The 130,813-nt window shown below is 39.9% G+C and overlaps 1 protein-coding gene across 1 annotated transcript; it reads right to left on the reverse strand.

The window, feature by feature from the left end:
- Positions 1 to 34,868: 34,868 nt before the first annotated feature.
- On the reverse strand, positions 34,869 to 121,560 carry kctd16b (potassium channel tetramerization domain containing 16b). The gene is made up of 2 exons (XM_072375515.1): positions 119,815 to 121,560; positions 34,869 to 38,108 (listed from the first exon to the last, which is right to left on the reverse strand). The coding sequence occupies exons 1-2, from the start codon at positions 120,653 to 120,655 to the stop codon at positions 37,645 to 37,647; spliced, it is 1,305 nt and encodes a 434-aa protein (XP_072231616.1). The 5' UTR covers positions 120,656 to 121,560; the 3' UTR covers positions 34,869 to 37,644.
- Between the last annotated feature and the right edge of the window lie 9,253 nt (positions 121,561 to 130,813).

Below are 130,813 nucleotides of genomic sequence, written 5' to 3' on the forward strand. Positions count from 1 at the left end.
GAAAGGTGGTGCACATGTAAACGACTGCAGAAGATTGTTCCATAGCTTTGGAGCGACGACCTGAGACAAATCTCCCTTATTGACTAACCTCAATCGAGGAAAAGTTAAAAACAGTTGTTTGGAGGATTGTTTTCAAAGCTGCTAAGCTTTTCAAATAAATAGATCAATAAATGGAACTATTTTTTGAATGAATTCTGTACTTTATGAGAATCCAGTGGAGGGATGCTAGAAATAGTGCCGTTTAGGTCGTGCTGCAGCTTCCTGCACCTGCTGCAGATATGACAAGCTGGACTGACTAAAACCCAAATACATAATTCTGTTGGATGCTGGGGTGTAGCTCTTTGTATGTGTGTGTGTGTGTGCTAATTGTAAAGATTACTGTTCCACCATTAGCCACTTCAGTGTCCTTGGACAAGATACTTATCCTAAAGCATTTTGAAATGTCTTGATAATCATAAAATGTCTGTTATACATGCGGAATGTTTAGCTTTCAATCACTTAATCGGTAGAAAGTTGGTTTGAAAAACAAATTGTTTAATGTTGAGAAGAGTTTTGCAGACATATCCAGTGTCTGTGATCTTGACTGACTTTGTGACATTTAATCAAATACAATCAAACAAACAATGTATGCAGGACTGTCCTGGGGTAGGTCCATGTTTTCCTTAACTCGCACAAACAAGGTTTTAGTATCTTAGGAACTACTTAGCAATTACTTAGGAAGTGTTATGAATGCCAATATCAATCATTATCATTTAGTTTTGTAAATATATAACACAAATGTAAAACCTATGAGAACCTATGGTGTGTGAGGGTGTATGTATTCACAGAGATGGCCCAGCAAGCTCCTTTAAACCAGTTAGAGCTAAAACGAATGCCTACTGGGGCATTAACTAAGGTTAGAGCCCATCTGGTCCTGATACCGGCCCTAATAACAATAATGCCAAATTACCAGCTATGACCTATGAATTTTCATGTCTAATGTCTCTAAGATCTAGTTTTTAATTCCATTATCCACAACAATACTGCTTTATTTTGTGGTGGGGGCACATTGTTTACATACACAGATACGATCCAGTGGTCTTTGTTCCAGTCACTGAAAGTGAGTTAGGCACCTGTGTACGACTCGCTCCTCGGCCTATGCCAACAGAGCTACTCTAACAAAAGGCTTTGTAATAAACGTCAGTTTCAAGAATGGGTTGCAATGGAAACCTTAAATGTGCATATTCCTAATATAAAGTGCATAGTAGAAACATATATCAAATCAAAAAGTCTTTGTAGACAGATGACAGGCTCACCGTGTTTTACAGAGCCTCCACTGTGAGCAGTGCAAAGATTTTACAAGGACAATGTATGTATGACAATGGTATTCTGTAAATGCTTGTCAGGCCGGTAGAGGTAGAACAAGCAATTTGATTGGCAGCTGGAATAAATGAGCACACAAAATCACTGACACAGTGTCCAAGTGACCGTGACAAACACACAATCTGTAAAACAAGAGGAGTGAGGGCTTTTATATTGTAGTTGTTTGAACAGGGAGTATGAAAACTCATTTGCGATTCTGCCAGCAGAGACTTGAGTTCTAAAATGGCCAGATGGCTGACGCTGGTGCTGTCTTGATTCACCTATCCGGAGCAGGTAGGATAGATAATTACACACCTAAGCACCAGAGACCAGCAGCTACATATTAGCTAACTTGGCTGAGTGTGACTGCTACACATTACTAAACAAGATATGTGGCTGAATGTGGATAGCAACACAATGAAAAGTGTCTATTTCCTGTTCTTAACCCCTCAAATCTGTTTTTACCAAAGAGTCCTTTGGGAAATCCAGTTGATCATAAAGTGGAGAATTGCTAATTAGAGCAGGTATCATCTCTGGGAAGTCAGGTTACCAAAGAAGTATATCCTATTCAAAAATTAAATTGAGAAGAATGCCAAAAATCACGAATGAGGATTTACATGTTTAGTGTCCGTCAGCTGTGTCCTAGAGTTGTGTGTGAGGGTGCCGCAGCAGATGCTCTGCACAGCCTCTATAAACCTGCATACAGCAGTTATTTGTAAGAACTATAAAAGATAGTATAACCTGCAACAGACTCTGGAGCAGGTTTTTGAAAGTGTCAGATATGCATACTCTCTGGTCATCACGAGAGCCAATGACAAAGTTTACTGACATTTATAAAAAAAAGGTTAATGCGTACAGTTAATGTGTGTATCCATATCAACGATAACTGTCCTCACAAATTATTTGAAAGCTGGCTTCGTAAGTTATTGTGTATCAGACCAAACTGTTGACTTGTAGTGCATAATTGCATCTTTATATGGTGTTACTTTCAAGCATTTTTTAAATTATTATTCTTACAGCTTTCTAAGGTAACAAATACTTTTAGCCTAACTGTCATGGAGCATGTAGAAGACTGAACTCTTATTATGCTCTAGAAATATCATTACAGTATGTCATTCATTCAGCTAATCATATCAAAATTAAATTCCACACTTAAATTACTATAACCTATGATCATATTGACGGTAGCTCTAATTTAGCAATACCTGTCCAAATCCTCACAGAAATAAAGCAGCAACGCCACAAAAACAATACCTTAGGTTCTTCCACCCCATCCACCATAGTGATGGTTTTTAACATCTGTGATAGTGCAAATGCAATGTCAGAGTTGGTAAGAGAATATTTACACCTGGAGATGGAAAGAAAGAAAAAGAAAAGCTCCATGGACATGAATGGATGACAGGAGAAGGTAAAAGTCTTACATGTAGATTCAAGATTCCAAGAAATGAGATGTGACAATAACAGTCAGGCTCTCCACTCTCTCGTTTTTCATTTTTAGAAGCCTTGGATGTAAATAATCTGTAGGACACCAGATTCTTTTTGCCAAAAGATTCTGGTGCCTCTCCCAAATCGAGTGATGCTCTGAGAGGATTGAACAGGTTTTTAAAAAGCCAAGTATATCTCTCATCAAACCATGGTTTCATCCCCATATCTTCTTGCCTAAATCTAAATAGTTTAGTTACCTAAATCTACCCAAACAGCAAATGAGGACAAGTTCATCATCATCTTTTAATTAATTTCATCTTTACTGTGTTATTGTTTCTAACTAATTCTCAATTAAGAAATGCACCCCTTAAAAACATCACAAGTTTAAGTGCATGTTGTTTTCTATTCTATTTAGGTGACTCAAACTGTGGCTAGGTGCATGGTTGTTTGTCTCGTTGGTCTCGGTTTGGGCCTGTGATGGACTGGCGTCCGATCCAGGGTGTGCATCTCCTGCTGACCCGTAGCAGCTGGGATAGGCTCCAGCCTGAATTGGATTAAGCGGGTATAGAAAATGGATGGATGGACATTTTTTGTGTAATTTCTTTGTGTGCACGTGGCCTTTTTGCCAAACCCCGTCTCACAACAAAACGTGAAGAAGTTATGTAACAAAAATCTTTTAATCCGTGCTGATGGATGCAACTTCTATGTGTATATATATATATATTTATTTTTTGCTATACAGCACCAAGAAAAGACACCTGATAAACCAGGAATAGAAGAGCTTTATGCATGAAACAATGTTTTACACTATTGGAGGATCAGTTTTAAAGCAAACTGTGGTTTCTAATTTCTAACCCTAACCAAGTTGTTTGAAATGCCCAACCACATAGTTTTTGATGGATGAACTGAAGCAATTGTGACTGAAAGATTAAAGTAAACAGCAAGTGAAAACAAAAATGAAGTTTCAATACATAAGCACTGGGTAGGGATTGGAACTGAAGTCAGATCTTAAGCTTGACAGTGCATTAAAAAATGAAAATTAGTCTCTGGAAACATTAAGTTTACTACTGTGTTATTTGAGCCCTCATATCAGGGCCTTCCTGCTGGGCTGCTGACGTCCCCAGCACTGGTTCGAGTTGAGAGACATACCTGTGTACATATCTGTTGTCAATGTGGGCACGTCTGATGTGTTGCTTTACCCCCGTATGGAGGTTGGCTCTCTGTGTGAGGTTTGTGTGGTGAGCTTACCTTCTGGGGTTAAGGAGTTTCCATCCTATCTGGCCACCGTTGCATCTCAGGCCGCAATGCCAACACTACAAGATCAAATAGATGCTTCTGTATTTTCCTCTCACCATGGCGACCTGGGTTGCACCAACCCGATAACGCATGAAATCCCGCTTCTTGACGGCACTCCCATCCGTTTGCGCTATCGCCGTATTCTGTCCTTGGAATATGTAATGGTTAAAGAATATATTAACCAGCTGCTTGGCACGTAGGTCATCCACGAAGTCCGTAGTCCGTTTGTTTCACCGATCGTGCTGGTAAAAAAGACGGATGGGAGTCTGCGTCTGTGTGTAGAGTATCGGCAGCTTAACAGCAACACCAGAAAAGATGCATTCCCTCTCCCTCGGATTGAGGAGTCGCTGGATGCACTCACTGGAGCCCGCTGCTTTTCCACTATGGATTTAGCCAGTGGGTACAATTCTGTCCCGGTGGCAGAGGCCGACTGACCTAAGACCGCATTTTGTACTCCTTTCGGACTTTTTGAATGGGGTCGTTGCTCTTGTGGTCTTCTCCTCCACCTTTCAGCAGCATCTGGAAAGATTGGAAGTGGTGCTACAGTGGTTACAACACAAAGGTCTGAAGATGAAATTGTCAAAGTGCTCGTTCTTCCAACTAGAGGTTTGTTATTTGGGCCACATCATTACAGCCGAAGGTGTTTCAGCCAACCCAAGCCATGTCGAAGTGGTAGCCAACTGGCAGCCTCCCACCACCATCTTGGAGCTGTGGTCCTTTCTTGGGTTTGCCAGTTAATATCAGTGCTTTGTAGAGGGCTTTGCCAAGGTGGCTGCCCCCTTACATCGCCTTGTTGCTCAACTTGTAGCATCCAAGTCTAGAAGGTCTGAGCAGCAGGTCTTGGAAAAATGGTCAGGAGAACATCAGTGTAGCTTGTAAGCTTTAAAATCTAAGCTTACCACTGCACCTGTAAATGCATATGCTGACTTTTCCCTTCCATTCCTTTTGGAAGTCGGCGCAAGTCATGGAGGCCTGGGTGCTGTGTTCTTGTCAAAACGGAGCCAAAATTCAATATTTTGTAACTGAACACCAGGATAAAATAGCTCTACTGTTGAGGAACGGGCGAACACAAGACTTGGGATCCAAAGTGGTATTTATTTTTCGACCACTAAAGTAAAAGACAATAGTAGGCTAAAACCAATAAAAAGCAACAATTAAAAAATGGTAAAAGGCAATAGGCTAAACTAATAAAATATAATAACTAAAAATAGAAAAAAAAACAATAGGCTGATCTAATAAGGTGCGCCAATCAAAACCAGCAGGAGTCCTTTAAAGAATTACAAAGTCCAGTCTGCAGTCATGCGGCGAGCGACCGGGTCCGTGGAACTCCTTTGTTAGTGATGTCCACTCAGGTGACATCGGGTTCCTGTATATCCACGACCTGCCCCTGCACCTTGAATGACAGAAAGGAATTCTCAGTAAACTTCGGGCAATGGACTGAGATCCGTTACTGCTCTGACAAGAGTAATACAAATGCGGATGCTCTGTCTCGCTTGCATCCACCCAGAACTGTCGATCTGAAAATGATCATCCCTGGTGTCCACAGCTCCCACAGCCCTTGAAACAAGCTCTCCACATCTGAGGGCCTGCAGCCTGTCAGCGTCTACCTGTAGGCGTCAGAGAGCTTCAGCGAGCTGACCCCTGTGATCCAGAAAGTCCTTGCATTTCGGCTTCACAAACGACACCTGAGCCATGAGGAACGCAAGCAGTTATCCCCACCAGCTTTGGTGCTTGGTGTCCTTGGTGGGCCGATTGATTGAGTGGTGTACCGACAAGTCTCTCGCTCCGATGGGGGAGAAGTGGTTCTCCAGGTGCTTTTGCCAGCTGTTCTAAAGGAGGTCCATCAAAATCACGGCCACCAGGGGGTGAGCAGGACTTGAGAACTGTTTAGGCAGCGGTGCTATTGACCAGGGATGACGTCAGATGTGAGGCGCTGGTGTCAAGCTTGTATGCGGTGCCAAGTGGCTAAGGACTCTGGGCCACCTGTTCGCTTTATGGGACATCTGCTTGCTTCAGAGCCTAATGAATTTCACCCTGCTCGAACCAACCCATAATGGGTTGGAGAACATCCTTGTGTTGACTGATGTTTTCAGCAAATACACTCTTGCCATTCCCACTCGTAACCAGCATGCTTCTACAGTGGTTTTTGAAGTTTGGTGTTGCAGCACGCTTACCTTCTGATCAAGGTCCTGTTGATGGGACAGTAAATGACTGTGTCTGGGAGCATCAGATCAGAGTGACAGCCCAAAGTCAGAAGAAAAATCACGATCAGTCTGTCTGGTCAGAGCTGCTTGCGGTGGGCCAATTAGTTTATTTGAAAGAGTTTGGTTGGAAGGGGCATCATAAAATCCAGGACAGGTGGAATCCCATGGTGCATCGGGTGATTAAAACTCCTCACGGCAATGGTGCGATGTATACATGGTTGCACCAGACAAGGTCAAACGGGTACATCAAACGCTGCTTAAAGCTATAGTCGGGATGGCTGCTTCAGATGACAACCCTGCACCTTTGCCCACCTCCCTTGACCGGCCTGCAGTGTCTGGGAGCTCATCTGATGATGAGGATTTAATGACTGTGGTAAGGGACACCACTCCCCTGCCATATGGTCATTCTGCTGGAGGAGTTCAACCAGCCCGGCCTCTGTGACATTTGTAGTCTTGACTGCTCCGTTGCGCTCTGCTCTTTCAGCCCCTTTGGCCATCCCCTCTTTTGGGAGACTACATACGGCACCACTCCCCTCTGCACCACCTGCTCACTTGACGATGCGGCCACCCTCGGTCAGTACTATGCCCTTAACAGTCCCTCCTTCAGGGAGTGATGAAGCCGTCAGGCGACGGACGGCCCTATCTATGGCTGGCCAACACTCAAACCTCCATCATTTATCCAGGCCTGCCAATAAGGTGGTTCAGTGTATTTCTTTAGACTATTTTCTTAGAGTCGAGCACCTTCAAGAGCATCGTCGGGTCGACGTTGAAAATGGGGGGGATGGATTTTAGTCACATAAGGCACCACTGCCACATTGAACACCAGCTTCTGTTTTACCACACTTTCTCTCTGGCTTATTAATCAATCATTGTTCATGCCGAGGGGATAAAAGCAGGCTGTGTCCCTCCTCCTGACCTCTCACTTCGTGTCTCTTCGGCCCTTCCGCTTCCGGGTCGTTGTGTCCGCCGATCACCTCGGAGCACCGGTAGGCACACCTTAGCATGCTGTTTGTGCACATTATCTGGACTGGGAACCGGAGTTTATGGACGCTAAAGCTACCGTAAGTAAGGAAAGCCCAGAGCTACTTTGTGACCGCCGCTTCGCTGCAGGCCTGCTACTGCTACTTCGCTGCTTCTGCTGCTTTGCGGACTTGGTTCGGGGTCCTGTCGGCTGTCTCTGGTCGACTCGTTTTCTGCCGCTGACCCTGTTTCCCATTGCTGCTGCATGTAGTGCTGTGTGTGCGTTATAAGGTAATATGCTAAGGTAGGGTGTAGTTTTGTTTATTTCTTTTTCTGCTTTGTGGTAGAATCTATTTTGGGTAATTTCTTAGGAGTTTATTTGCTTATTGTTTTGGGAACTTCTCAATTTGAGCCGTCCTTTATTTTTAACTAATTAATTATGGTTAACTGTTGAGTTAATATCCCTAGCCAGAGACTTGTTAATTTTCTTTTTCTTTTGTTTGGTTGTTTCCTGAGTAATTAAAATCAATACTCTTTCATTGATCATTAATTGATCATTCACCAGTTTGGTGATGTTATGGGATATTGTTTGTTTTTCTTTAATTGTGAGCCCTATTAACTGTGCCTCTTATCTCCCCCTTGAACTGAAGGCTGACGGTGGTGGTTCCCCTGGATGGTGGTGATCCCCGTTCAAGATTTTCTGTGCACATCACGTTTTTGCTGTGTGAGTGGGGTGCTAGAAAAGAAAAAGAAAAAGAAAAAGATCCTCTGATACATAACCTAGTAATAGCCCTCATGTTGCCACAATATTAAGAAATGTAAAATGGCAATGTATTATTGTTACAGCTGGGCTCACAGGCACAGAGGTTTTTAAAGGCCATTACCAGACTCAACAAGCCTCCACTTGTGAAACAATTATGAATACAGCCGTTGAGAAGGGCAATACTTATGTTATCATCTTGAGGATGTACTATATAAATACCTTCAAAGTTTAATGTACATGTATTCAGAGTTCTGTAGAGCACTGTATTGTCTTATTTGGCATCAGTGGTTCAATTGTATTTCTAGATTTTGTAGATGGTAAAAATAAGATTTTTTTTCCTTTGATTTCTCAAATAATAATAAATAATAATAATCTCTCAAATAAGGCCAAAAACAAATGTAGAGTTCTCAAATACACAACATTTCAGGTAAGTGATATCTTAAAGTCCTCAAAGTCTGAACAACAAAACAATAAACTCTAATGTATGTGTTAGAATTATAGAGAAAACCAAATGCGTTGCTTTTGTTCATAGAGAGAAGTGAGCAATCAGACAGCACCGCAGGTACACCCTTTAAATGAAAAACACGTCTATTAGAGCAGAATATATACACACAAATGCACCACAAAGAAATTGGGCTATTTTCCAAAATAGGCATGTTTCCTTCAGCCTCATATTTCTTCAGCAGCGCATTTGATGGACCAAATGTATACAGTAGGATCTGCAATGCTAAATCAGTTTGCAGGTCATAAAAGTGTTTCCACAGGGCTCTCTATGTCCTCCAAGAGAGACAGTAGTGCCTGATAAATGGCCTCTGAGCTATGTGCACCATCTCTGTTATAGCGCTTTGCTTTGAGGAGGCTCCTTTTTGGAGCAAAGCCAATCAAGCCAAAATGAGTTTCAGGTCAGGAGGTGTTTGCTGTATTTTCCCAGCGGAAGACACCATGTAATGTAATAAATGGCTTGTTAACCGGAGGAGGATTCAAATGAAAAATAACAGAGGGCAGATAAAAAAAGCCCAAAAGTTCACCACAGAGATCAGGATTCCTGCTGCTTGTATTTTTTTACTGAGGGTAGCTAATAAATGAGCAGCTAAGGAGAAATAGTCCACAGAACCAAATGTTATCCAGTCCTGCCATGTTACGATAATTTTATTTCAAAAGAACACAAACTTCTATGTATGCTTGATGTTGAATACCAAAGATGATCTTTTCAACAAAGCCACTGTATGCAAACGCAATGAAATTATCATCAGCTTGCTGAAAATGAATTTAATCCTGTCAATATGAACTAAAACACTGAAAGCACTACAGTAAGCCTTGAAGATTACACAGCAGTCTTCCCCCCAACTGCACATCAGGTTAAGGTTTAGTTTATTTCCCACTGATGTAGCGTTTGACAAATCACCAGTCAACCTGCCGTTCAGTCTCAGTTATGAACCTGTGACAGAGGTGAAGTCACCAGAAGGGGACCAAAGGCTGCCAGAAAGCCCTCATCCTGACATATGTCTTACCAGGTGTGACTTCTAATGCTTTTTTAATTATGAGCCTCAGAGGAAATACCACAGTTGATTGATAAGTCCTTTGAGTTCTAGCACTTCTCTTATGTCAATGGGGCTTTTGTGTGGATATAAGGGTATTTTAGCCATTAGAAAAATGTGGAAGAACCAGGCTGATACAATTAATTACAGCCTCAGATGGCTAATGTAAGGAAGATATATTGCTATGTATTTCTGGCCAAAGGCAGTAGTTATATTCTGATTAAGAGGCACAAATTGATAATTATAGCCTCGTACATAATCTAAGTTCTGCGTGAACATTCAGCTGGAAGCACAGCTGTTAGTTACAGTAATTATAGATAATAAGTATATGATAATAAAAATTCATTTCACTGTAATTTTATGCCTTAAATCGAGCCTGATCGTCCTCTCTCTCATGTTTTAGATGACTGTACACTAATGACTGAAAAAAGAAGTTAATTCCAAATCACCTTATCTATTAGCTTTCATACTAACTTTCAGAAATGCCTGTAGACAGTGGTGACAAAATATTTAGTAATAATTTTGTGTATGAACAAAACATGTTAAAAAAGAAAGTGGCTCTTGGTGTTTTCTTTGTTCGTCTTTTTAGGTGAATTCAACTTACATTTATATTTCTTGGATGATGTAAATAAAGCAAGTGTAGATCATAATTAGCAAACATTTTAAGGAATATAATGCACCTATGTTTCTGTTGTGTTGACAGTATAAGTAGGCCTTGACCCTCTTTATTAATTCTCTTTATTTTTTATGACTCGTCTTGATATATGGTTATCCAGTTGTTCCATTACAGCTGACAGGCATCCACAGTCAATGATGTTACCTCCTCCAGGGCAAACTTTATTTTAAGCAGGAATGAAGTGAGAAGAGTGGTGCAGAGCTGCCTCCTTATTCCAAACCTTATCGTTGACATTTCTAATTCATGTACCTTGTTGCAGCTTCCCTGAGGACATCTCTCTTTCTCTCTTTTATTGATATTTATTGTATGAAGCTGTCTGGCTGTGACAGCTCACTCTCTAAAGCAGCACTTGGATTGTTTGCTGCTGTGCACAAGGCAATAATGTATTTGTCACCCACTGCCAAATGCCATACACTCCGTCGTTCATCTTTTTGTGTTCCCTTTTCTGTACAACAAAGCAAAAATATGTGCTACTTTTCAGCAGCAGGTAAGAGAAACATAGGGATGTTAAATCTGAAGTGTTTGGTGCAAGTTTAAAACTAAGCATTTTTTACTAATCGATTTGCAAGATATTAAACTTTTAATATTACATGAGATGCAGTAAAAAGTGGATCAGCTTGCCTATGCAATAAAGTATAATTCAGTTTTTTTGTTAACGTTTTTTCATTTTTTGTGGTTGTTATTGCATGTTATTGGCCAAATAAAAACCCATATCCAACCTTCGTTTCATCTCTAAAATTCTTGGAAAAGTTGCCGTAAAACAGTAAACTACCTACTTGGAGGACATTAGTTTCAGTCTAGATGCTAATGCACTTTTAGTTACAAATGACCTTTTCATTGTCTCTGTACTGGTCCTGTTAAGTAATTTATTTAATACTATTTACCATACATTTTGTTACAAAGACCAGAACAGATCATTGGGATAAAAGAATTGTGATTATGAATCATGATATTGTATGTCCTGTTAAACTTGCCATCACCTTAGCATCATGGATGAAACCACTGGAAGACAACATTTATGGGTGCAAGGCAATACAAACCATCTACGTTTTTTTAACCTAGGGTCCACACCTGGGGTGCTAGGGTCTGTGCATGTGTGTGTTCAACAGGTGCCAACCTGGAGGGGTTAACTTCAGAGGAGTAATTTTGTGTATCTACATGACAATAAAGTCTTATTCTTAATCTGTTGCCTCCCTTCCCCTTTGTGTCTTTTCCCCGTTTTCCTGTTTGCTCACGGTTGTTTTCCCTCGTCGGTTTCTGCTTTTCATGGTCGGCCCATGAACAGTGACTGCTCACTCAGTGCATCTGTGGTTTATTGCTTCCCAGCTGCTGATCAGCTCTGGTCTACTTCTCAAACTCTGTTTGTTGTTCATTTTGCTTTCACACTACTCAGCAAGGTTTGTTTTGTCTTATGCACAGAGAAGCGTTTTTGTAGAAACTTTTTCCTCTGCTCATCCAATATCATTCTTACCTTGAAGTATATGCCACAGCATGTTAATTGCTTCAGTCGCCATGCCATTAAAGAGACGACAAGCCTGTGAACTCTTTAGTTTTGGGCAGTTACGTTCTCCTTTCCCTCCTCAAACATCGAGATTAATTCTGGAGACTTTGGAAAATACTAAACAGATGTCTTTTCACAGATACTGTCGCCACAGGGGACCCTCATCCCAAACTCGTAAATAGTCCACAGGTTTCTAACCTATGTTTGATTGCAAATAAATCATTTAAACTCACACCCACCCCCAGTGCCTGTCTCTGCGTAAGGTCCTCCTCCTGCAACCAAATGTAACACACAGAATGTGTAAAATTAGATTTGCATGGTACAAAATGTACACATTCACTGGATTGTCAAGTCTGTGTAAGGATGTGGTGCATCAAATACTGCTGCTACCTGCAGAGGTACTTTTTACAAGCAAAAGGCCTTGTGTGTCTTATGAAATTGCAAGGGGGAAATGATTAATTCTGTCAAGAGTATAATCCACAACTGTGGAGGAGCTGATGTGTTTTCAATTCCAATGTTATACTGAGAAGACCAGTAAAGAAATATAACAAGCCCCGGCTTGAAGTATGCAAGCTCATTGCAGCCTTACAGGGAAAAAAGGCACTACTCTTTTGGTTAGGAACCAAAAACACAAGAAAAACATATCTAAATCATTAATTTAGCTATCTGGCATAATTTAATTTTACAGCAATAAATGCAGCTAAAAGCGACCAGTAACTGCTGATGAGTCCTGGACATCACATTTGATTAATTGAAGCCCATTGTTCTGTACAAAAGCTGGTTCAAGTCTGGGTTTTCTCACATGAACTGCTCATTTCAGGTCAAGAATGAAATGTTTTGGCTTCTCCAAAACTTTTTCTTATCTTTAACTACTCTAGCTGTAGAACAACTTGTGTGTTTATTGCTCCTATCGTGCTTCATAATGCTTCAGATCCGGTTCACAGACACATTGTGATATTTCCGTTCTGCAAACTGCAGATTGGCAGCACCGTTCTTCCTGGACAGCGGTATTCTCCTTTCAGGCCTGTCATGTACCAGTTGCTGTTCTCGTGGTGACAGACTCATGAAAACATTTAGTTGTTTTTGTTGTTTAGTTGCTTGGAGGTTACCTCGGTTTCCTTTGTGACCCCACAGGCAATGACATGCTTTTCTCTTTGTCATCTTTGTTGGTTTATCACTATTGGAGCGGGTAATGATGATTGTAAATTTCCACCAGTTGTCCAATCTTTTTTAACTTGGATTGGTAGAGTCTAAGCTCTTCAGACATGTTTTCAGCTAACTTTGACAATACTTGCTCCAGATTGTCGTCACACTATTTTACCTTATTCGTTAGCAAAGGCAGGGCTAAATGTGAAACTCTCAGATTCATTCACTTTGAGTGGATGTGAGCTCCATTCACAGCCTTTTTCTGTACTTAATGAGGCTAAAAACAGATTTCTTTTAACTAAACCTATGGAATCTTGGATAGATTGAGCAGAGGTCTATTTATAGTGCTGTATTAGATCAGTTGAAAGGAGATGATGATTTGCTGGAGCAGAAAGATTGGGACTTCCTTTCTGAAGCTGTAATAATTATGTCATCGCAGTGGGGACCCAGGCATTCGGACGGAGAGCATGGGGTTGAGCCTCATTAGAATGTTTCTCTTGTGCAAAATGTGGCCAACAAAATGTCTGTCCCATTTGTTCCTGTGTCTTCAGGGTATGGACCTAATCACTGAATACATTAAATGCGATTGGCTGAATTTTGTGTGGACGTATCTAACCCCTCATTCCTGACTGAGCCAATTTAATTGGATTGATGAAAGTGAATGCTGTGTCACAGTGTCCTAATAGTTAACTGTATTATGTCCGATTTTTCACCCATCGGCAGCAAGAAAGCATCACATGATGGACGTGCCTGGAGTTGTTTTGCAGTAAAAAGCTTCTTCTTTTTCTCCCGGCATTACACTGAGGGCAGTGTAATCACTGAGTGGAATAAGCTTAATTGGAGAGTCTGAGGGTTTACTTATGGGGCTCTGTGGCAGACCATTCTTATCCACTTTCACATAAATCGAAGCTCAAAGAAGACCAGCAGCAGTTACTCAATTTTATTTAATTTCATTAAACATTTCAAACAACAACTCTCAAGGCTCTTTTTTTTCTCTCTCTCTACCAAACTTTTTTCATTTCTCTTTTCCTAGTTTCCCCCACCCTGGGTGGCTCTGACATCTTATGGGGCAGTCAGAATATTGTGTGGAAATTACCTCTTTGCTGTTCTGCTATTTTTGTGTTGCCTGGTAATACTTCCTTGGTGCTGAGAGGTTTTGAGTGCCATTTTCAATTAACACAATGTCCTTGATCTTGTGTACAGGTCTGAACACACAATAGAGCATTTGCAAATATTTAATAGTGTTTGTTTTCAAAGACCAACACAAATGAATAATGCAAAGGTGAGTTTTTTATTTCTTTTTATTTTCATTTTGTTATTTGTCTTCTAGGTAATTTATTCTGTCATAAGCCCGTTGAGCTTGCTTCCTACCTAAACAAAAATCTGTGGCATTGTGCAACTTGTAAATACAACCAGAAACTGGTGACTTGCAAATCATTTAACCCCTAAATTAAGTTAGCATAAGTTTAAGTTAAGCATACCAATTAAATCAAGTTAGCAATTAAGAATTGAACCATAAGCTAACAATAAAGTTAGCATTTGTATAAGCTGAAAAATTATCAAAGAAATGGAATATGAAAGAAATGGTTGAATATCTCTCAAGTGGGAGGTTAATTGTTAAGTTCAAATAATCTTTTAAGCCCAATTTCCAGGTCATCAGTATTCTCACACCATCGCAGGCAAATTTTGGATGTCGCAGAGAAATGGCACAGATCTGAGGCAAGTCGGCAATTGATCAGGGGTCAACATTTGCTATGTGCAAATGCTTCAAAAACTTGATTTGTGAAACTTGTAAAGAGTTCCAAAACTCCAACAAAATATTTGACTTGACAGATTGGAGCAGTTGGCGGGAAAAGAAGCTGCTGGTAAGACTGATCTTCTGTATTGTTCTGGGTTCCAGCACAGCTGAATAAACCTCTTACTGATCACATTCAGTTGTTTCAACACGATGTTATGTAGTTGTTCTTTATACTATCAGATCCAGAGCAGTCCCCAGCCCAGAGCCGGGCGTCTTCATCAGTTTGTTAGGTTTCTTTAAGTCGCTGGTTCTAATGCTGCTGCCCCAACAGATGACTGCAAAGCAGACTGATAGGAGGTGTGCAACATTTTGGAACAGACAGCCAGGTGAGGCCAAACAAAATAATCATGAGGAACTACATAGTTTAGCATTAATGATGAAAAAGGACTGGAAGAAAATCAGTCCGACAAATCAGGGGTTAAAACTGGCAAAAATAAACTGGCAAATAAATCTTTCAGCAGAAGTTCTATGTTCTGTGAACCCCCTGAAGGACTTGACTTAGCGGCCTGTATACTTTCCAGGAGCAGTCTTCTAAATGCAGTCTGAGCTGTGGGCTGCTCTTAGTTGGGTTAGTGATGAGTGAAACTAGAATGTTACGACTATCCAGTTTGTTTTTCACCTATGTTTCTTTGTCTTTCGGCACTTAATCCTTTCTGTTGTGAAATTGGTTGTTCTTCATGCCCTCTGGGTCTAGACTGCTTCAACTAACCTTGAAACGATCGGCATTTGATCATCTCTAGAGCCGGTGTATTGTTAGCTTTTTGGAAAACTGCGTATCTGCGTTGAAAAAATGTCTGCTGGAGAGTTGCTGAGTGCACTGGAGAGAGATATTTCTGTGAGGTTATAAAACAACTTTAAGAACTCCTGATGACAAAAAAACCATGTTATGTAGTACGTACAATACAATGACCCAACGAGAGCCTGAGTCTCTCAGTGGTAAAGCTAAAGAAGAGATCATCCACAGTTCATATCAGAAAGTTTTGTGTTCTGTTTTGTGAGTTCTTTCTACTGTTTTCATGGTTTAATCGTTTGTTCTTTCAGTTCTATGTTCACAGTTTGCTTTTGTTCGTGCGTTTTAATTCTGCTCATTATCTCCTAGTTTCCTCCATTCCCTCCTGTTTTGGTCTTTAGCTCAACTGCCACACCTGTCACCTGGTCTATTACTCACAGCTGCAGTCACTTCCTCATTAGTCCCTCAGTAGGTATTCCCCATGGTTTATCTCAGTCCTTGCCAGATCCTTACTTTTACGTCACAGTTGGAATCTAGTTCTTCCCCGCTCTGGTTTTTTGCTCCCTGTCAGGTTGTTCTGTTATTTTGTCTTTGATGTTCTTGTGAAGTTTTTGGTTTTCTGGGTCAGCTCTGGTTTTTGTTATTGTTCAATAAAATGCTTAGTTATTCATCTGGTGCCTCTGGATTGCTGCTTCCACATTTGGGTCCTCTATACCATTCAGCTTGTGACTGAACAAGGCTGGGAATTGATCCTGAACAGCCATAATCCTCAGGCTGTACTGAGGATTTTGTGCAGGGAATCACTGCATCACCTTCTGAAGAACACCTGTCATTGGATAACTCAAATTTGCCAGTGAAACTCAGCACTGTAGAGGGAAAAAAGTCCCTATATATATAAATAAGTTCACAAAATTTGAGAAAATGATCAGATTATTTTAAAATAATTTCTCTACTGATTTTGTGTACGTAAAAAATCAATAAAATGTCAGTTAAAATGACTGATTGACCGTAGGCATTTTTAGAGTTAGTGCTCTGGTTGTGAAGTTCTGTGTTTATACCCACATTAAAGACAACAATTTGGCCAACAGTCAACACAATTATTTTTGTTAATTATCTTTCCTTTCAGGGCCAGGGGGAAAAAAAGCATTATCAAAATGATTTGAACAGTCCGCTGCAAAGTCAATGCAACACAGCCAGGACAAACCAGATGAAGGCTGGCCACTGCCATCAGTTGATCCCATCAGCCGATTACAGGCAACGAGCTGAATCTCGGCCGATATAGATGTAAGGTCAATTCATCTGTGCATCCACTTTAGGGTGTAAAGAACATTTACTTGTGGCTCCTGCTTTAGATGTGCTGAATAGGGCGGGATTGGAAAGTGGAGAAATGCACTGTAGCTCTTGAATGCTTAAGTATGTGCTCATACTGTGAATATAATTTGTAAGGATTCGAGCTGACATTAATTTTAGATTTCATATCACTATATTACAGGTTAGGGGACTAACTTGACTAATGAGCTCTATGCTTGAAAAGTATTTCATTTATCTGCTTGCACCTGTCTGCCCTGAGCTGCTGACCCCCGTTTGATGCTTGGGGAGTCGAGTGTCTCTTAATCTCAACAGCATTCACCTTGCCAACCCAACACATACCCCCCACGTTCTCCACAGAGCCGCACTCAGCCTTCGGGTTTCACACACCATAATATCTGAGCTGCCATATTGGCAGGCACCATTGTTCCCCACCATTAAAATCACTGCTGGCCTCTTTGGCAGCAGTTATCAGGCATGCACATAAAGAACAGGCTGTGTCCAGTTCATTCCAATCAGACTCTCTCCACTGTTTTTTTACTAAACGCTGGATTTCAGGCGTCACACTTTGTAATCATTGCCTAGACCTAAATTTAATGTTGCTGCCAGAAAGGAGAAAATGGGCCGTTTCAGAGTTTTTGGCCTCAATTTGGATCCAAAATTGGGAGCTGTCCAATGTGATTGCAGGCTCAGAAATAATTAATAATAATAGTAATTTATAACAAAATAAAAGTCATGATTGGTCGTCGTCATTGTCAAAAAAATCAATACTCAGATGCTAATTGATACTAAAGAGTTTGTTTGTAAGTAGATACTTATTTGCAGCAGCAATATCAGTGCTAACGGTGCCATCTTCATCTCATCCAGCTGACGGCTTCTCAGCTACGCTGCTCACAGACAGCAACACAGGCCCTTCCCCCTGCAGAACGCTGTACAGCCTACAGCTCGGAGCTGGCTTCTGTTGCCGGCTTAAAGCCAACATTGTTTTTATTGTTCTAAGAGCTTCAGATTGCAACCACTTAGTTGCATCCTGCGGCTATTTACTAAAGGTGCACCACTGACACTTGGAAATATGCACCAAGTGTCCTTTTTGTGTGTCACATATCTTATAAAACACCAAAGAAAATAAGAATCTGTGTGTGTGATTGCATGAAAAGCTTATGAGAGCCTTTCTGACGTTCATCGGAACAGCACAGTGAGGACAATTTAAAAACTGAGGGTCATCCAGCCTGCATACCTGCTCAGAAAGCTGCTTTCTGTGAACTAAACTGTATTTCTGCTAAGTTAATGTTGAGGAATCAATCGGTTGAGATATTTTCCTTCTGACATGAAACGGTCTTGCAGTTTATGAGGTAAAGGTATTACCAAGAAAGGAATACTGCGTTTGTGATGTACCGCTACCACTGCGGTCCAACATTTATCGATTACTACCACAAATATCATTTGGAGACACGACCACAAACTTACATAAACTGCAGGAAGAGACACTCTGAACAGCAGCAGGAATCAAGTAGTCAGTGTTCAGAGAAGACTGAAGTAACTGTAGAATTGAATTCATCCAACCATATTGTAAGAGAAGACCTGCCATCCATTAGAAATTAGTTCAGTTTAAGTCTTAGAAAAGCTTAAATGAATATCAGACCCTCAGAAAAACCACAATAACTGTGCATCAATATCCAAAAAAAAAGAAATGTAACGATAATTAAGTCATTGTAAGTGACGCTCCTTTTTTTGCTGGTGCTTCTATTCTTAAATAAAGCTTACAAGTTAGTCTTTATTAAACATTTCATGCCTTTTAAATTTGTTATTTTATTTCTATATTCCTCTGTATCGGTCTCAAGTTTGAAGTATTGTGTGTGAGGTATTGCACCAAACTTTATGAACATTAGCATTTATAAACTGCAGATACTTACTTACCTGTCCTGCTGGGACCACAGCGTACCTACAGCATAATAACCATTGCAGTGTTGATTAATCATCTTGCTTTCAGTGGCAGCCTTTAGTATCTGGGGGCTCGTCGCAAGAGCTAATGTCGGGGCCAACTCCCTATAACTATTCACAGTTATAGCCGTGCAGCCTGGCAATAATGAAGTGCAACAATAAAAAGCAGGATCAGAACCGGCATAAAAGAAATAGAAATGCATTGTAGTGACTCTCTTCTGCATGTGATTATTATTTCAAGCTTTTGAATTACATTCATTTTAAGATTCTTTTTCAGACTTGTCTCATAATGCAAAAGAGTTTATTTTACCATTCATTAATCTACACGTCAAACTGCACAATGACAAAGTCAGAACAGGTATATTTTGGAGTGTTTTCTTATTTCAATTACTAAAATATTGCATTTGCATAAGCATTCAGACCTTTTTGTTCTGACACTTGGATGTGTCCTGCTTTTATGAGCGATACTTCAACAACTTGAGTGGAGTCCAGCTGTGCCTCGCTGAATTCGCTATGCCTAATTAATGAGGTACACATCTATACATATATATAATGTCCCACAAGTTGTCCCACAAGTGATGATTGGGAGTCGATTGTGCTATTTTTTAAAAATGTTTGCAGGTTAATTTTAACACAAAACGAGTCTCTGGATAGCATGACTGAGTAGATTATAGTAATAATAGTATTACATCAAAGGCATCATAAAAACAGAACACTGAAGGTAAAAACGTCTAAATCTTTAAAAGAATAGATCTAACATGATTTATTCAGCACGACAACAGTGTATTAAAAAGTGTGATGGTGTATTTATTTTCCAGCTATGCCATGCATAGCACAATTAATTACATTCCTTGTATTAATCAGCAGTCTCTATTAAATCAGGGGATTATTGCAGAAATAGTCACAGCCTTGTAGCATAGCTACCAGGGTGAGATCTTGATGTGCAAATTCCTACTCTAACGCTAAATTTGTCATTCAATAATGCACATACGCTCTTGTTACACGTGCTCCTAAAAGTAAGTGTGCGCAGAGATGGTGATTCTGCAGGAATTTGATGAAGCGTGTTCAGATTCTTTTCCCACAGGGCATTTTAATTAACACATTAAGTATTACAACATGGTGCAATAATAATGTCTCACACATAGCCCTGCCCCCTCTCCCTTCCCAGTGTAAGCAGAAAGAACTGTAACTTTGTGTGTATTTGTTTTTGCATGCACAGAATATGGATCTGGGTGTGTGTTTACGTGCTTTTCCTTTTATAGATGGAACTAATAAAATCTTGGATTTACTTTTACAGCCAACTGCCAAAAGTGCTGCAGAGATGGTGGCAGATTTTTTTTGTGTCTTAAATCTATTTTGGCACTTGCGAAATTTGGCATTCTGTCTTGGGACTGAATAAGAGGCGCTTCTGGAACACATTCTGTGGAATAACAATTCGGTCCAGCATCCAAGACCTTCAAACAGCTCTGATGACACGTTTTCCTGATTGAGCTGCCATGAGCTGATTGGCTCCACTGCTCTGGTATCAGCTGCAACGCTACACAAGCTGTCGACAGCACAGGCAGCCACACACTGTGAGTCAACAGATCTAAAAATATTTCCAGGTCAACATTGGGATAACTCCGGTAGTTTGAAATATCAAAATGACAATGTGCTCTCAAAGCAGCAATTTTTTTCCACCCTTTTCTCCGAGTTGAGTTATGCTTTTTTTTTTGGGTTATATTTGTTTTTTAAATCTTAACAATTTAACTCGTACATACAAACCTGAACTCCATAAATACTGAGTTGACAAGTATTTATTAACAGCTTTAATCATTGCAAGGAACCGAAGTTCAGCTCTTGTCATGCCATGTTTTCAGTTTTGTTTTTGTCATGTTTTCTTTTCAGGTTTTAGGTTTATTTCTTGTCATGTTTGTCACATTAGGTTCACTCAAGTCACCTGTCTTTGCTTCACAGCTGCACCCCATCACCAATCACCTCCCCACAGTATTTAGTTTCCAGGTTTCCTTCAGTTTATGGCAAAAATCCTCACCTCACTTCATGCATCATGTTCAGGTTTTTTCAGGTTTGGTCGGGTCAGGTTTTTGCCTTTATTTCCACAGTCGTAGTCTAGTCTTGTTTTGTTGCTTTGCTCCACATTATAAGTTGTTTTGTTAAATAAATTAGTTTTCCTTTTTTTTTATATTCTGCATCTGGGTCCTCCATCCACACCATCTCCTGACAGCTATCGACCAACTTTCAATATATATCTGTGATGATAGCTGTTGTCTGTTGAATGGTATTCACTAAATTTACAACAGTGGGACTGTTATAATAACTGTGTGTGCTTTACTTTAAAGGTACATGCAATCACTTTATATTTGTGCAGTAGAATTGATCAGAAAGAAATTTTACATACTCAATAATAGAAGAAATAAGTATCTCTGGTGTAGATTAGGATTTAACATGCATTCTTTGGATATACTGTGATATATTTTCCAGTACTTACAGTTTTTACTGTTTATTTATGCGCACACACGTCATCATCAATCATGAAATTAAATCAAATTAAATCCAGTAAGTTTGCGGTAGACATTTTCACGTCATGCTGCCCCAGATTTATCACACATATATTTAATAGAATTGCACTGATTAGGTGGGAAGTACATTCTTTATTGTGTGTTTTATTTTTTTTATATCAAATCCTTAACCTTGCAAAAAATTTCAATAAAAAACATAATGTGATCATTTAATAATCACTTCAAATCACTGTAAAATCTGGTCGTGCTACTTCGTTCAGGTTACTTCCACAAAGGGTTCTGCATCACTGGATTTTACCACACTTGACAGCTTGTGCTGATATGCTGTGTTTGATGTTCCCCTTTGATTTGCATCTGGCACTGTGCATTATGGGCAAACATCTACGTTGCGGTCTTGTCTGTCCAACATTTTTCCTGAGGTCTTGTGATTTGTTCACATACAGCTTTGGAAAATTAAGCCATGCTACAATGTTCTTTTTTAGTAAGAAGAGGCTTTCTCCCAGCAACTCAATACAAGTCATACTTGTTCAGTCTTTCTGAATATTTTTCACTCCTGAATAATCTTTCCCACTGGAGAATGGCTGAAATGACTTTGTTTTCCTTACATCACTGCTGATGCCTTTTCTCCTTGACATTGTGTTAATGCACACCTGAATTCTGCAGACCAGCAAACTGCAGAACATTTTTGTTTACAGTAGAACTTACACTTGCTAACGATTATCGAAACAATTGCATTTGATTAACATCTCCTGACTTCCACTGACCCTCTTACACAGAAGCAGCAAGATGGCAACGGTTCTGCATTTTTGGCTTTTTGTAACATAAATAATGACATAATGTCACATCTGATTGATGTAAAGCCTCAACATTTAAAAAGTAGTATTCTTTTTCTTTTTAACATGATTTTATATATATATATAAAACAATAAGTTAATATATAGATACTATCTTCATATATTAATCTATATATGCTTGAGCTTTTTCTTTTCTTTTTCTAACAACTCCAGCACTACAGATTCTGGATATTGCCACTTAAGCCCGTCATCATATGACCTGACGTCAGTCTGAGTAACAGCAGGCTAATGGACTGAGGTTGTGGCTCCTCTAATGGGAATTGCATTCCCTTCACTTCAGACAACATGCAAACACTTGTGACAAACACTGAGACTCAGTTTTGCTGTGATCTATATTTAGATTATCTTTCAGTCGAGGGCTAGGCTTGAACTACATGGTGTATCCATGTAACAGTACTGACATTGCACAGGTGAATACTTTATATTAATGCAAAATGATCAGCACGATCAGAAAGTGCAACTTAAGCATCGATCTTATCACTGCATTCTTCCTTTTAAATGTGCACTTCCACCTTTATCTTCTGGCTGATAGTCTGAAATATTCCACTGGATGTATTTACAGTATTTTGATTATTTTAAGATTATTGAATAAATAGATAGAATCTGCTATTATTGTTACTTTTTCATATCTATTTGTTAAATTGGAAATAATTAACAGAAGAAAAGTGTGATGGCTAAACCGTTAACTTTTTTTAATTTATTGTATAACATATTCTTTCCGGCAATCCATTTGCCCTTTTCTGTAATGACAGTAGAAACCTTTTTTTTAATAGACAACTGAATAGTGTTACAGCTAAAGATCTCACCCCCAACCAAAGAACAGCAATGATCTACATTTAGAAAACTGTCACATGTTGCTTTTATCTGCTCATTTAATTCCTTTCAGTGTCCTGTTCCATATGTTCCTCTGAGATAAATTGTAATAGAACGATAGAGGTAGTCAGGGAGTGGAGGAAACCAGCAGATAAAACGACAAAATTACCCCGTTATTAAAGGTTAAACAAAGGAGAAACTCAGGACAAAATATCACTCAGGAAATGTTCACAAAGTAAATGTTTTCTGTCTTTGTGCCTTTTTATTATGTGGTAACGGTGTTTCCGATGTTTGGCCGGTGTGTAGCACCAGAGGTACAAAATGTACATAATTAACCTAAATCACAGAGTAAAAAGACATAATAATGGTTCCTGTTGAGTTATCTTTTAAACAAACTCTGTTTTTCACGTTAAAATTATGAAAACCCTGCAAAACAGTGCCGGGGAGAACTTTTTTAGATTAAGAAATGCAGGCACATGCAAGAGCATCCCTGTTAGGCCTCTGGCATACTTACATTTAATTGTGTGTTTGCATACAGATGATATGGTTTGATGGGTACCTCCCTGTTTGGAGCGTGGTTGTTGGCTGTGGACAGCTTAAGAAAGTACAGCTAAACAGTAGCAGCAGTATAGAGCTAATTTGACATGTTTTCCTCAATTGAGGGTCCTTACATACCATTTATGAGAACACCATGGTCATCATGAGGGAAACAAATATCGAACTATGAACTAAAAGAATCACCTGATAATTTGTTGCACCTCATATTAAAGATCTTATTGTTACATGTTTTCCCCACAAAGCACTTTGCTCTCAGACTGCAGGTTTCCTTGTGGTTCCCAGAGTTTCTAAAAGCAGAATGGGAGGCAGAGCCTTCAGTTATCAGGCCCCTCTCTGTGGGACCAGCTGCCAGTTTGGCTTCAGGAAGCAGACACCCTCTCTACCTTTAAGATCAGGCTTAAACTTTCCTTTCTGATAAAGCTTATAGTAAGGGGTGGCTCAGGTGAGCCTGAAACATCCCATAGTTCTGCTGCTGTAGGCCCAGACTGCTGGGGGAGCTCCCATGATGCACCTTCTCTCACTCTTTTTTGCCCTCATATGACAGTATGTACATTTGGCATTATTGTTGTCATTAACTTGTTGTAAACGTGTTTCTCTGTGTCAGCAGCTTCCTTAGCTAGGAAATTGTTTTGTATTGGCTTTGTATGAATGAGTTGGACTATTTTTTAGTTAAATTAATTGGATTATGATTGGCTAATTGGCTTGAATTGTACTGTATCATTGAAGTGCCTTGAGATGACATTTGTTGTGATCTGGCGCTATATAAATAAACTGAATAAGAAATTAGAATCTGGCTTTTATAGGACAGCTTGAATTCTTTCAGGCATGGATTTTGCTAATAAAAAACAATATTATTAATCAATGATGTTCGGATTTTTTGTATAGCATTTGAAAGGTCAGTTTTACATGATGAAACTTTTTAATAATTCAATGATAAAAGTGTCCATAATTTCCATGTCTACGAATGATTGCCCCCGGTCCTTTACTTGAGTTTTTTTTTCTTTTCTTCAGTCATCTTTATATGTTTCATTCGACCTGCGCCAAAGTTCCAGCACCACCTAATTGCCTAATGCCAACTGGTACATATCAGCGAACATCACTGTCATCCAACCCTCAATGACCGCTTCTCTTTAGATCACTGTTTCGTTGTTTTCTTCAGTTTAGGTGTTAAAGATGGTTGATGTTTGTCTTCCCGTTTCCTTCAGCCAGTTTCTTACAGCTAAGCCACACACTGTGACTCCTGTTTCTACCCATTTGTTTTTTAGTTATTTTGGTGTGCTTTTCGTATATCTTCAGGTACATTACTCTCAGTTTTCTTTTTTGATGCTTTGACATCTTCCTTGGTCAGCCCAAGTTTCCCTTTTGCAATCTTCCCTTTTTGTTTGTAACCAACACCTTTTCTCCTGTCGTTATGGTCATATTTCCCACCAACTAGCCTGATGCAACAGCTCATTCAGGTGTGAAAGCACTCACCAGTACCTCATTTGCATAATGCTATGTTGTACGTATTACAAGGTGATTCCACATTTTTTCCTTGTTTCCTAGAAAAAGTAGAGAAAATAATTTTGATTTGAAAGAAAGCCAAACATTTCAGCAATATTCTTTTTTTCTTCCTTCTTTTTTTAGTTGAGGTATATTTGAAATATATATTGAAATATAATTGTATCTCTAGTGCCCCCCCTCCCAGGTGGTATCCCTAGGTTACAGATTTAGCACACAGGGAGTAGGTGAACAAAATATATGTTATAGCATGTATTCTTGTAAGATTTATTTCTCCTTTATATTTTGAAAGAACTGCACAGGATTTGTGGTTTTCAGAGCAGAAGAATAATTTCACATTGAGTGGCAGCTAACAGATGGATAAAGGACTCAAATAGCTCTTATGTGGTGATACCTGCAGATTCCTGGTTCCACTGTTGTTGTTTTCTCTGTGGTGAAATGCAAGAAACTTGTTTGCTTGTGCAACTTTCATTGCATTGCAAGACCTCAAGTAATCTTTGGCTTGGTTCAGTTAGCAGAGAAAAAGTGATAAGGGATTAATGTGCTTTTACTAATCTTGTCAGTGTTATTGTGGCTCCAGGATACAGATGAAGCTGGATCAGCCATTTGTGCACAAAGGCTTGTACCATTGTTTGCTCCACAATGCCTGGCAGTGTGTGCATCGTTCAGCAGTGTTCCTGAGAAAATCAGCCTGACGAGTGGCAACAATGCCAATAAACACAGCTGATCTGATTGCAGCGCGAGAGCACACGCTTTCATCTCTAATGCAGGAAAACAGATCATGTAGCTGGAGCTCTTATCTTGGAGATAGATGCTGACAGATGCACAGGCTTGGTGTGCTACCTTCTGTTTTTTTTCTCCTACCTCATAATCCCTCGTTTCCTCACTCATCTGTCTCTCTCTGTTGCCGCTCTTTTGCTCTCCACTTTTCTCCCTTTTCCCTCCACCTATCTTGACACTCATTTCCTCTTAACTTCAGTCTTTTTTAATCTATTAGTTTTCTCTTTTTCCTATGTCCCTCCCATACTTGTAATACCCTCCATTTACCTATTCTTTTGCTCATCTTATCCAACCTCCCCCTCCTTCCATCTTTTGTCTCAGCCCCATTTCCACCCTTTCTCACCTTTCATCCTAATTCAATACTTTTTCAACACCCTTTATCACCTCTCCCTTACACCTTATCCCCTCATTCAGCTTTTTCTTACTTTATCAGTCTCCTCATCGCAGGTTCCAGCCAGCTCTAAGAGCCGCATGCAGCCCCCTCATTCCCTGATCTTGAGAAGATAGCTGATCCCACTGATGCTATTTTAAGCTTGTCGTGCAAACTCTCACCGCTCTTCTCCTCCATGGAGAGCTGGCAGCCACAAAAACATGAAACATGAAACATGCATTCTTCCCTCACAACCAGACTTTCTCCTCCTGATTGTGACTTTGAAATCTGTATAATTAACAGTATTGTCAGAGGATGAGAGTGTCTGGCTGCAGATTTCTCTCCATATGCCAATGCTGAATAGATGATTTAATGGCCTTGAAGTTTTTATTTCTGACTAACAGGAAGTAGAACACAAGTTTTTTTTATCATGTCTGTATTTTTTTCAAAACGTATCTGCGTCATCCACCTCATAGTAAAGGTCATCCTGATCTGCTTCCTGCTCATTTTCTTTAACTGATTAGTTTCTGGTGACTTTAATGGGCATCATCTGCATGAATACTGAACTTATTCAGAGTGGATTTATGTCCCATTATGAAGACTGCACATTGTGACATTTCCATATAATTGAAGACGGAGGTCTCTTTCCGGCCATTGTTGCACACCTGAGACATTATTTTAATTATTAAACATTTTTTTCAATAAGTTCTACAACAAGTTCTATTTCATAAAATGCAGAGGCTTATAGTTTAGCCTATAGGCTGCTAGTTTGTACCTTTACAGTCATTTCAGTCATCAAAATAGTTTTGTCTGTTTCTGCAAATCTGGAACAGGCGTGGCACCATAAAGCAAGCAGTCAACCCAGCGACTGACGTTGATATCCAACATATTTTACACACTTGTGCAAAATAATAAAAGATCAACAATAGTTTGATGGCTATAAACTATGAACTAAACTGTACACGGTCAACACAAACTATCAAGGCAAATGATGATCAACTGTAAGACAAACAATAGACACTGACAACAAGCATGTGGCACCAATAAATTAATCGGTATGTGTAAGGATGAGGGAGAAAATGGCAGATTCGGTGGTTTGTGTACCAAGGAAAAGAACAGTGACACAGAGCCAAGTAATGTGGCTGCACCTCCTGTTCATTATTAATAATGAAAAAAAGACATTTCTGTGCTTTAGAATTCATATTTTGGTGTCTGAAGACTTAATCCCAGCTATTTTTTGGGGTTTGATGAATATGAAAATATCTAATTCATTAAGCTATTCAGATGTGCAGTGGATTCCTACCTCACAGTTTAAATCATGCTGCATTTACTGTACTTCAGAAGTGGGAAATTAAAACACTTGCACTTAGAGGCCTGCGCCCTTTCTGACCATTACTGGATGTTCCAGCCCCGCCCACAACCGCAGACCCATTAATTGATATACTATATAATTACAGAAGTTTCTATACACTGAATGTTTTATTTCAGTAGAACAAGAGTAGTAGTAGCAACCATTTTAAAGCTGCTCCATATAGTCCTTCGTTTCATACTCTCCGGCCTTTATTATCAACCTCAGTTGCACTCTCCATCCCACCAACAATCTTGGTGTTTATTTTTAACCTCCCACTCCCGCCCATTGCAATCTTAAAACCACCTGCTCCCAATGGAGGGCTGCTAAGTTTTTACCAGCAGTTACATTGTTGACTTGAGAAAGAATTTAGATAATAATGGTCCACGAGGTCTTTGTCTAAGTTTTCTAATTCCGACTAAGAAATCTTCGGATGTTGGAAATTTTTATAAATTTAGCCTAAAAGAGAGATAACTGAACTCCAGACAAGGGGAATGTAAAGATTTGAGAAAAAAATGGTCTGTGTAGTACTTCTCTCTCAGTCTAGTCTAGTGATATTTCGTGCTGAGTTTGCTTAGTGTGCTTTCTCAGACTATCTACTCCATGCTCTGTCTAGTAATGTGCTTCAAGGGTTATTAAACACTACTGATCACAAAAGCGGCAGACCCTGTGGAAGAGAGGGGTGGAGTGGTGTGAAAGGGTCAGTCTGTGCCCTAAATCAGTATGAAAAACAGTAGAAATACCTGATGAGAATAAAGGAGCTGTTATACCTTCTTCCTGTAGTATTTTGAGCACAGAAAGACAGTGACCTCGGGAAATTGAACACAAGTATTGTATGTGTCAGAAATGTTTGCCAGTGACAACTCTGGGGCTTGAGCAATTGAGCCTGTAATGAATGTGGCACCCCGAGCTGAACTGCGTACTCTCGCCATCGGATTAACAGCAAGCCGGCTGTGGCTCAAACAGATTCCCAAATGAACATTTACATTTTATGATGTGTTACTGCCACCTGGGGCTGTCTCATTTATTTTTGGAATAACCTAAGGCAGGTACTGCTCTTGTTGGTGTTGATGCTGTTTTGGGTCCTTTAACTTGATTCTGCCAAAGGTTATAGACGTCATAGTGGGCAAAGATCTGCTTTGTGGTGGAGAGAAACTTCACACAGGCTTCACATAGAAAGCAGGACTTGTGTATGGCGTGTGTGTTTTCAGCTTCCATGATAACGCAGATCTCTTTTTCAAGAGAAAGGGAGTCCTGGCCAAGAGAACAGCAGCAATAGAACCCACAAACAAGAGACACCCACAGTTAAAAACACAGTTACAATGAAAAACAGATAACATAAAACAAAAAAAAGTGACATTTGTTATCCCTTCCTATGGCTCAAACCAACTTAAGACCATTAAACATACAATCTTCATGTAGTTTTCTCTCGGACGGCTACACACTCACAACTTTGTGAAGAACAGCATGAAAGTGTATATGCAACCATAAATGTCACATTGGGCAGTGAGGCACAGCTGTGAGTGTGAACACTGAATAGTTTCTTTCACTATTCAATCATTCTGACGAATGTGCAGTTTGTGACACAACCAGAGGTCAGGTTAAGTTGCGTTTGAGCAAGAGAGACAGAATTTACCTCCTAAGCTGCAAAAGGTTTGTGGAACTTTGAAGATGGAGATGGGTGGAGGATTGGCCACCAATGAAGAACCAATGGTTTTTTTTTTGTTTTGTTTTTTGCAATGACTTCTGGGTATTAATTTCTTGGTTAAATGGCATGTACTGAGGCTTCAGGAATTCCATGCAGGACCCTTACTGTTGTCTTAACCGTAGAGTTCCCAACAACAGAAAATTCCACGACTGAACTGGACTCCTTACTCAACATGTGTAAAAAGAAGACCAGAATAATCCTGAGTCTAAATTATCTGAACACAGTTCCTGTGCCTCCGTGTCTGTATCCTGTTACTCATTTTAATAATTTAAGCTTGATTATGGGTGTGTGCCGTGGAAAATGTATTACTTACAGACAACATTTGTTTGATGTTTGGGTTTGACTTTGGTGGGCATTACCACAAAAACCGAGCCCTTGCAGCTGAAAAAAAGTCCAATTTACTGTGATATTTGCACTCATACCGTGTGATGGACTGGCAATCCTACCAGGACGTGCCCTGCCTCTTGCACAATGGCAGCTTTGATAGGCTTCAGCCCCCCCATAACCCTGAATTAGATTAAGCAGGTATAGAAAATGGATGGATGGGCGTTAAGGAAAGAGGGCGCAAACTCAGGACACACAGGAAAACAGGCAAATAGAATGATCCAAAGTAAACTTTAACAGAAGTTACTGAGGTGTAAGAAAGGCTGCCACAGAAGAAAATTAAGAAAAAGGAGAGCTGGAAGTTCAAGCAACCAAATCCATCACAAATAAAACCCTAAGTGAAGACAGTGGAAAATCCACAGGGTAAACAAACACTGAGAAAGCAATGGAGGAGAAGCAGAGGTTTTGGAACAATGCAAGCTATTTGAGATCATCATTTTTTTACAACCATTTTGTAAAATACAGATTTCAAAAGAACAAAATGACTAAAAAAAAAAAGCTTTATTAGTATCTATAAGGTAACTAGTGTGTCCTACATGGACAAAGCGCTCCCAATGACAAGTGACACCCTTTTATCAGTGGTGCACATTGTGTGAAAGATGGATATAAGTGTGACTAACTGTGACTTGCTGCAGCTTCACAGATATTCACCTTTATTGTATTATTACTAAAAACAGAGGTTATATTTTTCCTAATCCTGTGACCTTCTGCACTAACATAGATCCACATGGTCTATTGCTAGCATATGATCCCACATGGAGAGAAAATGGTCGATATTCTTCCACGGTTCATGATCCAGTTGAGCACAGAGAGCTGACCTTTAGTGGCATGAAGTGTTTGCCCTCACACATGTGCGACTCACTTCATGCGCTGACTCACATCGAGTAGTGACAGCAGCCACAGGGCTTCAGATGCAAAACCGACAACAAACTGTTTTAAAGCAGAATACCTTCTGACAGTCACAAGGCGCTGTCCTCAAAATAGACAAATTCTTCTTTGAAATGCTAAGTTAAAACATTTTCCCAGCAAGTTATGATTTCATCTTTAACTAGATGCATTTCCTCTGATCAGTTTGCTGGTGGTCACCTTGGAAACGTAACATTTATACAGATATTTGATCTCACAGAAAAGTAGTTTTTGTCCAGTCAGGATCCAAGCATCACTCTCCACGTTCACCTGCTTTTCCAGATATGGTCATATCTGGCTGCAGAAGAGCAAGCGCCAAACTTGAGGGTTCAAACCAGCGGGTTTTTTTTAGAATATATGGTCAGCTGTAATTTGTAATAAAATGAGGGCTCACCAACACAGCCAGTGCATCAGTGCATCAGTGATGCTTCAGTGGTTCCTCATCACTCACACTATAGGTGTCTGTACATTTCTACTGTTTGTCAAACTTGGCTTCGTGTTTTTATCTTTTTAGCCTTTAAGTTTAAGGTTAAACCTGTCAGCCTTTTGTTTGTTTGCTTTTTAAAAAAAAAGAATCTTTTTTTTTAAACCACCAGCCCGTTTCTACCTAAACTTCCAGCTATTTACTCCACATGTAGACAGTTTGCCTGCAGCTTTGCCTACACTGGAGCTCCACTGTTGGTGTGCAAAACATCAACATTAGAGTCAACATGTCGGACAACCGCCTTTATTGGTTTATATTGGTTTGTCATGGATAAAGCTCTTCAAACTGTAGAATCTGTTGGCGAGGCACAGACTCTACTTTCTACTTTGATTTCTGGCTGACTATATTGGAAGTCCACTGGAAGCCCCACAGGTGGAGTGTATAGTGGATTCATAAGTCAGTTCCCCTACTGATCATAGATCTATTTATATCAGCATATATATTATCTGGTGTGTACAGATATGAAAACATCTCTCAGTTGTCTTTTATTGCATTGAGACAAAAATTGCTTCTTTACGGAGGGACAAAATCAGATCACGAAAAAGTTGGATAGGCGGTAGAATAAGCTCCTTTCGTCTTGGAAACCCAGGTTAACTTCCTGTCTGATCTTTCGTTATTCACCTTAGGGCTCTAAAACACCAAACTGATTCAAAGAACTGACAAGAGGCCCCTTGCTGTATCTCCTCGCCTTGCTATCCTCCGGGCAAAACACCACTAAACACACCTTAAAGACGATTTCCAACTGCCAGTCAATATCCCTGCTCAAGAAGACAGAGTTTGCTAGTGTAAAACAGGGTGGTGCTGCATGTGTTGTACAATAAGAGAAGTTAAGACTGCCGAGCAGAGCTGGTCTCTCTTGAGTCACGATGATCAGTTGTTCTTCAGTTTCTGCACTCTGCATGACCATGTTGTTATGGAAGTGTTGCTTTTTATGGAGAAGTGAAGATGGAAAATGAGAGAAGTCCGTGTGTGACAAGCTAAATCAGCCGATTTCTTTCTGTAATCACAGATTATGTTATTTCATTTTGACTGAGCTCTCTCACCAATAGGTACATTCCTGACCAATATCTGAGACATGCTTGGTGTAAGATGCCCCTTAGAAACTTTAACTCACCACCCTGGTAGACTATTCTATTTTCTGTTTTACTGACGTCACTGATTAGCTATCATCGGACTCCAAAACTGGTTTTGTTTGTGAAATAAAACATGGTGTTTTGTTCTAAAACTGCTTGGTTAGGTTGAGGAAAAGAACATGGTTTAGCTTTAAATGAGCTTTTTCACACACACACGCAGTTACGATCACCACATATTGAGCATTGATGCAACTCATGGGTCGCTGTACAGAATGTCTTGTTTATTGGTTGTATTCATACATTTTCAAAATGATTATATGCTTCGTATCTAAAGACAGTCGGGTGAATTGTACCGTCTCTAAAGGCAGACATGGAAACAGGACGTCACACCTAGATTACAGAGCAACTCTCACCACTGATGTCAGGCTTTCCACAATTCACATACAATTCAGTCATCTTTCAATGTATGATTTCAAGATCAGAAAAAAAGAAAAGACTTCTAAAGCTCTACAGTTCCCAAAAAGCATTTCATATTTCCATGATGGTTTGCAGAAGTATTCCATTAGCTGTGAGCTCCCGATGAGAGTTGCTTTGTTTTGCAGGAACTTGGTCACACTGTAGAGTTGACTTTTTAATTGATAATGATATACACCTGTGGAGGAACAGCAACTATCATATCATCACATATTTGTGCTTATCTTTTTTTCTCAAGTTTTCTTTTTTACTGTCAAATATTCAGTTCAGAACATAATCTTTTTCACGACAACAGACTAAGTTAAATCTGTTATAAGTTTTGTATACCAACATGCTCACATTGTTTTTTTGTAGTTTTTTTTCTTTCCTTTGTGTGTGTGTGTGCGTGTGTCACATCAACATACACCAAACAGACACCCTTTGTTTCAAACAGTATGTTCCAGGTCAGCCATGGTTCTATCAGTGGTATACTTTTCTTTGTTGTTTGCAGGCTCTTCAGTGGCAGGAAGAAACAAACAAAGGGCCTCAGTCATGTACACTGGTTTCATTTGCAAGCCATGACGACAACTTCAGGTGAGAAAATCAGTCACACTGTAAAGGGTGCCACTACGAAAGAACACAAAACTGACAACTTAAACATTGAGTTCAGTCTCTCTTCCTTTTGATACATCACATTTGATTTCAAACAAACTTTTGATGTCACATTTGTGACTCATTTAGAAGATTTACATCATCTTTTGTTAATTTCAAGCATAAACAGCTGAAAATCCTCTCATGTGCTCTGAGGGCAAAATCCAGTCAGCTCATTCTACAATACAACATCTGTTTTGTTAAGGACAGACACATTATTTCCGGCTGTGTTGTGCATGTGAAGTGGCTGATATATTTCTCTTTTTTCAAATACTTTCTAGTTTGTATTTCTGTGTTAACTTTATACATTGTGCAAAAACAGCTGTAGTCTGCTCTTGAAGGCCACCAAGTGTCTTGGTTTTTATCTTCCCTTTCCTGTTCTACAGCGTGCTTGTGCTCTTAGACAGATGCTCTCAGACAGACTGGAGCGACCAGCATCGTTGTTGAATCCTTGCAAAGTAAAAAAAACTCAATGCATTTTTAAAAATGACAAGCGGAGCCAAACCAACGCCATCCCTAGTATTGGTGTATGTCTCGGCTTAAACTACACTGGGAAAAAAAGCAGCATGTGCCTGTCAAAAATAACCTTGCAGAAAATATGCTGAAACATATGTTAAAACATATGTGATGGTGCTCCATCTGAGAGCCTCAGCGTCTGATGTGAACCATATTTGGACCTGTGTTTTAATCAGATATGAAGTGTAGCAGCAACTAAAAACACAGTCTCTGAGTTTATGGACAGAAATCTAGGCTCCAGTAAAGAAAAAATCAACTGAATATTTTCTACTTTATATGTGCTGTCTTTTACCTTTGGTGTAGAGCAAGCTAGCAACTAGCTGGACGATAATCCCCACCTGTACAAAGATTTTTACATGGGGCAGCTACTTCTGTTGTGAGCTGGCTTTACACTCAACCAGACGAGTGATGTCAAATTAGATGACAAAAGCTGTGATGTTAATGTTTAGTTCACTGTCAGAGATGTCTTTGCCTGGCCTTTACGACAGTATTCCTCTCATCATCATAGTCCTCAGTCTCATCTTAAGGAGTAAAAAAATATCATTTGGACTTAGCACAAATGACCAAGTTGACTGATCAAGAATATTAATAATTATCTCCTAACCGTGGACAGAAAAGTACACTTTCCAACTGAATAGAATGTAGTTAAAAGCCAAAAGTTTACAAGTTTGCATTGTTCTGGAGCACAGAGCCAAAAACAAACCGTGTCCCTTTCCAAGCTGTGGTAGGACTGGACACAAAAGCTCCACAATTACAGTTACATTTGATTCTTTCTGATGCGTTTTGTTGTTGTTTTTAACCTCTACGCCCACTGAGTTCTCTGCCCTGGTCATTCCGAATTCTTCACTGAAGAGGCTGTTCAGTGTAGTACTATTATGAGAGTAAAATGGATGCAACATCGGTTGTGTTTGCTTTGCTTTGCAACAAATTAGTTCGACACGAAGTTGAGAATTTATAGAACAGCATCAGTATCACTTCATCATTGTTATGGGACAGCATTTAATCTCTTTTGAGAGTGCAAATCTCAGGATTCAGAATTCTAGCAAGTGTATCTCACGTAGAGGCCAAAGTTGCACAGTTGTAGGGCATTTTCTGAGTCAACATTTTTCAGGGGGAGTTTATGAAAATAACAGCTTAGGGCGTATGGGGTTAAAGTCTGATTGGTTGCAAATCAAGCTTGCTGAGACGTCTTCATCACACATGACTGCGTCTGCAGCACAGTGAAAAAATTGTGCTGGCTGTCCATTTATGACACTGTTGTCTCACAAAACACCCAGCGTGTGATTTATTATAGCTGTAAATATGTAATATATTACAGATATGTAATATATTACAGATATGTAATATATTTCCTTCATCTCTGATGGCCCAACACCAAATGACAAACTAAGACTGGCTGTTTGACGTTAGCATTGGACTCCTGCGTCACTAAGAACAGAGTAGCAGCAGTGCCTTGTGAATTAATATGTTATATACACGGAGTATAATACATTTTTCTTTTACGGTATGCTCTATGGCATTTATTTACACATGATATATAGTCTGGATTAACATTTTTCAGCATCAACTGATATGATAAATGACTAAAGTGAAAATGTAATATTCAAACAATGTAGAAAAATAAGTCATATTCATTGTATTGACATGAGAAGAATGGTTGATTTGTATCTTGTACCTACTACAACTATTTACTCTGTACTATAATGTATCATAGCAGACAGCTGGGTGCCTGTGAATATAATCGTCTGTGAACTTCTTTCACAGGAAATACATTTTATGGGCAACATAGGGGCTTTTGATAATATATTAAATTAAAGGCCTTTAGATACAAAAATAACTATAATAAAACATATTCATTGTTCTTTTTATCAATATTTGTTAAATAATGTATACACTATGCATATGTTTATCCTATTTTTGTGCTTCTAATTTTCCTTGGCAACAAGCTGTGATTGTTTAAAAATTGCACTTCTCTGATTTTTCATTAAAATCTTTAAATTCCCAAAGAAAATTATGTAATTTATCACAAGTTTCAATCAAATTATCGAAATATTGTATAATGGGATTTCAACCTGCAGTTGGGATCAAAATTAAATATCTGCAAATGGAAAGCATTACCAACTACGCACTTCTTTCAACAGAGACCGAATCTTTTACCACATCCCTGGTTTGGAAAGTATTTGGTTCTATTTATGTTTTAATGCTTTTCCAACATGTTTTGGATTTTTTTCCCCATAAATTTCTACTGCATGTTCTATTTTAAACATTTTTTGTTGTGTTCTTTGTTTTGATTGAGTTAATGTTCTCACTTTGTTAAACTATATGAATACACCGCATTGTCATTTCTTTTAAACGTGTTTCTCCTAAAGGCTCAGAGTGTAGGATTTAGTGACATCTAGTGGCAAAGATATATAATGCATCTAATTAAATACAGCTGCCTTCCTCTCATTGCAAGTGTGAAGATATAAATGACTTGTTCTAAGTCAATGAAAATACAATTTTTATTTGAATTAATTTCTGCATGAATGAAAGTTACAAATGTTTAGGGTTTTTTTTGCCAGTGCATTGCTCTTGATGTTAAGCAACTTTTGAATTGCACATTTCACATAGCAGGTCCCCATCTTAAAAAGGATTGTATCAGTGAATGTTTTGTGTGCTTTCTACATTATAACCATTTATTTTTCACCCTGAAATAATTTGCTAAGCATTCTACCAGTAACATATTTTCGGTAAAATAAAAAAACAGTCAAACTATTGAGGAAATTAAATTGTATTCTTCAGTTGTGCTCTTTTAGAATAGCAGTCTGCCATCTTTGTTTCTGCAGCCACATTGCAGTGCATCGCTTTAACTCTGACGGAGCCTAGACTATATAAATGAATATATGGGTGATGCCTAACTTACTGAATACTTGAGCAGCTTGTTTTTATGGGCTTCATTCATAACTGTAAATAAGACCTACATCTATCATCTCTATCACCAGAACCATCTTCAATAGCTATTAATTAGTTTGTCAACAGTTGGTATAGAAAGCATCAGTCTGTGTTGACACAGTCAGTAAATGCAGCAATCCCACCTCATTCTATCTTTATCGTAGGTGTCGCACTGAGTATGGCTTAAACAACCCCCTGATTGATCACTCTGTGTGCTTGTATGTGTGAATGACTGTCGGCGAGTGTTCGGCAATATGAACGGGGCTAAAAGCCAATGATTTTCAGTAGATGAAAAGGTGTGTGTATCTGTGTGCTTAATCTTTATTGAAGTTTATTGAACCTCTGCATTCCCCCTTGGCTTGACCATCTTTTTCATTTAGCCCTCACACCCGGATATTGCTTAACATCTCGTCAACATAGTGAAAATCAACACATCAACCGGGAGCACATTCGCAACATAATTGATACCCTAAAGAAGCTAATTAAGATGCCAAGGAAAATCTTACACTCTCCTGCGTCAGAGGTCCCCAAATATTCCCTAAAAGTAATCAACCCGGCTGCTTCTGCCACCACGGCAGCAGAGATCTCTGGGTGTATTTATGGTGAGAGCACTGTTAGAACTGCATGAATAATTAATGGGTCCCAATGCAGATTCATCTGTGACCTCCAAGCCACCTGGGTGCAAACACACACACATAAACACACATTCACAGACATTTCAGCTTTTGTCTTTTTGGACTAGAAATGTGGCTTCTGTGTTATTTTTCCCATTGAAATGATGGCAAATTACAGTGTGTGCAGTCCATTAGCCATCAGTAACAGCAGGTGAAGCCATCGACAGGCTTTCAGTTGGTTGTTAAGTTAGCCCACTTGCACTGGTCCTATGGGATGAATTAGTCAAAGCTCTGATGCATTCAGCAAGTTACAGCACATACCTACAGACTGCAGCAGGCCTAAACTACACACACACGCATACATACTACATATGTCTAGGAGAACAATCGTTTTTTTTTTTTTTTTTGTTAATGATAATTTCTTGCTTCAGTGAAGACTTTCACCCTTCTGGCACAAATGTACTTCCAGAAACTTGATTTTGCTGCAAAAGTCATGATCAAAAAGACACGTAAACTGATCCTTGGCCTTTTGTGTGTTCCCTCCTTTTTCCATGCTCAGAGGCGATACTTCCTCAGCAGGTCAGCCTGCCACATGTACTTCCTCTCTGGAAATCTCTCTGGGATCTTGATCTTGCGGAAATCTTGAATGCACTTTTCCAGCTCCTCCTCGACGGTTAGCTTCTCTTTCGCAGGCCTTTTCTTGCACATGCTGGTGTCGCGGGAGCTGGCTGTGAGAGTGCGCAGTAAGTCACTCTTCCGCCGCTGTTCAGACTGTTGGAGCATAGTGACGGGCCCCTTTTTCAGTGGCCTGTCCAGGGTTTGGACCTTGGCATGGGGGTGTGACTGACGACTGACAGGACCACAAATGACTGTTCCCTGGGGGGAGCTGGCCTCTGAGTGGCTCTCCGAGCTGGAGGTGGAGAGGTCGTTGAAGGAGGTGCCGCTCTCCCCTTCGCCGTCACCCTTGTGGTTCTTGCAGCAGCAGTCACATGGAGGGGAGGACCAACGTGATGGACCACCTGGGAAAAGAGACAAGCAGAGCGGTGCTAATGTTAAATTCTATGCAGAGCTTCTTTTTCCAGACCAATCACTGTGAAAAGAGAAACTTCAGGGTGGCACAAAGAGAGACACAAATTAGGCAGACAGGAGAAGAAAGGCAAAGTAAGAAGCACTGAAGAAAGACAAAGGAAAAAAGTTATCCAATGCCAAACGGCTATCATTTAGAACAAAGTGACATGACATCAGGAACAACTGACTTTTCTGCAGCCTAATCATAGAAGTGAGCTGGGTGACAAGCCTGCATTGTTCAGGGAGCTACCCTCATACATTCATGCTGTCACATGGGACAAGTGGAAGAGCTGAAACCTTTTGAAAGAGGACAGTGAAAGCACAGTGACACCCCACACATGTATGTACAGTAAAAGACTGATGGCACTGAAATGCAGTGCAGATTTTCTTCAGGATTTGAAAGAATTTTTAGCATCATTTTCCATGAAGGTCATATCTATAACACATTCAAAAGGCCTTTTAAGGCTTTATAAGTCCAACACAACATAACTACAGAGTTTTATGTCTGTTTGCTTTGCTCTGAGATCTCAAGCATGATTATAAACTTTTTATAAGGATTTCACTCTTATGAATATATTATGACTGTGTCCATAAAGCATTATAAACATGATGTTTAAAGTTGTACAAATGCTCAACTCATACACTATGTTTACTGCTTGGAATACTCTTTAAACCTTAATCATGTTAAGTTGGACAAATATTTTCAGTTTGATTTCTCTGCTGTTGTTTTCTCCAACCAACATGTTGTCCCACAGTCACATACAAATTCACAGTCAAGGTTGGATCAAACAATGACAATCGCTATCATATCCTAATTAATCAATCTATTGATCAGCTTGGATTTGGAGTTCAACAAAAGTCTGGAGTGAGTCAAGTTTGATCGTTTGCTTATTGCAATTTGTTTGCCACTATTCTAATTTTTGTTAGTTTCCCCCCACATTTGTACCTTCACTTTTTAACCCTTTATTAACCACCTTTTAAAATAGTCTTTGTTACGTAACGAGCAACAGACTATCTTGTGCTCCCTGCTCTGTTGCTGGTAGGTTTTGGGAAATTGTGCCAAATAATTCCTCTGCACATAATATTCTCCGTCTCTAACGCTATCCCCAGGTTATTCGAGATAAGCAGTATCAGGGATGTTCCGGTCATCAGTTGTTTCCTCTATCAGCTGCATGTGGTTTATGGTGAGAACAGGGCTTTGCATGTGACTGGAGCTGAGCACGAGCATTCACTGTAAGGAGGGGTGAATTCATCCCAGCTTAGTCTTCACAAGAATCTTTGATTTGCTGTATTCATTCTTTCTTTGCTGTGTTTTTATATAGAATTATTGCTCATGAGTAGTGGTAGGATTTTAAATATCATTCTCAGTTCAGTTTGACTTCTATTATTTGCAATTTTAAAAATATGACTTTGAAAAGTAATATCTAGTTTTAATCTTTAAGCTTTTCTGTACCACTTCCATATTTTCTGAAATTATTTCAGATTTCATCTTGAAATCAAGTTTATGCCCTCTCTTGTTTGAAATTAAACAGTGAATTTGACAGGTCCATATTGTTCTAATTGACTCAAGAACACGAGTTAAAGTGATGTTCTTCACCAGCCCAAGCATCTGACACACTTTCTTAAGTCACATTTACTCGGAAAACAAGCTGATGTAATATGTGTGCAATATTTAAAAACTTTTATTACTTTTTTTTAACATATTGAAGTGCTCCATAATCCTTTAAAATATATTTATATATATTTTTTGCAACACTTTGATCTTAGCTGGTACAGCTCGATCTATAGGGGTGGTTTCTACATGCACCACATTACTATCTGTAAACTCGAGGAACACTAACTGCTTCACCAGCCCTGGAGCTCACACTAATCAGCAATATGTGTCAAGAAAGTAGTGGACTGTTTCAGCATTGATGAGACTGAGACAGCTGTCCAGCAGTTAAGGTCCAAGCCAATAACTGGGTAAAAGCAGTGATCTGCAATTACTGCTGGGAGGAAGCAACTGCCCAGCCTGATCTCTCCGTGAGCGCACAATAGCCTGAAAGACTCAGGAACCGGAGCAGCACCACACCTCTCACTGCAGGAAGCAGCTATTTATTTTTCATGCTAACCTCCTGAATAATTGAGGGGGTATCTGTTGCTGATGGACTCTTCTCTGTTTAGTGAGGAGAGAGATCAAAACCCTTGAGGCACACTCATGCTCCACCCTACCTTCTGATTTTGAGACCCGCCTCTCTCCATCTACAATTCCCCACGTTCAGGCACTGACAGACTTACTTCAACACGCTACTTCTATTCATCAAGTTCAAAAGTACCGCACAATTGTTCTTTTCATGTGCTGCTGAGCATTTCACTTCAAACAAAACTATAAATAACGCTGCTTAAAATAAAAGCCTGTCTGCTTTTAATTCCCTTTATCATCAGCAGCATATTTGGCTTGTTTGTAGAAATATCAATGTTTACTCCCCACAGTATCCTTCATAAACCGCCACCACCCATCATAACTACATTTACAAATATAAATAGAGGATATATTTCACGAACAGCTTGACACCAACTCCATATGACATGTGCATGCTCAGACATACACACTGCTGCCTTCTGTATATGAAGTAAACCTCAGCCATCAAAGATGAGGACAGAAATGGAACGCAACCCCCTTTTTCACCCATACCGGCTCTGGATCTTTTTAATTACCATTGGCATTTACACTCTTCAGCTTTTGCGTGCACAAACACTCTATAGTGCTCACATACTCTAACAGATGGAGCAGTGGCTCCCAGCCTCACTGCTCCCTAAGAGGGACACCAAAGATCACGGGGGTGGGGGGGCTTTGACAGCACCGAGGTTGTTAGGTTATCGAAATTAGAATCACACATGTTGGGGAAAAAAACCCGATAACAACTCTTTGTTACACAAAGAAGATACAAGACAAAATGTTCGTGTTTTAATGCGATTGCAGAAACAAAAAGGAAATAATTCTATCAAAGAGCAGACTGTAAAAGTGAGAAAAACTTCAAGTTATCAGCTGACTGGTGCGTTTAAAACGGCCCAACAAGCCGACACTTCACTGTCTAAAAGCACACAGGTGGCAACAGGGTCTGCGTGATCGAGGGAAAAGACACTCAGCATTTCATCGGAGGCCTTCAAGGGAAAAACAGCCGAGAACCTCTCAGAAAGAAAAGGAAATATCCTATCACAAAAATGTCATTTGCGGCACATTCATTTGAAAATCTATGAGCTACTGTATGTATAAAAAGGTGTAATCACACAGTTCTGATGGTGTCTCCTTTCTTTGGGGACACAAGTTAATTTATTTGTTTCTGAAAGAATAGTAGGTCCTCTGATTAATGAGACGCAAACTCGTGACTGGTGGTTTGAAAAATGGCTTAAAGACAATCTGCTTGTCCAGGGTTCTTCAACCCTGGGGCTCGGACCCACCGCCCTGCATGTATTCGATGTTTCACCACACCTGATTGAAATGATCATCAAGCTCTGCAGTGGCCTGATAAGGAGCCATTCATTTGAATCAGGTGTATTGGAGGAGGGAAACATCGAAAACACGCAGGACAGTAGGTCCTGAGGACCAGGGTTGAAGAACCCTGTGCTTGTCTACACAAAATTAACCCGGTAAGTAGAAAGGTTGAAACAAACGTCTCAAAGGCCTCCTCATAAGTGCATAGGTGTCCAGGGCCCAGCATCTATACATGTGATCTATGATTTTTCTGATGAAACGCCCCCTACCAGCTGCTTTAATTAACAGGTACTGTGAGAGGCTATTAGCCTCGTTCATTATGCTGACCGGTTCTTTTTTTTTTCTGTCATAACTTAAGCTTCATGAGAATTTGGCCAAAAAGAAAAGGAGAGAAGAGAACATCTCTTACAGGAACGGTGAAATCTAAGCATTCATAACCGAGATCTGTGAAATTAGTAAATGGTGTCTCCTTAATATCCACAGTGATATTGTAATGATGCTCCCAGAGGGACATTTTAATATGCAGTGTTGAAAAGTCGAAACACATCAAGTCATGGCTGTTGCAAAACCAGTTCTTCCTCTTAATTGAAGCAATAAATAAGGGTAAATGTGTAGGCTAGCATTTACTCATTAGTTTTTACACCGCAGAGTTCTAATGTCATGCTAATTGAGGCCAGAATTAAACAGATTTTTTATTTCTTTCTGGGTGCATCGACTCATTTGTCTTTACTTCTGCTTTTTCAATCACTCTTATTGCTTACGCTTATTTTTCTTCAAAATAAACTGATTCAGGTCCAAACGTGTGGACTGAGTTCATATGTAATGCTGGAAATGCAGCATAGATGGCGTTTATGGGTCAACACACATTTGTTTTAGATTGAATAACTCAGACACCCTTCGACTAATTTTCCTTAGCAGAGATGAATGATGCATGTTGGTAATGTGCTCTGGAGCTTCAAATTTTACACTGATGGAGGTGCCGTCAGTAAAGGTCAAGGATTCAGAGTTTGGAAGGCTACAGGAACTGTCAGATTGTAATCATGCATGGGGGGGGGTGACTCATGTTTGGACTGATCACCTGGGGGACATCTGTAAACACAAGAGTTACTGAGGCGATGACCGCGTGAGGAAGTTCAGTGATTTGACATGAGGTGATGATGGCTCTGCTGCATATCCGCTGGCATAGTTATAGGTTAAATAACTTTTTTTTACTTGTAATTAGTCATTTACTGATTGTTGGCATATCAGGTATTTTAGCAATAGTTTCACCATGTTTATTTTATGATTGAAAGCATCATTTTTAAATGATTCGTGCTCCTGAGATTCATGATTCCAGTCAGAAGATGTCTGAGGGAGAATGAGTCGGACACCCCCATATTAATGCAGTCTCACACCTGAGGGTGCGATGGCCACGTTGGTGCACACATTTTTACAATAAAGGATTAGAAACAGTAAAAAATTTAACATATGGTACAACGTCTACCTTGTCTTTGTTTTTTTTAAGGTCCCAATAATGTTACATGCTCCTCCTTTGCAGACTGTAACATGGTCATGTGTTGCGTTAAACTCAGATATGACACTGCTGAATTATTACACGTTACACAAGAGGTAGAAGTGTCACCATCATGCACGGCTGTGCTGTGTTTTGGGGCCGAGTCTCAGGTTGGTTGAGCAGGTGTTCCTGAGAGCCTTGGGCGGAGCCTGGCTTGCTCCTGGACCACACCTGCTCCTCATTCTTCCTCATTAAGACAGCCTTATAGGAGCTGCAGGAGCAACCAGTCTTCGCCAGATCGTCTCACTAACTTAGTGGTAAATCGGATCACTCTATGGTCTCTCTTAGTGTCCTACTGGTGGTTTTGACTAACTCTTGTCCTCTCAGCTTCTGCCTGCTTCGACCAATTGCTCCTAGGCCTTGGTTCCCTGGTTCCAATCGGTACCTGACTCCCCGTTGTCTGCATCTACACCTGCCTGCATGCCTAGCCTCAGCTCGGACTCCTACCGACACAGCCAGCACCCTGTCCTCCACCACGGACTCCTACTCTCACAAAGTATGGACTATTTACTCCTCTCTCAGATAATTCATTCTCACTTCACAGAGGACCGTTCTAACCATCTCCTCTCTTCTGCAGAATCCTCCCGTGCCTGGAAATCTCCACCACTAAGCATTACTCTGTTTAATAAACCTTTGCCTTTTATTCCTTGTGGTCTGCATTGGAGTTTATGTCCTGAAGGCTTGGGCTCACAAGAGAACCAAGTTTGAATCCCGTCTGATTCGATATTGTCCAACGACTTTTCACTTTTCTACTTGTCAGTCACAGTTGGTTGGAGTCAGGCAAAATAAAAATATGGTTTAGATGTTGATTAGAAACAAGGGAATTAAGAGAGACGTGGTTAAGCTTGAATACTGATGCATACATTTTTACAGGTTTGCAACACGTCACCTTAACACTTCTCTATACAAATCAACAGGGAATGAGAATCATTCACCTCTCAAAATGTCTGCGCCTTCATTGTGACTCTATGTTTTATACCAGTGGACAAACATACGTGTTGCATGTTCTCTTGTGAGACCGGGCTGCCCACATACATGCACAGGAGGCGAGAAAGTGGTGCATTACTGTTTTTACATGATAGCACATTTGATGTTTAAATCATTTCTTTTTCAATCAGCATGAGATTAAAACAAGAGCAAAATTAAAGATGTGTGTTTTTATCTATATTTGTTACAAGTTGCAGTTTAGAGTTAATTCCTCATTAAAGTTTCTGTTTTTAAAAGTCTTCTGGAATTTTAAAAAAAAAGGTAAAAATCTAATCATGTATATGATGGGAATGTGATGAGTCACAGCACGGAGAAAATGGGGGTAAATCAAGACCAAATGCACTTCTTAAAGAAGAGTTTTGTCTGTTTATAGTAACTTTTTAGCTACTGAACTGCACAGTTGCCTCTTACTATTATAACCGCTATATATAATATAATACAGTCAATCAAATAGTGGTTAATTTGTTAAATAAAAATAAAATACCAAGAACACAGAAGTGCGATAGTTAGGCTACAGTAACATCTATTCTACTAGAAAGAGATCATAAAATCTCAAAAATCCTCATCAAAACTATACTAAAAATAGATGTGTGGAGCTGTCTCTAATAGATCTTTTATTTTCTCCATCGTTAAGACAAAGAAAATAAGGCCATTTGACTGGAAGTCACACGATTTAAAGTAGAACCTTCAGGATGAAACTGAATGTGATTTAAGGGGGATTTGATGAGCCTCAGGGGAAGCACATATTCAAGGGACTGAGAGAAGGAAAACATTTTAGAAAGCTCGTACAAGCAGCGCCTGACTTTGTATAAATTGTATAAATTTGATGCAGGGGATAAGCCTTTTTCTCCTTAAACTGATGATAGTTTGGGTAAAAAAACAAACAGAACATAATTAATTTAGTCTCATATATAATAGAATATAATATTTGCTTTGTTCTATCACATTTCATTCATAGTGTTTCTGTTAATAGATCACCCACACGTTGAAGTCTTGTGTGTGTGCTGCATGTTCTGCTCCAGTGTGAGTGTAGGTCACACTTTGCTCCAGGGCTGAGAACATGTTTGTGCGAGTGTGAGTATCAACACACACGTGTGCACATAAGAGTCTAATATGGGTCATTTTGTGTGCTTCACTGAAGGCCCCTTTCTTCCGTACACCATACATATTGTGTGTGTGTGTTGGTCCCTTTGGAAGAAAGATATACGCACTTCTGGTCACCCATCGGGTGACACTGGCATTGGAACTATGGACTGTATGGTTCTGCTGCCAGATGAGGTGCCCATTCATATCATAAGAGGCGTCACACTGCTGCCATGCCTCTGCTCAGCATCATCCAACACACACACCTTCCCTTTGTGTATGCCTGTGACAGATGTATTGTATGTGCAGCAGTTGATTCGTATGATCTCATATTGTGTCTTTTTCAGGCAGGTGGGCAGGCGGTCTGACTGAAGGCCACTGACTGTCACATGCTATTACACACACACGCAAACACATGGTGCCTCCTGACAGGTCCTCCAGGCACTGATATATTGATTCCAGCAGGGACCATCTCAACTTGTGTCAACTCTGGCCAATGAAACTGAATTATGCCACGCTTACGAATAATAGAAAAGATACATTCAGACATACACGCAGCTAATTTTCTACCTATTTCCCTAATTAATCTATTATCTTTCACATCCTCTACTTTAGCAGTCATTCAAAGATCTGCTTATTTTCCTGAAGTAGCAGCTGTGTAATATATCATAAAAGCTGATTAGAAGATATTTCAAATTAGATGTCAAAATTAATGATAGCGATGCAACTATATCACAGACCTTTGCATTTCAAACCCAAATATGTGTTGTATTTAGTGGATCTGTTCTTTTCATTTAGTATTTTGTGCAACAGAATTATTATGCAGCTACGTAAAAGCCTCTTTCTGTGTTGTTGTAACCCGAGGTGGATTCTTCTTTCACCCTTATGTAACAAAACAACATCTCTCTCCCAAAGGTCCAGCAAAAGGCCCCTAAGCTCCCAGATGTTTACAGACTCTTGTTAAATGAAGAAGGGATGCTACACAACTGTAAGCATGGTCATGCCCCCTTTTTTAGATGTATTATTATTATCAAATTCAACATGACCCCATTCCATTTCATTAAATAGTAATGTGTCTTGCATATGAAATGTATTACATTTCATGTTTTTTATGTTCTATTGCGGATGACATATTGATTAATAAACATATACAGGAACCATGTTTAAGAGAGAAGTTTGAATTCTGTATATGCTGCAGTTCTCATAAAACCTACGCAGTGCAGCCAGTGAATGCAACAAATTAAGATTTGTGTTGCAGAGTTTCAGAATTGTTGAGATATGTCATCCCAAATGTTTCATATTCTTTTATCTGTTGTCTCCATGGCTTCAGATTTGTTGTAAATGTTCTGGCATTTGTTTATAGTGCCACACAATTATGAATATTCAGCACATCTTTGTGTAGCACAGTCACATTAGTCTCAGACGGCTGTCTCCTCTTCTCGCCCACTGAGTCGTCTATGTGCCAAAAATTATATGGTGGGTGACTGAGTGGACAAGTGGTCAATAAGAATGCAGCTTCATATACAAGTGGTGGTTAATCATCCTGAATTTGGGCTCTCAGTCAGAACTTTGTGTTAAGCTGAGGAAATCTTCTGCTGACTTTGTGAGAATCGACAGGTCGTCACTCTCTCCACAACTTCTTCTTTGTCACTTATATTGCAGTTCACAGCTTTGACTAATCTCTTTTATTATCTAGTTGAAACCTCAAGTTTGTAAAATCAAAGGAAATAACACTTCAAAAGGACAATTAATTACTTTCAAATGTAATTAAACATCTCATGAAGCATGATTCAACTCTGCTTTTCCAAAAATATTAAATATTCCAAACTCACTCATCAACCACATTATGTTATTTTGTTCTGGGTAAAAGAAAAATCCTGTTTCCTTCTTAAATAGAGCCTCAAGCCAAATAAGGCCGAGACAGCCGCTTGAGGGTTTTGTGGTCATAGAAACATGAAAAGGCTTTCTAATGATGCATGAATGAGTTGATAACAACACATAGAAGAGTCTTCTTTTAACTTCTAATTTATTTACTTGTGCAATGCCCATGTTTTTGGCTGTATTTCAGAAGAAAACACTGTTTCTTTACTCCAATATTTACTGTGCAGTTAATCAAACCACCTGTCAGCATGTGAGCAGAGCAAAATGAGCTCTTTTTGAGTCAGCTACCATTAAATGCAGCTTTTATGTTCAAGCTCTTGTGTGTGGATGCTGTAGCATCTTGTGGCAAAGTGGCAGAGTGTAACCAACACTCTTCCTCTTCATCCAACCTTTTCAAGCATAGAAGAAAATCTTGAGCAGCAACAAAAACAAGGAAGGCTTTTTTCTGAGCCATTGCTTCATTTGTCTGTTGTCGGCTATTATAGAAACATGGCATTACAGTATATTTGCTCCATCTTGTTTTCATGCAATTCTACACAATGATGTTATAAATATTTAAATGTCCTTTTCAGCGTCTCTTTCCCCCACTTCTCCGACTGTGCTAATTCTTTAACATACCAGGGAAGAAGAAAAACAAAACACTGGGATACAGATCTCAGCTTGAAGAAAAATTAACACTTTTGTTTTTATACTGGAAGATAATTCAGCTCCTAATATATACATGCTTTTTTTATTAGCTAAGATTTGAATTTCTATTTGTAATTGAGTATCTGAAACTTCTCTTATACGGTAGTTTTCTTTACTAAAGTAAAAGATCGGGGCACTGCTGTTCACCGGTTTCTTTTTTTTCTTCCTATGCCTATCTTCTCTGCTCTGCCTGTATCGATGGGCTGGCACATTAGCGGCCGTGTATGGACGATTGCCCTCTGATTGATTTCTGTCATGCAGCCTCTCTGCACTTGGAGGCTGTTCAGCAGAGATAAATGACGGTGCTACAACAAAATCTCCACTCTGCCGTCTGCATCTGTCTGCTTCTGTGTCTTGTCTCTACAACTGCTCCTTCTGCCTCATTCTCACTTCCCCAAGTCTTCCTCTAAATCTTTCTGTCAGAAGTTACCTGCTTTCCATGAGTTGTTTCCCCTCTTTTTTTCTAAATCTCGTATCTTATCTGCTGCTCTCTCACTCCTCCCTGTTTTCTTTGTTTTATGTCAGGTATCTAAACTACTCCATAAACTTTGTAATGTAGCACTTCCCTGACATGTTACAGCCATGAAATGACTGAGCAGAAGACAGATCAGCTCACAACAGCCCACGAGCAGCTATAAATGAAACATAAAGATGAGCTCGCCGAGTCCTTTGTGCATTCCAGACACTTTTTTTTATGAATGAAAATGGCAGTTCATGTTTTTTCTGCTAACCTTCACTCAGTCTGACTCATCTCTAAATCTGGTGTGTTACATGTAACGTAAGCCAGAGATCAAGACATTATGAATGCATATTTTCCTCCTCAATTTGGACGACTGTTTTCCTCTGTGTGAGATGGACACTGATACAAAATGGAAGCAGCATCAAAGATTTACAGGAAAGATTAGTTTTTTTTTATATAATGGGGCAACAGGAGTACCTAAATGTGCTGTTATCTACGGATATATCAGTGTTGCAAACTGTTGTTTAGGCAAAGAAAGATTCTGTAAAGCTGCTGTATCATCTTAGGACTTCAAAGCAATCTCCCAGGAAAACTGGCACAAAAACTCACTAAACTGATTCAAGTCAAGAAACACATTTCTCTGTTTTTTCAAGCAGGCAGACAGAAATAAGTGCATGGAGAAGTACAGTTTGCAGGTAGGTCTGTATTTGGAGCTTATAAGGTTTTGGTGGTGGAGCTTTACATGTGAGTGTCAACCAGAAGAACTTCAGTTACTGTCCAAACCAGAAAATGCTCAAACGACTTTGCTTTGAAAGGGTTTTTCCTTTTCTTTTCTTTTTTTTTTTTGCATGCAGTTACGCCCTAAAACCTACATGGTTAAGGTTAGGAAAACATAATGGCATGTGTTAAACCAGACAACTTAATAACGTACTGGAGACTCCCACAAACTCGGCTAAACACACAAAACATGTTGGGGACACAAAAAAGACATCCCAGTGACTGTAGGTTTGGGATTCTGCAGATCAGTCACACTGTTAGACCTTTCTCTTTTAGCACCAGTGTCTTATTGGTACGAATTACTTTTGTCAAGACATGCCACAACAAAGTAATTTCATAAGGATGAAGTATCAACCACTAGCCTTTCTGTATTAGGCCTCAGGGTCTAAAGTGCATAAGCCTCATGATCGTAGTTTCAACTGTATTTTATATTCAGAGGACAAGGGGCTTAAACTAATGTTAATTTACAAGACTCGACAATTTAATACTGTGGATTACAGCATAGTAAGTTGAGACAGGCAATTAATTCAGAGTGTTGTTATCGTACTTTATGACTGAATGTTCTGACTGACAAAGCAAAAACAAAAGGAGAGGAAGTTGTTTTTTTTATCCTCCTTTGAGCATTCAACCGATCTGTAGCGCAGTGAAAAAAATCAATCAGAAACAGGGAGACTGACATTCTTCCTCTATTTGTGTGATTTTCTTGGACTATGAGTCTATTTTGTGAAATTAGGGTATCGGTGTTATAAAATGGATTTAATTTTAGATCAAAAAGCTCACACTGACACCTTTTGGCGGCACTAAGTCAGACCTCTTTTCATTTTTTTTCTAGAGAAGCTCCAAACCCAGTGACACAAAGCAATGTCTTTAAAATCAGCCTTTGTATCTAGAAATTAAGGGAGTACAAAATATGTATCAACCGGCAGTCCTCTCTGTCTGAGACAAAATCTCGGTCTTATGTCACAAGGCTTCTGAATTTTATATTGTATGTAGTATATTGGAAAAGGTGACAGTCCCTTTCCTGTCTTCTGTTTGAACAAATAGAAACTTCTGCAACAAGCTATAAGTATACAGTTATGAGACACAGAATTATGACCAGTCGCCTAATATTGAGTAGGGCCAGCTTTTGCCACCTAAACTAACTATTTAAGAAATGGAATCCACAAGACCTCTGAAGCTATGTTTGGGTATCTAGCACCAAGCCATCAGTAGTAGATCTCTCAAGTCCTGTGAGGCCTCTATGGATGGACATGTTTTGCCAGGACACCCCATAGATGGTTGATTGGATGAAGTTCTGGAGAGTCAACACATCGAAGTCCTTTCCTGAAACCGTTCCTGGACCATTTTTTGCAGTGAAAGGGCACATTATCCTGCTGAGATCACAGCCATCAGGGAATACAGCTTCTGTTAAATGGTGTACTTCGACAGCAACAATGTTTTGGTAGGTGGGACCTATTAAATTAACCAAACAAATTCCATGACCCAAGGTTTACCAGCAGGACATGGCCCTAAGTATTGCCATAACTCTGGAAACTTGCCTTTTTCTCATAGTGCATGCTTGTGCTATGTCTGTCCAAGGTAAGCGACACACATGGACCCAGACATACGCATTATGTACAAGAAAACATGATTTATCCGACCACGCCAACTTCTAGCATTATTCCATAATCAACTTTTGGTGCCATGTGTAGTCGTTTTCGGCAGTGGGCAAGAGTGAGACTGACACCTTTCTGTCATAACAAGCATTAGCCTTTTGAGAATTAGCAGCTCTTCTGTTGGATTGGACAATAAGGGCCAGTTGACACAGCCCCTGTATGCGTCAGTTCGCCTTGGCTATGCATGACCCTATTTTCATCATTTTCACTGATGCACTTTCAGTGGATCCTGACCACTGCAGAGCAGAAGAATCCCACAAGAACTACAGCTGTGGAGTTGCTGCAACCACCCAGAAGTCTGCACTTGAGGCGAGTGAGAGGTGCCTGCGACTGCAGCCGCACAGATGCAGCCATTTCTGATTAATGGGAAAGCGTCCCTCAGACAGGCATAGCATCCTTGTCACAGTTTGGTCCTTGTCAGAGGTGCTCATATCTTTACGCTTGCTAATTGTTTTTCTGCCTACAAGATATCAACTGTAAATACAAAAGGTTCACTTGCTGCTAAACATATCATATCTGCTGCTAGGTGGCGCTGTAACAGGATAATCAATGTTTTCCCACTTCATTTGTCATTGGTCATGTAATGGCTGATTGGTTTATGATGAACAGATTCAGGGAGTTTCAGTGGCTGCTAGATTGTCTTCTTCTCATGACTTACTTCAGTTAGAGGTCAAAAAGAACAGTTCTTGTTGGCAGTGATTCAGCATTTTACCCTACAGAGTGACAGATGCTTTTCAGGTCAGGAGTGTAAACGGGAATACGGGAGCCTTCTTTACATCTCGTATATCTGGAATTTAGCTGTGGGAAAAGGAGCTTGGTTGGTCAGATATTGATTAAACTGTCCCTGGCCTTGTAATGGAGTTCTGGGCAAAGATGTCAGCTGTCAAATGGAAATGTGGCTTATTGAGAATGCAGGAAGTGTTCCTTCCAACGCAGATTCTTCGTTTGAACCGTATTTGCAGAGTTAGGATAATAGATGACAAAAAAGAAGCCCCCTTCCCTCTCTCTTCCTCAGAACCACGGTTCTTCCTTACAATGCAGTGTGAATGATACATTTGACTGTTTAGCTTCATAAAACATTTCTTTTATACCAGCATTTTCTCACCTCTGCATTCACACACTGTTTGTCTTTTTATGTTTCTACACTTTTTGCTTTGAAAATCCCTGTCTTCCCTGCACGCAGGTGTTACATTTTGCTTCAAAGTGACACTACATGGTGACAACAGTTTCCAAATCTAGCCCAGCATTTTTTTTCACCCTCTTGTTCTTTTTTTTCTGCTTCTCGTTTTTTTTTAGTTGGCTTTGTCCTTTCTTCTTGTGTCTGTAAACTCCCACAGTCATTTAAACATTGTTTTAGTATGTATGCAACACATGCCAGTGGATGCATCGTATAATTCACCCATATGTCACCAGAACGCACCCGCAGGCTTTTTCTTTAAAGAAACAAGAGGTGTTCTTGCAACTTTTCTATGCTACTGACGTTTGCTTTCATTATTCTTTCTAGCTGAATTTGTAATGAAAATAGTGGAAGGGTAGGAAATGTATCATTATAGACCAGCAGTGCCTAATCCTCGCATTTACCAAAACTAATTGTCACAATGGGCTGGTTGAAAACACTCCAGAGTAGCAGAGCTTTTCCCTTTTATAGTTATTTTTGACAGAAACCAGCATCTGGAAGCATTCGTTGATAATCCTGGTTTAAATTATCACTTTTATACCGTCATATCCAGACCGCTTGCCTGAATATTCATCATAATGCAAATGAAAAGTGATTCTCTGAAAGCACCAAATTGAAATGTCTCTCTTAGCTCACACTGACCATCAGCCAGTCAGAGAGGAAATATTCAAAGGACAGACTGCAGCTGTCTTTTTCTCAGATGTAAAGATAAATTGGTTGCTTCATGCATTCTCACTTCCAACAGAAAGGTCACACACTCAAAGAAAGTGATTGAGTGACACGCAGGATGGCTGACATTCATCTTATCATTCTAAAAGTGTACTGTGTTACAGAACTGCACATATGAAACAGCCCCACACACCTAGTTTATTGGCTATCTCAGTCGGTTATTTCATTTCCAAATCATTTCCGAATCAGTTATTCCTTCCTCTTGTATGTATTATCATTTCTTTATTACTTTCCCCCGAGCCCTAAATGTGTCATCAATCTATCCCTCAATCTAATCGAATTTACTTACAGGACATTTCTATACTGTGTTTTGGGTAATGTTACTTAAAATTGACAAAGACAAATTTCCAGATCGAACAGAAAATGAAATAGTAATGACTTCTTTAATAATGCTCTGACATTGTGGCGCAACAGAAAGTCTTGAAATTTCTTGCTGGCATCACATGAAAAATGCCAATAGACTTTGCATCCTCTCATCTCCAGCTTTGCTCTTTAACAGACACCAGTGACGTGATAAGTGTATCCAACAGCATCCGTTTAATCATCTTAGACAGAAATGCACCTCTACAGTAAAGTAAGTATAAAGTCCTGCTCTTCCCTGAATTAATGAGGGCATTCATTCCTTGAAAAGCATCTTTTGTACAGCAAAACACAAATGGAAGACCACACATCATCGATGCTTAATAATAAGTAAATGAGCTGTGCTGCAGCAGTGGGCGTCGATGACATCATCCCAGTAGACGACTGTGTAGAAAGCCCTCTATAAGCCCCCCGATAGCCGCCAATAACAACAACACAGCAGCTATGAGCTAACAGAGCTATAGCACAAGTTCATTCATTCATTCTTCTTAAAGTATTGGTGAAATAAAGACAGATGATGCCTTATTTAGAGGCTGCATCGTCTAAGCCCCGTTCTCTCCGTTATATGGATCTCCAGTTATCTAAATATCTTCTGAAGGACGCCGACTTTCACCAAACTGTTCTCGGTGAGTAGATGAACGTATTTAATGCCAGAAATAAGGTCTAGGTTTAAAAATACCAGAGTTCCCCTTTAAGAATGTTAGAAAAAGAATTTAACTCAGCAGTTGGAAAAGCTCTGGTAAACTACTGCGCCAACAGTATTGAGAGAAACCTGATGAATAAGAGGCTGCTCTTTGACATCATTAGTCAGACTAAAGTTTTCCCCTTCGGTGTGATTGAGCATCCCATAGTAGTTTTAAAGGAATTCTTATCTTTTTCACACTCTTAAGGAATCGAATTATCTCTACATCTCTTAAAAACTTTACTATTTACTTCTTTGTCTCGCTCTGTAGAAACATTTCAGCCCATCTCAACTGATCATTTGGTCATTACAAACACAAAGCATGCATTTTGTTCTCTTGATTTATTTACTGTTTCCTTTAAAGAAGTCTTGCTACTACCTTGTCCCTTTATTTCTATCTTTATTTAGTTCCTCGGACCTGTCCAGGCTGGATTCTACCTCTTGCCTGTTGGCAAATAGAATAATTCAGCTTTAAAGTAAATCCTGTTTCCAGATTCACATTTTTGTCTTAAATCCTTGAAAAATTATTGCAGAACAGTTAAATTAACTTACAACAATGATTTTTAGAGCGGGCCATAGTTCAGACACTTTTCTTCTCAAAGTGCTCGATGATTTTCTGTCAGCAGCTGACTGCAGTAACTGTTAATCTTCCAAGATCTTTGACACCAAAGATCCTTCAAATCCCACTGATTGAATTATAAAATGAGTTGTCATTTCTGCTTCTGTGTCTAATCACGTCTCCATAAAACCGGACCTTTATAACTGGAATGAATGACTACTAATCTTCCACAGAATATTTACTTCAGGGAGCATGTCGGGGGTTAGTCCTTTTGTCCGTACACATACAAGGGAATATAATTTGTAGAAATTCCAAAGTCCATTTTTATGCAAAATGATTTTTCTTTTCACTCTTCCATCGATGATCAACTAATAACTCTTAGCTTAAATAAGTGTTGTGATCTGGCTATCAAACAAATTACTTCAGCTTAATACAGTTGAATATGAAGTCATAATTATAGGCCCAGACATCATCATGCATCACAGCTTGGTTCACTTTTAACCAACACCACCTCCAGCTGAGATCTTGGTGTTACTTTGGATAATAACCTCAGCCGTAATCAGCACGTTAAACTCCTTGTCCAGTCGTGCTTTTTCCAGTTACAAACAATCTCTAAGATTCAGTCTTCCCTGTCTCCCAAAAACCAAAGAGATTGATATTCATGCTTTTACTCCATCAAAGCCTGAATACTGCAATCCGCTATAAATGTTTAAGCAAATATAACCTTTTCAGACTGCAGTTAATTCAGAATATAGCTGGCAGACTCCTCACCAGTTGCCACAGAAGAGAACACATAAACCCCAATTTTAGCTCTATCTACCTCTTTTGGAATGATTTCATGATCATACTCATTATTTTTAGGCTACGTCTGGGGCTGGCCTTTGAATATATCAGTGAGTTTCTTACACTATATGAGCCTGGCTGCGGTCTGAGATCCCCCACTGTGTCCCTATTTGAGATTCCGAACGCTAGATCAAAAACTTGGGATGATTGAGTTTTTTAGGTTAGGACTCTGTCACTACAACACAGCGCTAGAGGAGATTTTTATGCTATTGTTTCTTATATTTTCATTTCACACTCTGTGTTTGCTTAATTTTTCCATCTTTAGGAGCCCGATGTTACCTGAAAGGAGGCTATAATTAATTTTCTGTTCTAAAAATGAATTAATCTCCAACCTTTTCATTGAAGTTGTGGTCTGGGGTCACACCATCTGGGGTAGGACCAATCATGTTCCTCTTACCAATGGTAAAAGTGTCCCAGAGAATTAGGATAAGGCTACGGCCAGCTTCCTCCTCAACAAATATTGACGTGTGAATGTGACGATAGGGGCCCTGATGTTTATTTCAACCGTTTCAATTTGAGGAATAGTTGGGAAGTTATTTGAGTTTGACCGCAGAAATGATCAGAATGATGCTCAGATCGGGCTTATGGTAAAAAACAAAACACCATGTATACATATACATACACACAACACCTGTACTGTACTGTTAGGTTTGAGAACATAAAATGTCCAGTGATAAATGATCTGCAGCTGACCTCAGGACAAACAAACTGGTTGCAATCTGCAAGCGGCTGCCAAGCATTGTCACAGCTCAGCAGAGGGCTCAGCAGCCCACTTTTTGCTCTGTCACACGCCTGCTCTCTTTATACATGCGTTAAACTCTCACTCTCAAACACATAGGTTGGAAGTGTTACTTTCAAAATGTATCCGTGTTTAGATTCGTGTTTCCTCACGTCAGTAGTAATCCTCACAGTGAGGATTTCAGTTCCAACCGGATGACTCTGCTGGCAAACTTAAAGCTAAAACCGGGCCTCATTTCGTTTTAATTCCAATAGTATTACCATTTTCAGGAATGGTTTCTCATTTTTCATTGCAGTAAAGATTACTATTAATTTTCATCATCATTAGCAACACTGTGCCTTATTGCCTTTCATTCTGTCTTTGTTTTCATCCTCTCTACCTCGGTTTTTGGTCACTTGTTTCATCATCTGCTCTCAATTAATCTCAGATCCTCAAACAGTTGACCCCACTTTTGCCTTTGCTTCAACATAATGGAGTGCCATCAAATATTTTATGCCCTGTTTCTCATTTTTCAGTAAAGTAGCTTTTTCTGTTATCCTCAACATTGTTTCTTTCTCTTTCTTTCTTTTGGTCTGCACACGTTATGTAACATATAAGCTACAAACTAACCCACCTCAGTTTATAAAACATTCATCCCCTCTCCTATTTATGCCAGTGACGCCCACATAGTTGACCCTCTTTTTGCCTGCAGATTTTTGTTTGTTTGTTTCTTGAAGCTTTGGTTCATCAGTGTGCAGAAAATGTTCAAGAATTACGATTTCTGAATCTGAAATCTTTCATTCTTTCTACATTTTCATCTACAAGCCTGCTCCTGTCTGTTTATTGTCATTCAAAGGATGTTGGTCACACTGTGGTGCAGGGGCATCTCAGGGTGCTGGCAGCAATGATAATATTATTTTGGATGAATTAAGTCTCACAAACGCTGTCGGCTGAAATACAACATAGAATCTTGACACTGTAGGATGTGTCAGGATGGTTTGATGAAGCTTACTTTCAACCATGCGGTTTTGCTGTTAAAGTATTAAGAATGAAGCCAAGCATTAAACATGAAAACATTTCTCTGGGCTGCCTGTGGCAGGTAAAAACATATCCTGCTGTAAAATAATTTCCATTTCCATACTATTCTTTTTTATACCCAACCTCAGTCCCACTCGACTATCTGAATTTAACAATTCATAGTGCTGGCACTGATTTCCCCCGAGGACAGTGCAGGCAGACATTTGAAGTGTTTGGGCTGTGTTGCCCATTTGTGTGTGTGCGTGTGGATGAGTGAGGCGACTGTGTGGTGTGGTGAACTGTCAGGGACAATCACTTCTGACATGATAGTAGATACAAATATAGTCTGTTTAGCAAACAGATTACAAAGACGCAGTACTACACCTCTGAATTATAAATGATTCCAAGATCACACAAGAGTTTAAAACAAATATGAGCAGTTCTGGATTCAGACAGAATCATTACAGGCGTATAGGATGGATAGTTAGTGATGACATGGATCACTGATCAAAATGTAAAGAAATCAAAAGATGTAGAGAGCTTGTTGTTGACTCTGAAAAGTATTAAGACTGATCACATGGTGTTAAACGATCTCACGTATTTACAGGTTCTTTATCTTTCATTCCATCATGTTCCCTTCTTTACTCAAATCTGTTTCTTTAGAGAGATGAAGAGCCAAGAGAGGAAGCAGATGCAATGAGCTTGGGTGGAAGATTTGGTCAGAGGCCAGCGAGGATCATTTTCAATTTGGGCATGTAGGGAGGGCTTTACTACAACACCATCTTTAAGTGTTGTGAATATCCCTCTTTTGTGCTGTATATCCCTGCAGGCGGTACAAAGAGTGCACACTTGAACATCATATGCCTATGAACTCTCTGAAAAACAAAACACTGCATGAATCCATGAAACGCTTTTCCCTCTTTATAACCCACTCCAAGCATCTATTCTGTGTTACGAGCCTCAGTCTGGAGCATTTCACCTGGAGTATTCTCAGCAGGGTGGGTTTCAGGGAAACAGCACAAGGCAGGACGTGCAAGAAAAAGCCTGGTTGGTGAACCAGAGGGAATCAGATTTTCCCTAAGGGGACGTGACATTCTTTAACATAACCTATTGTAAATCTCTACATTAGAGATTGTGCCGTGTTCTATTTTTCATTTTTCTTTCAGCCTCTCTATCAAGTTATTCATCATGATGCTAATTTGCAAGCTTTTGCAATTAATGGACATTAATTTCCAAATTTGTTTTAAGAAACCTTTGATTCTCATTTAGCGGCAGTCATGATGACACAGGCAAACTAAAGACAAGAAGCGAGAGGGAAACAGCCCACATCATGCAAGGTTCTTGTAACCAGATGGTGTGTGAGTGTTGGCTAGCCTCTCAGGGCTGTTTGTCAGTTTGTGCAAATGTGTGTGAACAAATGGATGTACAACATTGTTTCAAATATCATCTGGATGTACAAGTTAAATCTGCTGGTGTTAATGTTCAAAAGAGTGGTGGCAAAACTGGACAGTACCAAACATGGCAGTTCAAAGGCTGCGCTGCCTTTAAGGCAACAGCTTTGAATTAGATCTGGAACTGACGCTGTTTTGGAGAAGTACGAGCTCCGGGCAGCTTCCCAGGGGCCTCATTAGGGACTATGTATGACGGGGAGGTGGAGGAAGTAGGACACAGCAACCAAACACACAGAGACAGCACAAAATCACACGTCTCTCGCTCTCTCTCTCTCTCTCTCACACACACACACACACATTCATATATGCAGGCTGAGATGGCCCGAGAGGGTCTGACAGAGAGCAAAAGTAAGTGGCAGTTGAGTGATGTGTCAGGACTACTGTGTCCACCAAAAGCACATACAAGTTCAGGCAGAAGAAAAGAAAAAACAAACAATGTCACTTGAAAATGTTGTTCTGCAGAAGCCAAAAGAAGCCAACTGAAATCAGTGTTTTCAGTGTTCTGTTGCTATTTTGTCAGTTTAGTGAATTGATTTCCTGCTTTTTTATGTGTTCATAGTCTTGCATCATACGTATGAATTTACAAGCGCATTGGGTCATTAGCTATAAGAGCTTTGTGACTTTCAGAGTGTCTCCAGTGACAATCTCAAGCTAAGTGTCAGTAATGCACTCGTCTTTTCACAAAGCTGCAGAGTGTGTGCAATGCTCAGTGTGTGTGTGTGTGCATATATTTTTGAGTTGTGTCTGTGTGTGTAAATTTGTTTATGTGTCTGAATATACTGGAGGCAAGCTGTGATGCGACACCCTACATTTAACTCTTCCACAGCTCACTGACAGAGCTCCATATGGTGTTGCTGAGTTTCTACCTCATCCACCCTTCACATTGTGAGATTTATGCTCTTTTAATAGGCAGACCCACTTACATACACACAGACAGGAAGGAGGCACAACTTAAAGCAATGCAGTGAAAAAAGTGACATTTTTCAGGGTTTAGATGTCTCTTGGTGTTGGTATTTCAAAGAAGTGAATACTGAAATGTGCTGGCACAACTGCTGATAAGGGAAGTTAATGAAACAAGTATATTAATGACTTTGTTTTCTATGAACAAAATTACATTTTTCAAAAATAAAACAAGCAAGCGATGTAATAAAGGTACAGTTCCATTTGCTCTCTGTGACCCGACCCACACAATCACCTGCTCTGCCTTGAATACATTATAAAACCAGTCACCATAAACTTGTGCTTGCAAAAGAAACAAATAGGAAGGATTAGTATGATTTCATTTGACATGTACGTGACGGAACATTATGCCTGTCCTGCCCATTTTTTATCACTTGGTACCAAAAAAGATAGTTGGCCGTGGACTGTTTGACTGACTGCAAAACACAGAAAACATATACTGCACAGAGTGGTGAAGAGCTGTTGTGCAATCGAGTGTATCAACAAATTCAGAGAGAGTTTGGGGATTTCTTGCGTCTGTATTTATTTATTTTGCCATTTCGTTCTAAATGTTATTCATTTATTCAATATTTTACTCTTTTATTGATTTGTATATTTATTTTTTTTATTTAATCATATTTATTTCTGTTATTTATTCTTTTTTCACTTTCTACCCCAGTTCATTTCCATTCTTACCGCATTGCATTTTCACATTTTTCGCTCTGTTTCCACATTTCTTTATATATTTCTGCTTCATTTTACAAATTAACAGGGCAGTGAGTAACTTCTACTTATCTTTTCTTTTCCATCACTGGGGGAAGCATTTAAAGTATGCCATTCTCACCAGATATGTTGGTAGTGGCTGCATACTCTTTGGGGGTGTAGATGAGCATAACAGATTTTCTGCGCTTTCATAAAATGGAAGTTAATGACACATGACAGGAGCTGACATTTCTGACTAGTCCTCGGTTAAATATGTGACTTTGTTGTGCCATGTTCTTCTGCAATGATCTAATGACACCAGACAGAAGAATTACTGCCGCAGACTGTTTGTCTTCATTTACCCTGTGCCTTATATTTGCATAACAGTAGAAGTTGCAAATGTCTAATAATAACCATTTTCCTGTTGCCTGTTTCATGGAAATTCACGTCATATTTGTTGTTCAGGCTCCCTGCAGTGTCATGCTCTCCTGTGGTTAAATCCAGTTTTCCAGTCTCTCACAAGCATCTTATTACTCACTTATTACTGCAAACCAATCCTTGTGCTCCAACCTGAGCAAGTTCTGTGTTCTTCAGTCTATCTACTCCTCATCTGATTTATCTTCTTTCACTGTCTGACATAAAAGTTGCATAATTGCTTCTAAATTGATCAACAAGAGCTAGTTCCGGATCATTTGAGATGATCAGTGTGTGAACTACACCTCTGTATGAGAATACAATCTTTTTCCATAATTGGAAGCCACATTTAAGAGGTGGCAGCTCTTCTACGGTTCGTGTTATTTTACATTTAGTTCACAACCAATAACAGTGAATCCATTTTTTATCAAACAATGTTATAATGTTACTTGGAGAGAAATAAGGTTGTGTGCAAATGAGGACAGTAATTAGTCAGAGTGGAAAATTGAAATGTAACATAAGCACATGTGAGCAGGTGGTCGAGGTAAAAAACAAAGCCAGGTGTGAGCAATAAAACGGATAGATGATTTTATTAATCCTTCTTCTGATTTAACCCTTTTGGTGGTCGAGATGGAACCAAATCTTCTCTGATTTCAAGCAAATTAACATTTCCGAACCACTCATCCAGAATATTCTCACTGACCATGTCTTCCCAGTAAGCCTGCAAACATAATTAAACAGTAGAAAACACCCACTTGATTGTGTCTGCACCACTAGTTTTAACGGAGAGGGCCAGGATTTGTAACCATTTGAAATACAGCAAGATTTTTAATAAGCTTCAAACACTGTGAGAGGCCAGTCATCTTTTCCTAAAGCAAGCCGTGTAGTTTAATGGCCGAACCTGACCAAACAGAGACTGAAGGTGAAAGTCAACATTCAGCTAAAACTAAAGTTAATTTCATAACAAGAGAGGAGGTCAACTTTCACCTATAAGTCTTTTTGTTAATATGTAATGAGTTAGCTGTTCACACAAAGCCATTCAACAACTCACTGATGGGTTTGGTTTGTGTAAAATTAATTTAAAGTTTACCTAAAAGACATGAATAATGTTAATGTTCTGAGCACATTTGCAGAGTTTAAAGTTGCATACTTGCTATTTCTTGTGATTGAGATCAATTTGACGATCAGGCTTCCCGATGCATGCGATGTACTATGAGCTCTAAACTGCTCTTTTTTTAAAATCAGGCTTAGTTGTCACAAGAGTTGTGGCATTGCTTAGTGATTGTTTGTGGTAAACTGTGGTAAACTCACAGCCTGCATCCCAACTCCCAACCCTGTATGGAAACTGTTCAGCAGTAGACAGCAAACCACAGAGTTAACTTTGAAAGAACAATTGACCTCCAGTGACCTTGAGAACAACCACATGTGAAGAGTAAGATTAGAGCCCATAACAGAATGTTTGTGTTGTTGGTTCTAACCATGATTATTTTCTAACCCAAGCCAAGTTGTTTAGATTTCTAACCCTGACAAATCCATGCTATTTTCTACTAGAATTTTTCATTGTAAGGCAAACAGAAAAATGGCTTCTGTGTGGGTCACAGTCACATTGTCAAAAGAGCATGTTTTAGACTTAACTTCGATCCTTTCTAACCCAACCAAGTAATGATCTTACCTAAATCCAACAACTGATACCGGTATCGGTACCGATACTCAGTATTCATTCAAATGCTCTGATACTACAGAACCGATACCAGTGTGACAGGAGCTTAATTTTCCTGCAATGCGTTTGTGAAAGTTAAAATGTTAAAACAATATGTTGCACTAAGAGTAGTTGTATATTACTAATAGGGGCGTGGCACGAGATCTCGTCACACCCCTAATTACTAAAATGCACAAAGTGCAGCTGTATTTGGGTTGAATATGTCTAAAGAAAATAAAGTGTGTTTAATTGTAAGAACTATAATCGGTACTCATTATCGGCAAGTACTTTTACTTGGTCATCCCTACTGAACTTATCCAGACAATAAGACACTCCACCTCCTTATTAGGTCTTTGTGTCTTCCCTCAACGGATAACTTGAGAATGACGTCTGCTTTGATGTGGAAACACACATAGGAGTTGTATTTCCTTTCTGACTCTAATTGGGGTGGTGCTTATAAAAGGATGCTGTAATGAGACTATTTGAAGGGTGGGACCAACTGGTTGCAAAGAGTGAGTAGAGAGAACCATGACAGGTTTTTTTCCTGTGCTATGACATAACAAAAGTAAAAAATACTGTCATTCCCATATGATTTCACATTTAATTTCCATCAGGAAAAGAAACGTTAATGTAAAAGAAACATTAAGAACTGTTTCAAATTAAATTTAACCAAAAAGTTTGTTTCAAAAATGCATTTTCTCTGAATTGTATCTCACGCCATTTAAGTATTTGTGTATCAGATTGTCTATTGAGGGAGAGAAACACACTTATCTGAAGGAAAATCCTCCCTTTCATCACCTGATTTCACTTGAAATACCAAACTGCACCCTGAAGTGCCGAACTTCCAGGCTCAGAAATCATTTTCACCCATCTGCCACCAGTGAACTTCAAGTTTTAAACTCAAATTTAATAATGGTGCACAATTTTTTACCTTTTAAGAAAGATGTTGATTTTTGTTGAGACCAAACAGATGTTCTGATTAGGAGGAGTTAGCTCCAAGTGTCACAACCATTGTGATTAAATGTTGCAATTGCAATGTCAGTATGTGCACAACTTTGTACTCAAGCATTCAATTTAAGATAGCGTCACACATTGACTGAAACGTCTGAAACCGTGACCACAGTAAGGTGTTAAATGTCATGTAACCTCACTCGCCCAAGCATTATTCTAAAGGAAATCTCCTCCTGTTGCAATTTCTCTGTGCAGCCACAAAGCTTGTAAGAAAAACAAAGTGCAATGCTCATCAAAGACATTCAGCATGGATGTTGATTTTAGGAGGCAGTTGTCGGTGGATTTATTTGCATGGGTGCTTGACGGATTTCTTGTGCAAGACAGAGCTCCCTGTAGCAATACTCAGCAAGACAGCATGGAGGACGAATAGCTCCCTGAATCGCTCCTCTTTTACTGTTACATTCTGTTAACCATATGTTGCTTTTCGTGTAATTTTGGATTTTAAGACTCTCTCACAGCTCCCCCTGTGTCCCAGTCCATCAACCCAGCTGCCCTTGTGAGATAATAGCAGAACCCTAATCTTCTAATTGGTAAGTAGTCTTCTCCGCAATGAGTGTGTGGAATCGATAAGAGGCACAATGCTAAACGATGTGTCCTGTGGTTTCTCTCTATTTCTTCCTGACTGCTTCTCAGTCTTGGCCCATTTTTTGCTTATGCTGTCAACATCTCTGTTTAAGTTCACTGTATCCAAGGCAACAGCTATTCAGTCTCAACACAGCAGTTAATATGAACACTGCTTTAATTTGTCTCTTTTACCACCCCCTTTTTTCCATATTTCCCACATGCTCAATACAGAATAGTAGATGAGGTTTGCAAAATGCCTCTCCTCACTCCATCAGTGTGGAGGTAATCAATGAAGACCTGGTTCTCAATCAGTGCCATTAATTTAGCCAATGTGAAACAATGCATTATTCACCAAATCACAAAGCATGGCTTCTTTGATGGATGCTTCTTTAATGGACTTCGATGTAAATGTGGGGAACATCATGCTTGAAAAAGGGGGAGAAAAGGAGACGAATGCGAGGGGTGAGTCAAATACATCTTGTCTATTTGGCAAAATGAGGATAGGTAGATTTATTGTTCTTCCGCCAGAAATGGCGATGGCACACAAACTGAGATGCCTTGCTCCCTCTACTTCCTTCCCCTCCTCTATTTTTACTGTAGAGTAAACACATTAGTATCATCATCAACATCACTGTCTTCATGTTTATGTGTTTATGTTTATGTATTTAGCAGACGCTTTTATCCAAAGCGACTTACAAATGAAGAAATGAAGCTAGCAATAAACTACATAGAAGGAACCCACTAGTCTGACTATGTCAGAGGTGACAGAGTAGAGATAGGGTGTAGGCATAGAAAGAAGTGCAGAAAGACTCAGATTAGTGGCATTCATTTAGAGGCAAATGAAAACGCACTTATGGCAACGCCTCACTGTTGGCAAACGCTTAACTGACTTCCCGCACGCCATTTTAAAAAATGCACCTTCATTTTAAATGTGCGAAATGAATGCACCTTTTGGACCATTGTCATGACTGAGCCTCTGGAATCTGTGCATGCATATCGAACAGAGAATGAATATATCCAGAGGGAGAATTATGTAGGGTTGAAAATCTTATTTGAAGCCTCCAGTGAGCGGTCCCACCAGATTACTCTCCTAAGCGGAGCCAGAAAATGGTAACAATCAGTGATTTCTAGGGCAGCTCAGAACTTCATAAAGCTCTGTCACGGTCGGCCAAATACACAGTAAACAACAAAAAAAAAAGAGTGGGGTGCTGATGATGGATGTTCTCTTTCATGGCAGAAAATGAAAAACTCACAAAGAGAAAAAGCAGATGATGGTTAAAGTGAATTTCGGTTAATGAAATGCTTTTATCTTCTGATCAAAATCAGTCCAGGCCATCTGTCTGTGACAGAGCAGCTTGTGGTCTGCAGTCACTGATGTCTTTCACCTGAAAATATATCCTCTGTCAACAGTCTGTCTTGCACTTCTTTAAATGTAATCTGACAAATTGTAATTTAAATGCCAGGAGTAAAATGTAAATAAAGGTGCAAGTCCAAACCTCTAAGTGTCGAGAGGAATCAATAAAATGCTCCCAGCTTACTAAACATGAGAGTTAGTCAATCTGTCTCCAGCACCAAACAGCGCCAATTCCTAGGATATAGATTGTACTCTCTCTGCTGAGAAGGAAAACAGGCAAAGGTCAAAAACAGTAAATGGTTCCTTGCCTAAAAAAACAGAAAAAGAGAGATAACTGATATAAATAAGAGAAAAAATGGGCAGATTTCTCCCTCATTTAAACCACACGTAGTATTTCTGAAGCTAAGAATAGCTCCTCATTTGAAGCAGGCTGCTGAAAATTAGGACATTGTCTCAGATTTGGTTTGGTAAGCAGAGAATATTCCTGAAAAGCTCTTACTGTTCTCTAGACCAATTAAAATACAACGTATGAAACAGGCTCAAAGGGCTATTTAAATGGTCTCGCCTTGTGCTCGACAGGACTCTCTGTCAAAACCTGCCTGACAAATGATATTTTCATACTGAGCCGTACAGAGGTGTCGGGGGGGGGGGATAGATTACTCACCAAAGCTTGATCAGCCCTGAGTCACTCAGGCACACTTCTAAATTTCAAAGCAATTTCAATTTTCACATGTGGTACGCAGGGAATTCTTCAGGCCAGGTTTTGCACTGGCTTTGGTGCAAATAGGATGTGCTTTTCAGTCGAGAAGACTTGCATTAATTGAACTCCAATCATCTTGATGTTGAGCTGGGACGTGAACTGGCACGCACGTTGTACTGCAGTCTGGTTTTGTACATTATGAACACAAGCTTTTCTATTATACTTTCTTTAAAGTCTTTGAAAATAAGAAATATTCCATATTTTACTTTAAAGAACCAGATTTGTCAAATATCCATAATTTCTTTTGTAAGTACAGAGCACAGGTCAGGGAATGTTAAGACTCGAAATGTCCCTTCTCGTATCTTTGAAACTCAGTGAATATATTCCTTGGTGAACAAGAGCCTGTAACAACAACTGTAAATATCTTTTAATTAGCATTTTAATTTTGGATTTCCATCACAGATAGCATCTGTCATCGCTGTATTAAGTGTATGTGTTCAATTAACCGATTGCAGCAGATTTTCTTACAGATTCTCTGTGACACCATGAGTGCAATGGGTTACTGGATTGATGACGATCCCCGTTTCAACACAGATGGATGTACATTAAGTGGTGCTTTGCTCCTGAGGGAACAATGTGTTGTGAAGCTGAACAGAACCTGCTGTGCAGACTTGATTCAGGGGGAGAGTTTCCTTCCTCAACACTGGCTTCAAGCAATGAAAGGAAGACGTTAACGTGTATTGCAGTGTAAATGGCCAGATTACTCATCACCACACAAAGCAGCAGTGTTACTATGATGCTAAATCTCCCAAAAACTAGTCTTCATACTACATTTTGTTATTTTGGGCAGGTTTAATAGATTAAATCCAGTGGTCACTGAATGTAAATAAGTGGTAAAATTACATGAAATTTACAGCATCTTACAATCACATTATGTATCAACACACAGAAACATCCTGTTGAAGTAAATTGCAGGAGAGGAACTGTAAAATGCTGGCATCTCTGCCAGTCTACAGTGCATTTCTTAACAGTGATGATTCCAGGGAGGTCTAATCGAGACCTGGTATTACAGATGAGGGGGTTAAGTGCCGTGATGTGGAATAAGTAAACAGGCCATCTACACGCACAATCAGGCTTTCCAGACTGATGGACGAAATGACTTACAGAGGACACAGGCTCTGTGACACTGATGGACAGCCTGATATCACCTCCCTAATCTTGCCTCCACTCAGTCACACACCCACACACACAGTTCTCTGTGTCGCTCTCATTCCTCCATCTCACTCTTTCTGACTCCCACTTTTTTGTCTCTGCTTTCCCTCATTTCTGTCTTCTTTCTCTATTATTTCTCACTTGCTCATCTCTTGTCCTGATGGGCTTTAATGTTGGCTCGCTTCTTTGTTTTCTGTCCATGCTGCACCTCCATCACTCACTCTTGCCCTGCCTGTCCCTGTCACTCTGTTGATGCTCTCTTTGTCCTTGTTTGTGCAAAGTAACTCCTGTTATCATTTGACACAGTCAAACAGCCTCTACTTTGTGTGAAGGACACAGTGGGAATACAATAACTAAAACTCCAATATCTAAAGCAACAATATTCACCCAAACATACACATGCAGCTGTAAAAGCAGCTGACTCTCCTTCAGTTTATTTGACAAGGTAATACCAGATGGCTTGAGAAGCCGCAGTCTTCCACCACCACTGTCTGTTTGTGTTGCTTGTTTATCATCTTTTCATGAATAGGTGCTCAAATGTATTAAGTTTAAGTGATTATTTTTGCATTCTGGAATGAAAAGTGTGCCGCAGTACAGTATTTCCTCAAAGTGCATTCTGCAAGTATGATTTTGCAGTGCAAATTGTTCAAATAAATACGGCGATTATGAGGAAATGCTATCTCTGCAGTTGCTCAGAGTAAAATCACAGAGACAGAAGTGCAACTTTTCATCAGAGACAAGACAACAGAATCGAGTCATTTCCTATATCTATGACATGGGAGGTTTTTTCTGGGTATTGTTTTGTCACTCGCCCTTCTCTTTAAGAGACCAACAGCAGGTCCAGACTCTATTCATTCCAATGGGGAAAGTAAACAAACCCCTTATTTTACAACACTATACCTCTTCAAAATACACCCTTAATACCTCAGTATATATCACACACATTATACCATGTAAGTGTTCTAGCAAAGCTATCTGCAGCTATGGTTTAATTTGTAGTATGTTACATTACATACTTACGTTGTTTCGCTTTTTTGTACAAAAAATAAGCCAACGGAAAAAACTGTGTTCATGAGCGTATGCTCTAGCCAACACATTTTTGGGTCAGCATTCAATGTAATCACGGGAGACCAGTGTTTTTTCCTTTTAAAGACAGCGGGGAGGCTCTTCTTTCTAACCTAACCAAGTTAATTTGTGTTTAAATCACTAAAAAAGAGGACAACAATCTTTGCTGCTTGTTCCTGTTGTGCTATCAGAGGTTAGGGACAAATGGAAAATACAGTTGGGTATTCACTGGGTGCCCCAAACGTGATTAAAAAATTGGTCTCCTGGAGGCACACCAGCTTGTGAGCATGTCATATGATCTTAATATTTGTTTGCAAATGTATCTTGTTCCCATTATATAATATCCTGTAAATGATTGTGCCTCAACTCCTTTTATGTAAGCATTTAGAAGTAGGTGCCATGAGATTACAAAATATATATACAGATGTAGTCCTTGTAGGTCTGTCTGCAGTAGATCCTGTCATCGGTGCTCCAATACTACTATTTCAGGTGTGCTTTCTGTGATAATTTTTAAGGAAAAAATGTTCATCTTTCTAACCCTAAGTGTAGAAACCTTTTGTTTCTAAATAAATGTGTCTTCTTGTGGGTCATATAGCTTTTTGTTTTTGAATTTATAAGGTGGGATACTTACTAACGGCAGATGCTAGAAGAGCACATTAACAGATGTATGAATTTTTTTACTCATATCTTCTTTTTTATGTTCCAGCAACATTGGTGAGGAGCTTGAGTTTGAACTGAGCCTGAATGTCTGCATTCTGCATGATGCACTTGTCAGTTTCTGCTGTGAAGCACCTTGTCAGCGACGGTTTCCTAACTGTTGGCCTGTCTGCCAGCACGTCTCTCTACCAACCGATTAACCTGTTTGCACTGTCACTTGTCTCTCCTCTTGCAAAAAAGTAACATTTTCTCTCTGCAATGCTGCATTATGTGGTGGGATGAAATCAATTCTTCTGTCACCTTTTCTGCCCCCTACATAAACTCATAGACACATCTTTCCTGGCGTTTTTCCTGAAGAAAATGGTGTTCCATTTCGGAGGTGATGCTGTTGTGCTTGCCTTTGTTTTTCCTATTACGTGTGACCTCTTTTTCTGTTTGATCCGATAGTGTGGAAACTGGGAGTATTCCTATCCTTCATGGGTTAGGGAAGTGGAAAATAGTGTGGCACACTCATACGACCTGAATGCCGCCCACAGTTTGATTACAGCAATCAATCGAGGGGTAAAGAGAGAAAGAGCGGAAGGGAGTGTGTGTGTGTGTGTGTTCAGGTGTGGACAGCAGCCTATTGTGGGTCTGATAAAGCAGAACAGACAATCACTGTGGACTCAAGGATACTTTACGTGCACTCATCTGAAGAATGTGTGGGACTAATATGAAAAAGAACTTCTTCTGAAGGGAAGATGAAAGAACAACAAGAACACATCACATCCCTCCTGGACTACAGCTTGTGTTCCCAACTTTCTTTTAGTATGCATCAGTACTTTTTTTTAACATATGAGTGGTTTCAGTGATTCAGTCCTGTCTCACCACAATGACACCTCAAACGTGGAGCCCAGGTCAGGTAAACCATTTGTAAATTGGAATCATAAATAGTATTGGGGGCTACACGGTCACAGCAAGAGGGTTCCTGGTTCGAATCCCATCTGGGGCCTTTCTCTGTGGAGTTTGCATGTTCTGCCTGCGTATGTGTGTGTTCTCTTCAGGTACTCCGGCTTCCTCCCGCCGCCCAAAAACATGCATGTCGTGTTAATTGGTGACTCTAAATTGTCCCATAGAGTGATTGTGAGGGTGGATGGTTGTTTGTCTCTGTGTGGCCCTGTGATGGACCCTGTCCAGGGTGTAATGACAGCTGGGATAGGTTCCAGCCCCGCACAACCTTGAGTTGGATTAAGCCGGTACAGAAAATGGATGGATGTAGTGTTGGCAGGTTGAAGTTGTAACACTGTGTGCACACTATTTTTCCAAATGGCAAAGAGCCTGAATAAATGAGTGGTCACTGACTATATATTTCAGAGGTAATACCCACTCTTAATCTCTCAGCAGCAATCTGTTTCCAAAGTCCAGTTAACAGGGCAGGGCACTACACAAAGTTTCTGAAAAGGCTGTGCTTTAATATCTGCACAGCCAGAAAAAAATTAATCGAGTGACTCATTTAAAGGCGCTGAATCAACTAAATGACTTTGTGAAGCGTAATCATGCAGCCCAAGTTATAGAGGTGAGATACGCTACACATGTCTGTCATAAATAGTCTTTCTGCAATCAGTTCCAGAATCCCAATGACTATCTAATGATCTCAGAGACAGCAAGATTGATCCAGTCCTCTATCAGTGTAATGGGAGATTGTAAGACTTCGAAACTCTCTGATTGGTCTCCCAGAAGAACTGACAGCAAACACTTGACGATTCTCCCTGATGCCTGTAATGGAGATTTTTAAGACCACCCGCAGATGATTAAAAAAGAAGGGCCCATCACAGTAAACAACAAACTTTGGTATAATCTCTGCATCATCTGAGAAAGATGCACAAAGTTCAACTCACTAACCTTTAAACTGGAGTGACCTTGAACAAACGGGCAAGTGTGCATGACTGCTCAGAATGAGACAAAACTGGCAATAATGCAAGAACTTAAAACATGACAAGCTGCAGATGATGCAAACAAGTGACCTTTTCATGATTGTTTAATTAATCACACAAATGTACTTGATTTACGGTAAAGCTTAATTCAACAGTTACAGTACTTGCTTTGTGAAGATACGATCGTTTAAGAGTGTTCTTACGAGAGCGTGCAGCCACTCTACCTCTGGACATCTCGTAATCTGTGTTCACGTGTGTTGTGGCCACTGATCCAGCCATGCATGCATGTTACTGCATGTGGCAATTAAGCAGGAGTTGCTCCGTGTGCAACTTGAAGAGCTCAAAGTCAGGCTCTGCTTCTGGTATTGGCTCTATTTGCTTTGGACTGAGAGTCAGTTGCTTTACATCTATTGTTTTTCTAAGGTTGTTCATTGGACTTTTTAACACAATCAATTCTTATGATATTCTCCATTAGCCTCATCACACATGCAAATGGTTCATAGAAGACTTTATGTTTGTGATGAGCAGGTAAAATTAGAACAACGATTGACAAAAGGTCAATTCACATTTTTCTGGAGAAAGACAATTATAAATGGTATTCTGTGTTTGCTTGAAACCCCCATCAGCAAACAGCATGAATAGAAGTGTGTTGAAGCCTTTATCTACATGACCTTTTCAGTACAAAAACAAAACAAAACACTGTTTTCTTTCCTTGTGCAATTATGAACCTTTCTACTTGCATTAAATAGATTTTTCTAACTCTACAAGCAGCATCAGGATTGAAAATAAAATATTGTAAGGCACAGTGAGATAAGGATTATATTTTACGTTTAAACTCAACAATGATAACAACTATGATAAGAAAATAAGAGTTAAAGTACTTCTAAAGCTTGTCAGGGGGGACACATACACGTTTTAAACCAGTTTACCATTAAAGCCTGGATGATTGTACAGCATGCCCTCAATAAATCACTCATGTCTTCAGTTTATTATACTCTATTCTTGAAACTGTGGTCACTGAAGACCAGATAGAAACTACTCACTGGGGCAGCAAGGCAGTAGAGCAATAGAAGGCAGAGTGTGCCTGACAGCCAGCTGTTCTGTGTTTGGTCTTGAATCATGACAACCCAACATGCCTCCTATTTTCCATTACGTGTTTATCTGCAATGCAAATGGATGTCGAGTTCAAGGACTCAATCAGACATCAAAGACATGTCCAAAGTGTTCACTTCAGAGACGGTTGAAGGTGCATTTGGCAGCTCTCCACTTTCTCTTGTAATCAATACCTTTCATTAGATACTTAGCATCAACAAAGGTAATTGGCCTCTGTATCCATCTGCATCTCGTCCCATATTCACTGCTTTAACATCTGCAAACGTCACCTTATCCTTTGAACTACGCTAATGCTTTGCATGAGTCAGGCTACAGGAAGTAGTCACAACAGAGCATCCTTGAATGATGATCCTTTTGCAGTATTCAACCAACTGATTACCACATGTGTACAAAACTTGTTATTTTTCTCACATTACGGGGTTTTCTTTCATTTTCTTGGTTTGGAGTTTATCATGCCTTTTAACTGTCTCAACACCTCCCCTGCCTTTTCCGGGAGGCATCCTCCGGAGTCTGCCCATAGACATAGCTTCTCTAGTTTATCCAGGCTCTGCCCTGCACCAAAGAGCTTCACTGGGAGGTGTCCTGGGGCCGTCATAGACAGCTACCTGATAGCCCCAAAAATGGCTTTGCTTGAGTCTAAGAAATAACAGCTCTACCAACAGTGGTTGATTTAAGCCTATATATAGCTTTTGAATGAAAACCAAAGCTGAAAGCATTCCAATTGCACCACAGTTTGATGCACTAACTAATGCATAACGAAAGATAAACTGCAACTGAAAAGTGAGCAAACCCCCTCATTAAGCATCTATCTTCTTTCATTATTCTATCCTTCATCCTTCCCTCTACTTTATCTCCACCTACAATCTTCTATACTGTCCCATTTCCACTCCTCTCCATCACTTTAAAGAGCCTATACATCCTGATTTCCCCAGTTCTGCAAAGGATTATTTATTCAGAGGGAACTCTATAAATCATTTCCATCTGACCAGGATCTGATTCCTGCAGACGGAAGGAGAAAAAAAATAAGCATGGATGTGGGAAGATTTGCTCCCTCTAGAACGCTGCCACCTGGGCTGTTAGTGTCATGTCGCATTAATGAATGCTGAAAAGCACGAGAAGGCCAACATGAAAGTTCTAAGATCTGTAGAGTGCATACTGATGAAACTAGGCTGGTATGTAGAGCACGTAGAGTCTTGTGAACACTAATGAGCGCAGAGGTGTGTTAGCATGCATGTAACAATTTAATATATTATATTTCCCATAAGAAGTTGGACAAAGGAAAAGGTAAAAAGAAGACGAAAAAAGAAACAGGGAGAGATGGAGCCAAGATAAATAAAGACTTTGATTGATCAAAGATACGAGCATCTTATAAAACTCCACTTTCAAAAAGATTGGGCTGTGATTTAAAATGCAGATTAAAAATAGAATGCAATAACAAATCTCATAAACCAATAATGCTTTCCGTAGCAGAGGAAGAGTGCAGGTGCTGGACTGGTCTGCCTACATTCCAGATCTTGCACCAATTAAAACACAAAATTCGACAACAAAGTCTCAGGACTGTTGAGCAGCCAGAACCAAGATCAGACAAAAATCATCTCCCAAAGGTGCAGCAACTGATCTTCTTAGTTTCAAAACTCTTTTTGGACTTATTAAAAGAAGAGGGGATGCTACACAGTGGCAAACATGGCCCTGTAGGAAGCCTTCTGAGACATGTTCCTGCCATCAAATACAAGATAAGCTCACAATTTCATGAAATGGTCAAACGTTTCATGTTTTCTGTGTTCCACTGTGCATGAAATGTTGGTTTATTACATCATCAAATCATTGTATTCTGTGAAGAAATCAAAACTACTTGGTTTGACTTAGGAAACAATTATTGTTTAGACGAAAACGTGTTTCTTTCCAATGTCAGCATCACAGAAGTCATTTCTACACTTCATGTGTAATTGCTCACAAGATGCTGCATATTCATTGACTGTAATTATCATATCTGCCTGCGTGACCCACGGGCCTCTTTTCTGGAGAGGAGCAGTCTCAACACAGGAATTCTTAGTATTCCTGCCGCTCTTCTACTGCTAGCGTGAAGGCTTCAGTGACCATGAGCAAACAAAATGTGAACATAATTGAACATCATACAGCAGCTCAGCAAAACAGATAATCCACTATTTCTTTGCTAATAGAAATAAACTTTACACCAATAAATACAGCGGTATGCTGCAGTGTAACCACTGCTGTCTGTCATTATCATTAAAAATAATTAAATATTTCTTTCTGGAAGTTTAATTCTTCTTGATTTTTTTTTATTCATCATTGATAGATGATAATGAATAAAATAGATGAGTGTTTAAAGGGGAACTCCGGTATTTTTAAACCTAGACCTTATTTCTGGCATGAAATACGTTCATCTGCTCACCGAGAACAGTTTGGTGAAAGTCGGCGTCCTTCGGAAGATATTTAGATAACTGGAGATCCATATAACGGAGTGAACGGGGCTTAGACGATGCAGCCTCTAAATAAGGCATTATCTGTCTTTATTTCACCAATACTTTAAGAAGAATGAATGAATGAACATGTACTATAGCTCTGTTAGCTCATAGCTGCTGTGTTGTTGTTATTAGCGGCTATCGGGGGGCTTATAGAGGGCTTTCTACACACTTGTGCGCGTTCATTCATTCATTCTTCTTAAAGTATTGTCTTCCGAAGGACACCAACTTTCACCAAACTGTTCTCTATAAGTTGATAAACATATTTCATGTCAGAAATAAGGTCTAGGTTTAAAAATACCAGAGTTCCCCTTTAACTCTTGTGATGCATTATATTTCATGTTTTAAAGGTGACGACTTTGAGTACCCTGATCTGTTTCTGGCTTTTGGTGCCCAGGTTTGTTTGTCTTGTGTTTACACTTGAGCCCACGCATGAACCCATGTGAAACCATAGTCAGTCCTTGTAATGATAGCAGCATGCTTCCCTGCTCCACAGATGGAGGTAAAAGTTACAACAATGACAACAGAAAAGATGATAAAAGATTAACATGGATACAAACAATGGAGAAATGCAATGATAATAAAACCTCTGGTCTACAAGAGAACTAACAAGGGTGCATTTTGCCCCACAGATTTAGCCAAATGTAGCTTTTAAACTTTTCTAGAACTAGCTGTGTCGACCTAAAATTGTTACTGTCTCTTGCAGAGTGCATTTTTAATGTTTGGAACAAGCACAGTAAAGATGTCAAACAGCCGCTGAGGAGACGATTCACGTCTGTGCAGCTCCATCTGATTAGTGTCATGCATTTTGGGATATTTGTTATTACGATGGAAATGTCAGTGTGTCTATAGATAGGTTAGCAGAAGTGCGATAAGACTGAGCCCTCGCTCCTCACCTGTCTGCACAGACAGAGATGGTAAAACAGACAAAGAAAGATGAGCAATGCAAAAAGCAGGTAGAAGTGGAGATAGGCTGTCTTTCGAAGTTAGTTGTTGATAAAATCACACGAGCAGGGATGGAAAGAGATGGAAAAGGGAGTCACTTTGTGTGCCAAATGAGAATCTTGCCGTATATATATGTGTGTGTGTATGTGTATAATAGCAGTCATTATCATCATTAGTCTTCAGCTCAGATTCACTTGGCTCACTCTCTCCCTGCACTCTTGCCATCCTTCACAATGCCCCTAAAATAGCCCCCTGTTTTAAATTATGCATGCTGAAAGAAATAAAGAGACTGCAGCAGAGCTGTTCTCTTCCCTTTCACCGGAAGATTTCTGCCCAAAAATGTTTTTTATTGTGCTTTTTTAAAGGAGAAGTCTAAAACTAAACTATTTAGCCAAACAAAAACGCAATGTGAAAAATCTTTGATTTTCAAGGACCATTATAAGACTATCAGGAGAGAGCATACAATGTTTGAATGTGCACGTTTGATGAAACAAACATTTGATTTATAGCAGGTAAAGGTGTTTTTCTTGGTTGGATGGGGTCAATTAAATAAGAAAGTGAGTGAAAATGAATTTGTGAAAGTGAGGGAGGTTTGATATGTTTGAGGGTTGTGTTTTAACACCATGAGAAATTTTGTTATTGGTCGCTATCATTTTACAGCTGATAAACACACTTTGTCATTTAATGCTTCTACCCTTCTCCTTCACATCTGTGTGCTTTACAAAGCAGCAAACAAGCACGTTTGTGCTTGTGCACACTGGTGGGTTGGTGGCGGGTTGGGCTTTTGAACAGATTATTCTTTACACCACTTTGGACTGGATGGTCTTCAGTCTTTCTCAGCCCATTTATGCTCATTAATGCTGTGGCATTTCCCTCAGAGACACGACAGAGTCGGACCTGCTGGCAACCATCCCTGAACCTGAATGCTTCAGACAATTTAGACGAACTGGATGATGAAGGCACATATGTTAGAGCTACTACTACTAGGTATTCACATCACATTGGAGTGATTTAAATGTTGAAAAAAAGAAAGGGTGTTTAAGAAAATAGATGAATGGATGGATAAAATCATCTGAGAAGGAGGTTTGACAACATCACAGTAAGACCTATTTGGATAATGATGGGTTCTATAAACACAGGCAAAGAGAAAAGTCTTGTCTTTTATTTACTATGTATTTTACCTACTCTTACCTACACTTTGGACCACTGTCGTTATTTCAAAGTGGTTTATAGCTTCTTATAAAGCTGGATTGGATTGGATTGGAAGGGGAGTTTCGCTATAGGAATACCACTCTTTCTCTTTCCCTGTCACCCAATCGAGTAACGAATCAACCAATCGTGTATGTTACACTAAAGACTGTCTTCTGCATCAATAAGAGATGCCGGAGGAAATGAGTGAGTCTTTTGCTTTGATTGCAGAGGGGCTTCACCTTACAATCATCTCCTATAGCTCTCAACATTTTTTTGTTCTTTTTTTATTCAGGCCGACGCAGGACATTTGTTAAAGAGTTATTTCCAAGATATTTGCAGAAATGTGATGAAGGACGCTGAGGCAAATTGAAACTGATCCTTTAAAATAAGCTTCATAGGAGCCAAGCTGAAACCTTTGAATGCTGTTTACCAGTCACTGAAGTGGATATAGTCTGCCATTGCATATGAGTCTGTTTTCTTAGCTCGGAAAATTTCCCCTAGGACAATATAACATTTTTCAAAATTGCATCTTGTGAGCACATCATATCATTCTTCATACCTCCGCAACTCTGTTTGCAAAGAATATTTCACTGTAAATGAAGGGTTTGGTGGCTGTAATTTTGGCAGAAAAATTAACTAGGTTTATACTAAATGCACTTTTTCAATAAAGGATTCACATTATTAATTGAAAATAAGCTTCTCGGAGCCGCCCCTCCCTCCTGTGACTACCTAACTCATTTTAGATGACTTCTCTGCTAAGAGCAGAATGTTTTTGTTTATATTCTATTTTATATTGCCTCAGCCTGCACAAATTACAGCAGAGTGCCTTTCAAAGAGCACTTATTAAGAATGCAAATGACGTTGGGTTCAGTTTAGCAGCTACACAGAGGCCCGAGAACAGGAGGGGGGGGTTGTGTTCTCTCGGAACAGACTGTGTGCTGAGAGAGAAGGAAAGAGGGAGTGGAGGGGAGAAAACGTGCAAAGAGAAGGAAACAATCAAATGAAAGGAAAAAAGGAGGGCTGCCCACACAGACACTTTTCAATTTGTTCACTGAAAAAGGGAAGTAGCTTGGAGGCAGAGCACAGATATTATGTTTGTAAAATACAGCAGTGCTTTTATGCTTAAGCTAATTTCCATTTAGATTGTGTATTCACATGTTTGCCCAGTTGTCAGCTCTGGGAGTCAGTTCACTCTGACAGTGTCCAGCACTTTCACTGCAGGACAAGCTTTCTTACAATAATGCGTGCACACTATTTTATGATCACTATTGTTTCATTAGAGTCTCTCCAACAGATAATTAGGTCCACACATGCTGACTTCTCGGAGTGTTTTTCACCTGCAGAATCATAAACTGTTCATCCCAGATTCAACCAGCAGCATGATTACAGGAGTTTATTTGTCCTTGTACAAGTAATTGGGCAGTGTATGAATGGATTCCACCTTCGTATTCAATTGGCCCAATTCATTTTTCAAATGCTACCTTTAGTACGGGTTCATCACACCCAGAAATCTGTTTATTTCACAGGTCAAAATATGAACTTGAGTGTGCAGAAGATTACCAATTTTCACAAAAAATGAATGATTTATTCTCATCTTCTATTTTCTTTTGTGACAGTCCAAACTGTTAAATTAATTCTGGTCCCATCTCAGAGAAACATTGTTTTCTTTGCCTCCTACAAGTCTCATCAATCACAGAGCTGCATTTGATGGAGTGTAATGATTTGTGTGTAGATGTGTTCCAACTGCTGATCAGGCAGCACAGCCGAAAGATTCAAGCTATTCTTCAAGTAGATTTTTGGATAAGTCTATATTATTTTACTTTAACCAACACTAAATTTCACCTCTGCAGGTGATAATTATTAGAACTAAGCTTTAGACAAAATTCAAGCAGTGAGGCTTTTCAAAATCCATGCCGTTCTAATCTTCTAACCACAATGATGTAACTCTGGGTAACAATCCAGCTAAAGAAAATATTGCATACATTTTCATATATCTCTGTCTCAGTTGCAAATTCCTTACTTATTCATTTGTTTTGGAAATTTATGAAAACTGTGAACGAACACCAGTTGACTGTGTTTAGAGTCTTATTTTAATGTTGTAATTCATTTAAAGCACATGCAGAAAATTCAACTTCATGAGGACAAATAAGAGTTCATTTTGTGCTTATTATGTTTAAAAGTTAGAATAGGTTTACTTTCCATAAAGTGTGCTTCCAGCACTTGAATACACAGCTAGTAGGACTTTGTATGTGTGTGTGTGTGTGTGTGTGGGTGAGTGTGTGTGTTTGTGTAGCTGCGTGTGCACGCATACAGACCATTTATCAAAAAGTAGACAAGACCCAGATCAATAATGAGAACTATTAGGAAAAGGAGTGAGCTGCTCCTTCACATGCTTCAATGTGATAATTGATTCTTGTGAGGCAACTACCGCTGTTCATTATAATGATGTTCTTTACTGCAGTGAAAAAGTACAGGAGCTGTTTGTGTGCGAGAGAGAGAGCGGGACTAAGGCCACTGCTTCAGACTGCCTCCATGAACTTGTCTTTCTGAGTCTTTTTCCTTATCTCTCCAGAGCCCTGCCAAGTGCCAGGCCATGGACTCATCTGTAACTCAGAGCACCTGGAGTGTGGCCATAAATGCAAACTCCACTATGAGCACAACATCCGCCTTGACCTCAATATTCTGCCCTCGAGAAACTATCAGCATGCCCAGGGAAGCAGGGGAGCAGCAATAATAGTAAGACTTCGAAGGCACACCTGCAGGATTGCTGTTGGCGACTCGAGGAGGCATGAATGTCTTTTAATCTCTTTGTGGCTTCGTTCAGCTTATCTGTTCTCCATATTTCTTTTGTTCCCCCCACAGTTGTCACTTTAACATGTTTCTTTGACCTTTTCTGCGCTCGTTCTTTTCCTCCTGGCCTTTTATGGACACAGCTCCTTACCAGTGACTTACCAATGCGAGAGAGAGAAACTTAAATGGTATTTTTAGGAAGCACTTGACCTTCTTGTTTCCCTGTTTTCTTGGGATTCAATTATTGAGCAGTGAAATGAAATAACTGCCAAGCAAGCATAGCAAGAACACCACTCAACCAGCTGTCGCTGCCTAGGTAGATATGTGTTTATGTAACTGGAACTGTGCTCCTTTTATAACTGCCTCACTTTTCTTAGAATATTACAGGGGAATGAGAAAACTCACTAACAGACTAAGAGAAAGTAATTGGACTCTTTTCATTAATCATCTTTGTGTGTAATGCATTTCATAAGCAGATGAATTTACCCTTTATAACACTCTTCATGTTCTGTATGTACATTAAGTAATTTGTGTCTATTCTCTGATGCAATACAATCAGGGTTAATTTGAGAGACAGATGTTATGATACGTCACTTTTAGGGACACCTGTCAATGCAGTGACCATTTTTCAACAGGTGCTTTTACTTTGATTTTAGAAAGCTAGGACTGAAGGAATATACCTTTTTGTTATTTGTTTTACGTGGGATTTTGGCTCGTACTCATGAGTAGTCAGTGTTTCACCCACAGTAGACAGCAGTCGGAACACTCACAGTTGGGAGGATCAGAAACGAATCCTAAGGGACGAGCTAAGCGAAAAGTTATAGGACAGGAGCAAGAATTTTCACCATCGAAAACAACTACAACCAAAGCTTTCACAAGATGTTTGAATAAGAGACGTGTGTGCTTTTTGTGCATCAATTCAGCATTCAGACATTCAAACGGAACCAGTCAACATAACTGTCTGCGCAACTGCTCAAAAAGAAAAACTACCATGAAAATAAAGAAAAGAAAAAGACTTGAAAGAAAGAAGAAGAAGAAAACGCTCCCTCCTCTGCCTTCATCCACTAAGAAACTGTCAGTAGTGCATGCCCCTAATAAATGAAATGAGCATCGAGTGCTTGTTTAGTATCGAACGTAACTTGGTCAACAGCTGTGAAATCATTAAACTCCACAGTAGACATTTGTGAAATGTGTAAAGCTGCTCACCCCAATCCTGCCGTGCAGATTGCTGCTCATTTCGTCAGGGTTTGAAAACCTAACCAGTTATTTCTCTAATAAATCATGTTTGGCCGGGTTGTCAGTGATGTATGTTAGTATATTTCTGTGGTGTGACATTTATCCCTTTTTCACATAGACTTTAACAACAACATGTAACCTGTGCAAAGCTGCAGCACACCTCATGCTTTATAATACATAAAACTGAAATTCACCTGAAGTTTTTGTCCTGGGGAGTAGCAGATACACTCACTACAATCAGCTCACTACTTGTGCTTCATCTCTCCTCAGTACAGATGAAAAGGGCTGCTGAGTCCTTTGGCATGCATTATCATTCTGATACCCACCTTGCACCCTATCTGCAGTCACGACAACCACCTCTAACTTCCACAGAGAAACACTTTGACCACATATCGATGACAAGCCTTTCTTATCAATGGCCTAAACAAGCTTGATACACATCAAATTCACGGATGGTAGGAGCAGGAAGAAAAGGAATTGGAAAAATGCCTCTGAAGAGTACAAGACAAACACACAGCAAGAAGGAGTGGTGAGCGTGTCTGACATTTCTAGTGCTGGTATTTTGCTGAGCGAGACCCAGAGGGAAAGGAATTGAAGAAGACTCCCATCTCTCTTTAGCATTTGTTTGGGGGCATCCTTGCAATGAGTTGCCTGGACCAATAAAGCATGCAGGGGGGTGAAGAGCTGTCATAAAGTGGCTCAGAAACACGGAACGAGCAAGGCAGAGGAGAGCTCGAGAGACGGAATAAGATAAAAGACGACACAAGAGATGGCAGAGCAATTTCAAGGGTCTGAGGGCTTGTCATGATGAAGCGCACATCTTGTGTTGCTGGAGAAGGCGCTAGTAGGGCTGTAAGACTTGCATGCCTGCCACTGGTAGACAGTTCGCTGTGTTGAGGAAAAGTCTGAGAATAGTTTGGACACTGTTACTGCAACATGCCTGCAGTGCAACACAGTACTTTCACACAAGAGCTGGGAGTCCTGTCTCTCCATTAGACTGTGTAACCACAGCTATAGTTACGTTGTTGCACAGCTATGCTTTTTAGAATGTGCCATTTGTGGCTCTTTGGTCCTTGTGATTTTTAAATCCTTATGATATTGCAGTCCAGCATCACAACTAAACATTTAATAACACAGGATATTGTGTCAGTGTCAAATTGCCTTGAACAGGCTTGCAGTAATTTCGCTGAGACAATATTTACTGCAGCAAAGCTGAATACTTTCAGTAATAATCCACTTGATACACCAGGAATGAAACACTGTTTGTCTCTGGAGCACACAGCTTATAGACTTTTGATGAAAATATTATGTACAGCTCTGAAGACGGTGAATTCATCCTGAGCAGGGCTGCTTTGTTATCAGTGATTTTATTGAGGAAACTATAAATAAGTGCATCAGCCAAGCTGTTTTATGCGTTTTGCTTTGTGAAATCACGACTGCTCATCAGAAGTTGCAGATACTGAATTGAGTTACCGCTGCTCTGCCAGGTTCTTGAATTATACACACAGCATCTAATCATTTGGAGATGATGTCGGTCCTGTTGCTGCAAGATGTAACAATTTATACACCTAAAGATAAGAAGGCCACATTCTACGTTTGTTTCTTCATGTTACTAAATGTGGCAAAGCTTCCACTGGATCAGGAGGCAAAGTAAAGCTACAGACTGGGTCGGTCTTATCATAGCTCTGCATCGGTCCATGGTAAGTCTTCCTGCTCCTTACTTTCAGCTTATTTTGCCACATTCGGTATCTCAGCAGAGGCCAAATCATCCTGACTCTCCAACCGTGGATCATACACTTTGTGTATAAAATAATATTAAAAAAAAAGTCTTGAGTACTAAACTATAGCTGATTCCTCCCATGATCAACGGCCTGTTGATTTGTAACAACAAAGTATATACTGGGGATGCATGGTGGTGTGGTGGTTAGCACCGTCGCCTCCAGCTCCAGCCCACTCGGGGCCCTTTTTGTGTGGAGTCTGCATGTTCTCCCCATGTAATGTGTGGGTTCTCTCCGGCTCCATCCCACCATCCAAAAACATGCATGTTAGGTTAACTGGTGTCTCTAAAATTGTCCTTAGGAGTGAGTGTGAGTGTGGTTGTGTGTGTTGTTTGTCTCTGTGTGGCCCTGTGATGGACTGCCAACCTGTCCGGGGTGAACCCAGTGACCGCTGGGACAGGCTCCAACCCCCCCGTGACCCAACCGACGGATTAAGCGGGTATAGAAAATGGATGGAAGTATTTACTGCTGTACCTGCATCTAAAATATGAGCCTGTTACAGATGCTTCAACAACAGTTTTGTGCTTTCCAGAACAGTCATGGAGGATGGAAAACAATTACTGGGGGGACAGTTAGAGTTTTGTGTTACAGTTTAACTTAAGTAAATTTGTAATTGCCTTGGAAATTATCATAAAATTGACAGCTTACTGATTAACACTGTTAAAAAAGGGATAAAATCAGAATGAAACTGGGCTCGAATACTCTGTTTTGATGCCTTCATTTCTGCTGACAGGGATCACTTGGTTTTTCATGCCCTCAGTTATACTTTTCCAGCCACTCTTCTGTTAATTTCTACTCTCCCTTCCTCTCTGTCTATATTTATGTTGTATCAGCAGAGAAAATATGCCAGTGGTGACTCAGAGTTTAAAGGTCATGTACAGTCCTCGCAGAAACAGGGTGGAGAGCTGAGGGCTAAATGCCATTTTCAGTTTGGCCAATATAGAGCACGGCTAGAGGTGAGGTCACAAGGTCTGATGAAAACAAATCCATCACTTTGCTGTCCAGGTAACAGGCCAGAGAGCTGAGGGGTTAGGAGCACATGAGAGGCTTAGGTTACAGAGGCAGAGGATGGATGGATGGATGGATGGATGGATGGATGGATGGATGGATGGATGGATGGATGGATGGATGGATGGATGGATGGATGGAGTGTGTTATTGGAGTGGAAGGATAATATTAAGCAAGGCTGAGTTGTGCAAACATGATATCAGGCTGATGTTTGATGAAGAAGGAGGTCAGTAGGCCTAAATCTGTAAGCAGCTACAGTGAAATAGTGTAACTCTTTTTCTTTTGGGGTGGGGGGGCAGTCTATAACACTGTTCAGACATGCTCTGTGGTCTTTCAAAGGACACATTCACAAACTTTTGCACCTATAAAGGAATGCTCAGTGCGTCAGGGTAATTTTGAATATTAATTTTCAAGATCATCACCGTTTCTTTTATTTAAGATATTTTTCCATAACATAAATGATCCAGTTGTGCAGAATACTGGTATATAAGGTCATCTTTATAAACTGTTATAAACTGAGTTTATAACATGTTACTGGATATAGTTTTCTGAGAATACAGAATTGTTTGTTTGTTGGTTGAATTTAACTAACAGAAGTATCAATTGAGTGCTTTTCCAGCCATTTACACTTAAAAGAAAAGCATTTTAGGCCTGATTTGTGAAGCCAAATCCAAATGGTTTACAACAGATGCCATTAAACTCTCCTGCAGTGCTCATCAAGGTTCGGCATTGGACTTTGACTTATTCAATGTACTCTTTATTCATCCACTCTATTGACTCACTTGATAATAACTGCATATTACTGCATAAATTGGAAATACTTCCCACCCTTCTAGCAGCCTTTCCTTTTACCAAGGCTACAGAGGGAACTGAAGTCAATCCCATCTGAGGTTAAACAAGAATCAAGGTGCACTCTCTATCTGTATTATTAAATCCATGTCTTTGAGATGCCACAAGCCCTTTTTATAGTGTAATGTCATTCTTCCATGTTATCATATTTAAAGGCTTGTCCCCTCTAAGACAGGGGTATACTGGACCTGTTCTGAACAAGCTGTAGCCCCTCAGAGCACTGAAGGTAAACACACTAGAAATGGGACACAGGCTGTTTAAAAAGGCTGCCGAAGCATGCAATGCTTGCCTTCTCCAATATACCAAATTCCAAAAAATAGGTTAGCCTATTAGCTCATCAAATTCTTCAGGTACTGACTAATGACCCATTTGTTTGGATCGGATCCTCTGTAACATTAAAACAAAGGTCAGGGGCGGGAATCCTACACTGGACAACAGACTGTATCTAAAAGATGGGCTGGGTTATTGACTTTCATGGTTTTTAAAGGCTGTCTCCAGAAAAAAATTGGTCTCTTCAGATTTCCATTTAAAAAGCAACAATTCATTCACTAGATTCACTCCTTTTGAACAGTGAGCAGCTTTTCATTCTGAAGAAAGCTGTCTAGTAATGTTTCAATTATAACTCCTGTTTAAAAGAATAAATGAATAAAAGTTTGAAGATTCGCCACAATATCCTACCAGTGTCTGACTTCATAATGGCTACATCCACTTCTTTCATTTAGTGGGTGCTTTTCCTCCATCCGAGGCACTCAGACAAGAAAAAAGCACGGAAATAAAAGGCTGGCAGCAAGAAAGGGTTTCTTAAATGGAAGGGAAAACATTTGCCTGTGGGACAAACCATCACCTTCAACAACTATAAAGGATTATTGTTTCTTTAATAATCAAGAAAAAACATACAATACAAGAAAACCACCAGCTAACAACGCTGTTTAGTGTGAAGATAAGTGGGGTAATAATGCTCTAATTAGAGAGTGTTGTCTCTCACCCTCTGTGCGTCTCACATTAACTCCTCGTGAGTTTTGTGACAACCGATTTGGTCATGCGTGCATGTTAGCACAGATTTTGACCTAAGATTCTATTACACTAGAATGACATGCCGTGGTTTTCTGAAGCCATTGTTCTATGACCTCAGCCATAGGATTGAGTTGCCACACATAGTTTCTGCATCTTTAATTTAGCAGCCAGGGCATACACTGGTTGATAAGCTGTCTAAACGCTGTATTGTAATGCATGTGATTGTGTTGGCACAGTCCCAGTCTAAGTCGTGGACAGGTAGGATAGTTCAAAGCTGCTAATCTGATATAAAAAGTATGTTTTGGAGGAAGGTTGAGAAAAAGTTTGCACACAGGAAGACTCCCGTTGGCTGGTGCTCAGGTTGATGCGCAAAGATACTCACATTTTCACCCAGAGGTGTATTCAAATCTAGGATTTTTTTAGTATATACTGTCATTTTACACCTGTAAATTTAGAACAAGGATAATAAAACCAGGATGCAAATTTCTTCACATTAATAACATTGTAATTTTATTCATAGAAACAGAAACTGCACAATCCAGTGTTGAATGTCGGCCTGCACTTAACTTTTAAACTCATTATCATCTAACATCAAATGGTTATCTTCTCTCACAGGAAAACATCTTCATTCTTAAATCTGACTGAAAGGATGGAGTGCTGACTCCATCAAGTCCCAGGAAGTTTAGCCAGACTGCGTAATAGCTAATCGTTCAAGCCTGAGACACACCTAACAAGGCATGCTGGAACCCTGGCATTGAGTACATGCCATTCTCAGTGGCTCTCTGACAATGTGAAAGTGATAGGCTGTCCCCTGAGACCAGAATAATGTACATTTTGCTGCTGCTTCTAAAGGGCTAATGGGGTGAGCGTGGAAAGAGAAGAGAACGGCTTCAATTCTGGCAGTGGCAGAGAAGCTAAACCCTCAGAGAAACATGGGTAGAGAGAGAAAAAATAAGATGGAAATGAATGGTAGTAAATTTGAGACACAAAGAAATGAAGCAATATAGAAAGGCAGTGCTGGCCAGATGAAGTGACGTGAAATTGAAAACCTCAGAAGGGAAAAGTAAGTGACAAAGGCAGCCATATTAGAGTCTGTATGGTTGCCGTAAAAGAGTAAGATGGATAAGCAGAGAAAAGGAAAGAGATGGAAAGGCAAACAGTAATTATAAAGATTGAAGATGGATGAGTCGGACAGAGAAAAAGAAAGACGGTGAAAGGAGCTAAGATATGGTGTTAGGGCAGAGAGAAACTGTTAAAGCACTAAGAGGTTCTGCGGAAAAGCAATTTAGAGCTCTAATCAGATTGCTATTGAATGTGCGGGAATTAGACTTTAGCCCCATAGCTGCCTTGGCTATAACGAGACACACTCAGCATCCAGTGCAGTTAGTCCTCAGTGAGGCAGGTGACACACTGGCGAAAAACTACCGAACCCAGTCAATGTGTGTGTGTGTGTAAAGATAAATGTCATGTGAATAGGTTTTCTGTGTGCACGCATGCCTCAATCATGTTTTCCTTTGTGCGTTTCATGAGATAAGTTATATTGAGTTACAGCCTAAAATTTAGTTTAGCATATCTGTGATGCTTGGAGAAAAATGAATGTCTGAGTCTTCTGTTCATAAATCCATCCATCCATCCATTTTCTATACCGTCAATCCGTTAATCGGGTAGCGGGTTCAGGGCTGGAGCCTATCCCCTGTTCATAAATATGCTCTAAATATCTACAATAACATGGAAGTAAGTTTATCTAGTAGATATCCATCTGTCAACATCAGAAAAAAAGGAGTTTAACATTGGTGAATGGAAAGCTGGCACCATTTATGTTAAGTGCAGAGTTTTACCTTTGTTTTGAGGGTATTTATTCACATACAGAAAAAGCTATTCGATACATTCTGTCCTGTAGATCGTTCTTGTTCAGGGGCTCAAATATAATTAGACAACTTAACACGAATAAAATGTTCCGTTTTAGCCTTTGCAGGGAACCGTTTGCAGGGACTTTCTGTAGTCTGGAATCCACAGACATCACCAAAGAATGGGTTTCCTCTTTTGTGATGTTTGCCAGGCCTTGAATAAAAGTGGCTTAGGTGTCTTGGTTTCATTTTTAGTTCTGCCTTTGTGTTTTGTAAAATGCAGCTCAGCCGGTTTGACATCAGGTGATTCACTCATCCACTGCAGAATATTCCCCTTTTTTCCCATAAAACTCCTCGGCTGCTTTCACAGTGTGTTGTGAGTCACTGTCCATCTGCACTGTGCTGTGCTGTCCAGTCAACTTTGCTGCATTTGGCTGAATCTGAGCTGACAGTGATTCCCTGTACACTTCAGAAACTTCCAGCTTCTCCTGTCTTCTGTCATGTTATCAGTAAACACTGGTAGCCATGGCGCCAGTGGAAGCCGTGGTTACGCACACACACACACGCAAACACACCGCCTTTCATTTTTGTTTGTGCAGCCTACAGATGAATTGTTTCACTTACACTGGGAGCTCCATTGACAGCTTCCACATACAAATACCATGCTTGAAATCAACTCCACACCTTTTATCTGACTATTTATTCATTGGGGAGCTATGAATTTATATACTAAAACAACATCAGAGTCCAAATGTTTTCAGATCTAACTGTGTGATGCTTTTCTTGAGAATGATTCATAATTTGGTTCATAGTTCATTCGGCACTTGTTTCACACATATAAAAAGCAAGAAGAAGCAAAAATTAAAGCTGACATGCTCATACACTGTAAGGCCCCTTGAGCCAGAGAGGTAATTATTTTGTGGGGTCCTGTGCTGGCCCCTCCATGTTTCCCAATGACCACACAATTTCTGGGCTCACATCCTTTCTCGTCATGTTCTTTCTAACTGAAACTTCAGAACAGGCTGTTTCGAAGAGGGAGTAATTTTTGCCACATTTTGCTGTCAGGGCAAATTGGTGCTTTGGGATGAAGTATACCGTCATAGGTGATGGTTCTGGGAAAAGTATAATGAGAAGGGAGATGCAAGGGAAAAGAAAAGTGGTTAATAATGTATTGCAGGAGTAAGGTTGGACGGGATGGCAGTGGAGATGAGAAGAGCAAATTAGATAAAGAATAGTTGATGGAAATGTTTAAACAAAAACTAATTATATTAAGTGAGACTGTAGATTTTTCCTGGTTTGACCCGTTTGTTAAAAAAGAAAACACCTTAAGTTGGAAACGCTGCTTCTCAGCTATCTTACCACTCCACTCCTGATAGAGTGACTTTCTTTTATGCTGTTCTGCATGTGTGAGCGTGGAGGAGTGGATGGTGTGGAATGAAGAGGCGGTGTGCCATGCCTCCGAATGTGAGTGAAAGTGAAGACCGAAATAAATCCATCCCAAAACTTCACAACCTTTCTCTTTCTCTCTGTCACTGTGGTCTCTTTTACTCAGACTTCCTCCATCTTTGTATAACCTGACTTCTTTTGATGTGTGAGAAACTCAGAGGAACGAAAGACTTCAGCTCCTTCCAAAGGCCCCAAACAGAGGAAGAAACGTTTGATGAGAGAAGGCAAACTTGCCTAATGGCGTGTGGGTGGGTGGAAAGCACAGATCCTTGCAATACTAGTGAAATGATTTTTATCCCCTATTATAAATGCATTGAAGTCCATGATAGAGTTCTATGGTGCATATAAAGTGTAGTTTGATTTCACATTATGATTAGGGTTCAGAATGGTTAAACATAAGTGCAAATTACTCACATGTGAGTATGTTCAAAAACTCTCCCCACACTCTCATTTTGACGATCCATAGAAAGAATTCACCAGGTCTGTAGTGTGCAGATATAGTGAAGAGACAGCATTTGAATGTTTTAGCAGCTCAGAGACAGGCTGAATATTTCAGCATCGTGGAGAAAGAGAGACAAAGAGATGCGGGAGCTGTGCCCTAATTTCCAAAGCGATTTAAAATGGGTTTTTAGAGTGTAGTTAAAATCACAGATAAACAATGTCCCAATGTGAGTGATGTTATTGAACATAATGCCCCTCCCAGCAGACTCGTGAGATTCGAAAACCTCTAAAACTGGTATCGTATATTAACAGATTTCACAAAAAGCAGTGCTTTTTCTAACTAACAACATTGTTTCAAGTGAGTACTATTTGTTAACTAGTTAATCTATTGGATTCTGGGAATAATCAGTCATTGATCTGGACAATGAGAGAAAAAAAAGTTCTACAGTGTTTATTCTCTTCAAAGTCTATATAATGCGCTTCCAAACAATCCAATCCATACCTTAGTTAATGATTGCTGATATAAAGAATGGCTAACATAATAAATGATCTACAGGGAGATGAGAGCGGAAATATAATAATCGACCAAGTATTGTTCAAGTTTCTGTTGTCAGGAAAATAAATTATTCTCCTCAGACTGTCTCTGAAGAGGTCTCTCTGATCTAAATTAATCAAAAACAGCTAAATCTGATTCACATATTTGTGCTGACTACGATAGACAAAACCAAAATTACAAGTTAATTTAAAAGCAAATCAATTTCAGTCTGTTTCCCTGGCTCTGCAATTTTATTAGCTGTACTATTAATCTCTGCTGCCATCATTTTTAAATTAGTTGTGGCAGCCCTTATGTCTGTGCTCTAAGCTCAAAAGGTTGCAACTTGTTTATGGTAGCATGACAAGGTAATGGAATTGGAAAAAGTTGCACTTTGACTTCTGGCCAGTTAGCATTCCACTGGTTTGTCTGTCTGGTGGATTATTACACAGTTATTCTCAATGCATGTCGGTGCGGCACATCAAACAAGTGTCAACAAGAAAGCTAAAGAAAGGATTGAAAATCACTTCAATGCGCAAGTATAGGCACTCTATATATCATTCCTTATTCTTTTTATTCTTCCTCCATCCCCATTTTTCAAGACAGAAGTCATTCCGCATGCAATACATCAAAATGTGTGAGTCAGTTGGGAGCGGTGTGCTGGGACTCTTTAGCGATGCATTGTACAATGATTGAAAAATCCATAAAAGAAGTGTGATTAAACTCAACATACCAATTAATACATTACAGTAAAAACTTCATTCAAACTGTAAATGGGTATTTTTTCGTCTTTATTTGACATGTATTTGCAACATTGTAATTTGAGTTTAAAATGGTTTTTATTTGCTTTTCTTCATGATGTGCATTTATTGTGCAGAATGTTCAGGAATCACATGAAAAGTGGTTTAAAGCTTCTTTTCATCTTCAAAGTTTTTGCTGACTCTCATTGCAGTATGATGACTCATGCTTTAACTAAATCCCCTCAGAATGCAGAGTTTTCCCATCCAAACACTAAATGCCTGCTACAGCTCAAGTTCTGTGGGTCTTTTCAACCTATCGGAGCCCCTATCTTATATACAGGCATACAAATATGCAGATGTTTTCAAAAGGATTTGCCTTTCTGCTTCTGTCTCTCAACCAAAGAAAGCTGCGTTCAAATTGTCATCCTCTAAAAGATGGGAATCACCACAGTGCCAGTGGCTCAGATGGAGGTTGGGTGACTGGACGCCCCCTTTACTCAGTCCAGTAACAATCATAGCTGCCCCCATGGGTTATTTAAGCTGTCTGCTTCTCTGTCTACACTGAGCATGACTTTATTGTGTCAACAGCAGCGGCATCGCACGCTGAAAAACTCTTTTGAATTTTTATGATCTGTTGATGTGGTGAGTTCAGAGATTTGCATCAAAAAATGTTACATCTATCGGACAATAATTGCTTAAAACATGTTAAATAGCCAAGAGATGTGTCTTACTGATTTGTGGAGTTGGGCTTATGCAGTTTCTCATCAATTTTCTGCTTGAGATTTCTAGGACAGCACACTCAATCCCCCGAGGGATTGAGTGTGCTGTCCTCTGTTTGAGTCAACTTTGCAGAGACTTTAAGTTAAGAATTTTAGTTGCTCAGTTTAACTGTGCCATGCAGTCTTTAACTTAATACAGGAGGTGGATTTATGTCGACTTCACTTAGATTTTAATCTTTCATCAGTCAGTCATCAAGTGATAGGAAGGAACTTGGACTAGAACCAGAAGGTTTCAGGCAATTCAGGAGCAGAACCCTCCGTAGAGGAAAAAACTCTCTTGATGTGAACTTTGGGCTTTCTAATTTTGCAGACATGCACAAAACAGCTGTATAAAAATAACTCAGTGAAATAGGAACCTTCAAGAAGCATGTTCCTTTTTCATCATAAAAACTGCCATTAGGCAATGCAGCAATGCAAACCATCTATAAAAATCCATAAAACTAGACCTTGAGCAGGACAAGGATGTGTCATTGTCCAAGAAGAAATGTTCTGGAATAAAAGAGCACTCGAAATGTTTTAACTCATATTTCTCATGTGTGTACGTGTTTTATGTTAATAACCAAAAATCATTCATTCATCTCATGAATCACTGGAGCATTTTAGTCTTATGAGCGCTTCCATGCTGTTGTTCTTCATTTTGACTCACAAATAGATAAATAAAGACAAATCCAATCTCGTCAGTTGGCTGATTCCATTTTTTTTCCACTTTATTAGTTCAGAAATGTTTCACCAGGTCATCCAAGTCTTTGATCATTATGCCATCATTCTGGACTTGTGTGTGCATTGTCCCTCTGGGGACTGAGTGTACTGTCCTTGTGTCTGATTCAACTTAGTATTTTCTGTGTAATTATTCGATCTTCTTTGCCTTTGTATGTGCTCGGAGGCAGCATCCCAGAGAGCGCTGAGATGTCACAGAGGAACGCTTTGCATAATCTTCAACCTTGTCGATCAACGTGGGACTCTGAACCCCTCAAACCCTAAAATCTCCCCGGCAACTCACCATGGCAACATACTCGTGAAACTGTGGTCGGAGAGATGACGAAACCTCATTGTGGCCTAAGGTCCATAAACATAACATACAGCATGAAGTTAAAGAGCCTCTCAGGGAACCTTCTGTCCAATGGCGTTTTCTATCTTGATATTCGATATTAATCCAGTGTTGCACGTCAGCTTTACCATATTTAAGTCATTACTTCAAGTCATTTCTCAGCCTGAGAGAGTGAGAGTGACTACTGACTGAAGCCCATTCTGCTGGTCAACACAGGAAGAGAGATGGGACTCTTCTTAAACTGGATAGCTTTATGCGTAGATGCAGTTTTTCAGAACATTTCTTACTGTCTAATGCTGACACAGACAGCCTCACAAAGCATGTCAAAGAAAGAACATACAGATTATTCATCCCAAATATGGTCCAGTAAACATTTCACTTCAAAAACTTCTTCTGAGCCATGAATCTAGCACAAACGCATCCAAAGACATGTTATATGTCAAATTAAACCTCAAAGCGTCTGAGTGTCTTTCAAGTTAACCTCGTTTGATGTTTCATTATTCTGATTTTGAAAAGTTTTTGCTGTCATCTGAGTGAAAGGGGAGGTGACTGTTCTTGACATGTGTGGAATACTTTTGATCCGTCAAGACTGTAAGAAATAGAATGACAATTTTTTTTTTTTTTATCTGTACAGTTCAATAGTTCATTTAACCTTTTGTGTGGCTATAGTAACACCAACCCAGTTGGCATTTACAAAATAATTTGCCTCACCTGGAAGTCTGTCCTAAAGGTTAGATGGGCGGTTACATGTAAGGTGTTCTTGAGTGCAACACAGAGAGTCCACTTGCTCCGGGGAAGCTGTTGAGCAGTGAATTGTTGTTCTGGAATGCTCCCTGAGGTGGTGACATGAATATAAATTGTGTTGCTTTAAAGAGCATGCCTGAAGAGGAAGATTAAGATTAATTTCCTGGCTAAATGAGAGCAGCTGATTATAAAAGGACAATAACCTCACTCACTTCTCACAGTTCCTCACAGAGGATTTCCCCTGCAGACACAAAGGCTATCAGTGGCATTTTGCTTAAAAGAAATCTAAACTCACACTCTGTCCTTGTGTATCTCTCTCCTTCTTACCGTCGCCACTCACTAATTAATTAATAACAAGCAACTGTAAAATTGCCTCCACCCAGAGTCTTCTATTATGTGCAAAACCAAGTCAATTTTCTGTGGGATTGTCAAGAAATAAAAGGGCTTTCGCTACATCATTATTATGTTATCTTCACAGCACCCATATTATGCAACACACTAAGTGGATTTGTGTTTGCGTATATATGTGGATGTATGATACAACATGTGTGTCCTGTATATGCGGATGTCACTGCAGCAGAGGCTGTGACTTATCGTGTTTTACCAGGTCATATAATCACGTCATAAAATTAACAGAGTGAATTTTCTACGGTACATTACTTATCCAGCAGTCATGAGACTGTTTTTCTTCTCTCTAAGTGACTGATATACAGTAGGTCCAGTTTGACCACTTATTTTAGATCTGATTTGGTGTTTTCCAGCTCCTGAGGGAACTCGCTCTTAAGGTGCTGCATTCTTTCACTGATCTTAAGCTCCATTTTGATACAGGTTTGCTATTGTTAAGGTGAAAGCGAGTAAATCAGGGCAGCTTTGCTAAAACCAGCTGTAGGCCACTGCTAGAAATACCTGGGAGGGAGACTTAGACCCAATTCCACTTCCTCCACTTGGCCTTAACCTTCTGAGTTAAGATGCCTCTTTTCTCAAAGGAATAAAGGAGTCGTGGCCGTCTAGCATTTTAGCGATGGTTATGGAAACTATTATGATTGGTAGATGACTAGTTCTCCCCAATCCTCTACAGAAAAGGGGACCTTACCACTAAAAAATGGAAGGGTGGGGCCGAGTGGCCAAGATAAGGAATTTGTATTGTATCAGGCCTGATGCAAAAAACATTTTAGCTATCGGCAGCAAAGCAACATAAAGTAAAGTTGAAAGATTCTCAAAAGCTCTGTGCAACTAAAATCCTTTTTTCTGTTGTCTCCATTGTTGTAGAAACGTGATGACATTTACATTGCTTAACTAAGTAACTCTAATGTGATTAAATTCACACACCAGCGTATTCAAGAACAGTTTGCCCCTGATTTACATAAATATTTCAGTTTTATGCAACTGACAGCATCAGATTTCTGTGGAGAATAATGTGCTTTTTTCCTCATTTATCTGAAAGTTGTATTTAAGTGTTGATTTAAAAAACTATCATGACAAAGTGAATAGTGTAAAATACAGTAAGTTGTCAAATATATAATAAATTGAGCCACCTGACAGCATCTGTTCACCGGATTTAAAACTCTGCATGCTTACCAAAAGTCAAATCGAATGTAATAAAAGTAAGGCACTGACAGAGCTGATTTTAGTAAAAAATTATTACTTTTTGGCGATAACACATCATTTTACTGAAGTTGCTTCTGAATGTTGGACTTCTACATGTAACTAACTCACTGAGGTATTGCTACTTTTACTTGAATAGCCTCTATACTAATAAACATTCAATGTGGACGCATTCAGTCAACTCAGTTAAAGTTAAACCTTCCACTTGCAGTACTTGCCTTATTAGCTCTGGTTGATCCTCTATTATAAAAGGACGGGACTGCTCTATTAATGCACAGCTTATCTGCCTTCTCTCTTTTACCCGACTATATCTACCAGTGTGGTCTCTGCCCCCAGAGGACTGCCCTAAAGCTCCTTCACCGAGTCAGCTGCCAATTGTTGGGAGATTGATATTGAGCGTTTTTCCAGGCAAAGTTAGCCTTAAATACTTTTGACAAGTCCTTTGATTGGGTGGTAGTGGTCATATTGGTTTTTCAGAGCACAGTGCTGAATAAAGGCAGATCAGATTGTGATCATTGATTCATGTTACTTTTCTGACAGCCACAAGCTGCTGATCTTTATCAGACTGACAGTGTGCTTATGCTTCCCACTAAGGCCTGTGATAGCCTTGAAAAGGAAAGGAAACAAAAGGAAAAGAGCAGGTTCGCAGCAACGTCAGCTTGAAAGGTAAGATTTTCTTCAGTCACTTTTCATCTGAAGTTGTTTAACAGCATGGTTAGACAGCAATTTCAGAGACACTCTCGTCTTATGTCCTATTTCACTGAGTGCTGTTTAAAGTTATGGATTCACCCTGGACAAGATGGTCGGGGAGTTGCACAAGAAGCCTGACTCACGTCCTTTGATCTGACCAACATTACAGACAAACATTCATTCAATGAGATAATGTAGACACACAGATGTTGGTGGCAGTAGATTGTGCAACTGTGTGCCTTTTATGCAAATCAAGTTTGAATAAAATATGTCAATCTAACCAAACTCTTATTTCAGACATTACACGGTCACTAAATTCCGAGGTGAAGATTACAGATGATTACAGCTTGCATTTTTCTTGATTGCGAGAGGCTAAAGGCTTCATAGCACAACACATCAGGTCCAGTGTGAGACTAACAGCCAGAACCTACAACTCTTCAGTTTAAATGAAGAAATTTCATATCAAGGAATATGTTGAAAAAGCAGATTATAAGAGCATACTCCAATCTTAGTGTCTCATTTTACTGCCACCACAGCTGTATGCCACAAGATAAATGTGCACTCTTTCTACAGGACAAACCAATCCAACATCCACTCTCAGTCCAATATCTGCCTCTTTCTGTGATTCTCTCTTTCCTCACACAGTAGCTTGAAATCGATTATACAAAACAGCAGGCCAAAGCGGCTTTAATGAGAAAAGAACAGTCTCTCTTTTTCTTTGAAAAAAAAAAATAATCAAGGGACGTGGTCACACTGGGGGGCGCTTGTAGAATATATAACAATGTGTTCAGATTGGTTCTTTCCTGACACATGATTTATCTGCTAAATATCTGCAGCAGATTTGTTTAAGGAATTTCTTCCAATTCTGAATGCAAATTATCCTCGTTTTTCGTGGCGTTTGTCTGTCTCTTTATCTATTATCAGACAGACAAACACCGATAAGACAACGGATCAATAATGGGTGCATTTGTGTGTCCAATCTTTAGGTCACATGCCTGTTTAACGGTAAATAGGTATCACTGATTTTTGTGTATCATCCCAAATGCAACACTCAGTGGCATCAGTACTCACTGTAATTATTTTTTGTCTCTTTTGGGTTTTGTGAAAAAGCTTACATTATATTTTCCTTCTTTTTTCTTGCAAGGGTGGCTCATCTCCCTGGTGCTCCCTCATCGGTTCACCTTCACTGGTTCCCTGTTCGTTTTCAGATTCATTTGAAGGTTTTATTGTTGGCCTACAATGCAGGTAATTAGTAACTTTCTTCTTTGCATATTTTTGACCTTATACAAGTATTCGTGCTGACAAGGCCACAGGTCAACTGATCTTAGCTGTCCCCAGTTTAAGGACAAGACCGAGCCTTTTCAGCTATAGCCCCTAGCTTATTAGCCCTGTGGGATTTGGTGGGCTCCAACACTGTTTCTAAGTCTAGCCTTAAAACACATCCTTATTCCTTGACTTTTAAATAAGTATGAGAGACGATTTTTTTTATTCTTTCATTGCTTCATATTTGCTCTTTTATTTATTTTTAATGTACAACACATCGGTCAATGGCAGTAAATGTGCTCTGTAGATAATTGACTTTGTTATGAATAATTTAGTTGATGGGCTGAAAAGTTGGCAGACAGGAAATGAAGCAATATTACAGAAATGCACTGGTCAATTAAAGCCTAATTAAGCACACACACACACACATATATATGTACCCTGCCTCTTGACCAATGGCAGCTGGGATGGTCTCCAGCCCCTTTACGGCCCTGAATGGGATTGAGCGGATGTAGAAAATGGATGGGTGGATAGATATATTATTCTATATATATGTATATATATATATTCATATATTCTTATCAAAATGATAAGTATCAGTCATTTATATATGTAAAACCACTTACTTTCATAAGTAATAAATACAACTAAATACCTTTGAAAAAGGGGATAATTTCATATTATTGTGCAACGACTGAACATAAAATAAAAACTGAATATTTACTCCCTGATTATGGTGCTTTCGTGTAAAAATCAAGTAACGCTACAGAAAAGTAATATATATAATCTCTCCATCAACAGCTATTTCTAACATTGTGGTTACTTTCAATACCAGGCTCTTTCTATTCGTTTAGATTCTGCCCCACCCCCTGCCAAAAGCTGAGCATTTCCAAAATCAGGATGAAACACCCATACATACTTCATTTTCAATGCATGCTGCGCAGCTAGCAGTCCCAAAAGTTAACTGAGAGGCATATGAATTGAATTCAACAGAGAATTCCATTAGGGACCAGACATTTCCCGTAGTTCTCAACATTGGTATTGTATAGTACAAAAGATGCCCAATACATTTCAGCCAGAACAATTACTACTTCAAAGGCCTCCACTCTGGAAATGACTGTGAAAAATCATTTTCAGGCAAACCTTAAGGCCATGTTTCTCTGAGAGGTTCTACACTGAAGAGTTTCCTTTGGATTCTTTCAGGCTGCCTTAAAATGAGCAGCGGTGAACATAATTTACTCTTTCATCGTGTCCCACTGGATCTCTGATCATGAGGCGAACCCTCTGAGAATTAAGAGGAGAGACACGTTTTAGACCTCCGAGATGCCTTTGAGGTTAGTGTGATGGTGTATGATGTGTACAATGAAAATGTCCTTTTCAAACTTTCTGAGTCTCTCTTCAGTAAATCTGGAAGTTTCAGGTGAAATGTCTGAGTTGTGCAGTGAAAGTCATTTCTATATGGTTGCCATTTGCCAATTCCCAGGGCTAAACCCTGTTTTTAATGCGTGTGGACACAGTAATAAATGTACAAGGAATAAATCATGAAATTGTCACAAAGGTTTGAAACATTAAAGGATCCATTTAATGTGGCTATATCGTTTTGGAGGGGTTCAGTAGTGGTGTTATCATTAAAAAAAAGGAACAATTCATATACATTTATCTGTAGATGGGAACCCTTGTGTGTCACAGCATCTGTATGCTGGCATCGGTAAGTATGCATATGGTATATGTGCCATTTTTTTGCCTGTGTGAGCTGTAGCGTCTCCAGGGGCTCCATCAGCCAACAGCTTTGCTGTCAGAGCGCTACCTCCTCTGATGATCCAGGAGCAAGTGAAGCAGCAGCAAAAACCCGTGGAAATATTACTTGATAATACCAGATCAGACCTCCTCTTTTATAACACATGACCTTACAATTTATGGTGCATATAGTGCTGCGGATGCACTTGGGAAACTTCCTGGAGAGATAGAGATTATAGCCCGGCTTGGATGGATTTTCATGCCAGCCACAAAACAAACTAAGAGAATAAGTGCATGAGTAACAACTCCCAGGGTTGAGGTGCCTTTGAGAAATGATTTTAACTCAAACAGTTATTCCCCTGCTGGATTACTTCAAATGCAAATGACAAAAGACCGTTCGCTCTCAAGTGCCACAGAAACAAAAAAATATTGTCTAAGTAAAAAAAAGATTAAATAAAAGACAACAAATCCGACACATCACCTTCTCGTTTGAATTATACATTTGATCAAAACATTGTGGATCTGTGCTGCAAAACATGATTAATTGACCCGCTGAACAATACTCAAGTCACTGTAGGCACTATTCAAAAGTCATCTCTATTCAAACATTAACATCCCATGATTTACTTTCAGCAGCGCAGGCGACAGAATTAAAAACGTCGGTCAAGAAGGTGACAGCTTGCCCAGGACTTTTCTGATTGATTCACGGAGTGACAGAATGTCAAATAGCTTACACATCTAAGCTCTTGCAGCTATGACAAAAGCTTAGAAAAATAATGCCAGCAACACATTTAAAAAAAGTTGGGACAGGGCCATGTTCACCACTTTGTAGCATCTCTTCTTATGGCAACAGTCGGTGAGCATCTAAGGAATTAGAAGACCAGTCGCTGGGCATATGGGAGAGGAATGCTGCCCTGTTCTTGCTTAATGTAGGATCTGTTCAACAGTCCTGAGGATTCTTTGTCGTATTTTGAGTTTCACAATGCTCCAAATATTTCCAGTTGGTATAAGGTCTGGACTTCAGACAGGCCCGTCCAGCACCATGTTCCCATCGGGAAAATAACATCAGTGGGTGTGTATGCGGCATTTAAAGGTTTTTTAACAGGCTTTCTCTACGAACATTGTGATATTCTTATGAGTAGAGTAGGGTATGGCACCATGATTGACTTCCTACGTGTTTTTGCTTCAAGAAGTTCTATAAATTCCTAAAAGTTGGAATAAGCGAGGCTTCACGGGCTTTGAAATTTCCTCAAGGAAATGTTTACCAGAGACCTTCTGCTGTTTGATGTTAACTGAGCGAGAATTAAAAATTTACCTGCATGAAAATGTACAGCCAGTTTATCTTTTTCGGGTTGCTCCAAACTAAATTAAAGATGGAGTCATCACATTCCGCAGCAGAGGGCTTCAGCACCTCGCCTCGCAAAAATGAAGTCATTGTGACTCGCATTCATCACACCATAACCAAATTGATCACAGGAAGCCCTTCGCTCAGCGTGAATGCACAAAGTCATCACTTCAGTTGACTGGTAGCTGCATGCAATATATGAAAGGCATCCATTCACATTAGCATCCCACCCACTCATACCACATCACTCACTCTCTCTGGGCTACTCCATATTGATAATGGATTCCTCTCTTACCGTAAGCATTATAGTGTGTGTATTTGTGTGTATTTGTGTGTATGTCTGTTAGCAAGTGAAGTTCAAAAATGTTTTCCAAATTTCTCTGTCTCATTTTCTGGATGTTTAAAGAGCAGTGCTTTGATTTCAGTATCTGGATGACATTGACTCACACTTTGGTCGTTCAGTGTCTGACACACAGGACGAATACACCCAAGCACAGATGCAAACAGAGACATGGGGGGAATATAAACAGACAGACTTGAAACGTGACTGACACAAACCCCTGTCAGTTATTGAGTTAATGTGACAGAGAGACACAGGCTGACAATTTCATCTTAAAATTGAAAGTTACAATATGAGGCATTTATGTCTGTGTTAGAAGGATTAAAGGAATAAATCTCTGGCACAGACAGAGGATGGAAGAGACAGCCGTGGAAAGTGCAGTGATTACACATTTCTTCTGTTCAAAAGCTCAATGAGCAATATCAGAAGAAAATTCACAAAGCAAACCAACAGAAAAGTATTTGTTCACCAGGAACATTCAGAAATGGCGTGATGTTTAAAGGTCAAATTGTGCCGGGTCCAACCGTTTCTTTTCAATATCTATACATTTTCTAAATAGGGTTGGGCTGGTATAGGCAGCTGGAGTAGGTGTGTTTTAGGACAGTGGGGGGAAACCAGAGTATCTGGGGAGAACATCCATCCATCCATTTTCTATACCTGCTTAATCCAATTCAAGGTCACGGGGGGCCCCTTGCCATTGGGTAAGAGGCGGGGTACACCCTGGACAGGTCGCCAGTCCATCATAGGCCCACACAGAGACAAATAAGACAAATAACCATACATTCACACTGAGTCAGAGGGACCAGTTAGAATCTCCAGTAAACCTAACATCTGCATGGTGGGAGGAAGCCGGCGTACCCAAACTGTACCCAAACATACATGGCAGAACATGCAAACTCCCCTCAGAAGACCCCAGCTGGGATTCTAACCACAAACCTTCTTGCTGTGAGGCGACGGGACTAACCACCACACCCCTATGAAACCCTGGAGTGTTATAATGAGCACCTTACTGGAAGCAGTTGTTTGGAAGAAGGTCAAATATTTGTCTGCCAACAAATTCCTTTTCATTAAATATGGCATATGGTAGCATTGTCCATAAAAATAAACACAAAAGTAGTACTATTTTAGATGGTTTATAATGATAAACACGGATTAAGAGCATAGTACTTGCACAAATCAAGCCTTCTTTATTGTTTTTCAAACATCATTTGCCCTTGATGCGGACAAAAAGAAAATCATAATTCTTTAAGGTAAAGTTTTAAGTTGTGTAGTTTAGGTTTTGTTTTAGCTATAGGATTACTTTTCGGAACTAAATATGTTTTACTTCAAAATAAAGTCTCATGCATAAAACATTTCTCTTTTGGGCTTCTATGTGTCTGGATATGCTGAACAGTTGAAAATGCTATGAAATGGGGATGATGTGAAGGCATCTGCTGATTAAAAGCTTTTAACTCAGTGTACTAAGAAACAAACTCACAGCCAGCTGCCAACATTACCCATAATGTTATGCGACCACCAACAGTGGCTAGAGATTTGGGTGTGCTATGCTAATCGTAGCTAATGCAGCCAAGAACCACTTGCCGCCGCAGGGAGATACATGTAGCCGGCTCCACAGGTCTGGTAAACTCAGCTCTTTCTGGCCAAGCTTCAAACCAACAGCATTTCAGACATGCGTGGAAAGCGTCCTTGTGCATTACTGTCGTGACTCTACAGGTACAGCATTATTCAACAATGAAAGCAAATGCTCCAGTGTCATTCTGAGGTATTTACATGTACATGTTACAACATCCACATAAGGAGGTCGCATTTGAAGGACTTTGCATCATGAGACTCAAGGTCAAGACCACTCTTTTCCACCTTTTCTTCTACATTTACGGTCTCCTTTTAATTTCAAACACCAAAAAGGCTTTTTTCTCTTATTCAAACATAATGCATGAATGCATTCATTCTGACATTGAAAATAACGATCAATACCAAGCTGTCTGTTGCCTGACCGTTGAGTACAGTCACAAGCACCCATAGCATACTTTCTAGTTTGTCTGGTCTTGCCTGTTAAGACACCGCTCTAAAATCTGATATAGGAAGCCAAAAGTAGATTTATTGGTGTTTTGCATTACAAGGACGTCTAGCTGTCGAGGCAGTCTGAACACGTACACCTGATAGGAGACCCTGAGGCACTGAAAACAAGATGGAAGAATTAAATATCCCATTTGGCCAGGAAACAACCCAGAATCCAGCCGTTAGAGCAAGAGGACGAGTGGGGAAAAGGGCATCAAGGCTACTGGTTAGCATCAGTTGCACTCAGAGGACACATAAATCTGATGACTGCAAGATGAATGCTTGATCATCTTGTTCTGTAGAAACTTATCGAGCAGTTCTTCTTAACTTCTTGGGACTCGCAACAATTTAGGCCAAGGTTAGCTTTCCCATGTCAAAAGCACATGAGCTTTGCAAGAACTGGCCACTAAGGGACGATTGCTTTCTTGAATTACCCTTTTTATTCTTCTGATATGTAGGAAGTTATTAGATGCTCAGAAATCCTACTGGAATGACTGAATTATAGTTTTTTAACTTCCAAACTGAAATCATGTTGTCAAAACGGAAGCTGACGAAAGTCATTGCGCAGTTTATGGTTCTCCTGCAAATATTCAGGAATAAAGTTTCTTGAGAGACCTCAAACTTTGCTCAAAATGCAATCTTTCCCCCAACTTCTCTCTTTTCCCACATGGGCGCCGCTGCTTATAATTGACTCATAAGTTACCCCCAGTATCACTCATCCTTTGTGATCCGGCCAGTGGAGGTTCATTTTACAGTCTCTTGGACGACCGAATGTATGGTCTGTAATGTGAAATTGGCTTAATGTTAGAGTGGCAAATTGACAATGAACGCATCTTGTGTGCTGAGGTTTAACTTTATGTCCGGAAACAACTAAGACAATAGTGTGTCAGGGAGTAAGACAGGGGCCAAACAGAAAGCAACAGTGAAGACTGAAAATGATTTGGCTGTGGCTGTTTTTACTTCTCAAGCACTTGGAAAGAAAAAGAGAATAGAAAGCAACAGCCCCCAGAAAGATGGAGCCAAATAACCACTAAATCTAACTTCTGCAGGACACAGGATGCAGGGGCAAGCCTAACTTAGAGAGAAATTCAAACTGAGATAAAAGCGAGAGCAGCGAGAACTTATCAAACACTCCACTTCAGCTGTCAGTGGACGACATTTAGGGAGGAAGAAAAAAAGATAAAGGAGGGTTAATAAGAGACTGTAGTGAGACAGAATCTCAGAGCAGTAAGACCAGCGAAAGAAACAGATTTTGTTTTTTCTAAAAAAAAGCATCTTTCTGGCAGCTTTACTGGGCGTTATATTTGACACAGTAAAGCACCAGCCACAGATTGTTTGTGGAAGACAGAGGGCTTTGCTCTTAACGCATCACCTTTATGCTTTAAATGCTCCAGAGGAAACTGTAAAATATCTGATCTGTTCTTCTGGATGAGAATCAAGTGCTTAAAGCAGCAGATACAGAACGAGAAGGTGTGACCCAAGAATAAAAAAGAAACAAACAGAAGATAAAATGCTTGTAGCATACATACTTGACGCCCACTTGTACATTTCAGTCCAAAACATATCTCTGTGTTTGTTGTGAGTCTTTTTAGGCAGCTACTGTATTTTTTTAGAAATAGACATTTGCTGTTCCCCATGTATCTATTTTTGTGGGGTAAACAGAAAATGAGGGGTTTTTTTTCCATCTTTTCAGTTACTCTTGCTCCCCTTGTCCCCATTCCTTTAAACATTTACTCTGTCTACCAACATCATGTTCCATTTGGTGTCACATAATATTTTTACATGCTTTTTGCAGGGACACTGCATTAACTAATACCCAGATGGCCCGTGTAGCATAGCAAACAGCATTACGATGCTCCAAGTGCTGCAACAAGAACACAAACCACCTGATCAGTAGAAGGCATAAACAAGTCAGAGACCTCTAATACCCTTCTCTGGAGGAGCCAAAACACATTTGAAAAGATTTCATTTTCTGAGCAATCTGTCTTTGAGAGAACATTGAATATTTATTCAGAATCCTTAGTTTTGGCTCATTGCTTGACTAGCTCCATATGCATATATTTTCTTTGACTTTGTCTGCTTTTAAGCCTATTTCTGGCTTGTTTGTCTGTACAATCTGGCGCGTCTCTCCAACTGTACAATCTCCTGCTGAAGAAAGAAACAAAGCTGAGCTATTAGTGTATCCATGCGTGACAGGGAGGCGAGGTTCGGTGAAGATAAGACGAGGAGCTGCTCCAAAGGGTGAGTGACGTCTGAGGAGAGCAGGCTAGAGTGTTATTGGGTGTTGTGTGAAAATGGCAGAGTGGAATCTGAACAGACCAGTGTCCTCTGTTCCACCTCTCACACACACACACACACACTCAAGAGCATATTACATTTACAAGTGTGTTGATCAAGATGGATAAGATTTGCTTTTCAATGAGGACATGTCATAGTATCAGACAGACACATTTTAGCAGTGAACTGGGAATCTAAGTGATAGCAGGAGATCGTTGGACTTAAATATCAGTCTGTAATACTTTTAAGACGCTACATGAGTTTCTGATGTGACTGATGTACATATTTTTCTTGCTCCGTTTGCTGGTTTTCAGCATGAGTACGTTTATGCTCAAATGAGCATGACCACGCTTCAAAGATTTTATCTAGATTTTCAATCTACAGTATGTTACGGTGCAGTCTAAAGCTCTGAGTGTTGGTTTGTGCCGGTGCATTAGTTCTGTTGATTTAGGAGGACACACACTGTTTACTAATCCCTCTAAAGCTTTGGCCAGGTTAATCTTGCAGTAAACAATGTGGCCGTGGGCAGGACTGCAGTCTGATCTTATCTGTGTAATGTGTGCGAGTGTGTGCATGTATTTCTGTGTGCATCCACGCTGTCCGATGTTTTAAACCCTTAAAACAATGTTTGTTGTCCTACCAAACAAGTTTCCAGACTATAATCACACCTGGTTACAACTAGCGAATCATCACTTACATTCAACTAGTCCTGTCTTGCGCTGTCAGGAGACCATAACACAGTGAGTTTGTGTGCACAGGACATGATGTGGCAACCCATTATTTTTGCAAACAAACAGCCAGAGTTTCTTTCTGGCTGCTACAGACTGCGCAGCGCTCTGTGAAAAGCACTCAATAATTCATTACAGCGTGAATAATAAACAGCAGTGTGGGCAGCAGCGTCATTGCTGTGAGACAGAAAATACAGAAAACCTTCAAATTCGCCAGCTGTTTGATTGAGCAAAGCAAGAACTAATGTGAATCTGATGATTCCCTCTTTATTTGCAACACTTTTGCATCTTTGAGTGTCAGTGGTGGTCATCCATTAAGCAGAAGATGCACTGCTGAATAAAGATGATCACAAAAAGCAGCAATGGATTCAAACTGCTACATTCAACAACTAATTACCCACATGTGTTGCTGCGTATTGGCTGTAGTCTGTCAGAGGTGTAGTCTGTTTCTGTGACAGATTAACAGATTTTTTGACAACTGCAATGGAGCATGTATGAATTCTAGTCAGCAGGTCTGAGAAATGGCAGTGTTTCATCCTTAAAACAACCTGCTGTCCTGCTTTGTTCAAAAGTTCTTAAAGGCTACACTTCGGGAAAGGGAACAAAACAACATATTACAAAGTAATTATTACAAATCCTGCAATTACCAACAGGTCCTCAAATCAATACAACCAAACAGGCCGTTTGTTCACACCCTGATATAGAACTGACAGGAGAGTAATCTAAGCACCGGTCCCACTGGTGGCTGGAGGAAAATATTACTCATATTAGGGTTTCCACATCCAAGCGACCTAAATTTTCAAATGCTCCTGTAAATGAGCAATAAAGTGCAATTACTACTTGACACCCAAATAAAACATTTCTGGGTTACATTCAGTCAATAACACGACACTACTGATACACTTTTATCACTTCCCGGCTGGGTTTGGGGCTAAAATACTTACTATACACCATTCTGACACTTGGCATACGTTTGCTCCCAGGACGACGGGCACTTGCACATAAATGCATATTCATAGGTATTTTAACGAATTTACGGGGTCATTTTTGGGAGGACAACAGTCTCGCAATGACAGCGCTATGTAAGGAAAAGTGCACTGACTCTTGTACTAGTGTAACTGAATAAGTTCACGGTCAGAATAATCATATAAACACAGGAATTCTCTGCAGTTGTTCATTAAATTCTTGTTTATCGGGCTGTAACACAGGACCATTTTCATTCTAACTAAATTAGATTTTTTTCTCTTTTTTTGCCTCAATTTGTTGATTCTTTATTTTGGAGCAATTTGTAAAAATCTAATGCAGAACTTTGTGAGGTGGTGCGAGTAACCATTTGCTGCCGAACACCTCCAAGACCCCAGAAATGGTGGTTGTGGAGGTGGTTAAGACATATAAAAGACAAGTTTATCCCACTTGTACATTCCCCAAAGGAAATAAGACTGGGGTCCTTTAACGTCTGCAAAAACACGGACCCTGAATAAACTGCTTTCCGTGCATAGTGCACCACTCTCTGCACAGCACTGTCACCAGGCAGAAGAGTCCCAATCCTCCTCAACAGAAAGGCTCAGGAACACTGTCCCTGTGGCCATGTCACTGTATAAATGCTCAATACATTTGATGAGAAAACAATCTGTAATGATCTGTTTTGACTCTAGGTATATGAGCACAAAAAACAGGCCTATTGCTCAGTCCCTGAATGCGCTGTTCCTTTCATCTACAACATGCCTTTTTTCTCATTAGCCTGGGTGTTTGTTTTCTTTGTTGATGACATATAAAGAGGCGTGCTCAAAACTCGTTTCTCCAAGTCATCAAATAAATAATATGTGGAGGCATTTTGGATTTAACACCATTGATGTTACAGTCTGGGATAATGAGGTCTCATAAACGACAAAGTCGGGGCCCAGCAGGTCCTCTTGGGTAGTAGCTTATTCTCATTGGAAGAATTGTGTTAGTTCTAGATAGATTTTAATGGAAAATGTGACAGCCATGGGAGATGGTTATGGAAGATGTTCAATTTGAACAAACAAATCCAGAAATGTGTAGCCTGCACACACAAAACAGGCTTCAGGCTCCATGCTGTGTTACAGTGTAAATTTATCACAGCTGTTTGCATGTTTTTGCTTCAGGGGAGATGAGAGAGCTGAACTTGTGGGCTCTTGTAAAACCTCTGAGCTCAATCGCATATATTTGTGAATTCCAAACTGTCTTAAAAGGTGGCTACAAATTAAAGCAAAGAGAGTCGATTAAAGCGGCATTCCTATGCCATGAGGCGGCTTGGGTTGAGCTCAGTATGCAGGCGCACTGTGAGTGATATTTTGTTGCTTGTGTATGTATCACTTTGTCAATAGGCATTAATCATAATCTAACCTGTTTCACATTAATCAGCAGAGGTGACATAAGAGAATAGTGAGGAGATTGCAGATATAAGTGTGTTTAAGTGAGCAGTTTAATTTATAATCTTTCCTGTAATGAGCGCCATTTTTCATCTGTGAGCTATTTGTATAAGTTAACCCCCACATGTGCATGTAGGGGAGGGGGGTTATGAAAGCATGCATGGTGTGCATATGTCCACAGAATATAAGTGTGTTTTAATGGCCGGAGCTTCACAGCTCCCTAGGACTGAAATGGCAATGACAGTATGCTCTAACAAACAGCTGAGTACTCTGAAATGACTCAGAGGGATTACTAATGAGACGGCAATCTTCTGCATTTGCTTAACTTCTCAAGTACTACCTGTTAACTATTGGATTAACTATTTTAACCCCGGTCAGCCATTTCTCCTAACGCTGTGATAAGTTAGTCTCAGATATTTGGGTAAGATGAAGTAGCTTGACATCAATAATTAGTTTTTCCCAGCGCTGTCCATCATATTTTCACTTTCTTCCTATGAGTTTGTGAAATATAAGAGGGTATTTCTTTCCACTTATTTGCATCTTTTTCTCCTCAGCAAAAAGGAAAACACATTTGAAATAAGTCTTCTCTCCTTTACCAATCATGTGATACTTTCATGAAAGAAAGAGACTCTTAAGATTGGCATCGCAATTTCTGTCGGAGTTAATTTCCCTGGAGCTTCTACATTAGTGCTTCTGGCTTTCTTAATGGACATAAAAGACTTCACCGCCGCTGACAAATGAAAAGCCACTGACATTATGCCCTCGGAAGATACAAAGCACTGTGGAATGGAATTAAAGCAGTATGACCATATGCTCAGTCGAGCTGTGGACAACTGCTGCGTGAGCAACAACGTGTGATTCTAGTGAGGCACAGAGGAAAAAGAAATGAAGCCAACACAATCAAACTGGGAAGTTTATTGTGAAGTTTTAAGGAATAACATCTGAATATTGACCTTCTGTTTCATCAGTACCCCTGTGAAGGACTGGCGATCTGTCCTGGGTGGCTTCTGCCTTTGGCCCAATGACAGCTGGGCTCCAGCTCCCCCCCAAACCCTGAAAAGTATAAAGCAAGTACAGAAAGTGGATGGAGCGATGGATGTTTTGTTTAGTCATACATCTTCGGACCAAGAACGATGAGCACAGACACATCAGATAATTAGAAAACTGAAAATAAAGCAAAAATCCCGGAACTAAAATAACCCCTAAAGCACATGCGCATGCATATGAGATGAGATGAGTCTGTCAGCTACGCTGTTAGCTTCACAACGAGTCAGTGAGGAAATATGGATTAAAAGCTACCATGCTGATGAATTGGTGTGAAACTACTTTTCAGTCCCGGTGTGAAAAGGAAAAGATCCAAAGCATTTATTTATCTAAAAAATGCTCTCTCACCTACTGTAGAGTGGTTTAACATGGCACCTTGTGTCAGTGAGCCCCAGGGAGAGTGCAACAGAGCAAACATGAGGGGTTGTAACTTTAAGCTGTCCAACTCACACAATGTAAAACATAAATGTTGACGCCTACACAAGACAACCCAGTGAGCATCAGCTGTGGGTTCAGCGTCAACACAGCCAAACAGTAGCTGATTGCGTTTTGAACATAACATCTCACTTATCAAAGCATTGTTTTCATTTGCTGTAGTGTTAATTAACATATTAACATCTGAAAAGCTTTCTAAAGTTTAAGCATTTTTTGCGGCTTTCTAAAAAAATTTGTCAGTGTTCATTAAAACCATTATTTCCCACATCTCGCCCTTACTGTAAGAAATAACCCTAAAAAAGAACATGAAAGTTTGGGTTGAATTGAAAAAATAAAAGCAATCAATGTTTGTTACAATGCCTCAAAAAAGTACAAGAGCATGCTTTAGAGTGGGAAGAATCTGTTTTAGGTTCTCATGAAGATGCTTCTCAGAGAACAATATTGCTGGCCTGTTTTTCTTTTCTTTTTTAAAAATATTTATCGCTGGAAAGGTTTGATTTGTCGGGATGCAGCGCGAGTTATGATCTCTAATGTCGAAAACTCACCTGCTCTAAAGCAGGTTGGCTTTTGCCTTGTTGGGTTTAGGCAATAACATAACTTCAGGTTCAGGTTTAGAAATCAAAACAACTGGGTTTAGGTTAAAAAAATTAAATGAAATAACCCCATCATGGTTAAACACGTCTGTACTGTGCTACTGTTTATATTTTTACACTATAAATGCTCATGATAAGTTTGCCTTGTTGGGTTTAGGCAATAACATAACTTCAGGTTCAGGTTTAGAAATCAAAACAACTGGGTTTAGGTTAAAAAAATGAAATGAAATAACCCCATCATGGTTAAACACGTCTGTACTGTGCTACTGTCTATATTTCTACATTATAAATGCTCATGATAAGCTTTCCTAATAATTTGCTAATATCTCCTAATGTTTGCAGATCACATGCCTGCCTCCTGCTTCAGGGCTGTTCTTTGAACTAATCTGTGACACACGTATAAAATGGCTGTGGAGGAAGCACGCTCATCCACATATTGACCTGTCCCTGGCAAGCTACTGAACCTCACTTTGTGTCCGATGCATTCATCAGTGTGTAAGTGTCTGTAAGACCATATAGACAAAGCAGTGATACGTGAGTAGGTGAGTGTTTCTTGTCATGTAAAAGCTTTGTGCTCAACAAGAGTAGAAAATCATAGTATGAATGTGGTCCATTTACAATAGAACGGACATCCCATCCACTTTCATCATCAGGGCAGCTGTAGCTCGGGAAGTAGAGCAGTCGCCTTTCAATCTGAAGGTCGGTAGTACGACTCCTGGCATCCCCAGGCCTTGGGCAAGACACTGTATGTTAATGTGTAGAACAAAGCTCTGTCTAGCCTGTTAGAATTATACAGACTAAGATGTGCTGTGTGGGTAAATGTGGCAAAGTAATAAGTGCTGTTCAAGTATGATCCATTTATCCACCATTGCTGGTGGGTGTGGTCAGTAGTGAACACTGCCATCTCAATTAATAATGTAATATGTGGGAGAAGGGTTTGGGAATTACCTCTGCCCTAAACACATCTGTGTGGTAATAAAGAGCCATGGGTCAGTATCAGTTTGGTCAACATAGACTTTTAAAGAGAAACTTAACAACCTCTGAATAGGTCTTCTGGGAACTAGAAAGAAACGCGGGAGAAGTTTCAATTTGGCTCAAAATATTTGGGTTTAAACAACAAATGTAGCTGCAGAAGTGAACACAAGAGGAATGCTCAAATCCCCACAAAGTCATATCCTTTAACTGCACTGCAGACAGATGTTGGGTGATTGTGTGGGAACACAAACTCAAACTCTCCTCACACCGGATGAAGATCCAAATGCCAGTAAACGTTAGTCTGAAAGTTACAAGCACTCCCACAGTGGAAACAGATGTTGGTATGATTAGGCAATGCAATTACAGATGCAATAGAACTTCTGTGTACACTTTACATTGCGTTTCCAGCCAATCGGGATTCGTAAATTGCAGGGCTATAAAAGCATTGATGCATTGCAGCAGCCAGCCGGTGAGATGAAGCAGTGAAGAGTCTCACCAGCTGCAGCTTCTGTCATTATGGCAACGCTCCACACCTCGTCGCACCACAAAGCACTTTTCCAGCACAACAGGGGAAGAGCATCAACATTATATCAAGTGTGAGCACCAACAGAGAGAGAGAGCAGAGTGTCAAGAGTCATGGAGGAGGAGAAAATGGACTGATAGATGGCAAAGAGAGAAGGGAGTCACAGAGGACTACAGGAAGCTTGTCTCTGTGTTTGTGTTCACTTTGTTTTCTTCTGTTTCTTGCTGTCTCTTCCTCTCAGAGCTCTTTAGTCCTACCCTGCCTCCAGGGGATGGGGATTATGGGAGTCTACGTTACGTAGCTACACTAAGCTTTCAGGGGAAAAGGTCAAGGGGAGGCAAGACAAACAAGAAAGTCTTCTCTCTATGTGTGACCCACGTTATCTATTCCTCCATCTCTGTTATCCCTTAATTTCCTGCAACCCCACTTGTTCCCCGCTCTATGAAAACTAAATAGATTGCAAACAAGAGTTACAAATAAGTTCCTTACTATCACTTACCTTTTATTTTTACAAAAGCTGGTAAACGCAGTTCCCAAAGCAAAAAATTGGGTTAATTTCCTTCCATTTATTTGTTTTATCAGTTTAGACAAACAGAACTAAAATGTGCCAGAGCTAGCCAAAAGGCTTTCATCTGTGGTCCCTGGATCGATGTTACAGATTCCCCCCAAAACAAAAGGATAATAGCATCATATAAAACATTACACTCGACAGAATACCGAAGAAAAATAGAAATTTAAAATTCTAGCACAAACACACAAAAGAAGACAGTGACAGGTGGCTACAAAGACTTCCGTATTTTAGCGTCGACAGAACAGGAGAAGTATTTAACCATTTCAAATGAGCTTGAAAATTAATTGGAAGTATTCAGCTATTTTATTGTTGCTGGGACTGAGTTCCAATCAAGGGCAGCTTTTAGAGTGAATGCAGACTGGCCTAAAGAACTTTTTCTAAGTGGGATGACACAGTATCCTCTTGTTGCACCTCTTGTAAGTCTATATCCTGTATATATAGATATAAATCTATATATCTCTATGTCTTACATTGATAACCTGTCTGAGCAGAGGACAAATAAGATCCCATACAGTCTTATAGATAAGACAAACATTTGCATATTTAATCGTGTTCAGCAGGTTGTATGTTTTTTCATTTTTAGCAAAGATGAAAATGAACTGATTTCTTATTCAGATACTCTCCTCCTGCTCTCATGCACATATCATATCTCTTTTCACTCTCTCCCCTTCCACCGTTGCTCCAGCCCAGTCACCAGAATAAGCCTTTCACATTTTATGTGTCAACCACCCATAGATAGGATCTTAGATCTCACACTCACTCCCAACCTGTCATACACTGATGTATTATCAGGAATGCTGTCAGAAAAATTCTCTCAAAATTAGGCTCAGAGTCGCTGGATACGATTAACACAAAACATTCATTTCTTGCAAGAAAGAGACAAGTCCGCACAACCTGTCAGGAAGCTGGCTCAGAGTTGTCTGACTCACAAAATGGTGCTATTGCTATTTATATTGTCTATGTTTGCTGGCCACACAATGTTATGGGAAAGGGACATTCAATGTTATGGGAAAAGGCATTACTATCCATTTAATGTTATGGGAAGACGAGTTCAGACAGTCAAAACAATTTTGCTTGCTACATAGTATTATGAGACAGGAGGAGGCCCCCCCATCACAGAAACTCTTATTCTTGCAGCTTTTCTCATAGTATAACTATATAATTTTATAATTTTTCTAACAAATGAGTAGCTTTATATAACTTTTTTTAGCACTTATTTGCACCCAAATTGGGGTATTTTCCTTAACCTTAACCAAGTACAACCCTGATCCCAAAAAAGTTGGAAAGCTATGTAGAATTTAAGTAAAAGCTGAATGCAATGATTTGCAAATCTCATAAACCAGTACTTTATTCACAATAGAACATTATATTATATTATATATTATAGTTTCATGATTAAATAGCAAGAGTTACACAAATAGTAGATAAGCTAATATATTTCATGACAAAGTTGTTCCATCAGGCTGAAAAAATCCTCATTTTGAAACATATTTCTATCATTTAGGTGAGGAAGGCAAAGGGTCATCTTGGCTTTGATGTCACCATAACTCCTCTTGTGGTCTCGCCTGAGTCTCCTCTCCACTTGCAGCTCATGCAAAATGCAATAGTTTCATGTCTTCCTTTGAAAAGCCAGGGTCATCTCAGCTTTATCGGCCCAAGCATCATAACTGCAGCTGAATGTTTTGCATACAAACTTGCTTACAGTGTCAGAACATTTTAACGATGGCTAAACATGTGTAATGTTTTCTTATTTTCTTTGTTTCTGAGTTCTCTTAAGTAACGTGATTAATTCTTTATGGACACTCTTTTTAAAATTTTCCTGTCATTTCATCACTTACTTTTTTGGGTTTAAAAAGAAAGAAGTAAATGATGAAGTCCTTCTGTTTCTTACTGGGGAACAGGCTGTTTTTTGACAAGCTGTGCCAAGTCAGAAGATCAACATATCACAATACAGAGAGCAGATGTAGGCAGAATGCTTAAGAGAGCATAAGCAATTTTCTCAAATAAACACTGGGAAATGTTAATAGAATCAATCACATATACATCATGCAGCACAAGATTCTGCACACACTCTCACAAGTAGAAACAGTCTGAAATGACATTGAGAGGAGGGCAGAGGAGGCATAACTTGATGCAAAGAGCATAATGCAGAAATTATATAATTCAGATCTATCCCACAGCTTTGAGCTACTGCACAAATATTAATTGGACAAAACCGGAACATGATCACTGTATGAAAGAACATACAGTACCTTACCTGAGATGTAATACTTGCAGAAAACCCAAAGCAAGATCGTACTTCCTCCCACCCAACTGATAGAAAAGTGCTTCATCGCCCATTTCATTCTCATTTCCTTACATTTCCATCAGCTGCAGTCACAGACAGCTTGTACTGATTCCTCTTTCAGGCACAATCTTGCTGCGAGTCTTATGTTTAAATGGCCCAGTTGACACCTCTGAAGTCATATGATCCATACACAAATCGTGTAGTAATTACTCCCTCGAATATTAGCTCTATGATAGGTTTCGTTTCTGGTTCATGCTAGTTTTTTAGCAGCTAATGTGAAAAACATCTGCTTAAATGGGCTGCTTCTAATAAAAGTTTGGGTTTCTACTGTTGGAAGACAAAATCAGAATTTTAAACATCAGCGTAAAATAAACAGCACACAAAATACTGGTGGGACATTATCAGCTCATTTATTTATTCTGCTAAGTGAACTACATAACAGCTAAAAAAAAAAACAGCAAAGCAAAAAGCAAGAACAAAAGACTTTGAACTTCCCAATTCTGTGGTACATGAAATGCTGCATGATTTAATGTTGAGATTGAAAGGAGATATAGATGGGGAGGCTGGACATTTGTGCTCTGAGATAAGAGTGTGATGTACTCGTCCCTTTCAAATCCTAATGGCTCACAGTATTGTATTTCTTTCTTACGGTATTTTTTTGGACATTGTGGGCACAAAACATAGTTGGTAGTGATTTCAGACCTAAATATACGCTCCAAAGCACAGAAAAAAGAAAATGTTTTTAATCATATGCCCCCATTCGAGATAAAGCATATTGTACAGACTCTTGTATCAGTCTATTTGTTGTAGTATAAGGAAATATTACAGCATTTATATTGGTGAAATTACAACCAGTACTATTATAGCAATACTAGGAACAGTCATCATACAACGGTAGCACTAGTAGTAGCATTTCATTGTTAGTCAAAGCACAGATGCAGGAAGAAGAATAACAGTATTTGTCTCTTCTTTCTACCAGGGTTTTCATCCTGATTCCTCTCACCTTTAATTTATTCTCAGCCTAAATAATGCACAATTGAGTTGTGTGTTGGTGAACTCCCCTGTGGAGCTGAGACTGGGGTAGCAGCTGTCCCTATCAAGACTCTCCTCCGAGCAGTCATGGCCTGTCTGCTCCTCAGCTAATCACTTCCTACAGGCCTGTGGCGGCTAATGTCATCACCGACGGGCTTGAGAAACTCACAGGATGACGATAATGTAGTTACATATGGTGATGAGTGCGTTTGTCTGCCATCAGGTACATGTGTGCCTGTGTGTGAGGGGTTAGTGTGGAGCAGTTGTGCTGTGCTGGTGGATCAATGGGTTTCCAAATGCCTCAGGTAGTGCAACATGGGTCACACATTAAGGCACACACACTCCATAAGCGCTACCACCTGCCACAACACATTATCTGCACAAGGAGTTACTCATCTGTGTGTAACAAGCTAATGGCACAGCATGGCCCACACCCGCATACATGAAAGTGCCTATTTGTGATGATACCAAATTCACAAACTGGTTTGCTGCATAGGAAAATATATCCAGGGCCAAAAACTGTGATTTTCCCCTCACCTGACTTTGGAAACGTTTCCTTTGTGCCTCATGCAGGATTTTGGGTTTTTTCTTGCTTTGTTGTGGCCAGTTTTTTCAGGCCCGAAAGTGGATTGACTGAAGCAGCTGCCAACTGAAATGATCAATTATGAGTACCTCCACATGCATCAAATTGGTAAAAACATTTTGCCATTAGGCCCTCAGAGGCTATCGTGAATTTGAATTACAACAAACGGAAAGAAGCAGAAAGACTCTGATAGCTACAATCAGTGGAGTGAATCTGGGCAATAAATAACAAGCATAGTGAAATATATATATAGATATGTGTGTATATATGTATAGATTTTTTTATCCTACAATGGAAGTAGCAGCCTCTGAGAAATAGGGTTCCCTTACCTTGAATACAGAAAAATCTATCTATAGATAATTGAAACACACTATTTTCATGTGATGTGAATGTTGCGTGTTGTTGATGCATTATTTTCATCTGCTGGCAAAAAGACTTAATTACTGCATCTAATTTTCCACAAGACTGCTTGTCTCCACTATTGAGGGTTTAAGGACGAATGGAAGTTTACAACATACAGAGCGTTATGGTATGTAGACAGACCATATAATAAATGTCTCCTAATCAGTTGAGTTTGTCCCCAAAATTCATCAATTTGTGACCTTTTTTTTTCTACGCATGTTTTCGCTTCCAGAACAATGACTGCCGTAAGCTTTGCTAATATCCATATGTAACATTAAAGAGGGTACCAAAAGTAGCTGATGTTCAACCAGCAATACTAGTGTTCACGTATCAGGCAGATGTACAGCATGAGCAAATCTAACTGAACAGGTCCACCCGACAATAGCTGTAATTATTGCTCATCTCATCACGAAACAGTTTGCTTTAATTTGATGCCAACATTTAACAAGATTTTGGATCCCGGCTGCAAAAATCTGCACCCATTCAGCCATATCAGCATCTGTATAGTGAAACCAGAAAGATCTAGCTCACAGCTACTGTCGCAGTTCATCCTAGAGATGATCAATAAGGTTCAGGTCGGACAGGGCTGTGCACAGGTTGGTCATGTTTCTCCATGCCAGACTAGGAAAATGACTTCTTTGCAAACAGGGTAATTGAAATGTTGAAACAAGAAAAGACCTTTACTCAAATGCAGCAAAATGCTAAAAACCCAATCTTCTAATGCATGCTCAAATTTGAAAACAACCACAGACCAAAAGATCACAAAATGTGGAATTACACAGCCGAAGGTCAAGGTTAATACAAAATCATGGCGGCAGACAGACAGACACAGATATGAATAAGAAACGAGACAGGCAGCGTGACGGTGCAGTGAGGCATGTAAAGGCAACTGGTGCCGCCACAGTGCTCCTTGCCCCCGCGGCGCTCAGAGCAAGATGAAGCTGGGGAGAGGGAAGGCGGCAACCAAGACAAGATAGTGAAGACAGCTATGACTGACTGGAGCGAAATGAGGCGACATGAAGGGAAAAGACAGAGAGAACAGAGAAGCAGGGCGAGGAAGAGGGAGGATAAGGGGGGGGGGGAGTACGACAAAAATTTGACAGGCAGATAAACAAGAGACTGTCAGATGGTGCATTTAATCCACTGAGTGACTGCAGCTTTAAACACACCCCCTCCATGATGCTTGCCATGCCTACCTGGGTGCCTTTGTGTCTGATTATCTGCATATGTGTGCACGCTCCTGCGTTTTCTTCTGGGTGGCCACATGTGCTGCATGTGGGCCTCAGAGTGCGCTGAGGTGCAGACGCAGCACATCCCACCACTGCCTGTGTCGTTGCTTTGAGTGTGTGGCCTCTAACAAGCTGAACATTTGTCAACAAAACAGAAAGCTGTTGTTGTTTGTTAGCAAGTGAAGAGAGGCAGAGGTGGCCCAAGGACACACTGCCTGATGTATAAGCTTGGTGTGTGCAGTGCGTGTGTGAGTGTCTGTACTATGTGTGTCAGCAGCTCTCACTGCCACTTAATTTGGCTTGTTAGTGCTACTTTTGGGAATCGTGAGAGCCAAGAGCCATCCAGTCGTTGTGCTTGATGTAGGCCATTTGATGCAGGGCACATTTTGCCTGGACCCAGCGCAGCAAATTATCCTCATGTGTTTATGATTTATTAGCCAGCCAGTGGTTTTCTCTTAGACGATAAGTTAAGTTTTTCATTTTACAGTTTAATCAAATATCATAAAACAAAACGTGATCTTAGTTTTATTCAAACGACATACAAAAATATGGCCTTTTAAGAAAATGTGTACCTGTGTTTCAGTTGCCAAACATCTGGAGGATTGGGTGGTGCTAAGATCTGCGTTTTCTTTCTTTCTTCTGGAACTGAAAATGCTATCCTTTGACTATAAAACGGAGCCCATAGTTTAATTTTAGCTGTCACAAGTACCAAAATGATGAAGGCTGAAATCTGCTTTGATTACAAATTACTTGAAAAATGTACAACTAAAGCTGTGATGCACACACTGATTTGCAGGCTTGTGCTGTTCTGTGGACTGATAAGATCCACAGAAACAGCTCAATAAGTCTGCAGTCCACATAAAGTTTCATGCATGTTTCAATAAGAACCACATCTTTCCATGACCTCTTTTTAAAAACTGGATAGATGCAGGACTGCCAGAGATACCAAACAGACGAGTTGTTTTTGAATTGTAATATTTGTAAGAGAGAAGAAATGTAAGAAAATATTGCAAGAGCTACCCCTCACATTATGAATTTAAAGCTCTTGGCAGTCTCTTTAAATTCATTTGCAGCGAAACTGAGCATGTTGTGTATTTATTCGATTAAATCTTTTGGGATTTTAACCTTGAAATAGTTGAACAGTTATGTCATACAAACTGGGGAAAAATTAAAGGAAAAACATCGTTAACTCCTTTTCTTTTGTGGAACAGCTTTAGTATACCTTGGCATTGATTCTGCAAAGTTTCTGAAAGTTTGCAGTAAGCGGCAGAAACAGTGTAGGTGTTTTGATGAGGATGGGGGAGTAGCAGATTATTAATATCATTTTCTGCAACCACTGGTACTTTATAGATGCAGACAGGTCAAATCAGGAGAAAAAAGTTTCATAACATGATAAAGTTAAGCATGACACATTTACAGAGAAAAAACAACTAGCTCAATCTATCAGTTTCACATCCTTAACACTGCCAGAAAACAAAGACACGGATACCCTTCAACGTCAGAGAAGTCAGAGAGATAGAGGTAAAAAATACAAACACCTTTAAAATATGACATATGCACACCAATCATGTCATCCATTAGCTCTGGAGGGTCAACAACATCAACAGAAAACAATAAAGTCCAACCTCTCTCTGACAAACAGAAGGTAGGAGTAAAGATACCAACATCTGGCATCAATGGCATTAAAAAGAAATCAGGACTAATTCAGTTCTTCATTAACACCAAAGGAATCCACTGTATTCAAAGTATGGATACAACACGCCTCTCTATGAAACAATAATGATGTCGCCATCTCAGGAGAATTTTTTCTATTCCCAAAACTTCAGTGATTCTGCAGAGCCATTGTTAGCCGGTGCATAATGCTGGAATTTGTGTAATCCATGTAGTTATCACAGTCTTATATTCAGATATGCAAATCTTTACAGCTGTTATTGTGTGTCCCGCATAAACAAAACCACTAGGACATTTCATCATGTGTATAAAGTCTGTGCTATTGCAGTTAATGAAGGATTTAGTCAAGTGTTTTTACCAGTGTGTGGATGTGTTGAAAAAATAAAAAAACTTGGTGCTTGAGGATTTAGAACACAGCACACAGTGGCCACAGAAGCCTGTAGGTTGATTTTAAGGGTTTTTTGTGTCAAAATGATCCAATCCATTGAGAACCTTATGAGAATGTTGTAATTACAAGTGGCACAGAGCTGCTTTTAATTAGAATTGGATCACTTTTAAGAAAATGTCAGTATTTTACCCCACCGAGAGTGGTGAGTATAAAGATTGTGATAAATTATACACGGTTATATCAAAGAATATGGATTATTTTGTGGCATTATAAAATCTTATGAGAGCCAGTATAAAAGTCATGATGAGTTATTCTTCATGACCTCTGTGAATCTCTCCTACATAGCAGCAAGTGAGCGGCACAGATGGAGATATGGAAGGAAACCAATAGCAAAGCCAGAAGGAAATGCAAGAAGTTAAAAGGATGGGCTGGATGAAAGAGCGAGGAGGTGGAGTAGCAAATTGCACCATGATGGGAAATGACAAAGCACTGACGAGTCATTGCTCTGACAGCTGCCATGGCTCAGAGTGAAATTATTAAAATCTGGTTAAATCTTCTGAAATATAAACTCCTGCAGGAGCACAGTGAATGCTGCAACATGCTGTAATAGGTTTGAAAACACTAAGATGAAGACTAGCCTTCCAGTTAAGTGCTTGCTGCAAAGGTTCCATTGCTTCCATGGTGAGATAACAACACCTTGGCTTAACCCCAATTATGAAAGGTGATCTCTAATTGGTTTTGTTCCACGGGGCCCAGACAATTCCTCAGACTCCAACTGAGCGTGTGAATTTAACAGTGTGTCTGCATTTTAACCACCGATGCTGCCAACCCACAAACAAATGGAACTCATTTGAAGCTTTTTTGTGATCTCCATGTCTGCCATGGAAATGCACCATGCTGTTGATTAACAAGGTTTTCGACCTTGTCAAATCAAATTAAACATGAATAAGTGCACTGCAATATAAGGAAACCACAAAAAGATGCTCTCATCATACTCTCTGTAGCAGTCACCACCCACATGTGTAAAAGAGAAGTTGTGAAAGCCCAACCAATCCCAAATCTAGATGGGTTTTTTTCTCACGTCACCTGAAATAGCACGTGCGCCTTCTAGCGGCTGTTGGTTGTGTGATTTTCGTGTGTGTTAACCTTCTGCAGAGAAAAAACAAAAAGGGGTGACTTACGGTAGAAAATGTACTCTGTGTAGCTGGACCAGATTTTGTCCTCTGTATGCTGGTTGACAAACGAGGCTGTGACTGAGGAGTTGCAGGCCACCATTTGGAAACCACACTCCGACAGCATGTCAAAAGCTCTCTCGAGGTGCTTAAACTTGAGGTAAAACCGGGAGGTGTACCGATCCGGGGTCCTGTCTGGGTCCCGGCTCTCGTTCAGAGTCTCCCCGAACACTTCTTTAGCAAGGGCCACCCTGCCGCAGATTAGTATCCGAGGTACCCTCCTGAACTTGGCGTCAGTCTGACTCTCTCGGCCCATGGTACACGATCCCCGGTACCCCACAGTGATGAAGCCGCTCTTTCTGTCCGCAGGGACGAGAGAGGGTGGGGGGCACTGCCGGTGGTCGCTGCCCTGAGACCCATCCTCATAGTCGCTATGGAAGTAGTCGTCCGGGCTGTGCTTGATGATATCCTCAGGGGTCAATAGCTTCACTAGGTCGGGCAACTGGAAGTACTCTGCTTCCTTCCTGAGCCTCCCTTTCTCGGGAAAGTGGTCCGGGAGGACGACTTGCTTATCTCGGAGGTAGTCCAACACATATCGGAATAAAAACCCATCCCTGTCGATGAAATAACGACCCTTGGGGTCCCTGGCTAAATCGTTAGTTGCGTCTTTCTTTGAGGAGAATAGCTTACCAAGTAATGAATTTGGAGTGCTCACCAAAGTTGAGTGTCGCGTGTAATAAACTTGACCCCCCACGTTTAATTCAACAACATCTGGAAAACTGTTCTGAACTGATCCCTGGTCTTTGGGGTTAGTCCTACAGTTTCCACTCAGCGCCATCGTTTCCGTCATGAGCAGCAACACACAGAAAGCACACCTCTTTCTACGGCAAGTCTCAAAATGATGAATGAAAAAAACTGTGGATCAGCATCAAAAGTTGCGCGAACTATGCCTTCTGTTCTTGCCAGTCTCCAACTTCATCTCACAACAATCTGAATAAGCATTTTTTTTCATCAATCCACCAACATTAAACCCAATTGGTGTTGACAAGCTATTTGAAATGCGGTGAATGGTATAAAAAAGGACTGGTGGGTAACTGGGAGGTGGAAAGAATCAATGCTGCGGGAGAGGAGAAATGTATCCGGGCGTATCAACGGCTTACATTAGTGGCTGTAAGACTCCCATCGCCTGTGGGAAAACAGCACTACGTGGGGATGATGGAGGCTGAAAGAAGCTTAATTCACCCACTGAAAAAGAAACTTGCCTCACTTGCCATTTTTGCTCCCAGAAGTATTTTCCATCAAATACAGGGTAGATCTTAACCCCACACACGCTCGCCAGCGGAAAAGCGAAGAAAGTCGAGCAACTTATTTTATGATGTAGTCCAAAGGAAGGTACCGATGCGATGTTTTCACTTTTCTCTGCTCTTCAACTTCTGTTGGGCACCAAAAGATTTTCTGGGCTGTGCAGACTCACAGGGGGAGTTAAAATTCCTTTCAGTGTAGAGAAACTTCGCAGAGATTGCCACCCGTCCTTTAGTGATTTTGACTGTTATCAGTCATTACGGACATGGCTGGTCCACACATACACACGTAAAAAAAAACAAAAAAAACCTCAGCGGACAAAAAAGAGACATTTGCTGTTGGTAAGCGGTGTTAAAATCCAAATTTTCAATCTTTTTTTGTTCTTTTTCTTTTCTTTCACGGCAGCACAGCAGAGAGAAGCTGCTGCTGGCTGCTCTTACAGGGAGCTGTCCGCGGTGCTGAAACGAGCATCTCAACACCCTCCTCCCCCCATTCTCCCATCTCCTCACCCTCGCTTGCATGCACTCGCGCCGCCTCCCCTTCCCGACAGAGTTGGGTGGTGTCTTCACTGGCTCACACACAGAGAGAGATAGAGAGAGAGGGGGAAAAAGAGACAAAATTATTTACTTGTAAGATCATGTACTTCCTACTTTATTCAGCACAAGATTTTATCCATGACAGCTAAATGAGGGACTTGGTGTATCAAAGGTTAAGTTTTAGGCTGCTCTCAGGGCAGAGTTGTGGAAGCGCTGCGTCCCTCTATGTGCTATTAGTATTAAGGCTCACAGTGCTGCCTTATTACCCGCAGCTTGAATAAATTTGCTTGACATTTCTTGTCATGCAAGATATATTTGAATTCCAACAATGCATTATTGGAATAAGTTCAATTCTACTGCTACAACCTTTTTAAAGAAACTTATATATGTAAATTCCAGATCAATGGTTTATTGTGCCACTGACTTGTAACATTAGGGATTTCTGTCTTTGTGTCATAAAATGAGCAACAGCTCCTCCCTCTGTTCGCCTCGAAGCTTTTTCCTTCATCACCATAAATAGATCCCATAGCTTATTGCAACTGCTTTGGTCCTGGTCTCAATACCTTGTTCAGTGTCCAATAACCCTTGAAACATTCAGTATGTGACTATATCAGCCAGACTTTGAATACTTTTGCGCTGTTTTTACACCAAAATTCACTCAGTAAATATACACCAACAGCAAATTCTATACAACTATATTTAATTTTGCAGAGGATAAGGTGCTCTGTTTTAAAACGGTTAACTTTCGGGTCAGAACTGAATGCAATTATGTAAATGCAGTGCACTTGCCATCGGTGGTACAGGAACTGTCCATGATTTCCAAAAATTCATAAAAATTTTTACATCTGGCCAAAGAACAGTTGTTAATTTTACCACAGTCTGTTTTAGACAAGCACTGGCCCAAAGAAGGTTGTGCTGTCTCTGAATCGTGTTCATGTATGGCTTCCTTTTGCAAGATAGAGCTTTAACCTGCATTTGTGGATGACACAGGGAACTGTGTTCACAGACAATGATTTTTAGCAGTGTTCCTGAAATCATGAAGTGATTTCCAATGAAAGAATCATATCTTTATGTAATGCAGTGCTGCCTGAGGGCCTGAAGATCATGAGCATCTATTATTGATTTTGGATAATCTCCCTTACACACAGAGATTATTCTACATTCTCCAAATCGCTTGATTATATTACATTGTCCTCACCAATTCCTCAGAATTCAGTTTATGTTAGACAGTGTAATGTAGCTACACAACACACAGCAGCAGCACAGCCCAAAGCTGCAGGGTAAAATCAATGCCTAAATGCTAATACTGTTGGACAAGATTGTAAAATGTGGACTTTTGGCCCTGTCCCTTATGCAAAGAGCAGAGGTGTCTCCCAATCCTCAAATCCAGGATTGCTGAACCATATGCACTTCTAAGAGACTCTGCCTCTCCTAGGTGCTCTTTAAAAATTCACTCAATCACGTTCATGACCTGTAACCAATTAACTTACTGTAATTAGTTGGAACATGTTCCTCTAAAATCTTGGTTGCTTGTCTGAATATTATTTGTTGTATTTTATTATAGCATCCATCACCCATTCATTGCATTATGACTTCCTATAGAACACTGTGAGATTGTTTTTTAATACAAAAAGCTAAATTAACTACGTTTGAAATTAGCTACAGCACAACCGCCATGAGCAAAATTAATCATACTGGATTAGCCTATTTATTTATTTTTTTTTACCGTTTACAATGATAATATAATTGATACTATAAATGGAATAAAGTAACAAGTCAGAAAAAGAAAATAAATTATAAACAGAGTGCGAGATAGAGATGGGGAAGGAGGAGAGGTATGCCTGACTGGGACCTGAGTAGTCAGAATTAGGCCATGTCCGCAGCTTCATTATAAATACAAGAACCCACTACAACCCATGCTGTGCTGCTATTTAAAGAGCAGAAGATTGACCACCTGTAAGGTTTTAAACCTGTTTGGGTTGATGCATTTATTTAGACTCGACTCTTTCTTTCCCCAAGAGCACCTGGTCTGATAGCATGAAAGCATGCAAAACACAGAGAGGGACTATCCCCAAAGCAGATAACACATCCCTTCATGAGTTTTCTGTGCTGTCACTTCAAAGCTTACCAACATAGACTGAAATGCATGTTAGTGCATTGTTGTTTGATAAGCAAACTACACTATGAGGTTTTCAAATTCCCATTTATACTTTCAGGAAGACACTGCTTTATCTTAAAACTATAACAACATATTTCTTGTATTTACAGGCTTCTACAAATCCCAGCTCATCCCAAATTCATTTCACTCTGTATACACCCAAAATGTATCCTGAAATATTGACTCCACAAGCAAAGCAACATTCATGATTTATAATCTTTACAAGATGGACACAATAACAGAAGGAAAAAAGGTATCAGTGTCTCAAAGATAAAATCATGAAGATTCCATTTTTCTACTCACAGCACAGTCATTTTCTTTCTGTGTGGTCCGCCACGATTTCAGGCCAGTCGCAGATGGTTGAAATAAATAGCATACTTCTCCCACTTCCATCTCTTATTACAGTCACACAATGTATGATGCCAGGCCTGTGATATCTGCAAGTACAGCAGGTGGACATTCAATGCATAGATTCACATGAGGTGAAGCAGGTGAGTATTTATAAGTTTGTGTTCACAGACGCTTTCACCCAAAGCGACTTACACTGGTAGGTAGGTAGGGGGTCTTGCCTAAAGATAGTACCTTTCATGCAGGGGATCTGAACCCAAGTCACCCACATGAAAGTCAGCAATGGTAAATGGTAATGGACTTGTACTTGTATAGCGCTTTTCTAGTCTAACTGACCACTCAAAGCGCTTCACTACATGCCGCATTCACCGCACTCATACAGCACGTCTTAACTACTTAATTACGTGCTTTTTCTAATCATTCATACCCCAGTGATACACTGGGAGGCAACGTGGGGTTCAGTGTCTTGCCCAAGGACTCTTCGACATGTAGCCCAGGGAAGCCAGAGTCGAACCACCGACCTTCCGATTGGTGGGCGACTGCTCTTCCTCCTGAGCTACAGCAATCTTACCCCTACACCATCCAGAGGACGGTTTGCTCTAAAAAGTTGATTTTCAGGGTCATCGTTTTATTTTGGGGGGTCAACGAGACTAGATGGACATGCTTCAGGGCTCAAACAACACGTTACTCTGTTCCTAATGTACAGCAGCTCTTATCGCCTTCTATCTATAATCCTCAAGTTAAGATCTTTTCTCTTGTGGCACTGAAGAAGCCTCTGACTGAAGACACAGTGATTCACAACTGTAAAAACATGTACTTTTTAAAAAAAAACTTGCTAAATAGGCCAATTTGCCAACCATGCATCTCCATCTGGACAGAATGTCATTGTGCACGTAGTACAAACTACACACATTCTTTTTATTATTTATGTTTCATACTCCGTTTTCAAATCTGTTTGGATGAGCTCAACAAAGTCCAAATAAAAAAGGCAAATATGAAAAACTGCAGCTCTCAGGGAAGCTCTTCACTTCCCTGTGCACCTGCAGTTGTTCAGAGCAGCTTCCAGATGCGAGTCTCTGTGATTGTGATTGGTTTCTGAAAGACAGAACATTGCTCTTGGGGAAAACAACAATACAACAAAAAAAAACATCACCTTCTGATTTTCAGTTTCTGTGACATCATTGAAGAGTTTGAGAGATCAGACTGAATTCCTTTGTCCTAGATAGAATGTAAACTCTGCCACATACGGCAGCTAAAGCAATGAGTCATCCATCTCAAATGTGTCTTCGATGACTGCTCTGTAAGCTTTTCAGCTTGTGTTAGAAGTATGAACTCGTTATCAGTCTCTCCTCTCCAATACTGATCTTCAAATATAAACCCTATGATGTCCTTTTGGGAATCAGTAACAAGTCCCAACGCCCCAGATTCTGTATCAAAACAAGGTATTTTTGGCTTTCTGCTACAGAAGTCAGATGTGCAAACTGGAGGATGTATTTCTTGATCATAACAACAAGAAATATTCACTTGGTAACTGAACAATTAAAGCTGAACCGGATTCTGAACAGGATCAGATTTCCATTTATACAAAAATTAATTCCTTCTCGCTTTGCATCTGCACCTTTCTTTATTCACTTTGTGCACAAGCACATGCAGCTTTCCCTGCTAAATCAGATTTACTGTCCTCCCTGGAGTATAACTGTTAAACAGGAAGCCCTCTAAACACTGATGGCTCTGGCAGCCAGAGCACAGCAGGCTGATAAGGGACAGACAAGTGATTCCTGGAGCCAAGATGAGTAGAAGTCAGCAAGACAGCGCTGAGAGCTGGAAAGTTGAACGTCTCAGCTTGTTTCTTGGCCTGCACACTGTCATCCACCTCACTAGGACTGACTCTGCAGGTGTCTGTGACTGTGAGTGTGTGTGCTTGGCAGTGTCCATGGTGTATCTTACAGCTAAGTCTAAACAGAGCAGGAGATGTGGAGTCCAAGCTGTTCTGAAAGGGCTTACCTTTGTGTTTTACCAATGATTTGATTATACAGGGTTGAAGCTGGATGATGACTGGATTGTTTCATTACTTTTTTGTTCTTTATTTGCATGTGGAGTAGACCCACACTGCACTTTATTGTCCTTATTGTTTAAGATGCTCCCTGATTTTTTTAGGCTACTAAGCACTGTAATTTCAACCACGTGAAATGCAACGACACTTTACTAAAATTCATTCTTCCAAGTCCCCAAAATGCTTGCTATCGTGCCTTGGTTACCTTGGTTACCTGTAAATCATAGCATTTTGTCACGCTTTGGTTTTCATTAAGCAGTAATATCAGTTGGTTAGGGTTTCAACCAAAAACTACGTGGGTAGTGGTACATCTTTAGGACAAATCTTTTCACAACATGTGTTGCACTGTTACTGGGCGCTCACACCGAAGGGGCGGGTCTTTCAAACAGCAGGCATAACAATCCATCTATATATGGGTTCCCTCTTTCACCATGGATCACACTCTGAGCAGCCTTCTTTGTGTTGCATCTGCATATTTGTGAAAGAAACGAAGGGCCCGTTGCCGTCGGTCCATCTGGGTCCATAACGTCCTGAGAAGCTCTGGGAAACTGGAGACTGCAATAATTAATTTCTCCTCATTGTTTTCCTCTCTTTCTGCCTTTTTCTGCTATTTTCCGCCTTTATTCCGCCTTCAGTGTCCAGATCGGCCCACAATTGGCTGCCGACACGTCGCTGCTCATTTGCATAAAGTTGAGCCTCTCTCAACTTTCGTCGCATCGTCGCTCCAGTCGCTCACATCGCGTCGCCAGCGTACATTGAAAATAAAAGGCAACTGGTCGCTCAAGTCGCTTTTGGTGTGAGCGCCCAGTTATGGACGCCATTTTTTCCCTTCACATGCAGTTGCTCTCACAACCTCTAGAGGCCGCACATTGCTTGTACATAATTATTGGCCACATCTGCCTGCATGAACAAACTCCCCATGAGCGCATTTTTGGGTAAGAAAACAGTTTCACCCACGTTTTCTAACGATGACTGTATCTCTGAGATGCTTTATGTTTTATATACTGTACGTTTTTAAACATTTGGAAAAAGGATAGAGTGACTGGTTAATTTAAATGGAGGCAGCCTAATTTTTTTTCTCAAAACATGCTGAAAAATGAACAATTTCTCGAAAAGTAGAAATGCAACAAAACCATTTTACCCCAATCTACAGTGCTTTACACAATAAAAATGCTTTGTGGTATTGCCACCATGTGGTTAATAGTGAGTTAACAAAGCATGGAATATGTTTTGTCTAAAATCTCAGTAAACGCTAAGGTTATAGGAACAAACCTGACGTGGGTGCAATCAGTGGATGAGTTACGTATTCATATAAATTTTGACTTTTTGTGTTTTGTGTAAACATAGTTTATTTCATTTGGTTGACGTCAAAGCCAATACATGTTGTGCTGGTAAGATACCAAAACCTGTTTGGATCGAACACATAAACTAGGGATTCAACAATTGGGAAATTGTTGGCTGATACCAATGTTTATGATAATAATTTTGCAGAAAGCCAACAGTCTATTCCAATACTTTTTTTTCCATTTTTTCTTCCTTCATAATGAGTGAAAGAATAAAATCTCCATTTTGAAAACAGCACGTATTTCAGCCCTTCATCACAATATCTTTTAATGAGAGCAAATAATTCCATACAAATATATTTGCCAGCCTTTCTTTTAACCTTTCACAGGAGAAGTATCATTACAAAAGCCCTTTTGACCTGTGAAACCTACTCAATGACTTTTCAATACCTGATTGGCCAAACAAAATGTTTGTGTGAAAAATAAATTGCCTGCTATGAAGTTCACTTATTGGTCATTTGCTGAATCTGCAGCTGCGGGCTAACTCTGTTCGTAGCTTAAGTATTAAGAAAGCTTCTGATCGTAATAAAAATAGTAAAAACCATAAAACCTTAATGCTCTCAGATACAAACAAGCTGTCAATGACCAGTTGTGGAGCAGACTAAGGTGCTGCAATGAATCTGCAAAAGCCTTTGGGCGATCATAACTTTTCTTTAAGATATACAAATTTTTCGGGTTTTATTCTTTTAATTCCACTATCATACATTTAATGCTGCAGTACTGACATATCCAGAATATGTTAGATGCCTTGATCAGCTACAAATGATTTATTTATGCTCTCAGAAAGAGCTATCCATTCTATGACTTTTGTAAAGAATGTAAGATGTGCATAGAAGTGTTACATGGCATCAGCGTGATGGGCTCAAACCTTTCCCTTCTTTAAGTCATTCACCTGTCTGAACAGGTGATATTCAGAGGATGGTGTCATGATATTTCCTAACATCTGGCCAAGTAAACTGTGGGCTTAAAGGTACTGAAACTGTTCATTCATCTACTACTCTCTGAACAATTCTGTCAAAGGTTTAGGTCAATACTCAGAACTGATAGATATCTCTTTACTCTTCAGCTGCAGGTTTGAAAGCTGACACTAAAGTGAGTAAAACCAAAAAAAGAGTGTGATTGTGTTAGACGGTATTCAGATAATATGTTAGGTTTGTTTTTTTCTTTTCTTTTCTTAATAATCTCACCAGTATCCAATGTTAAAACGTGTCCAGTGTGTGTGAAACAAAACAATAGCTAGCGTTTGATTCAATTTGCAGCATGTGGCACTCAGAGAGCAGCTGGCCAGGATCAAGTGTGGGAGTAGTTAAAGGATGGGAGGGGGTGGAGAATCTGACAGCTTCATAGCAAAGGAAGAAATCAGTGTTCATTTCTTCAGATTGTGGGCCATTGTGTACTGACTCATCTTTCCATGCAGACACCATTCGATGCAGATAAGCTGTGAGGAGATGTACATAGCAACCACAAAGTCAGACCTGTGTCAAACCAAATGCACTTCGAGGACACAAATTAATTTCCTCAAGAGAAAATTACATCCGGAACATTTCATAGTGCCCCTTGCAGCACGTTACCCAGTCCGAAAAGAAGAAAAGAAAAGAGAAAGTGGTGCTTTGTCTTTGTGTTTTGTCGAGTTAGAGGTTTTTAACACCATGAAAGAAAATTCCTATTCAAATTGTCCCAATTTAAGGCGTCTCCTGCTCTACTTTGATTTGGAAATTTAAGAATTCTTGTGAGTTTTTGTTTTTTGTCACATGTAAAACCTCTATGCTTCCAGCAAGCCTATATGCACAAGGAATTGAGGGGGTGTGTAAAATATAAAAAAGAGCAAAATGCAATTAATTGAAATCGGTTTAAATCCTATATTTTAGTAGCACAGTACCGTACAAAGACAGCATGTGAAATGTTGAGACTGAGCCTTTTTATGTCTTGGTTTTGTTTGTTTTTTGGTTATTCAAAACTCTGTGCTGAATTTGATGTGACATTTTTAAAAAAACATGACAACAGGCAAAGGGTTTTATACATAATTATTTATGAGAAAACAAAAGCAAAAGTACCTAAAACAACAGGTAAACTCAACATTTTCCTGGTTTGATAAGACAAAATGATCACAGTCACGACTGAATAAGCACTTTAGGAAATCCTGACAAGTGTCTGCATCTCTGAGGCCACTCATTGGTGGTGCACAGCACAGCAGAGATCTCCAAGCCTAAAGGGATCCTGACCCTGTTGATGTGGCAAACCATGTAGATGAGATGTTGCTAAGCATCCGCTCTCCCTCTGCCAGCATAAAGGCCATATGGGAATTTTGCGGAGGGGTAGATAGCTGTGCAGGTTTACTGCCATAGTCAGCTCTCCTGCAGTGTGCATTTCTGCCAGTGTGTAGGAGTGTTAGGGTACATGTTTGTCACAGCATAGCATATCACTCTCTCCAGGTTTTCCTGTGCTTTACTTTTGGTTGTTTGTATTAAAGAATTGTTTCCACTGGTCTTCAGCTTGTGACAAATCTCCAGAAGTTCTTTGAACTGTAAAATCCTTTTAAGGTGTAGTATTTGTTTTCACTCTTCAGCTAATACCACCAGAAATCTGCTATATATGATTTTGTACATAACATGTTCATTAAATGTGCTGCTAAATCACAGGAATTAATATGTATTAACTTTCTTATGTCATATGTACAATCACAGAATGTACACTACATGTATTTATATCTGACAGAAGACAACAAACCTACATGCCATACAGCAAAAAACAAGATAAATGAGGTGAGCTGCAGAGAAGTGCATAAATCCCTCTGTGTGCACCATAAGAATGAATAACATCTGGAGGTCTGAGAAAATGAAGGTGACAGTTGGTGACTAGAAGACGTATAATTGAACATGCGGTGGGTCTCTGCTCACTCCTGCCATCATTAATTTCCTCAAGAAAGCAGAGCATTCAGTGGGGAGTCACCATGCACAAAGAACAAGAGTCGACAGGAATTACAAGTCTTGGGGTTGGCTTGAAATCCTCCTGATTTGCACAGTGGGTGCAAATCAGGAGGATCTGCACACTTTGGTCTGTTTTTGTCATTTTCTCTTCAAAGGACTGATCACCCTCTACTGGATATGTTTGGCTTAGTAGTTATGAGCTTATTTTCTTCACTTACACAGCTCTTGTTGGCATTCAAAACAACTGGTGTAAGTACAAATCATGTAAAGGGATTTAGTTTTTCAAATAGCCCAATTACCTAAAGCAAAACATGATATGAGCATGTTTTTTATCAGGATTC

This window comes from Leuresthes tenuis, unplaced genomic scaffold (genome assembly GCF_036924035.1).
Source record: "Leuresthes tenuis unplaced genomic scaffold, fLeuTen1.0.hap1 SCAF_21, whole genome shotgun sequence".
NCBI classification, from domain to species: domain Eukaryota; kingdom Metazoa; phylum Chordata; class Actinopteri; order Atheriniformes; family Atherinopsidae; genus Leuresthes; species Leuresthes tenuis.

What these genes read in the sequence shown, in the direction of transcription:
- kctd16b (XM_072375515.1), bottom strand. Translation starts at nt 120,655, where the DNA reads ATGACGGAAACGATGGCGCTGAGTGGAAACTGTAGGACTAACCCCAAA. An exon ending in CACAGAGTACATTTTCTACC is followed by an intron (nt 38,109 to 119,814) that starts GTAAGTCACCCC and finishes CTCTTTTCCCAG; the next exon opens with GTGGTCCATCACGTTGGTCC.